This window comes from Chroicocephalus ridibundus, chromosome 3 (assembly GCF_963924245.1).
Source record: "Chroicocephalus ridibundus chromosome 3, bChrRid1.1, whole genome shotgun sequence".
In the NCBI taxonomy this organism is placed as follows: Eukaryota; Metazoa; Chordata; class Aves; order Charadriiformes; family Laridae; genus Chroicocephalus; species Chroicocephalus ridibundus.
This window is the reverse complement of record NC_086286.1, coordinates 41,273,220-41,403,479: the sequence shown is the minus strand read 5'-3', so window position 1 is coordinate 41,403,479 and position 130,260 is coordinate 41,273,220. Positions and strand designations below refer to the sequence as shown.

Genomic DNA, 130,260 nt, shown 5'->3' with positions numbered 1-130,260 from the left:
AGATTTGTAAGCATAAAAGGAAAGTTTACGCAGACTAGTATTTCTTGACTTTAGTTTTGAAGCATGGCGTGTTGCTAATAATATATCGCTTTAGCAAGTTTTGACGAGGCGGGAGGCAAGAAAATAAGCTGATTCTATGGAGACTGCTGTTGAGGGGCTGCTTCCTTCTGCCGTTGTTGGCTAGCACTGCAACTTAGAGGGCTGGGCAAAGGTCTTTACACGTGGATTCAATTATCCCGACCATCCGAGTCCCTGGAAATAAGTAACGGTTACTGCTTTTGTTCTCACCGTAAAACCCCGAGTATCTTCACGTGGATCTAGAAGGAACGAATAGTTGCTCAGCACAGGGAACGGGAAAAGACGAGGTGGAGCTATTTAGAATATACTGTGCTGTCTCAGGCAGTCCAAGCGGTTCCTTGAAGTGCAGGGTTGAGCTGTCGGATGTGAGGGCTGGACAGTTTGACAAAGTGTTGCCGACTGGAACTTTCAGCTTTTCTCTCATCGCTGCCTTTTACCCTGTTAGATGCAGAGTGGGTCGCCGTGTGGGCATTTGTCGTCAGTGCAGGAAGTACTGCAATGGGATGATTTCTGCCAGTTGTGGCTACAGCTCGCATTGTAAAACTGCTCACTTTGTCCAGGAGTGGTGGCAAATCGTAGTCAGGAACAGAAATACCAGAAACGGGGCACGCGATGGCGTACACTGAACACTCTCTTCTCCGTCCCTTAAACACAGAGGCTGTCATCGGTAGCAGAGAGTACACTGTATGTTTCTGACTTTACACCCAGCAGTGATCTGAAAGGAAAAGCGGCATTTCACTGTCCTCAGTTTCATCTGTGTGAGTGTGAAGTCAGTCTGTTTGGTAATGACTATTGCATTAACAGGCTTTTTTTTAACTGTAGGTGGTGGAAGATAGTGCGCTTAAGTCACCAACCTCAGAAGCAGCACCGGCAACGCCAGGATAAAGTGAAGGACATCCATCGGGCGATCGTCCATACAGCTAGGATTCTCCAGAGTCATAGTCAGCATGTTGTTTGACTGTCAATAAACATTGTTGAATGTGATGCAGCTGAAGGAGACGGAGAGCTTTTTACACCTCAGAGTAATTTTCAGAGACAAGCGTTGTAATAAGGAATGCTCCCCAGCCCTCCTCCTCTCGCTTAGCTTTTGTAGCTGAGCAGACGGCAGAGGGTATGGAACATCCCTTTGGTCAGTTTGGGTCAGCTGTCCTGGCTACGTGCCCTCCCAGGATCTTGTCTTTTTTCCTCCTGAGTCCTTTCTCAGACCCAGCCTTCGCACCGCACCCCTAGCAGCTCGCCTCTGCATCTCCGGGATGATCAGTTCGCCCTCCTCTACGAGCAAAGGAACCCAGAATATCTTCCAGGAAGGAGAACTGGAACCCCACGTGGACTGATGGAGTAAGGTGGGCTGTAGTTAGTGATTTTTCCAGTTAAAGGCTTTACAGACCGTGATTACACTTGCAGTTTTATAGAGTTTGCTCAAACTGCTTACGTTGAGAACTGGAACTGCAAATCAGAATGGCAGACTTGCATTTGGTCTTAAACGGCTATGTTAGGCCTTCTGTAACGTCACCTGCCTGCCTGCAGGAACACTCGGAATTAGGAGAATTTGAGATTTGAGGTTTGTGCGGTGACGTCATCCTGGAAGCTTCGTCCAGTTTTGTATGGACTGTATCTATTTCATTCTTTCCCTTTTTATTTTATTATTAGGATTTCATGAAAGCAGTTTAGTTTCTCCTAAGCTCGTAAATCTCTCTCTACCTCTCCTCCTCCTCTCCGTGTACGAGAGGTTGGGGGGGAGCATCTGTCGCCGGCCATTGGCCAATTCGGCCAAAACCACGACAGATTTATTGGCGCCCGACGTGGGGCACGAACGCAGCTCTGATAGATTGCCTGAATAGTTTGAATTCCAGCTTGTTCAGGGAGAACAGAGAGTTCACAGCATGTCGGTCTTACGTGAAATCTGGTATCGTGCCTTTAGAGAGCTTTGTATGAAGTTAATGGATGCAGTGGGGTTTAAGCGGTCAAATATATTGCATGGCCTGTTTCTCGTTTGTGTTTGGACGCGGTGGTCTAAGCGTGCCACGTTGGCGTGGGTTTGCCTTCAGAGGTATAAAATAATTGCTTGGATAACGGTTCTGCCTGCCTATCTTGGGCATGTCGTGATGGAGGCTTTTCCTAATTACACTTTCGGGATGGATTCTTTTCCTCATTACGCTCTTGGTCGTACCTGGGGAAAGTTGACTTTGCCCTTCGGTGATGATGCCAAAGCGACAGTAACAGAATCGGGATGAGAAACCTTCGGGCCGTTTCGAGAGTGAAGGTTACTTTCATTCGTACGTGATCCTGTTGTCGGTTTTCCCGAGTGTGTTGCAGGGCTGGTTTATTGTTAAATATCGGTGCAGGAGTGAGTATGATGTGACATGTGATGTTGCTACTCAGACCCCGGGGCCAAAGCCGAAGACAGCAGAAACTCGGGCAGCCCTGCCACCGAAAGCTGCAGTAGGAATTCAGACAACCCCCCCACGGAAAGCTACAGCAGAAACTCAAACAACTCAGGTGACTGCCCAAGCCGCAACACAGGCACAAACAACGCCACCGGCCCCGACACCAGCCCGAGCGGCATCGGCTGCCCCCCACCGGCCCCGGCATCGGCCAGGCCCACGGCGGCTGCGCCGCCCAGAGGCCCCGGCGAAAGCCACGCCTCCGCCCATACAGGCCAAAGCCACGGCCCGGCCGTAGGGACACCGCCGCCAGCGGCATGGGCTGCCCCCACACGGGCCCCGGCAAACGCCACGGCTCCGGCCCGGAGGCGGTGGAGAAAATGACTAAGACAATAGCTGAGCAAAATGAGAAAAGTGCGAAACTTCTTCATGAAATGCTTGAAAAAGTGTCTGAGAAGGGGAAAGAATCCCACTCTTCCCCTGAACAGAGCCAGCTTGCAGTCATTAAGAAACAACGGTAGCGATTCAGCTTTTGGCCACCTCACTTGCTCTTCCTCCCTTGGCGGTACAGTTCTGCTCTGACTTTGCGAGCCTGTCCAGCTTGCTGGTCTCCTGGGCACCGTTTTCCCCACTTCACGGTTCAGTTTTCTATTGGAACCAGAAGAGGGAGGGGCTAGGAAAGGCCAAGTGGGTGCTACTCTTTGCAATGATGGCGTGCTCTCCTGTCATTCCACCTTACGAAACCACGCTCTTACGGTCTTTAGTTCCCCATAGAAGGCAGGAGTGGGTCAGACGACGAGTAAAGAGAACGTCTTGTTTCTGGCCGTGTTTTCCGGTTCCTTCTGGAAAACCGTCTGGGGAGAGTTGCCTCTTAAAATCAGGGCGTGGGGGCGCTCAAAAAGCTCACGCGAATACTGAGTGAGAATGCTTGGGACAGTCTGGTAAGGAACGAAAGCAAAAGGAAGCTTGTTTCTGTATGTTTTCTGCCTTGACCCTATCTTCAAAGAAGCCCATAAATAATTCTTTGGCATCGATTTTGTAATTCCAACATTGCAAAACGTTTTCCTCTACTGAATACTGTTGGTAATCAAAAAATCAATTTGATACTTCTCTTTCTTTTCAGGACCACAAGAAAAGGAGGCTCTTGGTCACCTCCACCGGTGGAAATAAAATTCGTCTCTCCTTTTGGAAGTGCACTGGATAAAGCCATGCATCGTATTGCAAGAATATGCCCGGTGTGCAAATATGTCTGAGGATAACCGAGCAGTTTAATCCCCCATCAGAACTTCCCCTCGTGGAACACTACTCTCAGGCTTGTTATTTCAATAAAATTGTTTGCTGCAATTTCATCAGTTCCCATGTAACCACTCGTAAATAGCTTTGTTGTTGATTTCTGGTGGGGAAAACAAGCTACGGGCAGAAACCAATCCATAGGGTCTCACGAGTCGTTTACTTCTTCTCCGTAGTCTTCCTGGTACAGAACAGGTTTCTTTTTGGCATTGGTGAACTTAATACTGCGAAGCTTAAAGCTTGATGCCGGTGTCTGCCAAGTAGCGAAGGGTTGTTACAAATCTGCTGAGCCAGGGCTTCGTCCTTGCTGGCGGCAGGAGCCCGGCCTGGTGCACCCCAGACCTGGGGGTGTCTCTGTCCCAGACCCTTGGATGCGGCTGCTGCTTTCCCGTTTGCAGGTCAGGCCAGTAGCAAGGCTGAGGGTGCACCACACACATGCACGACAGCAACGCGGCTGGCTACGCAGGCTGCCAGAGACGGGGCCGTGCCTTTACCACCTGCCATCTTGCACTGGGGCAGCTCACAGAAAGCCGCCTCTCTGGCTTGTTGCAGTTGAAGCTCACGAGTGACACCAGAGGCATGCTGTCACTCTGCAGGTTCCCCCACGCAGCCACATTTGCAGAGCCCCAGAGGATCAGCAGAGCCTTGAGCCCAGCTGTCGTCTGTGCCCCAACTCTGGGCTCCGTCTCTGACCTCTGGCTGAGACACCGCATCTTTCCAGAGATGGCTTTTCCTCCTGCTCACTGGCTAGCCCACCCTGAGGTCTGCTAGCGGTTTCCTCGTGCACATTTGGCTAGGGGAAAATACAACAAAAATACAATAAAATGGTGTATTGAAACGTATGTTACGATGGAGTTTAGAAAGTCTTCTCTGATAAGAGAAAACAGTTTTAGTAGGAAATGTTGAAGATATAAAATCCCTTCGTTTCTCTTAAAATTTAAACACCGTTTTAAATTTTTTAAAACCCTCCTATCTGTAGCAAATGGCTTCTTACTAGAATGATGTGGTGAAATATCCTGTTTCAGAGCAAAAGGATTTCTAAGAGTGGTTTACCAGTACCGGATTTTTGCTGAAATCACGGGTTTTCCAGCGCAGCTCATGGTGCTTGCTTTGGTTCTGTTGAAAGTGCAGGCACACGGAATAAGCAACAGGGAGAAGAGAAAAGTCATGGGGCAGAAACTTAATGTTTAAGCTGCTGAAATACAGAGCCTAGCTTTTGCTGTTTGTTGCCTGTCTGTTTTACCTTCTAATTACTTCTTGTCTTTACAGAACACTTTCAACGTGCTGGAAATCTATAATGACCAGGTAATGAGGTCGCTTTGCTTCCGTATTAACAAATCTTAGTTTTCTGTGTACACTGATTTCTTTTTTGCTCATTGTAATTTGAAAATCATCCTTTATGCTCTCTTAACGTGACCCTTCTGGGCATGTTGGCTGAAGTGTGTGGGTGCTGCCTGGACCTAAGAGCATCGTGTTGCTGCTTGAGCCACCCGGCTGCTCTGCCGTAACACTGGCCAAGCTGTTTCATCTCTTGTAGTACATTCCTTCTTTCTCTTTTCTGGGTTGTCCTCCTTTTTTTGAAGAAAAAAGGGGGTTAAGAAGGAAGATCCGAGGGCTGGAGCACCTCTCCTATGAAGACAGGCTGAGAGAGTTGGGGTTCTTCAGCCCGCAGAAGAGAAGGCTCTGGGGAGATCTTATAGCAGCCTTCCAGTACCTAAAGGGGGCCTACAGGAAGGATGGGGAGGGACTCTTTATCAGGGAGTGTAGCGATAGGATGAGGGGTAACGGTTTACAGCTGAAGGAGGGTAGATTTAGATTAGATATCAGGCAGAAATTCTTTACTGTCAGGGTGGTGAGGCACTGGAACAGGTTGCCCAGGGAAGCTGTGGATGCCCCTTCCCTGGAAGTGTTCAAGGCCAGGCTGGATGGGGCTTTGAGCAGCCTGGCCTAGTGGGAGGTGTCCCTGCCCAGGGCAGGGGGTTGGAACTACATGATCTTTAAGGTCCCTTCCAACCCAAACCATTCTATGATTCTAAAAGATTCGTAGCACTATTAATGCATCACTCAAATGGAGACCATTTCTGTTTTCAGAACAGAAACGTGGCTGACACAAAATCGATCTCTCGCTTTCTACGTTAGAGATTGAAACCCCACTTCTTTTGCAAGAGTTCTCTGCATATTTGGAAAAATTTAACTAAATAGAGATAAATGCAGCTATAAAACTATAAGCACCTGTTTTATATAAACGCCGTGTTGTTTACATAAAGCGAGGCAGTATTATAAAACAAGTAGTTTTGTTTCCTGTAATCCGCGATTACTGTTGGTCCTGTGCACCAGATGTTGCATTCCTAAATAAGATGAAACCCCCACAGGGTCCTCTTTGTCTCGGGTGAATTAACTGTATACTCCAGCACCTTTGAAGAAGTATTTTTTCTTAAAGCAAGTACTATCAAATGAAAGATGGAAGAATACAAATAGAAAACGTGCACGTGTGAAAATGTTGACTGTAAATGCTGACAGTCTTCAAACAGCTTACCTGAGTTTCTTCAAATGCTAACTTTCTTACTGTTTTGAACAAATTTAAGGACAGATTCTTCAACTGTTACTTGTACCAATACCATCGACATGGTTTTGAGGGTTTTTTTTACGTTGGTGCTAGCGTAAGGCAGAGTTACCAGGATTTGAGCACCTTCGGTATTCACTTTGACAAAACCCACCTCTGTCTTCTCATCTGTCTGTCTCTCTTTCTCCTAAATTGCTAACCTGCTAAAAAGAGTTAGTTTATAGCCAGATTGCTAAGACACTAGGATTCTTCTTTTACGTTTAAGGACTTTATGGTCATCTTTTCCATGTTAATCCCTATCTCATTTTTGGTAGGGTTTAAAACTAATTTTAAAAACCTCCTTCAAAATCCAGTGGCAGGTAATACGTTTGATACGCTCACAGACTGCAGCCGAGACTCCAGCAGACCTCTGTTACGAAGGAACTCTGTCAACCTGACGATACGCTGAAAGGCACACTTTCATAGTTTTTCCCGCTCTGGTCTCGGTGCCAATTGCGGTCAGGTGCTGGGCAAAATGAGAAGAGATACCAGCTCAAAGTGACTGACAGCTGAGGAGGAAGGAAAGGGTGAATGTGCCAGTAAGGGAGGGCAGCATATTAAGAGCTTATTCTGTATTCTTATTAACGCACGGCGTATATTTTGACAGCTAAGTTATGTGACGGAGGTAGCTCTTTTTCCTGAGAATTCTGTGTCTCTCTCGTGTGCGTGACTTAATTCAGCTTCTTTCCTTCCCTTTCTCTCCCGGCAATGCAGCACAGAGTTGAAACGTAGAGCGTACAGATGACCCCTGCTGCCAGGCGTTGGTTGTCTCTGCTTCCCGATGCCGGATCCCAGCGACAGTGCCACACAGAGCTATTCCTTCCTGCCCAGGAGCAGTTTGCTTCCCGGCCACTTCCCCAGTCCCTCGTCTCCTTCTGCAAGAGGAGGTTCCCTCTCTCCTCCTGGCCTTTCTGGGGCTCAGAACTGAAAACGGCCCTCTTTGCAGTCCTTCCAGACAGGCTTTCGCTGGGACTCCAGCACTAATTATTCCTTCTTATTCCAGCTCCCCTGAAAAGAGCTCAGGCACTTAGATGTCTGCTGTCCCAACGCGGTTCATGGCTCAGTGACCGCGTGGCTGCAGCTGCCTGGCTACGAGGAGATACCAGGAGCAGAAGATTGAACGTTTCCCGCACCAGTTCAGTCCTGCAAAGAGCTGAATTGCTTTCACGTGCCGATGAACGCAGCCCCCTTGTTGTGTCTGAATTAGGACTCCATCTGACCCGGAGATGAGGCCCATGTGAACCAAGACCCCCAGAAGCCTTGTCTGGGGTGGGCGCTCCCTGACAGCGGCTGCTCTCCCCTTACTGCCTGCTGGCCAGCTGGTGCTCTGCTCTATTAAGGCATCTTAGCAGCACCGCTGCATTTCTGCCTGGCGATACAGGAGTAGTACTTAATATCTGTGACTTGGGATTTTTTTTCAAAGGTGTTCTGTTTGGTTTTTTTCTCCACAGACACATTGCTTTTAAAAACTTGAGAAGAAAAGAAGACAGCTCTGCCTTTGAGAAATGGTCCCTGTCCTCATGTGCAGCACTGGCGTGGGCACATCCAGTTGCTCAGAGTCAGTTCCCTTATCAAGTGCTGATCAAGACAAAAGCCCAAACCCAGTGTAAGTAAGGCTATTGCAGGCAGGAGGGAGAAGAGTTTCTGCTGGCTGGGAATGAGTGGCGGATCCGGAGCACACAGGCCACGTGGGAGTCCCGTCCGGAGGAAGCCTGGAAGGAGTGGGAGCACCAGCACATTGCTGTGGCCCAGGCGAGTTTCCCAGTAACGGGCATTGCGGCCAGATCCATGAACCTCTGGTCTTCTGAGTCTGATGTTTTCCCCTTTTTGTCATCTTTAAGATTTGTTACTCACGCCCCTCTCTGCCCTTCCTTAATAAACCGTGACTCCAGGTCTGGAACTTCTGCCAATAGAAAGGAAGCGTGGCGTCAGTCTTTCAGATCTAATAATTGCTTCCTGATCATGTTTGATAAAATGATGGGGGTTTGATAAAAATTAGGGACTTAATTCTGTCGGGAATGCTGAGCCCTGTGTGGGGTGTATGGCTAACCGGGGTCGTTCAGGTGCTCCCTCTGGATGGTTGTATCGGTCTTGGCTGGCAGCTGGCACAGGCGTTTGGGCACACAGTACCGTACCCTGTTCTGCTGAGGACAGCTTCTTGTTCACCTGCTGCATCAACTGGTTTTCCTGCATTGATCTGCCTGGGGTTTGCTTTGTTAAGACAGTGAAACGAACATAATCAGGCTTCTGTTAATTTTGTGCCTTCTACCTAGGAAGCTGTCGGATACAGTTTTAGAGAACTAATGGTGACAAGGCTTTGCTGGTGTGGTATTGCTTGACTTGTGTGGTGGAGAGAAGCCTTAAATTGGCAGGAGAGAGTCACCAACAAGCCGGGCCTGTTGCACGTGTTGCAAATGCATTTGCAGTTGGGCTTGTCAGGTTGCTCTTTGTCAAAGTATGTTTCAGAATGAGATACGCAAAAGCCGCCTGGACACGGTCGTGGGCAGCCTGCTGTAGGTGACCCTGCCTGAGCAGGGGGGCTGGACCAGAGGACCTCCAGTGATTCTGGAAGGCCTTTCTCTTCATTGTGATGCTGGGATTCTGGAATTCGTGCTGGGATTCTGGAATTCGTGCTGGGAGAGGCGAGCGGTGTGGTGTGCTGGGAGTGCCTTGCTCACCACTGTCTCCCTGTGCTGGGAAGGCTGCGTGTATGTTCTGTCCTGAGACACTCAGCGCCTACGTCTGTCTGTCCAGGTGCACCGAGCAAGGTAAAAAAGAGCGTAAGGTCAGAAGTGCCTTTGGGAACTGCTGCGAGCTTCGCCACGGTAGACGGGGACTGCAACTCTTGAAGGGAAGTATAGTCGTGTTGCGGAATAACCGCAGGAGGTAGCTGGGTAAAGTGGCTCCAGCGTCAAGTTCTGATCTGTGTTGGTTTTGTTTGTTTTTTCATGGAGAGGGATGTCAAATCTATGGTCTGCATCAGACACAGGGTCTTCGCTGTTGGGGGCTGTTGGGGTAGAGAGCTGAAATGCTTTCCTCGTCTCACCTTCTGCTGTAGCTTTGTGCTTGTGGAGCATCTGCACAAACTCGGCAAGACAATCTGTAGGCTGCACTTGAGTGAAATAAGGCCGATTGTAGGATTCTGGTACAGACCGTCTCTGTCACGCTGGTGGCTTTTTAGACTACAGCTTAGGGCTTGGATGAAATGTAGGGTTTTTGCCTAAACCGCCGGGAGCGGGGAGGCTTTCTGCCTAAGCGGGAAAGACCTGACCCGGTGGTACTCCCTAAATCACCTGCTCACTCACTTGCTAAATCCTCTTTCTGCAGGAGTAAAATCCGGCAAAGTGCAAATTCACTGAACCTGACGACTACGAGAGTGCAGAAAGTGACTTTTCCATCTGCTGCTCCTCCAGTGCTTGTGAGTTGCTTCCTGTTTCTCTGGGGAAAATGTCATGGAACCAGTCATGAACAACAATTCAAAAATTGGTATAACTTTTATAAACCCTTTTATAACCCTTCCCTGAAATCACTTTAGCTTCCACCTCTGGCGGAATGAAAGAACGACGCCTGTCAGCTGCAGCCTTTCCCAGAGAGCTAGGGAGTCTCTCCGTGCAAGAGGGAGTTAAAAGTTGCCTTAAAAGATGCCTGACTGTGTCCTGGGTGGTGTCCTTTCTAAAAGTGAAGGGGTTTTTAGCCCTCCCTGCAAACTGAGTGTGCCGTTTCACCCGGGTATGAGCTAGCAGCCCGGGCTGACTGCCACAAAAAGGAGATGGACAAATTCCCTCTCCTTCTTCCCGATGCGTGGTCCTGCCTCCTTCCTTGTGCCACCTCTTATGCTTGCTGGTTGTCTCTGCAAGGCAGTTGAGCTCTCGAAGCTGGTGGAACACCACCTGCTTTTCTGGGTGAGTTTCCTGCCTGCTCAGGGAGTGAACTTGGCTCCTAAAGTGCTCTAAGGCACTGTTAAGGCAGTGCGAGGTGAGCCACAGGAGTACGGTAGTAGAACAAAGGAGCAGATGGAGAGATGGGAGGCGGCGGCAAGTCCTCTCTTTTGGTGGCAGGGAAGTCAGCATGTTTTGTGAAACCATCTCTTCAGCTGCGGCTGGCCATATTTTTAGCTTTTTCGTCAGTAAGCCCATTGCATTGTTGGCCCTTGAAACGGATTTTCAGGTACTACCGTCAGTCAAAACTGACGTCCCTGAACCCTGACTTGGCTGAATGTGATTCTGCTTGAACGTGTAATTTCTCCATGTTTATTCTTCTTGGAGCTTTTTAATGCAAAAATCTATCCTCAGCCTGTGACTCGTGGTACGCTCCTTTCTTTGGAAATAGTTTGGAAGTCATAAGTACCTAAGGTGAAGACCAATGGTAATTTTGGCTGCTAGAAGACAACTGACAATAAGTAACAAAGGGTAAAGTACGAAATCAAGGGAAAGGACAAATGGAAAGTTGTACCTGTTACTGAGAAGCTTTTTAAAATCTGATTTTTCTCAGCTCCCATCTTCCTAACCTGTGTGAGTAGACTTGAACTCAGTGTATTGGGCTTTTTCCTGTTATTTCTCTGTGGATATGTCTGGGTCGCTTTTTGTTGGTGATCTCACAGGCATCAGAAAAGCAAAGGATTCTCCTTTTGCTCTGCCGGGAGAGCAAAAAGTCTCCCGAGTGCCATTATTTGCAAGGAAAAGAGCTAGAGGTGATGTCTAGGGGATTTTTCACTGCATACTGATGAAACTTCTGTCACTCTCAAGAATATTTCTGGCTGACGTGAGTCTAGTTGTGCAATTTTTTCCTGTATTTACAGCGAAGAATGCGAGACCTAACAGCTGAGGTAACGAGCAGTCTGCTGCAGTTTCCAGAGGTGACTCTTCAGGCACTTGGGGAAGATGAGGGAACCCTCGGCTCTGTGCTGTGCGGGAGGTTTTCTGGAGGTGAGCATTTTCCTTTAAATTTGGTCTCGGTACAAAGCTGTTCTTGCCTGGAGGCTACCTGAAGCCTCAGGTCATCGTATCAGCTGTGTCAGGTTGGTGCTGTTAAGAGGCATCCTGTTTAGAGAGAGAGAACAAAAAGGGTGCTTCAGCGATGACAAATGCTAATATTAAAACGTGAGTATAGTTAAACTTTGAAGTGGACTTTCCAGGTGATGTGACAGTAGAGCTGGGTGCCTATCTGGAGGTCTAGGCTTCTGTTAAGACCAGGTGGAATCTATCTACCTGAGTGTAAATGCAGGAATTGAGCTCATACTTCCTTTGGGCTGGCAGTAGTTCAGTGAAACAAAATGCCTTCGATTCTTCCTCTACGCTCTAAGACTTGTATTCCCATATGCGTTTAGATCATTTCTAGCAAAACCAAGGCGAATATGGTATAAAGGCTGTTGATCAGGACCTTGTCATCTTTATCGCAAACAACCCAGATTCTTCGGTGCGGGAATGACAAGTACAAATGCAAAATAACAAGGTGGTTAATTTTAGGAGGGATTGCTTGGGGATTTCAACGGGTGATTTTGAATCATTGACTAGAATGAGGTAGGTCGGTCTTCCTCTGCTAGGTACGTTTATTGAAGGAAAGGGGCAGGCACTGTGATTTTTTTTCAGCTGTTTTCAGTCTTCCGTTGGACATTTGCTTCAGTCCTCTTTCTTTTCTCTCACAGGGAGAAACGGCCTGGCGTGGTTGGCACGTGGTCCTCACCTTGAGGTGGTGAACTGTGTGACAGGAGAGCGGCTCTCTGCGTACCGTTTCAGTGGAGTCAATGAACAGCCTCCCACTGTTCGTGTGGTGAAGGAGTTTTCCTGGGAGAAGAGAACTGGACTGCTGGTTGGGTTGGAAGACGCAGAGGGAAGTGTTCTCTGTCTGTACGACCTTGGACTCTCAAGAGTGGTTAAAGCAGTTGTTCTTCCCGGGAGGGTAGGTACTTTTTAATTGGAGAAACGAAGCTTTGATGTTGTTAGGTGCTGCGTAGGCCTGTTTTAGGACAAGCTTTGGAGCGTCTCTTTGTAGGAGGTATTTTTTCTATCGCGCGTTAACATCCTGTCACTTGAGAGTATCCAGTCAAGACGGTGTTGCTGTAAAATCTTGGGCTTAATGTGCCATTATTGTTGGAGTTTACTGAGAGTAAAACAAGTTTTCTGGTTTTATTGTAGAGCACAGAGTTACCTGATTCTCTCCTTCTGCAAAAAGGCATTGAAAAGCACCTTTGTTTGGCCCTAATTGCTTGATTTCCATCAGAAATACCGTCTTTAAAATGGCTCAGAATTCCATAGTTGTGCTGTAAATGACTTCGACACATTGCCTTGAATCTCAGCCTAGCAAGCAGGCTGAGGAGAACACATTTTTCTGTTGACTTAGGAGAGGAAAAAAGAGCCTCTAGTGAGTTATCTGACAGATTGTTGGGAGGTCACCTTTCAGCCTGCAGTCCTTGAATCTCTGCTCTCTGACTAGTGTGTTTGTGTAGATGGGACACACTGGTGTAATGTTGCTGATGTTTTCTGTCTTCTGTAACCCAGAAACTCAAATGATGTGTGTCCCCTAGCCTCTTATCTTAATGTAAACAAGAATCGGTGGCAGTCAATAGAACATCAAGATTCTTTTTTATCATCTTAGAATCTGCAACAACTAACTAACTAACTTCTTAGCCAGCTTTCCATCAGGTGCTTTGGTTTGACTTGCTAGAACACAGGTGGAGTTTTGTTTGTTTGTAATGCTACAGTGTGATGACTAGTAGTAAGCATTCGTATTGGGGTGACTGAGAGAGAGAAATACGTGCAGCTTTAGCGCAGGAGTCTTTGTGTGCTCGTGTCTCTGCTCTAGCAGTCAGTGTTGTCCTGGGATGTGCTGCAACGTGTGCTGAAAGGTCTGTCTTCGCCTTGTGAGACAGTTGCGTGCAGACTGCTGGGCACGTGAGAGAGCAGTGTGCGCTTCCTCCTTTAGGTGGAGTCACCTTTTTATCTGAGAAGCTGCTGCTTTAGGCTGGCTTTTAACATTTTTCTCAACATTCGTGAAAGCGCTGGTGTGCATTTAAAGCTTCTTTTCCTTTATGTGGTTGTTACTTTTCTTCTAAATGCGGACTAGTGTGAATTTTACTAAGCTGGTCTCTCCCTTCAACGCTTTCTAAATACGTTTCGCTCCCATGGAAATGGTGTGTCTCCCATGCAACTTGGCCGCTGCCTCGTCTGACTCTGGAGCCCTGATTTATCCTAATGCCCGTTTGTCAAAGAAGGCATAGACTGTATCGCGGTGCTGGTGGGCTGTGAGCGGTGGGAGACCTCGATGTAGTTGTGTTTGTCTGTCTTAAGCCCCTTGAATACGATAAAGTTTCTTGCGTATAACTGATTTTCTGTGTTTTCCTCCAGTTAATTACTGCGAAGTAGGAAATGGAAATTGCTAAGCTGTACTAATAGAATGCCCCATGTAAGTTGAAGTTAAGTCACTTACCCGCAGGAAATCTAGTAAATGGAAGGCAGTAACAGGTTTTTGTACGGGGCTTTTTTGTCTTTGTCTCTTTTCTTGATCTAATTGCAAACAATGCTTTGATGCTCCTGTATTTACTTTTTCTATTGAGCTTGTCAAAGAGCTCAAATAGTAACTTGTAGTTTTCCTGTAGGTAACCGCTATAGAACCCATAGCGAATCACGGAGGACCCAGCGTGAGCACTCAGCACCTCCATCAGAGTCTGCGATGGCTCTTTGGGGTGGCAGCAGTGGCTACAGATGCTGGCCATCTGCTTCTGGTTGACCTTAGTTTGGATGATTGCTCCTGCACTCAGAATGATATCGAAGCATTGGGTAAGCCTGCAGTTTTTCCACATGAATTTAAACGCAAGAAAACTTCTGTCTTCTAACGAAACAGTATGCATCCCACTTTGAAGACCCTTGTGTCAGACATTTCTGACGACTGGTTACAGGTGGCAGTTTGACATCGTATAGTCCCGACCTGATTAAACCTGGGAGCGTCTGACTGCTCCTCGCAGTGTTGTAAATGCCCCCTCCCGCCAAGATCCCTGTGCCACTATGATTCTTGCCAGAGAGGTGTAGGAATTTTGCCACGTGAGCCGGTGCGGCCGCCTGGTAGGAAGTTGTGTTGGAGGAGCCCTGTTTCCCGGGAATGCTCTTCTGCTTGTGTTAATTGACTTGGGGCAAATTTTGGGCTTGTTTTTTAAAATAAACCCCACTTACCAACACCCATGCATTTGGATGAATGAAATCTCGAATAGGTGTACTCAGATTGCATACACCGTTTTGGCTATTACAACAGCAGCTTCAGCAATTGGTGCCACTTCAAACACGAGGTGCCACTTCAAATTTCATCACGAGGCCCAAACTCCTGCTTTTCAGAGTCCAGGAAGAATTTGGCTTAGTTATTAAGGTTACGCTTTTACGCAGCTTTCAAACGTGAGTGAGAATACTTGTCTGATCCGAGAGTTCTTATGTTTTTCAAAGACATACATAATGGAAATGGCAAAAAAAAGTGTTGCGTAAATGGCTATTTTGCCTGGCACGGTAGCATTAGATGATAGGGGTTGTCACGTCAGTGCCTAAAATGCAGCCTAAATGGCATAACGTATTCATTTATTGCTTGGTTTTGTGTGTGTAGATCTAGAAGTTGTCACTAAAAATCCTGCTGAAGTTGCACAAAGAAGAGAAACTGTGACCAGCGAAGGGAGACGTCTCTGTTTTCAACTACAAAATGCTTCCGGAACAGCAGTATCAGCCCTGTGCTACATAAGCAGAAGCAACCAGCTCGTTGTGGGTTTCTCAGACGGCTACCTGTCGCTCTGGAATATGAAAACTTTGAAGAGAGAGTAAGTAGGCCTTTACACTTGGCCATGCCTGGAGGTGCGGGGCTCTCGATTTGTTGCTTAAGGAAGTATGTGGATGTAAAGAGAACTTTTTCAGGGACTGACATGAGTATGAGTATAATCTTGGCACGTTCAGAAATCCTCTTCTGACATAACTTTTCAGTCATACCTAGATCAAGTGGTCCGCCTTCTCCCCAGTGGACTAGGATTGTTTTCCTTATTGTGCCTGTGGATTGAGGAATTGTGGGAAGCATGCTTCCTGGGGTTTTCAGAACCGGTTACTGCAACTGGGGCATCCATTGAAAGGCTGAAGTATGTCAGTGATGTGATTTTGGTGCCGATATTCTCTAAAGTGTCCAGGGTGAAACTAGTGAGACATGAAAACTCAATAGCTGACCTGTGCCTGAAAAATGTATTCTTTCCTGCGTGTCAGCTTTGGCCGAAAGAGCAATCTCACCTGAAATATTTGGCTAACTTCTGGTCGGGATTCCCTTCAGCAGATCTGCACTGACTCCCCAGAAGCTGTTGGATGCATAAATAGACAGTGGAGGAATAATTAGGTGGCAAGAGTAGAGTGTGGAGGTACAAGTAAGGTTCAGAAGTCAGGAAGAACAATGCTTGACGTAGTCCAAGAAACGAGAAACTACCTGTGTTTGGGCCACTAGGCTCACCTTTTGTTTTCTTTTTCGTTTTGCTTTTTTTTTCCCCTAAACCTGTAGGCACCACTCTCAGCTTGAAGGAGGGAGGATTCCTGTCTATGCTGTCACTTTTCAAGAGCCTGAGAATGATCCTTGCAATTGTTGCTACTTGTGGGCTGTTCAGTCTACGCAGGAAAGGTGAATAAAAACTTTAACTATCAGCCACTGAATTAATTCTTTTTTTTTTAAGGATATTTGTTCCCATACAGTTGAACATGTGTATTTGTTGTGTGTCTGCGATTCTTTCCGGTACGGAGGGTGTTAAACTTAGAATGCAATTTTTACAGGATTTACCAGACGTGAAGAGGGACCTACTAGTTCCTGCCTTCTGTCAGAAGGCAAAGCAACAGTGGCCATATTCTTCTGCTCGCATTCTCAAATGGTTTGCTTTTGTTCCTCGATGACCGCTTCATCATTTGTTTGATAGTCACACCGTGGTATTAAAATACCACTAGGAGCAGTTGAGGCTGCAGATCTAGAACACCAGACGTGCCCACACAACAGCCTGCCGCCCCTAAAGGCGGCGGTGACAGTATTGCCGATGGCCTTGTGCCAGCGTCAGCAGTCTGTGGAGCCTTGGTGAGCCAGTGCAGCCTGAAGCTGTTAGTGTCAAAACGCCCTCCTTCATGTTTCAGTGGCTAAATGTGGCCGATGATCATGTTTTGGGAAGAGGTGGTGTTCTTTTCAGCAGGAGCATGCTATTAAGAAAACATTTAGGTCTACTAACACGACAGTGAGGACTATAAAGCAGCTTTGTAACCAAATTTCATAATTTATCCCTTTTTCAGTGAAGGTGATGTGGTGAGTTTACACCTGCTGCAGTTAGCGTTTGGTGACAGAAAACGCGTGGCCTCAGGACAAGTCATGTATGAGGTAAGAGGTGCATGCGTGGGAAAAGCAGACAATAGTAATTTTCTCTAAGGGAGTATCAGTTGAGTTACAGGGGTGAGATTTACCATCAACCTTCAGAGCTGGCTGAAAAAATAATCATGTTTTGCTGAGTCTTCTTGGGCACGGCCTTTGTCCATACCTTTTGGAAAGAAGGCGTACCATTTTATACTGCAGTGTCGTGTGTTCCAGCTAGATTCATCTGCAAAGAGCCCGTATAAATGAAATTCCTGAAGAGGACGCGGCTTTTGCAAATAAAATTATTCTGAAATACCAAACGAATGGCATGTAGGAAGAGAAGACTGGGCCTTGAATCGCTTGGTTTAACCAAGCTTCGGACTTGAATAAGCTTCTGTCTCTCTCCCTTTCTTAAAATACAGTCATACTCTAGTCTTTGCTGATCTTCAGTTTTATATTCTTGGTTTCCCTTAGAGCTTTGTCAGCCGGACTTCTCACATGAAATGCACCTACAGTGTCTCTTCAGTGTTGATCCTGACACTTAGTAGCTGTAAAGATAACTCGTTCTTCTTTTTGGCTGGGTGACCTATTCAATCTACTCTTAAAGCCAGGAAAATATGTAATTTGGTCAGAAGAGTGTACCTAAATGTTAGATCTGGCTCCAAGGAGGATGCGTTCAAAATACAGATGTGAGGTATCCTTGTATCTCAGATAGCTAACAGAGACAAGGCGCATCTGTTAGATGTGTAATTCCATTCAGTTGTACGCCTGGAAGTCTTCCAAAATCTTTTTGAGGGGACAGTAATCTTAGTTCAGAGCAAGTCTTTCCTCCTGATTTGGTACTTTCTCTTGCATATTCTCAATAGCTATGGAACGAAACAGGGGTGACTCTTGTATCGTGGTACTCTGGTTTTTGTAGGGACTGTGCCTTTTGATTTTTTTGGATTAATTTAGATTTTGAGTGTTTTGCTTATGTGTAGGAAAGGTGCTTCCTCATTTGCCACTGTTGCTTTTGCATAGATAGAGGTTAGGTGTTTGGAAAAGGTGGTGTTTCTTTAAAATGCATTATCTATCACGGTGACCAAGTAGAAGGATCTTCCAGGGATTCATCGCGTGCTGGATGCTATCTCTTTATCTTTGTTGATGTGCGGGACCTGTGCTCCACAGCGGATACTTTTAGTCTCAGAACACTTCCTTGTAGTCACAGATTGGTTAGTACTACATGACTGTCTGCCTGCATGGCTGTCTGAGTCAAGTTTCTTGTCCATCTTCAGGGGTAGAAAATTTAAGTGTCTCCCCTTTGCTAGGCCAAGTTTGAGTAAAGAAGGAGGAATCTACTGTTGATCCTTGTTCATTGGATAGAGTTCATAGGAGCTCAAAAGACTTTTTCAATACAGCCGTGCTTTTTGTTCCAGGAATTAGGTTTGAGGCTATGAAGCAGTGCCTCTTTGACTGTGTGTCATGGTAAGAGTCACAAATAGGACTTATGGAACATGTGGTACTGTGTTTTTCTATATGCGTGTCAAACTCTCGTCTCCATTGCCTTCAAGGCTGGTTTAAGTCTGCTTAAGTAATTAAACAGAAAGGTATGTTTAAGTAATGCTTCCAAAGACCTTTTTTGTACTGTCGCAGCAGTTGCTAAACCTGGTGCATCAAATCACGATCGTAGAGCGCATCTTTACCCTCGTTCTGCACAATGCTTGCGGATGGGCAGAGTATACACTCTCTACTTTGATATCAGAGTTTGAGCAGTGCATCTCGTTTGAAAACTTGTTTTTGTGTTTTGCTAGTCAATGGAGTCATTACTTAACATCTCCCATACAATGGAGTTCCTTAGAATGACTTTGCCCGGCGTGGAAAGTTTAAAATGCACTGCTTTGCTTCAGAAGCATTTTCTTTTTAGTTATGAAAGACTTTTTTTAATTATTTAATTTTTCTTTTTAGACAACCTTCATATTTATTTGTAACACTTCCTGGAATCATTAAGAGAAAGCTCGCCTCTTCTCAGATTAGGTGAATTAGATGTATCCTATGAGATCATACGGGAATGTGTGGTTTCATGCCAGTTCGTTTCAGAGCTCTGCAAGTTTAGGAAACCTGGGTAGAATGTGGCGTTATCAGTTTATGGGTTGTGTGGGTTGGGTTTCTTTTTCCCTCTTTTTTTTTTAATTATAGAGCTGCTATTTGTCCCCAGTACACCCATTCATGTGTTGTATGGTAGACAGTTTGAATGAATGCTGTATTTGGAAAGACGGTATTTCACTTCATGCTTACTTAAAAAATGGCACTATCAGAGGTTCAACACAATCGTGCCGGGGTTTCTGTGTATCTCAAAATTAGTTTGTTTACTGTGTAGTAATTCGTGATGCTAAAAGCCTTGGCCACGTGCACCCCGTGTCCTTTCTGGTTTTCCCTTTTGCTGTTGGCTGTGCTTGGTGAGGAGCTGAGGGACATTTCACCCGTTAGTCTCTGACAAGATGAGAGGAGGAGCTGTCATAGCTTACGTGGCTTGAAAGAAGATTGCTAATCAGTATGAAGTTCTCACAGTAACTAGAGAGGGGTGCACGGTCACTCTGGTGGTGTGCCCATAGAAAATACCTCTTGACAGCTTTAGCTGCTGGGGCTTCTCTAACTTCATCAGTTCTGCAATCAAGACATGGAGCAAAGAGCTTTGCATGCATGTGTGTTGCATCATTTTAGAGATCTCTTTGTAGCGATATATTTATTTTTATAAAGAACATTCTTGGATGTCGCAAGGAATTCTGCAAAACATGTTTAGATCTGAAGAATGTTAGGGAAATTCTAAATTTTGAAAAAGTGCAAAGCCTTTACAGCCAAACTTACCCGTTACGATTTGACACTGCATTCTCTTGCATGTCAGGCGTAGTTTCTATTTACCATCAGAAATAGGCTCATGCGAAATACACAGTATAATAAGCCTATTCTGTTAGACTGTCTTTCATGTTTAGCCATAATGTATGTTTTTATCTTAGAATGACCTTTGCTCTCTTCTCTGATTTTTCCCCCAGGGTTTGCAATACTGTGGCGAAAAGTTCAGTTTAGATCTCACGGGTGGAGTCTTTCCCTTGAGAGGCCAGATGAGTACTAAATTAATCAGCTGCCAGACTGTCGAAAAATTCCGCAGCGACGTTGACGGAGAGGATAGCGTAAATGAAGGTTTGTTCTGATGTCCGTGTTTGGTGATTTTAAAAGAAGTGCTTTTGGAACCTAAGCAACGAATGCTGTTCTGTCCCCACAGTCTGAAAGTCTTGCCTATCTGCATAGACTAGATTGTTGGGATTATTTACGAAGAAAAAATGGATGCTTAAGTTATGTGGGACTTCTTTAAGGGAAAAAGTGGGTTTTATTTTATGCTTGCTGACATGCTATCGCGATGTATGGTGGGGCCGTTTGTATGATGATGGTCAGTCGTTTTACTCCTCCAGCTGCCATCTTTGAACAAGAAGTTCAAACTCTCCATTGCTTAGGAATGTTACCAGAATTTTTTCCCTTCTTCAAACCGATGTCCGCCTCTGCATCCAGATGGTAGCCCGTCACAAGTGCTGTTCCCCAGGGCACTGCACTGGGGCCACTTCTCTTTAGTATCTTGACCAGTGATCTGGACGAGGGGACAAGAAAAAGGGGCAGTGTGACTGAAACCTATCACAGAGATGTTTGCTATTCCGTAAGTACTGTAATCACTCTTAGGAAGGGTTGTGTTTCACGAGTGACAGAAGAGAATGAAGCCAAAATAGAAAGTGGTGTTTTAAAACTATCGGATCTATCGTATTTTCTACAAGTCAGAAACAACGTCTTGTCTTTTACAGTCACGTCTCCTGACACCAGTGTCTCAGTCTTCAGTTGGCAAGTGAATACGTACGGTCAGGGAAAACCATCTACTTACCTGGGTGTATTTGACATTAATCGCTGGTATTCTGCTCAAATGCCAGATTCGCTAAGGTAGATTTTTCTTCAGTAGTTTTCCATATGCCTGCCAATAATTCATTTGAATGTCGGCATTTAGCTTACGCGCTTGTTTTCTTTAAGGCCGGAAGAATTCCCTCATGAGTGCCCCTATTTTGCACTGTGGTCGCTGGATACCGTAGTGAGCGTGACTTCTCCGAAGCTCCTTTTGGATATTCTGGTCCATGAGCGGAGTCTAAGTCGGGGAGTTCCTCCTTCTTATCCACCACCTGAGCGGTTTTTTCATCCAGGCAACTATAACTTTGGTAGGTATTTCACTGCTTTTGAGAGTGATAAGCTTAAAATGAGGTCAAATGCCATTCATTGGTTCTCTTGTTCAGTCATTGTTTGTCATTCAAAACCCAACCCAAACCAAAAAAACACCCAGTCCCCCCCAAACCCAACTCTGATCACGTTGTACTGACAAGGTATTTACTATTGTGGAACATATCTGACAGCCGGCTGAGTTTTGGTGCTTTTGTAATGTAGCTGGTGAAGTGGTGCTGGTTATAGCCTGAAATGACTGTGAACTGAAGCTCAAAGCACTCAGTTATATGTTTCTAGATACCGGTGTGTAAAAAATGTAAACTGGTCATGCCATAACTGTGAGAGTACGGAAGGTTGTCAAACGTTGCCTGTTTCTGCAGATGGTACGTGCTTGCTGACCTCCGGAGTCGTTCACATGACTTGCACCGGCTTCCAGAAGGAGGTGATCTTTTACTGTATCTTTATTGCGAGTGGCAGGAGATGTAGCTTTTCTAAGTTTTCTGTTGCACTGCTTTCCGTGTTAGGGACCGTTTCATGCTCATCCTGCCCGTCCACACGCATAGTTGCAATTGTATCCTGTCGCCAGTTGTATGCAAATGGTAATGTTTTAGGTCCCCTCTTGGGACTGTACAACTGCCATTCATAGAATCATAGAATCATAGAATTGTTGAGGTTGGAAGGGACCTTTAAGATCATCGAGTCCAACCTTTAGCCTACCCTGACAAGAGCCACTTCTAAACCATGTCCCTCAGTGCCCCATCTACCCTTTTTTTAAACACCTCCAGAGATGGTGAATCCACCACCTCCCTGGGCAGCCTATTCCAATGTTTAATAACCCTTTCAGTGAAAAAATGTCTCCTAATATCTAATCTAAACCTCCCCTGACGTAACTTGAACCCGTTTCCCCTCGTCCTATCACTTGTCACCAGGGAGAAGAGGTCAGCCCCCATCTCTCTACAACCTCCTTTCAGGTAGTTGTAGAGGGTGATAAGGTCTCCCCTCAGCCTCCCCTTTTCCAGGCTAAACAACCCCAGCTCCCTCAGTCGTTCTTCATAAGGTTTGTCCTCCAGGCCCCTCACCAGCTTTGTAGCCTTTCTCTGGACACACTCCAACACCTCAATGGCCCTCTTGTAGCGAGGGGCCCAAAACTGAACGCAGTACTCGAGGTGGGGCCTCACCAGTGCCGAGTACAGGGGGATGATCACTTCCCTAGTCCGGCTCACCACACTATTCCTGATACAGGCTAGGATGCTGTTGTCCTTCTTGGCCACCTGGGCACAGTGCTGGCTCATATTCAGCCGGCTGTCAACCAACACTCCCAAGTCCTTTTCTGTCGAGCTGCTTTCAAGCCATTCTGCCCCAATCCTGTAGCGCTGCATGGGGTTGTTGTGTCCCAAGTGCAGGACACGGCACTTGGCCTTGTTGAACCTCATACCATTGGTCTCAGCCCATCGGTCCAGCCTGTCCAGATCCCTCTGCAGAGCCAACCTACCCTCAAGCAGATCAACACGCCCGCCCAGTTTAGTGTCATCTGCGAACTTACTGAGGGTGCATTCAATCCCTTCATCCAGATCATTGATAAAGATATTAAAGAGAAACGGCCCCAGCACCGAACCCTGGGGGACACCACTTGTGACTGGACACCAACTGGATTTAACTCCATTTACCACCACTCTCTGGGCACGGCCATCCAGCCAGTTTTTTACCCAGCGAAGAGTACACCTGTCCAGGCCATGAGCAGCCAGTTTCTCCAGGAGAATGCTGTGGGAAACAGTATCAAAAGCTTTGCAAAAATCCAAGTAGATAACATCCGCAGCTTTTCCCTCATCCACTAAGTGGGTCACCTTATCATAGAAGGATATTAGGTTTGATAGGCATGACCTGCCCTTCACAAACCCATGCTGACTGGGCCTGATCACCCTGTTCTCCTGCATGTGCCGTGTAATGGCACTGAGGAGGATCTGTTCCATGACCTTCCCAGGCACCGAGGTCAGACTGACTGGCCTGTAGTTCCCCGGATCCTCCTTCCGGCCCTTCTTGTGGATGGGTGTCACATTTGCTAACCTCCAGTCAGCTGGGACCTCCCCGGTTGTACAGGACTGCTCATAAATGATACCAAGTGGCCTGGCGAGCACCTCCGCCAGCTCTTTCAATACCCTTGGGTGGATCCCATCCGGCCCCATAGATTTGTGCACCTCCAGGTGCTGAAGCAGGTCCCTCACCATTTCCCTTTGGATTAGAGGGGCTTCATTCTGCTCCCAATCCCTGTCTTCTAGTTCAGGGGTCTGGGTGCTCAGGGAACAACTGGTCCTACTGCTGAAGACTGAGGCAAAGACTTCAATAAGTACCTCAGCCTTTTCCTCATGCTTGGTCACTATGTTGCCGGCCCCATCTACTAGAGGACAGAGATAATCCTTAGTCCTCTTCCTACTGCTAATATATTTATAGAAGCTTTTTTTGTTGTCCTTGACAACAGAAGCCAGGTTTAGCTCCAGCTGGGCTTTGGCCCTCCTGATTTTTTCCCTACATAGCTTAACTACCTCTTTGTAGTCGTCTTGAGTGGCCTGCCCTTCCTTCCAGAGGCCATAGATCCTCTTTTTTTCCCGAAGTTGCAACACTAGCTCCCTGTTTAGCCAGGCCGGCCTTTTTCCCCAACGGCTTGTCTTCTGGCACATGGGGACAGCCTGCTCCTGCGCATTGTCTCCTCTTGAAGCACGATCGGGGATTGAATGTCTAGAAAGGAATGCAACGTTGCTCCAGGAGCAAGATCAAAACCACTGCAGAAGGCGGGGAAAGGTGTTACTTTTTTATTGCCCCTCAGTCGAACTGCCTGCATAGTCTTGAGTTAGAGTTTTGATCCCCAATTCTCTTGAAAAAGGAGGGAATGGAGAAAATGAAAAATCACATAACTGTTTGAGGAATGAAAATTTTGTTTTCTCCCAAAACTCGGCCAAATTATAACTTCCGAGCCGCAGCACAGATTGTGACAGATAATTTTGAGTGAAGTTTCAGCTCACTAAATGTTTCCAACATGAATCGGCTTCCATACGAATAGGCATAGAAAGGATCTTCCAAAGCGTGAAGTTGCATGTTAGCTTAGCTTATATAGAATGTATTTTGTGTCAGTGTTGAGGGAAAGAGCAAGGCCTGTGTATAGACAGAGAAGGTAGAAAAGACTTAATTACGCAGATTGCTAACCTAAAGCATCTTAGTGGTTCAGGCTGTCTGACGGTGTCAGTGAACATTTAGATTCTTCCTTTTAGAGGTTATCCAGAAGCGTAGTGACGGAATAACAATGCTGTCTTAATCTGTGGTTTTCGATCGATGTTTCAGACCTTGAATTTTTTGAAGAAATCTGGCCCTTCAATATGGGAAGCCATTCAGGAGAGCTACAATAGGTGTCTTGTAGCTGGCTTGCTGTCTCCAAGACCAGTTGATGTCCAGCCATCCAGTTTGAGTCAGGTGAGTGCCTATGAGGGAATCAAGGGGGAAATACATCCATCTGGTCTGACAGGGCTGGAGGGGCTACAAGACACGATACTCCAATTTGAAATACAGGTGTTGACCTGAGCTAGCAGAAGTAACCGTATCCTTAGATCCAAAGTAGTGACTTTGACCGGGAACAGCCCTAAGAGATCTGTCTTTAGAGACCCCTCTCTTAATTCGGTGCCACACACAGATGCGCACAAGGAAGCGTGCAGTCAGTGCTGGTCATGCCCAACATAACGCATGTGTCCCCCAGAGCAACCCCCATCCCTGTCAGTTTCTCAAAGCAGTGGTTCAGTGCAGTAGCCGACGATGGGGGCGTCTCACTGGGATGCGAGCTCTTGCAGACGTCAGCTTGCTGCACTGTCACTGTACGTGATCATTTGCTTCCAAGGAAGTGGGCTGTGGTAAAGGATTACTGCTGTCAGCTCTCCCTGGCAATTTCTTCACGGCTTGCCCTCGTTTTCCCTTCATCGGTAGGCTTTTCTGCATCCTCTCCGGGCGGATCTTCACCTCTGTAGCCTCTGCCTTGTGCTGCAGTAGCCCAATTTGCTGCTCTGAGACTGCCCTCTTGCAGCTGCAACACCTTAATCACCTTTATCTCATGACACTCGCTACCTTCTATGTGCTTTATGCCACCACAGTGACTTCACTCCCCCTGCCATAGGTTTTCCATTTGCAATGCACCAACCTTTCCCTGGAGCAATCAGCAGGAAGGGGAGAGCAGCCTTCCCGCTGCCCTCCTCTTCCTGTCTCCTGCATTCGTCACCACATTTGTGGACGTGTGTTAGGACATGAACGCTTCTGCACAGTGTGGTAGCTCAAAGACATTTCTTGGCAAGCTGGCCAATGGTGTGTTTCCTTGTCTGAAACCAGTTTTCAGAAAAAGATGGCAATATCACATGTGTGTTCTACATGTGTAGAAGTCGCTTTGAATGTCATGATTTTGCCTAGAGGGGAAAGATACTTTTGAATGTGTTTAAAAAAACCCAACCAACCAACCAAATCCCATCCCAAAAACCAAAGTAAAAACTTATGAAGGGTCCTCTCACCTGAGAGAAGTACGAGAACACCAGCTGAGATAAGCTACTACTTAGTATCGCGCGTCTGTGCATACCTGTGATTTATCCTTGTAAGGATTACCACTACACTATAATACAGTATTTGAAGAGCCTAACATTTAAACCATTAGGATGTAAATGTTTCGCTTCTTTTCTGTCACGTTACAAAATTCCAACGTACTGTTTTGGGTGTCAGAACTGCTTCATGTCTTCATGGTCTAGAAAGCTGCTTGGCCGTAGCTTCACTGTTTCCATGCAAACGTTGCACAGTTGTGTTTGTCCTGTCCCCTTCCTGCGTTCCTGATGGCAAACTTATCTGCACAGATGTGTAACGCGTATTAGCAGAGGATGTTTCTGGACGTAGTAAGTCGGAACTCAGTACGTGAAGACTGTAATGCAGAGGCACGCGAAGAAAGATTAGAATTAGGCTGCAGTAAGTTGAAATGTCAGAGGAGAAGTGTGTTAATGTGTTCCTCAGAGCAGTGAGCAGTCCAGCCTGTGGCTGGAATTAAGAGAAAGGACGTGGCATTCCTGGCCTGTGTCCTGATTGACTTTGTGATGTCTGAATGAGTATACAGTTAGAAAGAAACATTTACTGTTGATGGTTCACATGGTGCAAGTAGGTAAGATTCTCATTTGAGTTTGTCTGTTACGTTTAGGAGGAGCAGCTGGAAGCAGTATTGTCAGCTGCTGTCCAGACAGGTTCTGTGGGACTTCTGACTGGATGCATTAAACATTGGATATCTGAAGGTAATACTTGGAACGTTGTTTTTTTACGTGGTACCTCTTTGAGTTGGAGCCTGTTGATTCATTTCTTTTTTGTTCTCTTTGTTTAAAGAGCAGCCAAGGTCTGCTGGTAATTTACGGTTTGTTCTTGAGTGGACATGGAACCAAGTGATCTCTACAAAGGAAGAATTTGACCAAATCTGTGAGTACTAGTGTAGTCGTTCTGCAAACCTAAAGTCGTTCTTTCTGATTGAGCTTCCTCAGTAATACGCCGCTATAGGATATTGCACGCGGTCCTTGAAGTGCGCCTTGAAACTCTGGAATTGCTCTGTCGGCTAACGATTTAATATTTATTCTTGAAAAGGTGTTCCGCTGTTTGATGGCTCTTGCAACTTCATTGACGCCCAGACATTACGGTCTCTCCAGCGCTGCCAGTTGCTTTTGAGCAACCTTAGCACGGTCTTAAACTGTTTTCTCACAGAAGCACAAGAGCTTACTGGAAAAGGTTTGTAGTAGTGCTACAAAATCTTTGGTATGTTTTATTAAGATTTGGAATTGTGGCAACATGGGCTTTTGTTGTTTTTGAGGATTGGAAGACAGTCACATTTAGCTGGGAGAAGGGGCTTAAAGCTGAGCGCTTGGGACCACCACAAAACACGCATGGAGTTCAGGGCAACAGTTTATGGTGGAGCTCATGCAAGGGGGTGGGGGAGGCTACATCCAGAGAGAAGCTTTGTAGGCAACTGGGCTGAAATTACAGCAACCGAATGTGGTATTGCTGAAAATTATTCCTTTGAGTTCTTAGCTAGCAAGTTCTAGTTGCATGCAGACACCGTGTTGCAAATTGCTAAACAATACGAAGGAAGCGTAAACGAGTAACATGCAAAGTAAGTTACTTGAGTTTCTACAGCTTTTTCTCTTAGAAATGGTTCTTGGCCTATTGAGAAAAGAAAAGACTATCCCTTTGCTATCAGAAGAATCTCTGCTACGTGAGAAACAGATGTCTTATTCCTGCGTGCATTTAGTAGTTCAGGCTTTGGGGTTTTGTTTTTTTTTTATTTTAGCCTTTAGTGAGTTTAGTTCTTTATAGGGGTTGCTTTTTGTTTTGGTGGTGATAGTGGGTTTTTTCTTCAAATAAGAAAGCGATACAGCATGAAAAACGCAAAGACAAAGATTTGTAATGTGCTATTTTTATACTTTTGGTTTAGTAGGATGAAGGGAGTTTTGTGAAAATGAACAGAATTGCATAACGCTAATCATCTCCTGCCTTTTTTCAGGTTTTGCAGACGTGACAAATAAGCAAGCGGTAACCGGCCTCATTTCTTTGTATGCACGAGTGGTCATCTGGTTCTGTCGATCCGGTCTCCTTCCAGAGGGTTTAGGTAAGCGTGACCTGTCATACGTTTGTAGGAAGGCGACCATCCAGTGAGTGACTCCCACGAACGCATGCTTAGCCATGTTTTTGTAACGGTTTCGTCAGGAAGAAGTCGTGCTGGTTCAGTGGCAGGGTGTGCTGAAGTTCTGTGGGTGAAGTTGAGATTTTGCCTGGTTGTCAAGTACACGGCGTAGAATGAGGCAGGCAGTTTCTTTCCTGGGTGGATTTTAGGAATAGCAATGGACCCCTGACGTCACGGCGCTGCTTGTGTCCACAGCTTGAACTACTTGAGATTTTAAACAAAGTACTATTAAACAACAAGTACCGGAATGCTTGTTTTTACAGTGAGAGCATTACCTGCATGTTTTGAACTTTCTATCAGTTGCTTGAGGAGAAAGTACACCTTGGAAATCCTTCTTTAGTTGGATGGATTAGAAATTCCATTGTCAGCCTTAATTGTCTCACAGATGCTCACGCGGCACGTTTAGAAACCATTCCCTTTGAGAACTGGGTGGTTTTTTTTATAGTGAACTTCAGCTTACCCTACATGTTGTGAATGCTGCGTGAACTGTAACCTTGAAACGGCACTTGGGGCAAGAAGGAATTGAGTCTTGTCTCTTAGAGTTCTTTTAGCAAAGGCAGAAAGAGGATTGGCTTCTTTCAGAGTTGGAGGCTTCTTGATGCTTAGCTTGTACGATCTTCTGTCTCTTTAGGCAAAAATTTTCGTTTACAAGTGTGATATGACTGCTTTAACTTGCTTCTACTTTGTTGCCTGTAGATGACGATACGCGTTTGTCAAGACCTTTCTACAATTATCCTCTGATTGAGAGCTACTATACTGGTCAGCGACAGAAACTTGAGCGTTTATCAAGGTAAGAGCTAGAGGAAGACTCTAGAACACTTCCACGGCAAATTCAGAAGTGGAAGGGAATGGCTTTTATCTCAACAGTTGCATGGGCTATGCGTAATGCCGCTGCCAGCAATACTCTTGACTTCAGTGACACGTGTGTTCTGTTGAACAGAGAGGTTACTTTCCTGTGTTAAAACGTTGCTATCTACCTCTGCTTAGTACCACTGGTTGGTATCATCATTTTTCGGGAGTCTACTTTATTCATTGGCTAATGTGTATAATTTCTGACTACTGAAAAAGGCCATGTGATTAGGACAGGATCAGTCACCTCCAGTTCAGCAAAGCAGGGTGTTCACAGAACAATTGTTTTGGAAGCAGAAGAAAGCGTGTTTTTTAACAAACAATCATCTCCGTCCTTGACTGGTAATAGAGGGTCATAACTGTATTGGCCTAAGTCCCCTTCTCCCAAGTACGTGGTGTGATTTCGTAAGATGGTTGGAGTTACATGGAGTTGGCACGCCTCGCACTCTCCTGGCTGTCGGATAGAAGTCACTTGCTAACGTCAGCTCTCTTTCCTGGACTAGCTGCCTAGCACATAGGCGGCATGCCTTGGATTAGCCGATAATAGGTTTTTCTTTGGAAATTGTACTGAAAACTGAATAAAGACCTGACCAAGCTTCGGCGATGGCACTGTGACCAAGAGGCTGCAAGGTGAGTTAAGGTGGAAGCTGCAGGGTAGGAGGTATTGACTTCAAAGTTCATCTTCCTTGGCTTACTTCTCAAGTAACTTACATACAGGCTCGTGTGTTCCTTCGAAGCACAGAGCCTCTAGTGTCCTTTTTCTGCTTTGTGCCATCGGGAGATGAAAGGGCAGGGCTGCAGTCAGCAGAAGACTGGAGGAAAGCTGTTACACCGGGAGGCTGGAATTAGTGTTTAACTCTGTCCAAATCCTTGCTACCTTTTGTTCCAGAGGAAAATGGGACTCGGACTGCTTGATGGTTGATGGAATGGTTTCCCAGTTAGGAGACCAAGTGGAGAAGCTGTGGCGGAGAGATGCAGGAGCAACTGGGAAATACCCGCCTGCCAGTTTGCATGTGAGTGTCCTGTTCACTGAGAACAACAACAAACGGCCGCCCTCCCCGCCAAACCCCACCCAAAAGCCAATGATTTAGGGAAGACAGGCGTTTTTCAGAACTTTTAATTTTTCATTTCAGGCACTGCTGGATCTCTATTTGCTAGAAAGCATTGAAGAAAACTGCAAACACGCAATTGTATCCTTTCTAGTTATTTTTATTACACCTCCAGGGGATGCACATAAATGTTCTTCAGTGTTGGTCGCCGACCTGTTTCGTAACATTTGTCCTTAGTTTTTCTCCAAATTTAAACACCGTTTAAAATTTTCTAAAACACCCATGATGGGTTATAAAACAATTTCTGTTTCAGAGCAAAAGGATTTCTAAGAGTGGTTTCCCAGTACCGGATTTTTGCTGAAATCACGGGTTTTCCAGCGCAGCTCACAGTGCTTGCTTTGGTTCCGTTGAAAGTGCAGGCACACGGAATAAGCAACAGGGAGAAGAGAAAAGTCATGGGGCAGAAACTTAATTTTTAAGCTGCTGAAATACACAGCCTTGCTTTTGCTGTTTGTTGCCTAACCCGCGAGGGGAGCCTAGAGAGCAAGGGGCTTAGAAACGCTTATAGCCCAGAGCTGTCTTGTTAGATGATGTCCCTAAAAACGGACGTCAGAAAGAGAAAATGACGCTACCAATGAGTGACCCGCATACTGGTTTAAATCCAGTTTTAATCATTCGGAGCTGAGCTGTACTGTAAGGATGCCACAATTTACACTGTTTTATAGACGCTGGACATGAGGGAAAAACCCAACTGTGGAATTTATTTGCTGTAATAATTGAGCGTTGGATGCTCCAATGTTTTGAATGTATTTTCTGCTTCCTACCACTTTTATATTCTTACTTCATTATGTTTTTCTAAAGGTAATGTGATAAAGTTTTGGTCTTACAAACTGATTAGCCTTAATGAGATACCTGATGTCAGACAATTTACTTGCTGCTGGATATCAAGCGTTCCTTTCCGAGTGAGACAGAGACTTCAGTCGACTCCTTTGCAACTGCCTTTGGCATGCCTTGGGGACTTGTTAAGCTTGTTGAAGGTTTTTGGCTTCTAGATCACAATGATTACGAAGTAAGTATGGTAGAGTTGAGTCAGACATACATGGCAGTACAAAGCTATAATCTAGAAAATGATTTTAAAACCCGATCTCTAACTTGTACAGAATTCACTGGCCCTGCTCTTTCATCCCGCTACAATCAAAACGGCGTCATGGCAGCACAAGAGAATTATTCAGTCCCTCCTGTGCCAAGGGGAGCATGGGCAAGCCCTCAGATACATCCAGCTGATGAGGCCACCCACGGCAAGCAGCGGGGAAGTGCAGCTTCTCCTCACTGTGTTGCTCTCCAATAGGTAAAGAAATACACCCCACCATTTTGTCACGCAAATCTTGTGAAAATGGAGAACAAAGAATAGAAATCATCATCCCCTAAGTTTCCTTTAAACTTTGAGTACAAGACTCTTGGGGCATCTCTTTGGTTATGCTATTAACATGCCTTTACGTCTGAAACATTAATTACAGGTGCATGGTGGAGGCTTGGGGTCTGTTGCACCAACATGCCGCTCAGGCAAACTTAGAAGACCTCTTAAAACACATGTACGAAATGTGCCGGGAGATGGGCCTGATGGAAGACTTGCTGAAGCTGCCTTTCACAGACACCGAACAAGTAAGTGGGAGCAAGGAAAAATGTTCATCGTCTCTTTGAAAAGAGAAAAGGCAGAGCCATAACAGATTTTTGGAATGATTTTTTTTTTCTCATAGGAGTGTTTGGAGAAGTTTTTAAGGACCAGTGCTGGTGTTCAGAATCAAGAATTCCTTTTAGTCTACCATCTGCAGCGTGCCAACTACATTGCAGCACTAGAGCTGAATCAATCCATGAATGTCAATCTTATGGTAAGCGTGAACTTGTGTTCTGGATTTGTGACGCGTTTGCTGTTTTCTGGAATCATAGTTTTCCAGTGACTCAAACTTCTAAGGTGGTTTGGAAGTCGTAGGTCCTGCATTTGAAAACTGTCATGCGGCCAGGTGGTGTGCGTAGGTCGCTTTTTCTTGCTTGTTTTAATCTTCACATCATGTTGTCCAGGGTAATTTCCAGTTGTCCCGTATATTCAGGGCACTGGCGTTTCAGGAAGAACAAGGGAAAGCCTGCTATGTAGTAAGTCGTTTGCAAATTGCAGGTGATATCAGAAAATTGCAGGTGGTAACAGGCGTATCAGAAGAAGGTTCTGCAGAGTGCCAGCATTGTTTTAACTTCAAGTTGTAGGCTCTGTTGCTATTCCAGTCTTCCTTCCACTTTGCTAAAAGTACCAGGTGAAATCGGTGTGTGCGGATGGGTAGAACTTGCCGCTGTTCTGTGCAGTGGAGGTGTTTTCCCACACCCGTAGAGGAAATCTGCTCACTAATGCGAAACAGCACGGAGAGGTCTGTGCAATGAACTTCTTGTAATGAGTTAAGCTTTTGCTTTCCGCTTTTCCTTCATCAGAACGACGGCGATCATCGCTTGACCGACAGAGCAGTTGCCAGAAATTCTCTATTAGCCCAATATGGCAAGATCCTTCCACGAATTGAAAGGCAGCTGGCCGTAGAGAGAGCCAAGCTTTACCATTTGCCTGCACTGGCCTCAAGAGAAGGTAACTTGTAGCGGGGGGAAATAGAGGGGAGAATTCCCTGTCACTTGGATGACACCAGGCTGAAATTTTCCCCCTCTTGCTTTCCAGTCTCAAGACCAAAGCCATTAACTCCAGTAAGAAAACAAGCTAAAGCAGGAAATGTGCGTCGAAGACCAAATTTTCTGGCGAAAATATTGTCCAGAATTAAAGAATCCTGGGCAGGAATGAAGGAGAAAACCGGTTTCTCACAAGGTGGATTTTAAAGATGCTGTCGTTTTTATAGCTGCTAAACGTGCTGTTTCTTCAGCAGGATGTTTCTAAAATTGAGGATGTTTCTAAAATGGGACCTGTTGAGATCCAAACAGGAGAGCAAGCAGTTGGGTTTCAACAGCACCCGCCAGTCCCTCACTAGAGACAGGAACAAGAAGAGACCTTAGATGCATTCACTTATTCAGCTCGTCTCGGCTTTGGGATTTAGGACAACACTGTGGAGAAGACGGGGCTGGACTTGGGAATACGCAAATCCCTCATGGGAGTCAATGGAAAATTTGGGTTGGGAAGAAGGCAGCAGGTCACAAAGCTTCCGCAGTCATTCCCGTAGCAGTGCAGTGAAGGTGTTTCTGCTTTCGTTATAACTGGTGGGTACTGATGTAGATGTAAGCGCCTGGTTTTGGCTTGTGGGCCCTCACTGAATTTAGGACAAACTGCTTACTGCTTTCTTGTTCGTAGATTTGTAAGCATAAAAGGAAAGTTTACGCAGACTAGTATTTCTTGACTTTAGTTTTGAAGCATGGCGTGTTGCTAATAATATATCGCTTTAGCAAGTTTTGACGAGGCGGGAGGCAAGAAAATAAGCTGATTCTATGGAGACTGCTGTTGAGGGGCTGCTTCCTTCTGCCGTTGTTGGCTAGCACTGCAACTTAGAGGGCTGGGCAAAGGTCTTTACACGTGGATTCAATTATCCCGACCATCCGAGTCCCTGGAAATAAGTAACGGTTACTGCTTTTGTTCTCACCGTAAAACCCCGAGTATCTTCACGTGGATCTAGAAGGAACGAATAGTTGCTCAGCACAGGGAACGGGAAAAGACGAGGTGGAGCTATTTAGAATATACTGTGCTGTCTCAGGCAGTCCAAGCGATTCCTTGAAGTGCAGGGTTGAGCTGTCGGATGTGAGGGCTGGCCAGTTTGACAAAGTGTTGCCGACTGGAACTTTCAGCTTTTCTCTCATCGTTGCCTTTTACCCTGTTAGATGCAGAGTGGGTCGCCGTGTGGGCATTTGTCGTCAGTGCAGGAAGTACTGCAATGGGATGATTTCTGCCAGTTGTGGCTACAGCTCGCATTGTAAAACTGCTCACTTTGTCCAGGAGTGGTGGCAAATCGTAGTCAGGAACAGAAATACCAGAAACGGGGCACGCGATGGCGTACACTGAACACTCTCTTCTCCGTCCCTTAAACACAGAGGCTGTCATCGGTAGCAGAGAGTACACTGTATGTTTCTAACGTCACACCCAGCAGTGATCTGAAAGGAAAAGCGGCATTTCACTGTCCTCAGTTTCATCTGTGTGAGTGTGAAGTCAGTCTGTTTGGTAATGACTATTGCATTAACAGGCTTTTTTTTAACTGTAGGTGGTGGAAGATAGTGCGCTTAAGTCACCAACCTCAGAAGCAGCACCGGCAACGCCAGGATAAAGTGAAGGACATCCATCGGGCGATCGTCCATACAGCTAGGATTCTCCAGAGTCATAGTCAGCATGTTGTTTGACTGTCAATAAACATTGTTGAATGTGATGCAGCTGAAGGAGACGGAGAGCTTTTTACACCTCAGAGTAATTTTCAGAGACAAGCGTTGTAATAAGGAATGCCCCCCAGCCCTCCTCCTCTCGCTTAGCTTTTGTAGCTGAGCAGACGGCAGAGGGTATGGAACATCCCTTTGGTCAGTTTGGGTCAGCTGTCCTGGCTACGTGCCCTCCCAGGATCTTGTCTTTTTTCCTCCTGAGTCCTTTCTCAGACCCAGCCTTCGCACCGCACCCCTAGCAGCTCCCTCTGCATCTCCGGGATGATCAGTTCGCCCTCCTCTACGAGCAAAGGAACCCAGAATATCTTCCAGGAAGGAGAACTCGAACCCCACGTGGACTGATGGAGTAAGGTGGGCTGTAGTTAGTGATTTTTCCAGTTAAAGGCTTTACAGACCGTGATTACACTTGCAGTTTTATAGAGTTTGCTCAAACTGCTTACGTTGAGAACTGGAACTGCAAATCAGAATGGCAGACTTGCATTTGGTCTTAAACGGCTATGTTAGGCCTTCTGTAACGTCACCTGCCTGCCTGCAGGAACACTCGGAATTAGGAGAATTTGAGATTTGAGGTTTGTGCGGTGACGTCATCCTGGGAGCTTCGTCCAGTTTTGTATGGACTGTATCTATTTCATTCTTTCCCTTTTTATTTTATTATTAGGATTTCATGAAAGCAGTTTAGTTTCTCCTAAGCTCGTAAATCTCTCTCTACCTCTCCTCCTCCTCTCCGTGTACGAGAGGTTGGGGGGGAGCATCTGTCGCCGGCCATTGGCCAATTCGGCCAAAACCACGACAGATTTATTGGCGCCCGACGTGGGGCACGAACGCAGCTCTGATAGATTGCCTGAATAGTTTGAATTCCAGCTTGTTCAGGGAGAACAGAGAGTTCACAGCATGTCGGTCTTACGTGAAATCTGGTATCGTGCCTTTAGAGAGCTTTGTATGAAGTTAATGGATGCAGTGGGGTTTAAGCGGTCAAATATATTGCATGGCCTGTTTCTCGTTTGTGTTTGGACGCGGTGGTCTAAGCGTGCCACGTTGGCGTGGGTTTGCCTTCAGAGGTATAAAATAATTGCTTGGATAACGGTTCTGCCTGCCTATCTTGGGCATCTCGTGATGGAGGCTTTTCCTAATTACACTTTCGGGATGGATTCTTTTCCTCATTACGCTCTTGGTCGTACCTGGGGAAAGTTGACTTTGCCCTTCGGTGATGATGCCAAAGCGACAGTAACAGAATCGGGATGAGAAACCTTCGGGCCGTTTCGAGAGTGAAGGTTACTTTCATTCGTACGTGATCCTGTTGTCGGTTTTCCCGAGTGTGTTGCAGGGCTGGTTTATTGTTAAATATCGGTGCAGGAGTGAGTATGATGTGACATGTGATGTTGCTACTCAGACCCCGGGGCCAAAGCCGAAGACAGCAGAAACTCGGGCAGCCCTGCCACCGAAAGCTGCAGTAGGAATTCAGACAACCCCCCCACGGAAAGCTACAGCAGAAACTCAAACAACTCAGGTGACTGCCCAAGCCGCAACACAGGCACAAACAACGCCACCGGCCCCGACACCAGCCCGAGCGGCATCGGCTGCCCCCCACCGGCCCCGGCATCGGCCAGGCCCACGGCGGCTGCGCCGCCCAGAGGCCCCGGCGAAAGCCACGCCTCCGCCCATACAGGCCAAAGCCACGGCCCGGCCGTAGGGACACCGCCGCCAGCGGCATGGGCTGCCCCCACACGGGCCCCGGCAAACGCCACGGCTCCGGCCCGGAGGCGGTGGAGAAAATGACTAAGACAATAGCTGAGCAAAATGAGAAAAGTGCTAAACTTCTTCATGAAATGCTTGAAAAAGTGTCTGAGAAGGGGAAAGAATCCCACTCTTCCCCTGAACAGAGCCAGCTTGCAGTCATTAAGAAACAGCGGTAGCGATTCAGCTTTGGGCCACCTCACTTGCTCTTCCTCACTTGGCGGTACAGTTCTGCTCTGACTTTGCGAGCCTGTCCAGCTTGCTGGTCTCCTGGGCACCGTTTTCCCCACTTCACGGTTCAGTTTTCTATTGGAACCAGAAGAGGGAGGGGCTAGGAAAGGCCAAGTGGGTGCTACTCTTTGCAATGATGGCGTGCTCTCCTGTCATTCCACCTTACGAAACCACGCTCTTACGGTCTTTAGTTCCCCATAGAAGGCAGGAGTGGGTCAGACGACGAGTAAAGAGAACGTCTTGTTTCTGGCCGTGTTTTCCGGTTCCTTCTGGAAAACCGTCTGGGGAGAGTTGCCTCTTAAAATCAGGGCGTGGGGGCGCTCAAAAAGCTCACGCGAATACTGAGTGAGAATGCTTGGGACAGTCTGGTAAGGAACGAAAGCAAAAGGAAGCTTGTTTCTCTATGTTTTCTGCCTTGACCCTATCTTCAAAGAAGCCCATAAATAATTCTTTGGCATCGATTTTGTAATTCCAACATTGCAAAACGTTTTCCTCTACTGAATACTGTTGGTAATCAAAAAATCAATTTGATACTTCTCTTTCTTTTCAGGACCACAAGAAAAGGAGGCTCTTGGTCACCTCCACCGGTGGAAATAAAATTCGTCTCTCCTTTTGGAAGTGCACTGGATAAAGCCATGCATCGTATTGCAAGAATATGCCCGGTGTGCAAATATGTCTGAGGATAACCGAGCAGTTTAATCCCCCATCAGAACTTCCCCTCGTGGAACACTACTCTCAGGCTTGTTATTTCAATAAAATTGTTTGCTGCAATTTCATCAGTTCCCATGTAACCACTCGTAAATAGCTTTGTTGTTGATTTCTGGTGGGGAAAACAAGCTACGGGCAGAAACCAATCCATAGGGTCTCACGAGTCGTTTACTTCTTCTCCGTAGTCTTCCTGGTACAGAACAGGTTTCTTTTTGGCATTGGTGAACTTAATACTGCGAAGCTTAAAGCTTGATGCTGGTGTCTGCCAAGTAGCGAAGGGTTGTTACAAATCTGCTGAGCCGGGGCTTCGTCCTTCCTGGCGGCAGGAGCCCGGCCTGGTGCACCCCAGACCTGGGGGTGTCTCTGTCCCAGACCCTTGGATGCGGCTGCTGCTTTCCCGTTTGCAGGTCAGGCCAGTAGCAAGGCTGAGGGTGCACCACACACATGCACGACAGCAACGCGGCTGGCTACGCAGGCTGCCAGAGACGGGGCCGTGCCTTTACCACCTGCCATCTTGCACTGGGGCAGCTCACAGAAAGCCGCCTCTCTGGCTTGTTGCAGTTGAAGCTCACGAGTGACACCAGAGGCATGCTGTCACTCTGCAGGTTCCCCCACGCAGCCACATTTGCAGAGCCCCAGAGGATCAGCAGAGCCTTGAGCCCAGCTGTCGTCTGTGCCCCAATTCTGGGCTCCGTCTCTCACCTCTGGCTGAGACACCGCATCTTTCCAGAGATGGCTTTTCCTCCTGCTCACTGGCTAGCCCACCCTGAGGTCTGCTAGCGGTTTCCTCGTGCACATTTGGCTAGGGGAAAATACAACAAAAATACAATAAAATGGTGTATTGAAACGTATGTTACGATGGAGTTTAGAAAGTCTTCTCTGATAAGAGAAAACAGTTTTAGTAGGAAATGTTGAAGATATAAAATCCCTTAGTTTCTCTTAAAATTTAAACACCGTTTTAAATTTTTTAAAACCCTCCTATCTGTAGCAAATGGGTTCTTACTAGAATGATGTGGTGAAATATCCTGTTTCAGAGCAAAAGGATTTCTAAGAGTGGTTTCCCAGTACCGGATTTTTGCTGAAATCACGGGTTTTCCAGCGCAGCTCACGGTGCTTGCTTTGGTTCTGTGGAAAGTGCAGGCACACGGAATAAGCAACAGGGAGAAGAGAAAAGTCATGGGGCAGAAACTTAATGTTTAAGCTGCTGAAATACAGAGCCTAGCTTTTGCTGTTTGTTGCCTGTCTGTTTTACCTTCTAATTACTTCTTGTCTTTACAGAACACTTTCAACGTGCTGGAAATCTATAATGACCAGGTAATGAGGTCGCTTTGCTTCCGTATTAACAAATCTTAGTTTTCTGTGTACATTGATTTCTTTTTTGCTCATTGTAATTTGAAAATCATCCTTTATGCTCTCTTAACGTGACCCTTCTGGGCATGTTGGCTGAAGTGTGTGGGTGCTGCCTGGACCTAAGAGCATCGTGTTGCTGCTTGAGCCACCCGGCTGCTCTGCCGTAACACTGGCCAAGCTGTTTCATCTCTTGTAGTACATTCCTTCTTTCTCTTTTCTGGGTTGTCCTCCTTTTTTGAAGAAAAAAGGGGGTTAAGAAGGAAGATCCGAGGGCTGGAGCACCTCTCCTATGAAGACAGGCTGAGAGAGTTGGGGTTCTTCAGCCCGCAGAAGAGAAGGCTCTGGGGAGATCTTATAGCAGCCTTCCAGTACCTAAAGGGGGCCTACAGGAAGGATGGGGAGGGACTCTTTATCAGGGAGTGTAGCGATAGGATGAGGGGTAACGGTTTACAGCTGAAGGAGGGTAGATTTAGATTAGATATCAGGCAGAAATTCTTTACTGTCAGGGTGGTGAGGCACTGGAACAGGTTGCCCAGGGAAGCTGTGGATGCCCCTTCCCTGGAAGTGTTCAAGGCCAGGCTGGATGGGGCTTTGAGCGGCCTGGCCTAGTGGGAGGTGTCCCTGCCCAGGGCAGGGGGGTTGGAACTACATGATCTTTAAGGTCCCTTCCAACCCAAACCATTCTATGATTCTAAAAGATTCGTAGCACTATTAATGCATCACTCAAATGGAGACCATTTCTGTTTTCAGAACAGAAACGTGGCTGACACAAAATCGATCTCTCGCTTTCTACGTTAGAGATTGAAACCCCGCTTCTTTTGCAAGAGTTCTCTGCATATTTGGAAAAATTTAACTAAATAGAGATAAATGCAGCTATAAAACTATAAGCACCTGTTTTATATAAACGCCGTGTTCTTTACATAAAGCGAGGCAGTATTATAAAACAAGTAGTTTTGTTTCCTGTAATCCGCGATTACTGTTGGTCCTGTGCACCAGATGTTGCATTCCTAAATAAGATGAAACCCCCACAGGGTCCTCTTTGTCTCGGGTGAATTAACTGTATACTCCAGCACCTTTGAAGAGGTATTTTTTCTTAAAGCAAGTACTATCAAATGAAAGATGGAAGAATACAAATAGAAAACGTGCACATGTGAAAATGTTGACTGTAAATGCTGACAGTCTTCAAACAGCTTACCTGAGTTTCTTCAAATGCTAACTTTCTTACTGTTTTGAACAAATTTAAGGACAGATTCTTCAACTGTTACTTGTACCAATACCATCGACGTGGTTTTGAGGGTTTTTTTTTGCGTTGGCGCTAGCGTAAGGCAGAGTTACCAGGATTTGAGCACCTTCGGTATTCACTTTGACAAAACCCACCTCTGTCTTCTCATCTGTCTGTCTCTCTTTCTCCTAAATTGCTAACCTGCTAAAAAGAGTTAGTTTATAGCCAGATTGCTAAGACACTAGGATTCTTCTTTTATGTTTAAGGACTTTATGGTCATCTTTTCCATGTTAATCCCTATCTCATTTTTGGTAGGGTTTAAAACTAATTTTAAAAACCTCCTTCAAAACCCAATGGCAGGTAATACGTTTGATACGCTCACAGACTGCAGCCGAGACTCCAGCAGACCTCTGTTACGAAGGAACTCTGTCAACCTGACGATACGCTGAAAGGCACACTTTCATAGTTTTTCCCGCTCTGGTCTCGGTGCCAATTGCGGTCAGGTGCTGGGCAAAATGAGAAGAGATACCAGCTCAAAGTGACTGACAGCTGAGGAGGAAGGAAAGGGTGAATGTGCCAGTAAGGGAGGGCAGCATATTAAGAGCTTATTCTGTATTCTTATTAACGCACGGCGTATATTTTGACAGCTAAGTTATGTGACGGAGGTAGCTCTTTTTCCTGAGAATTCTGGGTCTCTCTCGTGTGCGTGACTTAGTTCAGCTTCTTTCCTTCCCTTTCTCTCCCGGCAATGCAGCACAGAGTTGAAACGTAGAGCGTACAGATGACCCCTGCTGCCAGGCGTTGGTTGTCTCTGCTTCCCGATGCCGGATCCCAGCGACAGTGCCACACAGAGCTATTCCTTCCTGCCCAGGAGCAGTTTGCTTCCCGGCCACTTCCCCAGTCCCTCGTCTCCTTCTGCAAGAGGAGGTTCCCTCTCTCCTCCTGGCCTTTCTGGGGCTCAGAACTGAAAACGGCCCTCTTTGCAGTCCTTCCAGACAGGCTTTCGCTGGGACTCCAGCACTAATTATTCCTTCTTATTCCAGCTCCCCTGAAAAGAGCTCAGGCACTTAGATGTCTGCTGTCCCAACGCGGTTCATGGCTCCGTGACCGCGTGGCTGCAGCTGCCTGGCTACGAGGAGATACCAGGAGCAGAAGATTGAACGTTTCCCGCACCAGTTCAGTCCTGCAAAGAGCTGAATTGCTTTCACGTGCCGATGAACGCAGCCCCCTTGTTGTGTCTGAATTAGGACTCCATCTGACCCGGAGATGAGGCCCATGTGAACCAAGACCCCCAGAAGCCTTGTCTGGGGTGGGCGCTCCCTGACAGCGGCTGCTCTCCCCTTACTGCCTGCTGGCCAGCTGGTGCTCTGCTCTATTAAGGCATCTTAGCAGCACCGCTGCATATCTGCCTGGCGATACAGGAGTAGTACTTAATATCTGTGACTTGGGATTTTTTTTCAAAGGTGTTCTGTTTGGTTTTTTTCTCCACAGACACATTGCTTTTAAAAACTTGAGAAGAAAAGAAGACAGCTCTGCCTTTGAGAAATGGTCCCTGTCCTCATGTGCAGCACTGGCGTGGGCACATCCAGTTGCTCAGAGTCAGTTCCCTTATCAAGTGCTGATCAAGACAAAAGCCCAAACCCAGTGTAAGTAAGGCTATTGCAGGCAGGAGGGAGAAGAGTTTCTGCTGGCTGGGAATGAGTGGCGGATCCGGAGCACACAGGCCACGTGGGAGTCCCGTCCGGAGGAAGCCTGGAAGGAGTGGGAGCACCAGCACATTGCTGTGGCTCAGGCGAGTTTCCCAGTAACGGGCATTGCGGCCAGATCCATGAACCTCTGGTCTTCTGAGTCTGATGTTTTCCCCTTTTTGTCATCTTTAAGATTTGTTACTCACGCCCCTCTCTGCCCTTCCTTAATAAACCGTGACTCCAGGTCTGGAACTTCTGCCAATAGAAAGGAAGCGTGGCGTCAGTCTTTCAGATCTAATAATTGCTTCCTGATCATGTTTGATAAAATGATGGGGGTTTGATAAAAATTAGGGACTTAATTCTGTCGGGAATGCTGAGCCCTGTGTGGGGTGTATGGCTAACCGGGGTCGTTCAGGTGCTCCCTCTGGATGGTTGTATCGGTCTTGGCTGGCAGCTGGCACAGGCGTTTGGGCACACAGTACCGTACCCTGTTCTGCTGAGGACAGCTTCTTGTTCACCTGCTGCATCAACTGGTTTTCCTGCATTGATCTGCCTGGGGTTTGCTTTGTTAAGACAGTGAAACGAACATAATCAGGCTTCTGTTAATTTTGTGCCTTCTACCTAGGAAGCTGTCGGATACAGTTTTAGAGAACTAATGGTGACAAGGCTTTGCTGGTGTGGTATTGCTTGACTTGTGTGGTGGAGAGAAGCCTTAAATTGGCAGGAGAGAGTCACCAACAAGCCGGGCCTGTTGCACGTGTTGCAAATGCATTTGCAGTTGGGCTTGTCAGGTTGCTCTTTGTCAAAGTATGTTTCAGAATGAGATAGGCAAAAGCCGCCTGGACACGGTCGTGGGCAGCCTGCTGTAGGTGACCCTGCCTGAGCAGGGGGGCTGGACCAGAGGACCTCCAGTGATTCTGGAAGGCCTTTCTCTTCATTGTGATGCTGGGATTCTGGAATTGGTGCTGGGATTCTGGAATTCGTGCTGGGAGAGGCGAGCGGTGTGGTGTGCTGGGAGTGCCTTGCTCACCACTGTCTCCCTGTGCTGGGAAGGCTGCGTGTATGTTCTGTCCTGAGACACTCAGCGCCTACGTCTGTCTGTCCAGGTGCACCGAGCAAGGTAAAAAAGAGCGTAAGGTCAGAAGTGCCTTTGGGAACTGCTGCGAGCTTCGCCACGGTAGACGGGGACTGCAGCTCTTGAAGGGAAGTATAGTCGTGTTGGGGAATAACCGCAGGAGGTAGCTGGGTAAAGTGGCTCCAGCGTCAAGTTCTGATCTGTGTTGGTTTTGTTTGTTTTTCCATGGAGAGGGATGTCACATCTGTGGTCTGCATCAGACACAGGGTCTTCGCTGTTGGGGGCTGTTGGGGTAGAGAGCTGAAATGCTTTCCTCGTCTCACCTTCTGCTGTAGCTTTGTGCTTGTGGAGCATCTGCACAAACTCGGCAAGACAATCTGTAGGCTGCACTTGAGTGAAAAAAGGCCGATTGTAGGATTCTGGTACAGACCGTCTCTGTCACGCTGGTGGCTTTTTAGACTACAGCTTAGGGCTTGGATGAAATGTAGGGTTTTTGCCTAAACCGCCGGGAGCGGGGAGGCTTTCTGCCTAAGCGGGAAAGACCTGACCCGGTGGTACTCCCTAAATCACCTGCTCACTCACTCGCTAAATCCTCTTTCTGCAGGAGTAAAATCCGGCAAAGTGCAAATTCACTGAACCTGACGACTACGAGAGTGCAGAAAGTGACTTTTCCATCTGCTGCTCCTCCAGTGCTTGTGAGTTGCTTCCTGTTTCTCTGGGGAAAATGTCATGGAACCAGTCATGAACAACAATTCAAAAATTGGTATAACTTTTATAAACCCTTTTATAACCCTTCCCTGAAATCACTTTAGCTTCCACCTCTGGCGGAATGAAAGAACGACGCCTGTCAGCTGCAGCCTTTCCCAGAGAGCTAGGGAGTCTCTCCGTGCAAGAGGGAGTTAAAAGTTGCCTTAAAAGATGCCTGACTGTGTCCTGGGTGGTGTCCTTTCTAAAAGTGAAGGGGTTTTTAGCCCTCCCTGCAAACTGAGTGTGCCGTTTCACCCGGGTATGAGCTAGCAGCCCGGGCTGACTGCCACAAAAAGGAGATGGACAAATTCCCTCTCCTTCTTCCCGATGCGTGGTCCTGCCTCCTTCCTTGTGCCACCTCTTATGCTTGCTGGTTGTCTCTGCAAGGCAGTTGAGCTCTCGAAGCTGGTGGAACACCACCTGCTTTTCTGGGTGAGTTTCCTGCCTGCTCAGGGAGTGAACTTGGCTCCTAAAGTGCTCTAAGGCACTGTTAAGGCAGTGCGAGGTGAGCCACAGGAGTACGGTAGTAGAACAAAGGAGCAGATGGAGAGATGGGAGGCGGCGGCAAGTCCTCTCTTTTGGTGGCAGGGAAGTCAGCATGTTTTGTGAAACCATCTCTTCAGCTGCGGCTGGCCATATTTTTAGCTTTTTCGTCAGTAAGCCCATTGCATTGTTGGCCCTTGAAACGGATTTTCAGGTACTACCGTCAGTCAAAACTGACGTCCCTGAACCCTGACTTGGCTGAATGTGATTCTGCTTGAACATGTAATTTCTCCATGTTTATTCTTCTTGGAGCTTTTTAATGCAAAAATCTATCCTCAGCCTGTGACTCGTGGTACGCTCCTTTCTTTGGAAATAGTTTGGAAGTCATAAGTACCTAAGGTGAAGACCAATGGTAATTTTGGCTGCTAGAAGACAACTGACAATAAGTAACAAAGGGTAAAGTACGAAATCAAGGGAAAGGACAAATGGAAAGTTGTACCTGTTACTGAGAAGCTTTTTAAAATCTGATTTTTCTCAGCTCCCATCTTCCTAACCTGTGTGAGTAGACTTGAACTCAGTGTATTGGGCTTTTTCCTGTTATTTCTCTGTGGATACGTCTGGGTCGCTTTTTGTTGGTGATCTCACAGGCATCAGAAAAGCAAAGGATTCTCCTTTTGCTCTGCCGGGAGAGCAAAAAGTCTCCCGAGTGCCATTATTTGCAAGGAAAAGAGCTAGAGGTGATGTCTAGGGGATTTTTCACTGCATACTGATGAAACTTCTGTCACTCTCAAGAATAGTTCTGGCTGACGTGAGTCTAGTTGTGCAATTTTTTCCTGTATTTACAGCGAAGAATGCAAGACCTAACAGCTGAGGTAACGAGCAGTCTGCTGCAGTTTCCAGAGGTGACTCTTCAGGCACTTGGGGAAGATGAGGGAACCCTCGGCTCTGTGCTGTGCGGGAGGTTTTCTGGAGGTGAGCATTTTCCTTTAAATTTGGTCTCGGTACAAAGCTGTTCTTGCCTGGAGGCTACCTGAAGCCTCAGGTCATCGTATCAGCTGTGTCAGGTTGGTGCTGTTAAGAGGCATCCTGTTTAGAGAGAGAGAACAAAAAGGGTGCTTCAGCGATGACAAATGCTAATATTAAAACGTGAGTATAGTTAAACTTTGAAGTGGACTTTCCAGGTGATGTGACAGTAGAGCTGGGTGCCTATCTGGAGGTCTAGGCTTCTGTTAAGACCAGGTGGAATCTATCTACCTGAGTGTAAATGCAGGAATTGAGCTCATACTTCCTTTGGGCTGGCAGTAGTTCAGTGAAACAAAATGCCTTCGATTCTTCCTCTACGCTCTAAGACTTGTATTCCCATATGCGTTTAGATCATTTCTAGCAAAACCAAGGCGAATATGGTATAAAGGCTGTCGATCAGGACCTTGTCATCTTTATCGCAAACAACCCAGATTCTTCGGTGCGGGAATGACAAGTACAAATGCAAAATAACAAGGTGGTTAATTTTAGGAGGGATTGCTTGGGGATTTCAACGGGTGATTTTGAATCATTGACTAGAATGAGGTAGGTCGGTCTTCCTCTGCTAGGTACGTTTATTGAAGGAAAGGGGCAGGCACTGTGATTTTTTTTCAGCTGTTTTCAGTCTTCCGTTGGACATTTGCTTCAGTCCTCTTTCTTTTCTCTCACAGGGAGAAACGGCCTGGCGTGGTTGGCACGTGGTCCTCACCTTGAGGTGGTGAACTGTGTGACAGGAGAGCGGCTCTCTGCGTACCGTTTCAGTGGAGTCAATGAACAGCCTCCCACTGTTCGTGTGGTGAAGGAGTTTTCCTGGGAGAAGAGAACTGGACTGCTGGTTGGGTTGGAAGACGCAGAGGGAAGTGTTCTCTGTCTGTACGACCTTGGACTCTCAAGAGTGGTTAAAGCAGTTGTTCTTCCCGGGAGGGTAGGTACTTTTTAATTGGAGAAACGAAGCTTTGATGTTGTTAGGTGCTGCGTAGGCCTGTTTTAGGACAAGCTTTGGAGCGTCTCTTTGTAGGAGGTATTTTTTCTATCGCGCGTTAACATCCTGTCACTTGAGAGTATCCAGTCAAGTTTTCTGGTTTTATTGTAGAGCACAGAGTTACCTGATTCTCTCCTTCCGCAAAAAGGCATTGAAAAGCACCTTTTTTTGGCCCTAATTGCTTGATTTCCATCAGAAATACCGTCTTTAATATGGCTCAGAATTCCATAGTTGTGCTGTAAGTGGCTTCGACACATTGCCTTGAATCTCAGCCTAGCAAGCAGGCTGAGGAGAACACATTTTTCTGTTGACTTAGGAGAGGAAAAAAGAGCCTCTAGTGAGTTATCTGACAGATTGTTGGGAGGTCACCTTTCAGCCTGCAGTCCTTGAATCTCTGCTCTCTGACTAGTGTGTTTGTGTAGATGGGACACACTGGTGTAATGTTGCTGATGTTTTCTGTCTTCTGTAACCCAGAAACTCAAATGATGTGTGTCCCCTAGCCTCATTATCTTAATGTAAACAAGAATCGGTGGCAGTCAATAGAACATCAAGATTCATTTTTATCATCTTAGAATCTGCAACAACTAACTAACTAACTTCTTAGCCAGCTTTCCATCAGCTGCTTTGGTTTGACTTGCTAGAATACAGGTGGAGTTTTGTTTGTTTGTAATGCTACAGTGTGATGACTAGTAGTAAGCATTCGTATTGGGGTGACTGAGAGAGAGAAATACGTGCAGCTTTAGCGCAGGAGTCTTTGTGTGCTCGTGTCTCTGCTCTAGCAGTCAGTGTTGTCCTGGGATGTGCTGCAACGTGTGCTGAAAGGTCTGTCTTCGCCTTGTGAGACAGTTGCGTGCAGACTGCTGGGCACGTGAAAGAGCAGTGTGCGCTTCCTCCTTTAGGTGGAGTCACCTTTTTATCTGAGAAGCTGCTGCTTTAGGCTGGTTTTTAACATTTTTCTCAACACTCGTGAAAGCGCTGGTGTGCATTTAAAGCTTCTTTTCCTTTATGTGGTTGTTACTTTTCTTCTAAATGCGGACTAGTGTGAATTTTACTAAGCTGGTCTCTCCCTTCAACGCTTTCTAAATACGTTTCGCTCCCATGGAAATGGTGTGTCTCCCATGCAACTTGGCCGCTGCCTCGTCTGACTCTCGAGCCCTGATTTATCCTAACGCCCGTTTGTCAAAGAAGGCATAGACTGTATCGCGGTGCTGGTGGGCTGTGAGCGGTGGGAGACCTCGATGTAGTTGTGTTTGTCTGTCTTAAGCCCCTTGAATACGATAAAGTTTCTTGCGTATAACTGATTTTCTGTGTTTTCCTCCAGTTAATTACTGCGAAGTAGGAAATGGAAATTGCTAAGCTGTACTAATAGAATGCCCCATTTAAGTTGAAGTTAAGTCACTTACCCGCAGGAAATCTAGTAAATGGAAGGCAGTAACAGGTTTTTGTACGGGGCTTTTTTGTCTTTGTCTCTTTTCTTGATCTAATTGCAAACAATGCTTTGATGCTCCTGTATTTACTTTCTCTATTGAGCTTGTCAAAGAGCTCAAATAGTAACTTGTAGTTTTCCTGTAGGTAACCGCTATAGAACCCATAGCGAATCACGGAGGACCCAGCGTGAGCACTCAGCACCTCCATCAGAGTCTGCGATGGCTCTTTGGGGTGGCAGCAGTGGCTACAGATGCTGGCCATCTGCTTCTGGTTGACCTTAGTTTGGATGATTGCTCCTGCACTCAGAATGATATCGAAGCATTGGGTAAGCCTGCAGTTTTTCCACATGAATTTAAACGCAAGAAAACTTCTGTCTTCTAACGAAACAGTATGCATCCCACTTTGAAGACCCTTGTGTCAGACATTTCTGACGACTGGTTACAGGTGGCAGTTTGACATCGTATAGTCCTGACCTGATTAAACCTGGGAGCGTCTGACTGCTCCTCGCAGTGTTGTAAATGCCCCCTCCCACCAAGATCCCTGTGCCACTATGATTCTTGCCAGAGAGGTGTAGGAATTTTGCCACGTGAGCCGGTGCGGCCGCCTGGTAGGAAGTTGTGTTGGAGGAGCCCTGTTTCCCGGGAATGCTCTTCTGCTTGTGTTAATTGACTTGGGGCAAATTTTGGGCTTGTTTTTTAAAATAAACCCCACTTACCAACACCCATGCATTTGGATGAATGAAATCTCAAATAGGTGTACTCAGATTGCATACACCGTTTTGGCTATTACAACAGCAGCTTCAGCAATTGGTGCCACTTCAAACACGAGGTGCCACTTCAAATTTCATCACGAGGCCCAAACTCCTGCTTTTCAGAGTCCAGGAAGAATTTGGCTTAGTTATTAAGGTTACGCTTTTACGCAGCTTTCAAACGTGAGTGAGAATACTTGTCTGATCCGAGAGTTCTTATGTTTTTCAAAGACATACATAATGGAAATGGCAAAAAAAAGTGTTGCGTAAATGGCTATTTTGCCTGGCACGGTAGCATTAGATGATAGGGGTTGTCACGTCAGTGCCTAAAATGCAGCCTAAATGGCATAACGTATTCATTTATTGCTTGGATTTGTGTGTGTAGATCTAGAAGTTGTCACTAAAAATCCTGCTGAAGTTGCACAAAGAAGAGAAACTGTGACCAGCGAAGGGAGACGTCTCTGTTTTCAACTACAAAATGCTTCCGGAACAGCAGTATCAGCCCTGTGCTACATAAGCAGAAGCAACCAGCTCGTTGTGGGTTTCTCGGATGGCTACCTGTCGCTCTGGAATATGAAAACTTTGAAGAGAGAGTAAGTAGGCCTTTACACTTGGCCATGCCTGGAGGTGTGGGGCTCTCGATTTGTTGCTTAAGGAAGCATGTGGATGTAAAGAGAACTTTTTCAGGGACTGACATGAGTATGAGTATAATCTTGGCACGTTCAGAAATCCTCTTCTGACATAACTTTTCAGTCATAACTGGATGAAGTGGTCCGCCTTCTCCCCAGTGGACTAGGATTGTTTTCCTTATTGTGCCTGTGGATTGAGGAACTGTGGGAAGCATGCTTCCTGGGGTTTTCAGAACCGGTTACTGCAACTGGGGCATCCATTGAAAGGCTGAAGTATGTCAGTGATGTGATTTTGGTGCCGATATTCTCTAAAGTGTCCAGGGTGAAACTAGTGAGACATGAAAACTCAATAGCTGACCTGTGCCTGAAAAATGTATTCTTTCCTGCGTGTCAGCTTTGGCCGAAAGAGCAATCTCACCTGAAATATTTGGCTAACTTCTGGTCGGGATTCCCTTCAGCAGATCTGCACTGACTCCCCAGAAGCTGTTGGATGCATAAATAGACAGTGGAGGAATAATTAGGTGGCAAGAGTAGAGTGTGGAGGTACAAGTAAGGTTCAGAAGTCAGGAAGAACAATGCTTGACGTAGTCCAAGAAACGAGAAACTACCTGTGTTTGGGCCACTAGGCTCACCTTTTGTTTTCTTTTTCGTTTTGCTTTTTTTTTCCCCTAAACCTGTAGGCACCACTCTCAGCTTGAAGGAGGGAGGATTCCTGTCTATGCTGTCACTTTTCAAGAGCCTGAGAATGATCCTCGCAATTGTTGCTACTTGTGGGCTGTTCAGTCTACGCAGGAAAGGTGAATAAAAACTTTAACTATCAGCCACTGAATTATTTCTTTTTTTTTTTAAGGATATTTGTTCCCATACAGTTGAACATGTGTATTTGTTGTGTGTCTGCGATTCTTTCCGGTACGGAAGGTGTTAAACTTAGAATGCAATTTTTACAGGATTTACCAGACGTGAAGAGGGACCTACTAGTTCCTGCCTTCTGTCAGAAGGCACAGCAACAGTGGCCATATTCTTCTGCTCGCATTCTCAAATGGTTTGCTTTTGTTCCTCGATGACCGCTTCATCATTTGTTTGATAGTCACACCGTGGTATTAAAATACCACTAGGAGCAGTTGAGGCTGCAGATCTAGAACACCAGACGTGCCCACACAACAGCCTGCCGCCCCTAAAGGCGGCGGTGACAGTATTGCCGATGGCCTTGTGCCAGCGTCAGCAGTCTGTGGAGCCTTGGTGAGCCAGTGCAGCTCCCCGGGCAGAAAACGATTCAGCAGAAAAGCCAATGGGTTCCTGCTGTTCTGCTGAATCAAATCGGACTTGGAAGGGTGCAGAGTGTGCAAGAGGGGGAGGGGAACTTTGGTGGTAAGGGAAGGGCAGAGAGATCTCTCTCTCTGCATCAGCAAGCGATTCCATCAGCTCAGCTGTTGGTAGAGTGGCAGTCTTTTAAAATTTGACTTCAAAGCAGTTTTGATGGAGAACTCTTCATTGTGAAGAACTATTTCCAACAATTCTTAGTCCATACAACATATTACAGCTTTCCAATTGTACGGTTGGCTTTTGCCCCTGAAGCTGTTAGTGTCAAAACGCCCTCCTTCATGTTTCAGTGGCTAAATGTGGCCGATGATCATGTTTTGGGAAGAGGTGGTGTTCTTTTCAGCAGGAGCATGCTATTAAGAAAACGTCTAGGTCTACTAACACGACGATGAGGACTATCAAGCAGCTTTGTAACCAAATCTCATAATTTATCCCTTTTTCAGTGAAGGTGATGTGGTGAGTTTACACCTGCAGCAGTTAGCGTTTGGTGACAGAAAACGCGTGGCCTCAGGACAAGTCATGTATGAGGTAAGAGGTGCATGCGTGGGAAAAGCAGACAATAGTAATTTTCTCTAAGGGAGTATCAGTTGAGTTACAGGGGTGAGATTTACCATCAAACTTCAGAGCTGGCTGAAAAAATAATCATGTTTTGCTGAGTCTTCTTGGGCACGGCCTTTGTCCATACCTTTTGGAAAGAAGGCGTACCATTTTATACTGCAGTGTCGTGTGTTCCAGCTAGATCCATCTGCAAAGAGCCCGTATAAATGAAATTCCTGAAGAGGACGCGGCTTTTGCAAATAAAATTATTCTGAAATACCAAACGAATGGCATGTAGGAAGAGAAGATTGGGCCTTGAATCGCTTGGTTTAACCAAGCTTCGGACTTGAAGAAGCTTCTGTCTCTCTCCCTTTCTTAAAATACAGTCATACTCTAGTCTTTGCTGATCTTCAGTTTTATATTCTTGGTTTCCCTTAGAGCTTTGTCAGCCGGACTTCTCACATGAAATGCACCTACAGTGTCTCTTCAGTGTTGATCCTGACACTTAGTAGCTGTAAAGATAACTCGTTCTTCTTTTTGGCTGGGTGACCTATTCAATCTACTCTTAAAGCCAGGAAAATATGTAATTTGGTCAGAAGAGTGTACCTAAATGTTAGATCTGGCTCCAAGGAGGATGCGTTTAAAATACAGATGTGAGGTATCCTTGTATCTCAGATAGCTAACAGAGACAAGGCGCATCTGTTAGATGTGTAATTCCATTCAGTTGTACGCCTGGAAGTCTTCCAAAATCTTTTTGAGGGGACAGTAATCTTAGTTCAGAGCAAGTCTTTCCTCCTGATTTGGTACTTTCTCTTGCATATTCTCAATAGCTATGGAACGAAACAGGGGTGACTCTTGTATCGTGGTACTCTGGTTTTTGCTGATTTTTTTGGATTAATTTAGATTTTGAGTGTTTTGCTTATGTGTAGGAAAGGTGCTTCCTCATTTGGCACTGTTGCTTTTGCATAGATAGAGGTTAGGTGTTTGGAAAAGGTGGTGTTTCTTTAAAATGCATTATCTATCACGGTGACCAAGTAGAAGGATCTTCCAGGGATTCATCGCGTGCTGGATGCTATCTCTTTATCTTTGTTGATGTGCAGGACCTGTGCTCCACAGCGGATACTTTTAGTCTCAGAACACTTCCTTGTAGTCACAGATTGGTTAGTACTACATGACTGTCTGCCTGCATGGCTGTCTGAGTCAAGTTTCTTGTCCATCTTCAGGGGTAGAAAATTTAAGTGTCTCCCCTTTGCTAGGCCAAGTTTGAGTAAAGAAGGAGGAATCTACTGTTGATCCTTGTTCATTGGATAGAGTTCACAGGAGCTCAAAAGACTTTTTCAATACAGCCGTGCTTTTTGTTCCAGGAATTAGGTTTGAGGCTATGAAGCAGTGCCTCTTTGACTGTGTGTCATGGTAAGAGTCACAAATAGGACTTATGGAACATGTGGTACTGTGTTTTTCTATATGCGTGTCAAACTCTCGTCTCCATTGCCTTCAAGGCTGGTTTAAGTCTGCTTAAGTAATTAAACAGAAAGGTATGTTTAAGTAATGCTTCCAAAGACCTTTTTTGTACTGTCGCAGCAGTTGCTAAATCTGGTGCATCAAATCACGATCGTAGAGCGCATCTTTACCCTCGTTCTGCACAATGCTTGCGGATGGGCAGAGTATACACTCTCTACTTTGATATCAGAGTTTGACCAGTGTATGTATGTAATGTATGTTTTTATCTTAGAATGACCTTTGCTCTCTTCTCTGATTTTTTCCCCCAGGGTTTGGAATACCGTGGCGAAAAGTTCAGTTTAGATCTCACGGGTGGAGTCTTTCCCTTGAGAGGCCAGTTGAGTACTAAATTAATCAGCTGCCAGACTGTCGAAAAATTCCGCAGCGACGTTGACGGAGAGGATAGCGTAAATGAAGGTTTGTTCTGATGTCCGTGTTTGGTGATTTTAAAAGAAGTGCTTTTGGAACCTAAGCAACGAATGCTGTTCTGTCCCCACAGTCTGAAAGTCTTGCCTATCTGCATAGACTAGATTGTTGGGATTATTTACGAAGAAAAAATGGATGCTTAAGTTATGTGGGACTTCTTTAAGGGAAAAAGTGGGTTTTATTTTATGCTTGCTGACATGCTATCGCGATGTATGGTGGGGCCGTTTGTATGATGATGGTCAGTCGTTTTACTCCTCCAGCTGCCATCTTTGAACAAGAAGTTCAAACTCTCCATTGCTTAGGAATGTTACCAGAATTTTTTCCCTTCTTCAAACCGATGTCCGCCTCTGCATCCAGATGGTAGCCCGTCACAAGTGCTGTTCCCCAGGGCACTGCACTGGGGCCACTTCTCTTTAGTATCTTGACCAGTGATCTGGACGAGGGGACAAGAAAAAGGGGCAGTGTGACTGAAACCTATCACAGAGATGTTTGCTATTCCGTAAGTACTGTAATCACTCTTAGGAAGTGTTGTGTTTCACGAGTGACAGAAGAGAATGAAGCCAAAATAGAAAGTGGTGTTTTAAAACTATCGGATCTATCGTATTTTCTACAAGTCAGAAACAACGTCTTGTCTTTTACAGTCACGTCTCCTGACACCAGTGTCTCAGTCTTCAGTTGGCAAGTGAATACGTACGGTCAGGGAAAACCATCTACTTACCTGGGTGTATTTGACATTAATCGCTGGTATTCTGCTCAAATGCCAGATTCGCTAAGGTAGATTTTTCTTCAGTAGTTTTCCATATGCCTGCCAATAATTCATTTGAATGTCGGCATTTAGCTTACGCGCTTGTTTTCTTTAAGGCCGGAAGAATTCCCTCATGAGTGCCCCTATTTTGCACTGTGGTCGCTGGATACCGTAGTGAGCGTGACTTCTCCGAAGCTCCTTTTGGATATTCTGGTCCATGAGCGGAGTCTAAGTCGGGGAGTTCCTCCTTCTTATCCACCACCTGAGCGGTTTTTTCATCCAGGCAACTATAACTTTGGTAGGTATTTCACCGCTTTTGAGAGTGATAAGCTTAAAATGAGGTCAAATGCCATTCATTGGTTCTCTTGTTCAGTCATTGTTTGTCATTCAAAACCCAACCCAAACCAAAAAAACACCCAGTCCCCCCCAAACCCAACTCTGATCACGTTGTACTGACAAGGTATTTACTATTGTGGAACATATCTGACAGCCGGCTGAGTTTTGGTGCTTTTGTAATGTAGCCGGTGAAGTGGTGCTGGTTATAGCCTGAAATGACTGTGAACTGAAGCTCAAAGCACTCAGTTATATGTTTCTAGATACCGGTGTGTAAAAAATGTAAAGTGGTCATGCCATAACTGTGAGAGTACGGAAGGTTGTCAAACGTTCCCTGTTTCTGCAGATGGTACGTGCTTGCTGACCTCCGGAGTCGTTCACATGACTTGCACCGGCTTCCAGAAGGAGGTGATCTTTTACTGTATCTTTATTGCGAGTGGCAGGAGATGTAGCTTTTCTAAGTTTTCTGTTGCACTGCTTTCCGTGTTAGGGACCGTTTCATGCTCATCCTGCCCGTCCACACGCATAGTTGCAATTGTATCCTGTCGCCAGTTGTATGCAAATGGTAATGTTTTAGGTCCCCTCTTGGGACTGTACAACTGCCGTTGTCTCCTCTTGAGGCACGATCGGGGATTGAATGTCTAGAAAGGAATGCAACGTTGCTCCAGGAGCAAGAACAAAACCACTGTAGAAGGCGGGGAAAGGTGTTACTTCTTTATTGCCCCTCAGTCGAACTGCCTGCATAGTCTTGAGTTAGAGTTTTGATCCCCAATTCTCTTGAAAAAGGAGGGAATGGAGAAAATGAAAAATGACATAACTGTTTGAGGAGTGAAAATTTTGTTTTCTCCCAAACTCGGCCAAATTATAACTTCTGAGCCACGGCACAGATTGTGACAGATAATTTTGAGTGAAGTTTCAGCTCACTAAATGTTTCCAACATGAATCGGCTTCCATACGAATAGGCATAGAAAGGATCTTCCAAAGCGTGAAGTTGCATGTTAGCTTAGCTTATACAGAATGTATTTTGTGTCAGTGTTGAGGGAAAGAGCAAGGCCTGTGTATAGACAGAGAAGGTAGAAAAGACTTAATTACGCAGATTGCTAACCTAAAGCATCTTAGTGGTTCAGGCTGTCTGACGGTGTCAGTGAACATTTAGATTCTTCCTTTTAGAGGTTATCCAGAAGCGTAGTGACGGAATAACAATGCTGTCTTAATCTGTCGTTTTCGATCGATGTTTCAGACCTTGAATTTTTTGAAGAAATCTGGCCCTTCAATATGGGAAGCCATTCAGGAGAGCTACAATAGGTGTCTTGTAGCTGGCTTGCTGTCTCCAAGACCAGTTGATGTCCAGCCATCCAGTTTGAGTCAGGTGAGTGCCTATGAGGGAATCAAGGGGGAAATACATCCATCTGGTCTGACAGGGCTGGAGGGGCTACAAGACACGATACTCCAATTTGAAATACAGGTGTTGACCTGAGCTAGCAGAAGTAACCGTATCCTTAGATCCAAAGTAGCGACTTTGACTGGGAACAGCCCTAAGAGATCTGTCTTTAGAGACCCTTCTCTTAATTCGGTGCCACACACAGATGCGCACAAGGAAGCGTGCAGTCAGTGCTGGTCATGCCCAACATAACGCATGTGTCCCCCAGAGCAACCCCCATCCCTGTCAGTTTCTCAAAGCAGTGGTTCAGTGCAGTAGCCGACGATGGGGGCGTCTCACTGGGATGCGAGCTCTTGCAGACGTCGGCTTGCTGCACTGTCACTGTACGTGATCATTTGCTTCCAAGGAAGTGGGCTGTGGTAAAGGATTACTGCTGTCAGCTCTCCCTGGCAATTTCTTCACGGCTTGCCCTCGTTTTCCCTTCATCGGTAGGCTTTTCTGCATCCTCTCCGGGCGGATCTTCACCTCTGTAGCCTCTGCCTTGTGCTGCAGTAGCCCAATTTGCTGCTCTGAGACTGCCCTCTTGCAGCTGCAACACCTTAATCACCTTTATCTCATGACACTCGCTACCTTCTATGTGCTTTATGCCACCACAGTGACTTCACTCCCCCTGCCATAGGTTTTCCGTTTGCAATGCACCAACCTTTCCCTGGAGCAATCAGCAGGAAGGGGAGAGCAGCCGTCCCGCTGCCCTCCTCTTCCTGTCTCCTGCATTCGTCACCACATTTGTGGACGTGTGTTAGGACATGAACGCTTCTGCACAGTGTGGTAGCTCAAAGAAATTTCTTGGCAAGCTGGCCAATGGTGTGTTTCCTTGTCTGAAACCAGTTTTCAGAAAAAGATGGCAATATCACATGTGTGTTCTACATGTGTAGAAGTCGCTTTGAATGTCATGATTTTGCCTAGAGGGGAAAGATACTTTTGAATGTGTTTCAAAAAACCCAACCAACCAACCAACCAAATCCCATCCCAAAAACCAAAGTAAAAACTTATGAAGGGTCCTCTCACCTGAGAGAAGTACGAGAACACCAGCTGAGATAAGCTACTACTTAGTATCGCGCGTCTGTGCATACCTGTGATTTATCCTTGTAAGGATTACCACTACACTATAATACAGTATTTGAAGAGCCTAACATTTAAACCATTAGGATGTAAATGTTTTGCTTCTTTTCTGTCACGTTACAAAATTCCAACGTACTGTTTTGGGTGTCAGAACTGCTTCATGTCTTCATGGTCTAGAAAGCTGCTTGGCCGTAGCTTCACTGTTTCCATGCAAACGTTGCACAGTTGTGTTTGTCCTGTCCCCTTCCTGCGTTCCTGATGGCAAACCTATATGCACAGATGTGTAACGCGTATTAGCAGAGGATGTTTCTGGACATAGTAAGCTGGAACTCAGTACGTGAAGACTGTAATGCAGAGGCATGCGAAGAAAGATTAGAATTAGGCTGCAGTAAGTTGAAATGTCAGAGGAGAAGTGTGTTAATGTGTTCCTCAGAGCAGTGGGCAGTCCAGCCTGTGGCTGGAATTAAGAGAAAGGACGTGGCATTCCTGGCCTGTGTCCTGATTGACTTTGTGATGTCTGAATGAGTATACAGTTAGAAAGAAACATTTACTGTTGATGGTTCACATGGTGCAAGTAGGTAAGATTCTCATTTGAGTTTGTCTGTTACGTTTAGGAGGAGCAGCTGGAAGCAGTATTGTCAGCTGCTGTCCAGACAGGTTCTGTGGGACTTCTGACTGGATGCATTAAACATTGGATATCTGAAGGTAATACTTGGAACGTTGTTTTTTTACGTGGTACCTCTTTGAGTTGGAGCCTGTTGATTCATTTCTTTTTTGTTCTCTTTGTTTACAGAGCAGCCAAGGTCTGCTGGTAATTTACGGTTTGTTCTTGAGTGGACATGGAACCAAGTGATCTCTACAAAGGAAGAATTTGACCAAATCTGTGAGTACTAGTGTAGTCGTTCTGCAAACCTAAAGTCGTTCTTTCTGATTGAGCTTCCTCAGTAATACGCCGCTATAGGATATTGCACGCGGTCCTTGAAGTGCGCCTTGAAACTCTGGAATTGCTCTGTCGGCTAACGATTTAATATTTATTCTTGAAAAGGTGTTCCGCTGTTTGATGGCTCTTGCAACTTCATTGACCCCCAGACATTACGGTCTCTCCAGCGCTGCCAGTTGCTTTTGAGCAACCTTAGCACGGTCTTAAACTGTTTTCTCACAGAAGCACAAGAGCTTACTGGAAAAGGTTTGTAGTAGTGCTACAAAATCTTTGGTATGTTTTATTAAGATTTGGAATTGTGGCAACATGGGCTTTTGTTGTTTTTGAGGATTGGAAGACAGTCACATTTAGCTGGGAGAAGGGGCTTAAAGCTGAGCGCTTGGGACCACCACAAAACACGCATGGAGTTCAGGGCAACAGTTTATGGTGGAGCTCATGCAAGGGGGTGGGGGAGGCTACATCCAGAGAGAAGCTTAGTAGGCAACTGGGCTGAAATTACAGCAACCGAATGTGGTATTGCTGAAAATTATTCCTTTGAGTTCTTAGCTAGCAAGTTCTAGTTGCATGCAGACACTGTGTTGCAAATTGCTAAACAATACGAAGGAAGCGTAAACGAGTAACATGCAAAGTAAGTTACTTGAGTTTCTACAGCTTTTTCTCTTAGAAATGGTTCTTGGCCTATTGAGAAAAGAAAAGACTATCCCTTTGCTATCAGAAGAATCTCTGCTACGTGAGAAACAGATGTCTTATTCCTGCATGCATTTAGTAGTTCAGGCTTTGGGGTTTTTTTTTTTTTTTTTATTTTAGCCTTTAGTGAGTTTAGTTCTTTATAGGGGTTGCTTTTTGTTTTGGTGGTGATAGTGGTTTTTTTCTTCAAATAAGAAAGCGATACAGCATGAAAAACGCAAAGAGAAAGATTTCTAATGTGCTATTTTTATACTTTTGGTTTAGTAGGATGAAGGGAGTTTTGTGAAAATGAACAGAATTGCATAACGCTAATCATCTCCTGCCTTTTTTCAGGTTTTGCAGACGTGACAAATAAGCAAGCGGTAACCGGCCTCATTTCTTTGTATGCACGAGTGGTCATCTGGTTCTGTCGATCCGGTCTCCTTCCAGAGGGTTTAGGTAAGCGTGACCTGTCATACGTTTGTAGCAAGGCGACCATCCAGTGAGTGACTCCCACGAACGCATGCTTAGCCATGTTTTTGTAACGGTTTCGTCAGGAAGAAGTCGTGCTGGTTCATAGAATCATAGAATTGCTGAGGTTGGAAGGGACCTTTAAGATCATCAAGTCCAACCTTTAACCTACCCTGACAAAAGCCACTTCTAAACCATGTCCCTCAGTGCCCCATCTACCCTTTTTTTAAACACCTCCAGGGATGGTGAATCCACCACCTCCCTGGGCAGCCTATTCCAATGTTTAATAACCCTCTTAGTGAAAAAATGTTTCCTAATATCCAATCTAAACCTCCCCTAACATAACTTGAACCCGTTTCCTCTTGTCCTATCACTTGTCACCAGGGAGAAGAGGTCAGCCCCCGTCTCTCTACAACCGCCTTTCAGGTAGTTGTAGAGCGTGATAAGGTCTCCCCTCAGCCTCCTCTTTTCCAGGCTAAACAACCCCAGCTCCCTCAGTCGTTCTTCATAAGGTTTGTCCTCCAGACCCCTCACCAGCTTTGTAGCCTTTCTCTGGACACACTCCAACACCTCAATGGCCCTCTTGTAGCGAGGGGCCCAAAACTGAACGCAGTACTCGAGGTGGGGCCTCACCAGTGCCGAGTACAGGGGGATGATCACTTCCCTAGTCCGGCTCACCACACTATTCCTGATACAGGCTAGGATGCTGTTGGCCTTCTTGGCCACCTGGGCGCACTGCTGGCTCATATTCAGCCGGCTGTCAACCAACACCCCCAGGTCCTTTTCTGCAGAGCTGCTTTCGAGCCACTCTGCCCCAGTCCTGTAGCGCTGCATGGGGTTGTTGTGACCCAAGTGCAGGACCCGGCAGTCCCAAGTGCAGTGCCTTCAGTGGCAGGGTATGCTGAAGTTCTGTGGGTGAAGTTGAGATTTTGCTGGGTTGTCAAGTACACAGCGTAGAATGAGGCAGGCAGTTTCTTTCCTGGGTGGATTTTAGGAATAGCAATGGACCCCTGATGTCAAGGCACTGCTTGTGTCCACAGCTTGAACTACTTGAGATTTTAAACAAAGTACTATTAAACAACAAGTACCGGAATGCTTGTTTTTACAGTGAGAGCATTACCTGCATGTTTTGAACTTTCTATCAGTTGCTTGAGGAGAAAGTACACCTTGGAAATCCTTCTTTAGTTGGATGGATTAGAAATTCCATTGTCAGCCTTAATTGTCTCACAGATGCTCACGCGGCACGTTTAGAAACCATTCCCTTTGAGAACTGGGTGGTTTTTTTTATAGTGAACTTCAGCTTACCCTACATGTTGTGAATGCTGCGTGAACTGTAACCTTGAAACGGCACTTGGGGCAAGAAGGAATTGAGTCTTGTCTCTTAGAGTTCTTTTAGCAAAGGCAGAAAGAGGATTGGCTTCTTTCAGAGTTGGAGGCTTCTTGATGCTTAGCTTGTACGATCTTCTGTCTCTTTAGGCAAAAATTTTCGTTTACAAGTGTGATATGACTGCTTTAACTTGCTTCTACTTTGTTGCCTGTAGATGACGATACGCGTTTGTCAAGACCTTTCTACAATTATCCTCTGATTGAGAGCTACTATACTGGTCAGCGACAGAAACTTGAGCGTTTATCAAGGTAAGAGCTAGAGGAAGACTCTAGAACACTTCCACGGCAAATTCAGAAGTGGAAGGGAATGGCTTTTATCTCAACAGTTGCATGGGCTATGCGTAATGCCGCTGCCAGCAATACTCTTGACTTCAGTGACACGTGTGTTCTGTTGAACAGAGAGGTTACTTTCCTGTGTTAAAACGTTGCTATCTACCTCTGCTTAGTACCACTGGTTGGTATCATCATTTTTCGGGAGTCTACTTTATTCATTGGCTAATGTGTATAATTTCTGACTACTGAAAAAGGCCATGTGATTAGGACAGGATCAGTCACCTCCAGTTCAGCAAAGCAGGGTGTTCACAGAACAATTGTTTTGGAAGCAGAAGAAAGCGTGTTTTTTAACAAACAATCATCTCCGTCCTTGACTGGTAATAGAGGGTCATAACTGTATTGGCCTAAGTCCCCTTCTCCCAAGTACGTGGTGTGATTTCGTAAGATGGTTGGAGTTACATGGAGTTGGCACGCCTCGCACTCTGCTGGCTGTCGGATAGAAGTCACTTGCTAACGTCAGCTCTCTTTCCTGGACTAGCTGCCTAGCACATAGGCGGCATGCCTTGGATTAGCCGATAATAGGTTTTTCTTTGGAAATTGTACTGAAAACTGAATAAAGAGCTGACCAAGCTTCGGCGATGGCACTGTGACCAAGAGGCTGCAAGGTGAGTTAAGGTGGAAGCTGCAGGGTAGGAGGTATTGACTTCAAAGTTCATCTTCCTTGGCTTACTTCTCAAGTAACTTACATACAGGCTCGTGTGTTCCTTCGAAGCACAGAGCCTCTAGTGTCCTTTTTCTGCTTTGTGCCATCGGGAGATGAAAGGGCAGGGCTGCAGTCAGCAGAAGACTGGAGGAAAGCCGTTACACCGGGAGGCTGGAATTAGTGTTTAACTCTGTCCAAATCCTTGCTACCTTTTGTTCCAGAGGAAAATGGGACTCGGACTGCTTGATGGTTGATGGAATGGTTTCCCAGTTAGGAGACCAAGTGGAGAAGCTGTGGCGGAGAGATGCAGGAGGAACTGGGAAATACCCGCCTGCCAGTTTGCATGTGAGTGTCCTGTTCACTGAGAACAACAACAAACGGCCGCCCTCCCCGCCAAACCCCACCCAAAAGCCAATGATTTAGGGAAGACAGGCGTTTTTTCAGAACTTTTAATTTTTCATTTCAGGCACTGCTGGATCTCTATTTGCTAGAAAGCATTGAAGAAAACTGCAAACACGCAATTGTATCCTTTCTAGTTATTTTTATTACACCTCCAGGGGATGCACATAAATGTTCTTCAGTGTTGGTCGCCGACCTGTTTCATGACATTTTTTCATTTATGCTTCAAAGACGATGCAAGTGAAAACATTTAGTTTAGCGTTAAGTTGTAGACAGAAGCGCTGTTTTATTTCTTTGTACTGTGGATTTTTGATGACTTTTTTCTTAAACGTTTTGTTGCAAAAGTCTTCTCCGATAGGGAGAAAACAGTTTTAGTAATAAGGGTTGAAGATATAAAATGTCCTTAGTTTTTCTCCAAATTTAAACACCGTTTAAAATTTTCTAAAACACCCATGATGGGTTATAAAACAATTTCTGTTTCAGAGCAAAAGGATTTCTAAGAGTGGTTTACCAGTACTGGATTTTTGCTGAAATCACGGGTTTTCCAGCGCAGCTCACAGTGCTTGCTTTGGTTCCGTTGAAAGTGCAGGCACACGGAATAAGCAACAGGGAGAAGAGAAAAGTCATGGGGCAGAAACTTAATTTTTGAGCTGCTGAAATACACAGCCTTGCTTTTGCTGTTTGTTGCCTAACCCGCGAGGGGAGCCTAGAGAGCAAGGGGCTTAGAAACGCTTATAGCCCAGAGCTGTCTCGTTAGATGATGTCCCTAAAAACGGACGTCAGAAAGAGAAAATGACGCTACCAATGAGTGACCCGCATACTGGTTTAAATCCAGTTTTAAGCATTCGGAGCTGAGCTGTACTGTAAGGATGCCACAATTTACACTGTTTTATAGACGCTGGACATGAGGGAAAAACCCAACTGTGGAATTTACTTGCTGTAATAATTGAGCTCAATGTGTTGAATGTATTTTCTGCTACCTGCTTCCTTTATATTCTTATTCTTACTTCATTATGTTTTTCTAAAGGTAATGTGATAAACTTTTGGTCTTACAAACTGATTAGCCTTAATGAGATACCTGATGTCAGACAATTTACTTGCTGCTGGATATCAAGCGTTCCTTTCCGAGTGAGACAGAGACTTCAATCGACTCCTTTGCAACTGCCTTTGGCATGCCTTGGGGACTTGTTAAGCTTGTTGAAGGTTTTTGGCTTCTAGATCACAATGATTACGAAGTAAGTCTGGTAGAGTTGAGTTAGAGATACATGGCAGTACAAAGCTATAATCTAGAAAATGATTTTAAAACCCGATCTCTAACTTGTACAGAATTCACTGGCCCTGCTCTTTCATCCCGCTACAATCAAAACGGCGTCATGGCAGCACAAGAGAATTATTCAGTCCCTCCTGTGCCAAGGGGAGCATGGGCAAGCCCTCAGATACATCCAGCTGATGAGGCCACCCACGGCAAGCAGCGGGGAAGTGCAGCTTCTCCTCACTGTGTTGCTCTCCAATAGGTAAAGAAATACACCCCACCATTTTGTCACGCAAATCTTGTGAAAATGGAGAACAAAGAATAGAAATCATCATCCCCTAAGTTTCCTTTAAACTTTGAGTACAAGACTCTTGGGGCATCTCTTTGGTTATGCTATTAACATGCCTTTACGTCTGAAACATTAATTACAGGTGCATGGTGGAGGCTTGGGGTCTGTTGCACCAACATGCCGCTCAGGCAAACTTAGAAGACCTCTTAAAACACATGTACGAAATGTGCCGGGAGATGGGCCTGATGGAAGACTTGCTGAAGCTGCCTTTCACAGACACCGAACAAGTAAGTGGGAGCAAGGAAAAATGTTCATCGTCTCTTTGAAAAGAGAAAAGGCAGAGCCATAACAGATTTTTGGAATGAATTTTTTTTTCTCATGGGAGTGTTTGGAGAAGTTTTTAAGGACCAGCGCTGGTGTTCAGAATCTTGCTTTGTTTTTTTCATACCATTCTTTGAAACACTCGGAACAAGTTTCTACACCTTTGGTTACAGCTGAAGCTAAATGTTGACCAATATACGTCACTACTCCAAAGCTACTCTATGAAGCTATAAATTAAATGTTACACACCACTGTTGACCCCTCGGAGAACAGTTTGTTTGCATCTGAGGAATAAACATGTATCTTTCCCATCAGCCAGTCTTACCATTCCGTGATTGAGATACGTATGTTATGCGTGGCTTAGATTACTGGAAGTTGTTTGTGTCACTCCTTCCTGTGGGATGACGAGTAGGTTGTATGTCATCGCTTGTGTCTTGCACGCAACTGTATTCTTCTAGCTGAGAGCAGGCTAGATGCCAATCCACAGGTTAAATTTCTGTGGGTTTTCTTTGTTTTTTTAATTTCTGCGAGTTTCAGTGTGCTCTCCAATTCCACAACTTTCATTTCACGGCTTTTATGACAAAAATTCTTGTCTAACCTCTATTTCTCAAAATAGCCAGATTACATTTTGTGTTACATGAACTTGTGTTCTGGATTTGTGACGCGTTTGCTGTTTTCTGGAATCATAGTTTTCCAGTGACTCAAACTTCTAAGGTGGTTTTGGAAGTCATAGGTCCTGCATTTGAAAACTGTCATGCGGCCAGGTGGTGTGCGTAGGTCGCTTTTTCTTGCTTGTTTTAATCTTCACATCATGTTGTCCAGGGTAATTTCCAGTTGTCCCGTATATTCAGGGCACTGGCGTTTCAGGAAGAACAAGGGAAAGCCTGCTATGTAGTAAGTCGTTTGCAAATTGCAGGTGATATCAGAAAATTGCAGGTGATAACAGGCGTATCAGAAGAAGGTTCTGCAGAGTGCCAGCATTGTTTTAACTTCAAGTTGTAGGCTCTGTTGCTATTCCAGTCTTCCTTCCACTTTGCTAAAAGTACCAGGTGAAATCGGTGTGTGCGGATGGGTAGAACTTGCCGCTGTTCTGTGCAGTGGAGGTGTTTTCCCACACCCGTAGAGGAAATCTGCTCACTAATGCGAAACAGCACGGAGAGGTCTGTGCAAGGAACTTCTTGTAATTAGTTAAAGTTTTGCTTTATGCTTTTCCTTCATCAGAATGATCATGATCCTCGCTTGAGAGAGAGGGCAGTTGCCCGAAATTCTGCATTACCCCAATATGGCAAGATCCTTCCACGAATTCAAAGGAAGCTGGCCGTAGAGAGAGCCAAGCCTTACCATTTGCCTGCGTCGGTCGTAAGAGAAGGTAACTTTTAGCGGGGGGAAATATGGTGGAGAACTAACCACCCACCTCTTTGACGGCAGCAGGCTGATATTTTTCCCCTCTTGCTTTCCAGTCTCAAGACCAACGCCATTATCCACAGTAACAAACCCAGCTAATGCAGGACATTTGTGTACTAGAGAAAATTTCCTCAGTGCTGTATTGTGCAAAACTGGAGAAGTCTGGGAAGGAAATGAGCAGGAAACCGGTTTCTCACGTGTTGATAGGTAAGCAGCCCTTTAACAAAGTTTAGTCTTGATCTACGCGTTATAAAGGTCACCTGACTCCGTACCGTTGTCTTGAGGTTATGTGGTCTTTTGTCCTTACTCGCCTGCCTGCAGTGAGGTAGTGGGGCCTCCTTCACTGGAGGTACCCAAAAGGCGCCTGGATGCCGACCTTTGCAGCCTGCTCCAGGAGAAAGTTCTCTCAAGTGTGCAAGCTTCTGTTAGGTGTTACTAACTGGTTTTGCTAGTTCTCAATAAAAATCGTCCTGTATTTTTTGTACTATCCATTGAAACACTAGGAATAAGTTTCTACACCTTTGCTTACAGCTGAAGCTAAATGTTGAACAAAATATGGCACTACTCCAAAGCTACTCTATGAAGCTATTCAATGTTACACACCATTGACGACCCCACTTAAAACAGTTTCTGTGCAACTGAGCAATAAATACACGTCTTCTTACTCAGACAGCCTTACCATTCAGTTGCTCAGATACGTTATGTTGTGTGCCAGAAGGAAGGTGCACCTGACTAAAGCCTTGTTTGGCTTTTTGCACATTCAACATATTACATTTAAGAATCAATACTTCATAAGTACTGTGTGGAGAGACAGTTTTTCTGCTATGGTAATCTCATTTATGCAAATACATATATGTTTACATTCTGGGAAGTGTGTTTACAGGCTTTTAGGTAGCTGAAACTAAGACTATGATTACCATCAAGGTATGGGTGTACAGATACGGATAGACTTGATTGTGGGATCAAATAGTCCTGTTTTACCACCTCCTGCCCAGTGTCTGCTTTGTTTCTGCCCTTTTTGCTTAAAATTTGGCAGAGTTATAAAGAGCAGGAAGGAGGCTCGTAGTTGTCAGATGACTTTCCTACGAGTGGCGTGGTCAAATGAACTTGAGTTCCGGTACGTGTGGACTTCAGGGGAATGACAGTCAGTTACATTTTCCTTTTAATTCTAGACCTTGAGCTACAGGACCACCAGCCATAACACATCCTCTCCCTGGTGCAGAGTGGCGCGATGCATTTGTTGGGACGCCAGTTACGAAATCTTCATGGAAGCGTTCCAGCTATAGTACATCCACAGAATGAATGCTTCCAAAAGGCCAACTTAGGGACACGACTAAGTGGAGAATTGGAAGTGGTCCCAGCGCAGAAATGTAGATACATTTTCTTCTGGCATGGGACTTACATGCCTCGTGCAGCTTGAAATGGGATTACTCTTGCCTCAGAGGCAGTGATTTGGGAAATTAAGTGTGAAATGTAGAGAAGTAATTACAAAAAGGAAATGCCTGTAACTTCTTCCTGGGCCTGATACATCACCTGAACAGCTGAGGGCTTACCCATATTTCTTGTTGATTGAATGTTTTTGTGCTGTGTCATGTCAGATTTCTCGAACGCAGCATGAGCTTGTCCCCATTGATTTATCTGTTTTCCTCTTTTAAATCGTGTCTCTTAACAGGTTGCCTGATTTGATGGTCCATCCCGTTCCTTCATGTTCTGCAGCACAGTCACCGTGCAGAGCTTCCACTTCGTTCATGCCATCCAGCCCACCGAGATCAAATATGCATGGTTCCATCTCACAAAATAATCTTTCAGGAGGCTCAGAGCTGAATTTACTTACCACTCCTCCTGTGGTTAAGGTTTGTATTAAAAAAACCAACGCAACACACCAGTGACAACCAACCAAACCAAAAGCTTGTAGACATAAAAAGCACGGGGCTTTTTTATCGTTAAGGTTTTCGTACCTTTGGAAAAAGAGCAGTGCAGGGGCTAAACATCCTCTCTGCTGGTACAAACTCGGTTTGTAATTTAAACTCTTACTTTTGACAAGGGAAGCCTTCTGTTTTGAACATTTAATGGGTTTTAAATTAAGTGCTTTTATTTCTTTTCCTAGAGAGCTAAAGTTTTGGCCACATCTGCTTCTGGTGTTCCTGGGTTTACTCCTCGGTCTATTCTCAGATCCAACCTTCGCACCACTCCCCTAGCTACTCCCTCCGCGTCTCCGGGACGATCGGTCACTCCTCCTTTACGAGCAAAGAAACCTAGAGTATCATTCAGGGAGGAGAACTCGAACGCAGAATGGACTGTTGGGGTAAGTTGGGCTGCAGTGAGTGATTTTTTTTCCAGTTAAAGTCTTTATAGACTGTGTTTGGATTTGGATTTTTATAGAGTTTGCCTGCCTCCTTAAATTGAGAACTGGAATTGCAAATCAGAATGGCAGACTTGAATTTGGCCCAACACTGTAGAGAAGATGGTTCTAGACTTGGGAAACTTAGGGCAAACTGCTTACTGCTTTCTTGTTCATAGATTTGTAAGTGTAAAAGGAAAGCTTATGCAGACTGGTATTTCTTGGATTTAGTTTTGAAGCATGGCGCGTTGCTATAATATGATGCTTTAGCAACTTTTGACAAAGCAGGAGGCAAGAAAATGAGCAGGTTCTATGGAGACTGGAAGCTGCTGTTGAGGGGCTTCTTCCTTCTGCCGGTGTTGGCTAGCTCTACAACTTAGAGGGCTGGGAAAAGATCTTTACACGTGGATTAAATTATCTTGACCATCTGAGTCCCTGGAAATACGTAACAGATACTGCCTTTGTTCGCACCATAAAAACACGAGGTGGAGCAATTTAGAATATGCTGTGTTGTCTCAGGCAATCCAAGCGGCTCCTTAGAGCGCAGGGTTGAGCTGTCGGATGTGAGAGCTGGCCAGTTTGACAAAGTGTTGCCGACTGGAACTTTCAGCTTTTCTCTCATCGTTGCCTTTTACCCTGTTAGATGGTAAATGGAGCACGCGATGGCGTACACTGAACACTCTCTTCTCTGTCCCTTAAACGCAGAAGCTGTCGTGTGTAGCAGAGAGTACACTGTATGTTTCTAACGTCACACCCAGCAGTGATCTGAAAGGAAAAGCAGCATTTCACTGTCCTTGGTTTCATCTGGGTCAGTTTGAAGCCGGTCTCTTTGGTAATGACTATTGCATGAACAGGCTTTTTTTTAACTTTCGGTGATTGAAGATAGTGTGGTTAATAAGTGTTGCTTTGCCTTCAAGAAAAGGCACAGTGGCTTTCCTTAAACGTACTGGGTGTGTTATCTGTTGATTTCTGAATTTCAGCTTTTAGGTTGGTGTGAGAGTTTGAGATGGAGGGTTTGTTTTTGTGGAGGGAAACTGTAACGCTTTCGGCAATACCTTTATCATGACTTGTTCATGAAAGAAACATTCATCTGTGTTCTGTAGAAGCGTAAGAACTTGTGAATAAGTAATGTTTTTGTTGCCTTAACGTAGGAGCTTCCGACTAAAGAGGAAGAGGATGCCGAATATACAGAGTCTGTGGGAAAGCAAAAATTGAAGAGAGGTAGAACTGCAAAATCAAAAATGAAGAAAGCAAGCAAGTATGAAAAGCTTTTTGAACGCTTACTTGCATTCCTTTATTTTGGTAGCAATTCAGCTTTTGGCCACCTCACTTGCTCTTCCTCACTTGGCGGTACAGTTCTGCTCTGACTTTGCGAGCCTGTCCAGCTTGCTGGTCTCCTGGGCACCGTTTTCCCCACTTCACGGTTCAGTTTTCTATTGGAACCAGAAGAGGGAGGGGCTAGGAAAGGCCAAGTGGGTGCTACTCTTTGCAATGATGGCGTGCTCTCCTGTCATTCCACCTTACGAAACCACGCTCTTACGGTCTTTAGTTCCCCATAGAAGGCAGGAGTGGGTCAGACGACGAGTAAAGAGAACGTCTTGTTTCTGGCCGTGTTTTCCGGTTCCTTCTGGAAAACCGTCTGAGGAGAGTTGCCTCTTAAAATCAGGGCGTGGGGGCGCTCAAAAAGCTCACGCGAATACTGAGTGAGAATGCTTGGGACAGTCTGGTAAGGAACGAAAGCAAAAGGAAGCTTGTTTCTGTATGTTTTCTGCCTTGACCCTATCTTCAAAGAAGCCCATAAATAATTCTTTGGCATCGATTTTGTAATTCCAACATTGCAAAACGTTTTCCTCTACTGAATACTGTTGGTAATCAAAAAATCAATTTGATACTTCTCTTTCTTTTCAGGACCACAAGAAAAGGAGGCTCTTGGTCACCTCCACCGGTGGAAATAAAATTCGTCTCTCCTTTTGGAAGTGCACTGGATAAAGCCATGCATCGTATTGCAAGAATATGCCCGGTGTGCAAATATGTCTGAGGATAACCGAGCAGTTTAATCCCCCATCAGAACTTCCCCTCGTGGAACACTACTCTCAGGCTTGTTATTTCAATAAAATTGTTTGCTGCAATTTCATCAGTTCCCATGTAACCACTCGTAAATAGCTTTGTTGTTGATTTCTGGTGGGGAAAACAAGCTACGGGCAGAAACCAATCCATAGGGTCTCACGAGTCGTTTACTTCTTCTCCGTAGTCTTCCTGGTACAGAACAGGTTTCTTTTTGGCGTTGGTGAACTTAATACTGCGAAGCTTAAAGCTTGATGCCGGTGTCTGCCAAGTAGCGAAGGGTTGTTACAAATCTGCTGAGCCGGGGCTTCGTCCTTCCTGGCGGCAGGAGCCCGGCCTGGTGCACCCCAGACCTGGGGGTGTCTCTGTCCCAGACCCTTGGATGCGGCTGCTGCTTTCCCGTTTGCAGGTCAGGCCAGTAGCAAGGCTGAGGGTGCACCACACACATGCACGACAGCAACGCGGCTGGCTACGCAGGCTGCCAGAGACGGGGCCGTGCCTTTACCACCTGCCATCTTGCACTGGGGCAGCTCACAGAAAGCCGCCTCTCTGGCTTGTTGCAGTTGAAGCTCACGAGTGACACCAGAGGCATGCTGTCACTCTGCAGGTTCCCCCACGCAGCCACATTTGCAGAGCCCCAGAGGATCAGCAGAGCCTTGAGCCCAGCTGTCGTCTGTGCCCCAATTCTGGGCTCCGTCTCTCACCTCTGGCTGAGACACCGCATCTTTCCAGAGATGGCTTTTCCTCCTGCTCACTGGCTAGCCCACCCTGAGGTCTGCTAGCGGTTTCCTCGTGCACATTTGGCTAGGGGAAAATACAACAAAAATACAATAAAATGGTGTATTGAAACGTATGTTACGATGGAGTTTAGAAAGTCTTCTCTGATAAGAGAAAACAGTTTTAGTAGGAAATGTTGAAGATATAAAATCCCTTAGTTTCTCTTAAAATTTAAACACCGTTTTAAATTTTTTAAAACCCTCCTATCTGTAGCAAATGGGTTCTTACTAGAATGATGTGGTGAAATATCCTGTTTCAGAGCAAAAGGATTTCTAAGAGTGGTTTACCAGTACCGGATTTTTGCTGAAATCACGGGTTTTCCAGCGCAGCTCACGGTGCTTGCTTTGGTTCTGTGGAAAGTGCAGGCACACGGAATAAGCAACAGGGAGAAGAGAAAAGTCATGGGGCAGAAACTTAATGTTTAAGCTGCTGAAATACAGAGCCTAGCTTTTGCTGTTTGTTGCCTGTCTGTTTTACCTTCTAATTACTTCTTGTCTTTACAGAACACTTTCAACGTGCTGGAAATCTATAATGACCAGGTAATGAGGTCGCTTTGCTTCCGTATTAACAAATCTTAGTTTTCTGTGTACATTGATTTCTTTTTTGCTCATTGTAATTTGAAAATCATCCTTTATGCTCTCTTAACGTGACCCTTCTGGGCATGTTGGCTGAAGTGTGTGGGTGCTGCCTGGACCTAAGAGCATCGTGTTGCTGCTTGAGCCACCCGGCTGCTCTGCTGTAACACTGGCCAAGCTGTTTCATCTCTTGTAGTACATTCCTTCTTTCTCTTTTCTGGGTTGTCCTCCTTTTTTGAAGAAAAAAGGGGGTTAAGAAGGAAGATCCGAGGGCTGGAGCACCTCTCCTATGAAGACAGGCTGAGAGAGTTGGGGTTCTTCAGCCCGCAGAAGAGAAGGCTCTGGGGAGATCTTATAGCAGCCTTCCAGTACCTAAAGGGGGCCTACAGGAAGGATGGGGAGGGACTCTTTATCAGGGAGTGTAGCGATAGGATGAGGGGTAACGGTTTACAGCTGAAGGAGGGTAGATTTAGATTAGATATCAGGCAGAAATTCTTTACTGTCAGGGTGGTGAGGCACTGGAACAGGTTGCCCAGGGAAGCTGTGGATGCCCCTTCCCTGGAAGTGTTCAAGGCCAGGCTGGATGGGGCTTTGAGCGGCCTGGCCTAGTGGGAGGTGTCCCTGCCCAGGGCAGGGGGGTTGGAACTACATGATCTTTAAGGTCCCTTCCAACCCAAACCATTCTATGATTCTAAAAGATTCGTAGCACTATTAATGCATCACTCAAATGGAGACCATTTCTGTTTTCAGAACAGAAACGTGGCTGACACAAAATCGATCTCTCGCTTTCTACGTTAGAGATTGAAACCCCACTTCTTTTGCAAGAGTTCTCTGCATATTTGGAAAAATTTAACTAAATAGAGATAAATGCAGCTATAAAACTATAAGCACCTGTTTTATATAAACGCCGTGTTCTTTACATAAAGCGAGGCAGTATTATAAAACAAGTAGTTTTGTTTCCTGTAATCCGCGATTACTGTTGGTCCTGTGCACCAGATGTTGCATTCCTAAATAAGATGAAACCCCCACAGGGTCCTCTTTGTCTCGGGTGAATTAACTGTATACTCCAGCACCTTTGAAGAGGTATTTTTTCTTAAAGCAAGTACTATCAAATGAAAGATGGAAGAATACAAATAGAAAACGTGCACGTGTGAAAATGTTGACTGTAAATGCTGACAGTCTTCAAACAGCTTACCTGAGTTTCTTCAAATGCTAACTTTCTTACTGTTTTGAACAAATTTAAGGACAGATTCTTCAACTGTTACTTGTACCAATACCATCGACGTGGTTTTGAGGGTTTTTTTTTGCGTTGGCGCTAGCGTAAGGCAGAGTTACCAGGATTTGAGCACCTTCGGTATTCACTTTGACAAAACCCACCTCTGTCTTCTCATCTGTCTGTCTCTCTTTCTCCTAAATTGCTAACCTGCTAAAAAGAGTTAGTTTATAGCCAGATTGCTAAGACACTAGGATTCTTCTTTTATGTTTAAGGACTTTATGGTCATCTTTTCCATGTTAATCCCTATCTCATTTTTGGTAGGGTTTAAAACTAATTTTAAAAACCTCCTTCAAAACCCAATGGCAGGTAATACGTTTGATACGCTCACAGACTGCAGCCGAGACTCCAGCAGACCTCTGTTACGAAGGAACTCTGTCAACCTGACGATACGCTGAAAGGCACACTTTCATAGTTTTTCCCGCTCTGGTCTCGGTGCCAATTGCGGTCAGGTGCTGGGCAAAATGAGAAGAGATACCAGCTCAAAGTGACTGACAGCTGAGGAGGAAGGAAAGGGTGAATGTGCCAATAAGGGAGGGCAGCATATTAAGAGCTTATTCTGTATTCTTATTAACGCACGGCGTATATTTTGACAGCTAAGTTATGTGACGGAGGTAGCTCTTTTTCCTGAGAATTCTGGGTCTCTCTCGTGTGCGTGACTTAGTTCAGCTTCTTTCCTTCCCTTTCTCTCCCGGCAATGCAGCACAGAGTTGAAACGTAGAGCGTACAGATGACCCCTGCTGCCAGGCGTTGGTTGTCTCTGCTTCCCGATGCCGGATCCCAGCGACAGTGCCACACAGAGCTATTCCTTCCTGCCCAGGAGCAGTTTGCTTCCCGGCCACTTCCCCAGTCCCTCGTCTCCTTCTGCAAGAGGAGGTTCCCTCTCTCCTCCTGGCCTTTCTGGGGCTCAGAACTGAAAACGGCCCTCTTTGCAGTCCTTCCAGACAGGCTTTCGCTGGGACTCCAGCACTAATTATTCCTTCTTATTCCAGCTCCCCTGAAAAGAGCTCAGGCACTTAGATGTCTGCTGTCCCAACGCGGTTCATGGCTCCGTGACCGCGTGGCTGCAGCTGCCTGGCTACGAGGAGATATCAGGAGCAGAAGATTGAACGTTTCCCGCACCAGTTCAGTCCTGCAAAGAGCTGAATTGCTTTCACGTGCCGATGAACGCAGCCCCCTTGTTGTGTCTGAATTAGGACTCCATCTGACCCGGAGATGAGGCCCATGTGAACCAAGACCCCCAGAAGCCTTGTCTGGGGTGGGCGCTCCCTGACAGCGGCTGCTCTCCCCTTACTGCCTGCTGGCCAGCTGGTGCTCTGCTCTATTAAGGCATCTTAGCAGCACCGCTGCATTTCTGCCTGGCGATACAGGAGTAGTACTTAATATCTGTGACTTGGGATTTTTTTTCAAAGGTGTTCTGTTTGGTTTTTTTCTCCACAGACACATTGCTTTTAAAAACTTGAGAAGAAAAGAAGACAGCTCTGCCTTTGAGAAATGGTCCCTGTCCTCATGTGCAGCACTGGCGTGGGCACATCCAGTTGCTCAGAGTCAGTTCCCTTATCAAGTGCTGATCAAGACAAAAGCCCAAACCCAGTGTAAGTAAGGCTATTGCAGGCAGGAGGGAGAAGAGTTTCTGCTGGCTGGGAATGAGTGGCGGATCCGGAGCACACAGGCCACGTGGGAGTCCCGTCCGGAGGAAGCCTGGAAGGAGTGGGAGCACCAGCACATTGCTGTGGCTCAGGCGAGTTTCCCAGTAACGGGCATTGCGGCCAGATCCATGAACCTCTGGTCTTCTGAGTCTGATGTTTTCCCCTTTTTGTCATCTTTAAGATTTGTTACTCACGCCCCTCTCTGCCCTTCCTTAATAAACCGTGACTCCAGGTCTGGAACTTCTGCCAATAGAAAGGAAGCGTGGCGTCAGTCTTTCAGATCTAATAATTGCTTCCTGATCATGTTTGATAAAATGATGGGGGTTTGATAAAAATTAGGGACTTAATTCTGTCGGGAATGCTGAGCCCTGTGTGGGGTGTATGGCTAACCGGGGTCGTTCAGGTGCTCCCTCTGGATGGTTGTATCGGTCTTGGCTGGCAGCTGGCACAGGCGTTTGGGCACACAGTACCGTACCCTGTTCTGCTGAGGACAGCTTCTTGTTCACCTGCTGCATCAACTGGTTTTCCTGCATTGATCTGCCTGGGGTTTGCTTTGTTAAGACAGTGAAACGAACATAATCAGGCTTCTGTTAATTTTGTGCCTTCTACCTAGGAAGCTGTCGGATACAGTTTTAGAGAACTAATGGTGACAAGGCTTTGCTGGTGTGGTATTGCTTGACTTGTGTGGTGGAGAGAAGCCTTAAATTGGCAGGAGAGAGTCACCAACAAGCCGGGCCTGTTGCACGTGTTGCAAATGCATTTGCAGTTGGGCTTGTCAGGTTGCTCTTTGTCAAAGTATGTTTCAGAATGAGATACGCAAAAGCCGCCTGGACACGGTCGTGGGCAGCCTGCTGTAGGTGACCCTGCCTGAGCAGGGGGGCTGGACCAGAGGACCTCCAGTGATTCTGGAAGGCCTTTCTCTTCATTGTGATGCTGGGATTCTGGAATTGGTGCTGGGATTCTGGAATTCGTGCTGGGAGAGGCGAGCGGTGTGGTGTGCTGGGAGTGCCTTGCTCACCACTGTCTCCCTGTGCTGGGAAGGCTGCGTGTATGTTCTGTCCTGAGACACTCAGCGCCTACGTCTGTCTGTCCAGGTGCACCGAGCAAGGTAAAAAAGAGCGTAAGGTCAGAAGTGCCTTTGGGAACTGCTGCGAGCTTCGCCACGGTAGACGGGGACTGCAGCTCTTGAAGGGAAGTATAGTCGTGTTGGGGAATAACCGCAGGAGGTAGCTGGGTAAAGTGGCTCCAGCGTCAAGTTCTGATCTGTGTTGGTTTTGTTTGTTTTTTCATGGAGAGGGATGTCACATCTGTGGTCTGCATCAGACACAGGGTCTTCGCTGTTGGGGGCTGTTGGGGTAGAGAGCTGAAATGCTTTCCTCGTCTCACCTTCTGCTGTAGCTTTGTGCTTGTGGAGCATCTGCACAAACTCGGCAAGACAATCTGTAGGCTGCACTTGAGTGAAATAAGGCCGATTGTAGGATTCTGGTACAGACCGTCTCTGTCACGCTGGTGGCTTTTTAGACTACAGCTTAGGGCTTGGATGAAATGTAGGGTTTTTGCCTAAACCGCCGGGAGCAGGGAGGCTTTCTGCCTAAGCGGGAAAGACCTGACCCGGTGGTACTCCCTAAATCACCTGCTCACTCACTCGCTAAATCCTCTTTCTGCAGGAGTAAAATCCGGCAAAGTGCAAATTCACTGAACCTGACGACTACGAGAGTGCAGAAAGTGACTTTTCCATCTGCTGCTCCTCCAGTGCTTGTGAGTTGCTTCCTGTTTCTCTGGGGAAAATGTCATGGAACCAGTCATGAACAACAATTCAAAAATTGGTATAACTTTTATAAACCCTTTTATAACCCTTCCCTGAAATCACTTTAGCTTCCACCTCTGGCGGAATGAAAGAACGACGCCTGTCAGCTGCAGCCTTTCCCAGAGAGCTAGGGAGTCTCTCCGTGCAAGAGGGAGTTAAAAGTTGCCTTAAAAGATGCCTGACTGTGTCCTGGGTGGTGTCCTTTCTAAAAGTGAAGGGGTTTTTAGCCCTCCCTGCAAACTGAGTGTGCCGTTTCACCCGGGTATGAGCTAGCAGCCCGGGCTGACTGCCACAAAAAGGAGATGGACAAATTCCCTCTCCTTCTTCCCGATGCGTGGTCCTGCCTCCTTCCTTGTGCCACCTCTTATGCTTGCTGGTTGTCTCTGCAAGGCAGTTGAGCTCTCGAAGCTGGTGGAACACCACCTGCTTTTCTGGGTGAGTTTCCTGCCTGCTCAGGGAGTGAACTTGGCTCCTAAAGTGCTCTAAGGCACTGTTAAGGCAGTGCGAGGTGAGCCACAGGAGTACGGTAGTAGAACAAAGGAGCAGATGGAGAGATGGGAGGCGGCGGCAAGTCCTCTCTTTTGGTGGCAGGGAAGTCAGCATGTTTTGTGAAACCATCTCTTCAGCTGCGGCTGGCCATATTTTTAGCTTTTTCGTCAGTAAGCCCATTGCATTGTTGGCCCTTGAAACGGATTTTCAGGTACTACCGTCAGTCAAAACTGACGTCCCTGAACCCTGACTTGGCTGAATGTGATTCTGCTTGAACATGTAATTTCTCCATGTTTATTCTTCTTGGAGCTTTTTAATGCAAAAATCTATCCTCAGCCTGTGACTCGTGGTACGCTCCTTTCTTTGGAAATAGTTTGGAAGTCATAAGTACCTAAGGTGAAGACCAATGGTAATTTTGGCTGCTAGAAGACAACTGACAATAAGTAACAAAGGGTAAAGTACGAAATCAAGGGAAAGGACAAATGGAAAGTTGTACCTGTTACTGAGAAGCTTTTTAAAATCTGATTTTTCTCAGCTCCCATCTTCCTAACCTGTGTGAGTAGACTTGAACTCAGTGTATTGGGCTTTTTCCTGTTATTTCTCTGTGGATACGTCTGGGTCGCTTTTTGTTGGTGATCTCACAGGCATCAGAAAAGCAAAGGATTCTCCTTTTGCTCTGCCGGGAGAGCAAAAAGTCTCCCGAGTGCCATTATTTGCAAGGAAAAGAGCTAGAGGTGATGTCTAGGGGATTTTTCACTGCATACTGATGAAACTTCTGTCACTCTCAAGAATAGTTCTGGCTGACGTGAGTCTAGTTGTGCAATTTTTTCCTGTATTTACAGCGAAGAATGCAAGACCTAACAGCTGAGGTAACGAGCAGTCTGCTGCAGTTTCCAGAGGTGACTCTTCAGGCACTTGGGGAAGATGAGGGAACCCTCGGCTCTGTGCTGTGCGGGAGGTTTTCTGGAGGTGAGCATTTTCCTTTAAATTTGGTCTCGGTACAAAGCTGTTCTTGCCTGGAGGCTACCTGAAGCCTCAGGTCATCGTATCAGCTGTGTCAAGTTGGTGCTGTTAAGAGGCATCCTGTTTAGAGAGAGAGAACAAAAAGGGTGCTTCAGCGATGACAAATGCTAATATTAAAACGTGAGTATAGTTAAACTTTGAAGTGGACTTTCCAGGTGATGTGACAGTAGAGCTGGGTGCCTATCTGGAGGTCTAGGCTTCTGTTAAGACCAGGTGGAATCTATCTACCTGAGTGTAAATGCAGGAATTGAGCTCATACTTCCTTTGGGCTGGCAGTAGTTCAGTGAAACAAAATGCCTTCGATTCTTCCTCTACGCTCTAAGACTTGTATTCCCATATGCGTTTAGATCATTTCTAGCAAAACCAAGGCGAATATGGTATAAAGGCTGTCGATCAGGACCTTGTCATCTTTATCGCAAACAACCCAGATTCTTCGGTGCGGGAATGACAAGTACAAATGCAAAATAACAAGGTGGTTAATTTTAGGAGGGATTGCTTGGGGATTTCAACGGGTGATTTTGAATCATTGACTAGAATGAGGTAGGTCGGTCTTCCTCTGCTAGGTACGTTTATTGAAGGAAAGGGGCAGGCACTGTGATTTTTTTTCAGCTGTTTTCAGTCTTCCGTTGGACATTTGCTTCAGTCCTCTTTCTTTTCTCTCACAGGGAGAAACGGCCTGGCGTGGTTGGCACGTGGTCCTCACCTTGAGGTGGTGAACTGTGTGACAGGAGAGCGGCTCTCTGCGTACCGTTTCAGTGGAGTCAATGAACAGCCTCCCACTGTTCGTGTGGTGAAGGAGTTTTCCTGGGAGAAGAGAACTGGACTGCTGGTTGGGTTGGAAGACGCAGAGGGAAGTGTTCTCTGTCTGTACGACCTTGGACTCTCAAGAGTGGTTAAAGCAGTTGTTCTTCCCGGGAGGGTAGGTACTTTTTAATTGGAGAAACGAAGCTTTGATGTTGTTAGGTGCTGCGTAGGCCTGTTTTAGGACAAGCTTTGGAGCGTCTCTTTGTAGGAGGTATTTTTTCTATCGCGCGTTAACATCCTGTCACTTGAGAGTATCCAGTCAAGTTTTCTGGTTTTATTGTAGAGCACAGAGTTACCTGATTCTCTCCTTCCGCAAAAAGGCATTGAAAAGCACCTTTTTTTGGCCCTAATTGCTTGATTTCCATCAGAAATACCGTCTTTAATATGGCTCAGAATTCCATAGTTGTGCTGTAAGTGGCTTCGACACATTGCCTTGAATCTCAGCCTAGCAAGCAGGCTGAGGAGAACACATTTTTCTGTTGACTTAGGAGAGGAAAAAAGAGCCTCTAGTGAGTTATCTGACAGATTGTTGGGAGGTCACCTTTCAGCCTGCAGTCCTTGAATCTCTGCTCTCTGACTAGTGTGTTTGTGTAGATGGGACACACTGGTGTAATGTTGCTGATGTTTTCTGTCTTCTGTAACCCAGAAACTCAAATGATGTGTGTCCCCTAGCCTCATTATCTTAATGTAAACAAGAATCGGTGGCAGTCAATAGAACATCAAGATTCATTTTTATCATCTTAGAATCTGCAACAACTAACTAACTAACTTCTTAGCCAGCTTTCCATCAGCTGCTTTGGTTTGACTTGCTAGAATACAGGTGGAGTTTTGTTTGTTTGTAATGCTACAGTGTGATGACTAGTAGTAAGCATTCGTATTGGGGTGACTGAGAGAGAGAAATACGTGCAGCTTTAGCGCAGGAGTCTTTGTGTGCTCGTGTCTCTGCTCTAGCAGTCAGTGTTGTCCTGGGATGTGCTGCAACGTGTGCTGAAAGGTCTGTCTTCGCCTTGTGAGACAGTTGCGTGCAGACTGCTGGGCACGTGAAAGAGCAGTGTGCGCTTCCTCCTTTAGGTGGAGTCACCTTTTTATCTGAGAAGCTGCTGCTTTAGGCTGGTTTTTAACATTTTTCTCAACATTCGTGAAAGCGCTGGTGTGCATTTAAAGCTTCTTTTCCTTTATGTGGTTGTTACTTTTCTTCTAAATGCGGACTAGTGTGAATTTTACTAAGCTGGTCTCTCCCTTCAACGCTTTCTAAATACGTTTCGCTCCCATGGAAATGGTGTGTCTCCCATGCAACTTGGCCGCTGCCTCGTCTGACTCTCGAGCCCTGATTTATCCTAACGCCCGTTTGTCAAAGAAGGCATAGACTGTATCGCGGTGCTGGTGGGCTGTGAGCGGTGGGAGACCTCGATGTAGTTGTGTTTGTCTGTCTTAAGCCCCTTGAATACGATAAAGTTTCTTGCGTATAACTGATTTTCTGTGTTTTCCTCCAGTTAATTACTGCGAAGTAGGAAATGGAAATTGCTAAGCTGTACTAATAGAATGCCCCATTTAAGTTGAAGTTAAGTCACTTACCCGCAGGAAATCTAGTAAATGGAAGGCAGTAACAGGTTTTTGTACGGGGCTTTTTTGTCTTTGTCTCTTTTCTTGATCTAATTGCAAACAATGCTTTGATGCTCCTGTATTTACTTTCTCTATTGAGCTTGTCAAAGAGCTCAAATAGTAACTTGTAGTTTTCCTGTAGGTAACCGCTATAGAACCCATAGCGAATCACGGAGGACCCAGCGTGAGCACTCAGCACCTCCATCAGAGTCTGCGATGGCTCTTTGGGGTGGCAGCAGTGGCTACAGATGCTGGCCATCTGCTTCTGGTTGACCTTAGTTTGGATGATTGCTCCTGCACTCAGAATGATATCGAAGCATTGGGTAAGCCTGCAGTTTTTCCACATGAATTTAAACGCAAGAAAACTTCTGTCTTCTAACGAAACAGTATGCATCCCACTTTGAAGACCCTTGTGTCAGACATTTCTGACGACTGGTTACAGGTGGCAGTTTGACATCGTATAGTCCTGACCTGATTAAACCTGGGAGCGTCTGACTGCTCCTCGCAGTGTTGTAAATGCCCCCTCCCACCAAGATCCCTGTGCCACTATGATTCTTGCCAGAGAGGTGTAGGAATTTTGCCACGTGAGCCGGTGCGGCCGCCTGGTAGGAAGTTGTGTTGGAGGAGCCCTGTTTCCCGGGAATGCTCTTCTGCTTGTGTTAATTGACTTGGGGCAAATTTTGGGCTTGTTTTTTAAAATAAACCCCACTTACCAACACCCATGCATTTGGATGAATGAAATCTCAAATAGGTGTACTCAGATTGCATACACCGTTTTGGCTATTACAACAGCAGCTTCAGCAATTGGTGCCACTTCAAACACGAGGTGCCACTTCAAATTTCATCACGAGGCCCAAACTCCTGCTTTTCAGAGTCCAGGAAGAATTTGGCTTAGTTATTAAGGTTACGCTTTTACGCAGCTTTCAAACGTGAGTGAGAATACTTGTCTGATCCGAGAGTTCTTATGTTGTTCAAAGACATACATAATGGAAATGGCAAAAAAAAGTGTTGCGTAAATGGCTATTTTGCCTGGCACGGTAGCATTAGATGATAGGGGTTGTCACGTCAGTGCCTAAAATGCAGCCTAAATGGCATAACGTATTCATTTATTGCTTGGATTTGTGTGTGTAGATCTAGAAGTTGTCACTAAAACTCCTGCTGAAGTTGCACAAAGAAGAGAAACTGTGACCAGCGAAGGGAGACGTCTCTGTTTTCAACTACAAAATGCTTCCGGAACAGCAGTATCAGCCCTGTGCTACATAAGCAGAAGCAACCAGCTCGTTGTGGGTTTCTCAGACGGCTACCTGTCGCTCTGGAATATGAAAACTTTGAAGAGAGAGTAAGTAGGCCTTTACACTTGGCCATGCCTGGAGGTGTGGGGCTCTCGATTTGTTGCTTAAGGAAGTATGTGGATGTAAAGAGAACTTTTTCAGGGAGTGAAATGAGTATGAGTATAATCTTGGCACGTTCAGAAATCCTCTTCTGACATAACTTTTCAGTCATACCTGGATCAAGTGGTCCGCCTTCTCCCCAGTGGACTAGGATTGTTTTCCTTATTGTGCCTGTGGATTGAGGAATTGTGGGAAGCATGCTTCCTGGGGTTTTCAGAACCGGTTACTGCAACTGGGGCATCCATTGAAAGGCTGAAGTATGTCAGTGATGTGATTTTGGTGCCGATATTCTCTAAAGTGTCCAGGGTGAAACTAGTGAGACATGAAAACTCAATAGCTGACCTGTGCCTGAAAAATGTATTCTTTCCTGCGTGTCAGCTTTGGCCGAAAGAGCAATCTCACCTGAAATATTTGGCTAACTTCTGGTCGGGATTCCCTTCAGCAGATCTGCACTGACTCCCCAGAAGCTGTTGGATGCATAAATAGACAGTGGAGGAATAATTAGGTGGCAAGAGTAGAGTGTGGAGGTACAAGTAAGGTTCAGAAGTCAGGAAGAACAATGCTTGACGTAGTCCAAGAAACGAGAAACTACCTGTGTTTGGGCCACTAGGCTCACCTTTTTTTTTCTTTTTCGTTTTGCTTTTTTTTTCCCCTAAACCTGTAGGCACCACTCTCAGCTTGAAGGAGGGAGGATTCCTGTCTATGCTGTCACTTTTCAAGAGCCTGAGAATGATCCTCGCAATTGTTGCTACTTGTGGGCTGTTCAGTCTACGCAGGAAAGGTGAATAAAAACTTTAACTATCAGCCAATGAATTAATTCTTTTTTTTTTAAGGATATTTGTTCCCATACAGTTGAACATGTGTATTTGTTGTGTGTCTGCGATTCTTTCCGGTACGGAAGGTGTTAAACTTAGAATGCAATTTTTACAGGATTTACCAGACGTGAAGAGGGACCTACTAGTTCCTGCCTTCTGTCAGAAGGCACAGCAACAGTGGCCATATTCTTCTGCTCGCATTCTCAAATGGTTTGCTTTTGTTCCTCGATGACCGCTTCATCATTTGTTTGATAGTCACACCGTGGTATTAAAATACCACTAGGAGCAGTTGAGGCTGCAGATCTAGAACACCAGACGTGCCCACACAACAGCCTGCCGCCCCTAAAGGCGGCGGTGACAGTGTTGCCGATGGCCTTGTGCCAGCGTCAGCAGTCTGTGGAGCCTTGGTGAGGCAGTGCAGCTCCCCGGGCAGAAAACGATTCAGCAGAAAAGCCAATGGGTTCCTGCTGTTCTGCTGAATCAAATCGGACTTGGAAGGGTGCAGAGTGTGCAAGAGGGGGAGGGGAACTTTGGTGGTAAGGGAAGGGCAGAGAGATCTCTCTGTCTGCATCAGCAAGCGATTCCATCAGCTCAGCTGTTGGTAGAGTGGCAGTCTTTTAAAATTTGACTTCAAAGCAGTTTTGATGGAGAACTCTTCATTGTGAAGAACTATTTCCAACAATTCTTAGTCCATACAACATATTACAGCTTTCCAATTGTACGGTTGGCTTTTGCCCCTGAAGCTGTTAGTGTCAAAACGCCCTCCTTCATGTTTCAGTGGCTAAATGTGGCCGATGATCATGTTTTGGGAAGAGGTGGTGTTCTTTTCAGCAGGAGCATGCTATTAAGAAAACGTCTAGGTCTACTAACACGACGATGAGGACTATCAAGCAGCTTTGTAACCAAATTTCATAATTTATCCCTTTTTCAGTGAAGGTGATGTGGTGAGTTTACACCTGCAGCAGTTAGCGTTTGGTGACAGAAAACGCGTGGCCTCAGGACAAGTCATGTATGAGGTAAGAGGTGCATGCGTGGGAAAAGCAGACAATAGTAATTTTCTCTAAGGGAGTATCAGTTGAGTTACAGGGGTGAGATTTACCATCAAACTTCAGAGCTGGCTGAAAAAATAATCATGTTTTGCTGAGTCTTCTTGGGCACGGCCTTTGTCCATACCTTTTGGAAAGAAGGCGTAGCATTTTATACTGCAGTGTCGTGTGTCCCAGCTAGATCCATCTGCAAAGACCCCGTATAAATGAAATTCCTGAAGAGGACGCGGCTTTTGCAAATAAAATTATTCTGAAATACCAAACGAATGGCATGTAGGAAGAGAAGATTGGGCCTTGAATCGCTTGGTTTAACCAAGCTTCGGACTTGAATAAGCTTCTGTCTCTCTCCCTTTCTTAAAATACAGTCATACTCTAGTCTTTGCTGATCTTCAGTTTTATATTCTTGGTTTCCCTTAGAGCTTTGTCAGCCGGACTTCTCACATGAAATGCACCTACAGTGTCTCTTCAGTGTTGATCCTGACACTTAGTAGCTGTAAAGATAACTCGTTCTTCTTTTTGGCTGGGTGACCTATTCAATCTACTCTTAAAGCCAGGAAAATATGTAATTTGGTCAGAAGAGTGTACCTAAATGTTAGATCTGGCTCCAAGAGGATGCGTTTAAAATACAGATGTGAGGTATCATTGCATCTCAGATAGCTAACAGAGACAAGGCGCATCTGTTAGATGTGTAATTCCATTCAGTTGTACGCCTGGAAGTCTTCCAAAATCTTTTTTGATGGGACAGTAATCTTAGTTCAGAGCAAGTCTTTCCTCCTGATTTGGTACTTTCTCTTGCATATTCTCAATAGCTATGGAACGAAACAGGGGTGACTCTTGTATCGTGGTACTCTGGTTTTTGTTGATTTTTTTGGATTAATTTAGATTTTGAGTGTTTTGCTTATGTGTAGGAAAGGTGCTTCCTCATTTGGCACTGTTGCTTTTGCATAGATAGAGGTTAGGTGTTTGGAAAAGGTGGTGTTTCTTTAAAATGCATTATCTATCACGGTGACCAAGTAGAAGGATCTTCCAGGGATTCATCGCGTGCTGGATGCCATCTCCTTATCTTTGTTGATGTGCGGGACCTGTGCTCCACAGCGGATACTTTTAGTCTCAGAACACTTCCTTGTAGTCACAGATTGGTTAGTACTACATGACTGTCTGCCTGCATGGCTGTCTGAGTCAAGTTTCTTGTCCATCTTCAGGGGTAGAAAATTTAAGTGTCTCCCGTTTGCTAGGCCAAGTTTGAGTAAAGAAGGAGGAATCTACTGTTGATCCTTGTTCACTGGATAGAGTTCATAGGAGCTCAAAAGACTTTTTCAATACAGCAGTGCTTTTTGTTCCAGGAATTAGGTTTGAGGCTATGAAGCAGTGCCTCTTTGACTGTGTGTCATGGTAAGAGTCACAAATAGGACTTATGGAACATGTGGTACTGTGTTTTTCTATATGCGTGTCAAACTCTCGTCTCCATTGCCTTCAAGGCTGGTTTAAGTCTGCTTAAGTAATTAAACAGAAAGGTATGTTTAAGTAATGCTTCCAAAGACCCTTTTTGTACTGTCGCAGCAGTTGCTAAATCTGGTGCATCAAATCACGATCGTAGAGCGCATCTTTACCCTCGTTCTGCACAATGCTTGCGGATGGGCAGAGTATACACTCTCTACTTTGATATCAGAGTTTGAGCAGTGCATCTCGTTTGAAAACTTGTTTTTGTGTTTTGCTAGTCAATGGAGTCATTACTTAACATCTCCCATACAATGGAGTTCCTTAGAATGACTTTGCCCGGCGTGGAAAGTTTAAAATGCACTGCTTTGCTTCAGAAGCATTTTCTTTTTAGTTATGAAAGACTTTTTTTAATTATTTAATTTTTCTTTTTAGACAACCTTCATATTTATTTGTAACACTTCCTGGAATCATTAAGAGAAAGCTCGCCTCTTCTCAGATTAGGTGAATTAGATGTATCCTATGAGATCATACGGGAATGTGTGGTCTCATGCCAGTTCGTTTCAGAGCTCTGCAAGTTTAGGAAACCTGGGTAGAATGTGGCGTTATCAGTTTATGGGTTGTGTGGGTTGGGTTTCTTTTTCCCTCTTTTTTTTTTTTTTTTTAATTATAGAGCTGCTATTTGTCCCCAGTACACCCATTCATGTGTTGTATGGTAGACAGTTTGAATGAATGCTGTATTTGGAAAGACGGTATTTCACTTCACGCTTACTTAAAAAATGGCACTATCAGAGGTTCAACACAATCGTGCCGGGGTTTCTGTGTATCTCAAAATTAGTTTGTTTACTGTGTAGTAATTCGTGATGCTAAAAGCCTTGGCCACGTGCACCCCGTGTCCTTTCTGGTTTTCCCTTTTGCTGTTGGCTGTGCTTGGTGAAGGAGCTGAGGGGTATTTCACCCGTTAGTCTCTGACAAGATGAGAGGAGGAGCTGTCATAGCTTACGTGGCTTGAAAGAAGATTGCTAATCAGTATGAAGTTCTCACAGTAACTAGAGAGGGGTGCACGGTCACTCTGGTGGTGTGCCCATAGAAAATACCTCTTGACAGCTTTAGCTGCTCGAATGCTGGGGCTTCTCTAACTTCATCAGTTCTGCAATCAAGACATGGAGCAAAGAGCTTTGCATGCATGTGTGTTGCATCATTTTAGATATCTCTTTGTAGCGATATATTTATTTTTATAAAGAACATTCTTGGATGTCGCAAGGAATTCTGCAAAACATGTTTAGATCTGAAGAATCTTAGGGAAATTCTAAATTTTGAAAAAGTGCAAAGCCTTTACAGCCAAACTTACCCGTTACGATTTGACACTGCATTCTCTTGCATGTCAGGCGTAGTTTCTATTTACCATCAGAAATAGGCTCATGCGAAATACACAGTATAATAAGCCTATTCTGTTAGACTGTCTTTCATATTTAGCCATAATGTATGTTTTTATCTTAGAATGACCTTTGCTGTCTTCTCTGATTTTTTTCCCCCAGGGTTTGGAATACTGTGGCGAAAAGTTCAGTTTAGATCTCACGGGTGGAGTCTTTCCCTTGAGAGGCCAGATGAGTACTAAATTAATCAGCTGCCAGACTGTCGAAAAATTCCGCAGCGACGTTGACGGAGAGGATAGCGTAAATGAAGGTTTGTTCTGATGTCCGTGTTTGGTGATTTTAAAAGAAGTGCTTTTGGAACCTAAGCAACGAATGCTGTTCTGTCCCCACAGTCTGAAAGTCTTGCCTATCTGCATAGACTAGATTGTTGGGATTATTTACGAAGAAAAAATGGATGCTTAAGTTATGTGGGACTTCTTTAAGGGAAAAAGTGGGTTTTATTTTATGCTTGCTGACATGCTATCGCGATGTATGGTGGGGCCGTTTGTATGATGATGGTCAGTCGTTTTACTCCTCCAGCTGCCATCTTTGAACAAGAAGTTCAAACTCTCCATTGCTTAGGCATGTTACCAGAATTTTTTCCCTTCTTCAAACCGATGTCCGCATCTGCATCCAGATGGTAGCCCGTCACAAGTGCTGTTCCCCAGGGCACTGCACTGGGGCCACTTCTCTTTAGTATCTTGACCAGTGATCTGGATGAGGGGACAAGAAAAAGGGGCAGTGTGACTGAAACCTATCACAGAGATGTTTGCTATTCCGTAATTACTGTAATCACTCTTAGGAAGGGTTGTGTTTCACGAGTGACAGAAGAGAATGAAGCCAAAATAGAAAGTGGTGTTTTAAAACTATCGGATCTATCGTATTTTCTACAAGTCAGAAACAACGTCTTGTCTTTTACAGTCACGTCTCCTGACACCAGTGTCTCAGTCTTCAGTTGGCAAGTGAATACGTACGGTCAGGGAAAACCATCTACTTACCTGGGTGTATTTGACATTAATCGCTGGTATTCTGCTCAAATGCCAGATTCGCTAAGGTAGATTTTTCTTCAGTAGTTTTCCATATGCCTGCCAATAATTCATTTGAATGTCGGCATTTAGCTTACGCGCTTGTTTTCTTTAAGGCCGGAAGAATTCCCTCATGAGTGCCCCTATTTTGCACTGTGGTCGCTGGATACCGTAGTGAGCGTGACTTCTCCGAAGCTCCTTTTGGATATTCTGGTCCATGAGCGGAGTCTAAGTCGGGGAGTTCCTCCTTCTTATCCACCACCTGAGCGGTTTTTTCATCCAGGCAACTATAACTTTGGTAGGTATTTCACTGCTTTTGAGAGTGATAAGCTTAAAATGAGGTCAAATGCCATTCATTGGTTCTCTTGTTCAGTCATTGTTTGTCATTCAAAACCCAACCCAAACCAAAAAAACACCCAGTCCCCCCCAAACCCAACTCTGATCACGTTGTACTGACAAGGTATTTACTATTGTGGAACATATCTGACAGCCGGCTGAGTTTTGGTGCTTTTGTAATGTAGCCGGTGAAGTGGTGCTGGTTATAGCCTGAAATGACTGTGAACTGAAGCTCAAAGCACTCAGTTATATGTTTCTAGATACCGGTGTGTAAAAAATGTAAAGTGGTCATGCCATAACTGTGAGAGTACGGAAGGTTGTCAAACGTTCCCTGTTTCTGCAGATGGTACGTGCTTGCTGACCTCCGGAGTCGTTCACATGACTTGCACCGGCTTCCAGAAGGAGGTGATCTTTTACTGTATCTTTATTGCGAGTGGCAGGAGATGTAGCTTTTCTAAGTTTTCTGTTGCACTGCTTTCCGTGTTAGGGACCGTTTCATGCTCATACTGCCCGTCCACACGCATAGTTGCAATTGTATCCTGTCGCCAGTTGTATGCAAATGGTAATGTTTTAGGTCCCCTCTTGGGACTGTACAACTGCCGTTGTCTCCTCTTGAAGCACGATCGGGGATTGAATGTCTAGAAAGGAATGCGACGTTGCTCCAGGAGCAAGAACAAAACCACTGTAGAAGGCGGGGAAAGGTGTTACTTCTTTATTGCCCCTCAGTCGAACTGCCTGCATAGTCTTGAGTTAGAGTTTTGATCCCCAATTCTCTTGAAAAAGGAGGGAATGGAGAAAATGAAAAATGACATAACTGTTTGAGGAGTGAAAATTTTGTTTTCTCCCAAACTCGGCCAAATTATAACTTCTGAGCCACGGCACAGATTGTGACAGATAATTTTGAGTGAAGTTTCAGCTCACTAAATGTTTCCAACATGAATCGGCTTCCATACGAATAGGCATAGAAAGGATCTTCCAAAGCGTGAAGTTGCATGTTAGCTGAGCTTACATAGAATGTATTTTGTGTCAGTGTTGAGGGAAAGAGCAAGGCCTGTGTATAGACAGAGAAGGTAGAAAAGACTTAATTACGCAGATTGCTAACCTAAAGCATCTTAGTGGTTCAGGCTGTCTGACGGTGTCAGTGAACATTTAGATTCTTCCTTTTAGAGGTTATCCAGAAGCGTAGTGACGGAATAACAATGCTGTCTTAATCTGTGGTTTTCGATCGATGTTTCAGACCTTGAATTTTTTGAAGAAATCTGGCCCTTCAATATGGGAAGCCATTCAGGAGAGCTACAATAGGTGTCTTGTAGCTGGCTTGCTGTCTCCAAGACCAGTTGACGTCCAGCCATCCAGTTTGAGTCAGGTGAGTGCCTATGAGGGAATCAAGGGGGAAATACATCCATCTGGTCTGACAGGGCTGGAGGGGCTACAAGACACGATACTCCAATTTGAAATACAGGTGTTGACCTGAGCTAGCTGAAGTAACCGTATCCTTAGATCCAAAGTAGCGACTTTGACTGGGAACAGCCCTAAGAGATCTGTCTTTAGAGACCCCTCTCTTAATTCGGTGCCACACACAGATGCGCACAAGGAAGCGTGCAGTCAGTGCTGGTCATGCCCAACATAACGCATGTGTCCCCCAGAGTAACCCCCATCCCTGTCAGTTTCTCAAAGCAGTGGTTCAGTGCAGTAGCCGACGATGGGGGCGTCTCCCTGGGATGCGAGCTCTTGCAGACGTCGGCTTGCTGCACTGTCACTGTACGTGATCATTTGCTTCCAAGGAAGTGGGCTGTGGTAAAGGATTACTGCTGTCAGCTCTCCCTGGCAATTTCTTCACGGCTTGCCCTCGTTTTCCCTTCATCGGTAGGCTTTTCTGCATCCTCTCCGGGCGGATCTTCACCTCTGTAGCCTCTGCCTTGTGCTGCAGTAGCCCAATTTGCTGCTCTGAGACTGCCCTCTTGCAGCTGCAACACCTTAATCACCTTTATCTCATGACACTCGCTACCTTCTATGTGCTTTATGCCACCACAGTGACTTCACTCCCCCTGCCATAGGTTTTCCATTTGCAATGCACCAACCTTTCCCTGGAGCGATCAGCAGGAAGGGGAGAGCAGCCTTCCCGCTGCCCTCCTCTTCCTGTCTCCTGCATTCGTCACCACATTTGTGGACGTGTGTTAGGACATGAACGCTTCTGCACAGTGTGGTAGCTCAAAGACATTTCTTGGCAAGCTGGCCAATGGTGTGTTTCCTTGTCTGAAACCAGTTTTCAGAAAAAGATGGCAATATCACGTGTGTGTTCTACATGTGTAGAAGTCGCTTTGAATGTCATGATTTTGCCTAGAGGGGAAAGATACTTTTGAATGTGTTTAAAAAAACCCACCCAACCAACCAAATCCCATCCCAAAAACCAAAGTAAAAACTTATGAAGGGTCCTCTCACCTGAGAGAAGTACGAGAACACCAGCTGAGATAAGTTACTACTTAATATCGCGCGTCTGTGCATACCTGTGATTTATCCTTGTAAGGATTACCACTACACTATAATACAGTATTTGAAGAGCCTAACATTTAAACCATTAGGATGTAAATGTTTTGCTTCTTTTCTGTCACGTTACAAAATTCCAACGTACTGTTTTGGGTGTCAGAACTGCTTCATGTCTTCATGGTCTAGAAAGCTGCTTGGCCGTAGCTTCACTGTTTCCATGCAAACGTTGCACAGTTGTGTTTGTCCTGTCCCCTTCCTGCGTTCCTGATGGCAAACTTATCTGCACAGATGTGTAACGCGTATTAGCAGAGGATGTTTCTGGACGTAGTAAGTCGGAACTCAGTACGTGAAGACTGTAATGCAGAGGCACGCGAAGAAAGATTAGAATTAGGCTGCAGTAAGTTGAAATGTCAGAGGAGAAGTGTGTTAATGTGTTCCTCAGAGCAGTGAGCAGTCCAGCCTGTGGCTGGAATTAAGAGAAAGGACGTGGCATTCCTGGCCTGTGTCCTGATTGACTTTGTGATGTCTGAATGAGTATACAGTTAGAAAGAAACATTTACTGTTGATGGTTCACATGGTGCAAGTAGGTAAGATTCTCATTTGAGTTTGTCTGTTACGTTTAGGAGGAGCAGCTGGAAGCAGTATTGTCAGCTGCTGTCCAGACAGGTTCTGTGGGACTTCTGACTGGATGCATTAAACATTGGATATCTGAAGGTAATACTTGGAACGTTGTTTTTTTACGTGGTACCTCTTTGAGTTGGAGCCTGTTGATTCATTTCTTTTTTGTTCTCTTTGTTTACAGAGCAGCCAAGGTCTGCTGGTAATTTACGGTTTGTTCTTGAGTGGACATGGAACCAAGTGATCTCTACAAAGGAAGAATTTGACCAAATCTGTGAGTACTAGTGTAGTCGTTCTGCAAACCTAAAGTCGTTCTTTCTGATTGAGCTTCCTCAGTAATACGCCGCTATAGGATATTGCACGCGGTCCTTGAAGTGCGCCTTGAAACTCTGGAATTGCTCTGTCGGCTAACGATTTAATATTTATTCTTGAAAAGGTGTTCCGCTGTTTGATGGCTCTTGCAACTTCATTGACCCCCAGACATTACGGTCTCTCCAGCGCTGCCAGTTGCTTTTGAGCAACCTTAGCACGGTCTTAAACTGTTTTCTCACAGAAGCACAAGAGCTTACTGGAAAAGGTTTGTAGTAGTGCTACAAAATCTTTGGTATGTTTTATTAAGATTTGGAATTGTGGCAACATGGGCTTTTGTTGTTTTTGAGGATTGGAAGACAGTCACATTTAGCTGGGAGAAGGGGCTTAAAGCTGAGCGCTTGGGACCACCAGAAAACACGCATGGAGTTCAGGGCAACAGTTTATGGTGGAGCTCATGCAAGGGGGTGGGGGAGGCTACATCCAGAGAGAAGCTTAGTAGGCAACTGGGCTGAAATTACAGCAACCGAATGTGGTATTGCTGAAAATTATTCCTTTGAGTTCTTAGCTAGCAAGTTCTAGTTGCATGCAGACACCGTGTTGCAAATTGCTAAACAATACGAAGGAAGCGTAAACGAGTAACATGCAAAGTAAGTTACTTGAGTTTCTACAGCTTTTTCTCTTAGAAATGGTTCTTGGCCTATTGAGAAAAGAAAAGAATATCCCTTTGCTATCAGAAGAATCTCTGCTACGTGAGAAACAGATGTCTTATTCCTGCGTGCATTTAGTAGTTCAGGCTTTGGGGTTTTGTTTTTTTTTTTTTTATTTTAGCCTTTAGTGAGTTTAGTTCTTTATAGGGGTTGCTTTTTGTTTTGGTGGTGATAGTGGGTTTTTTCTTCAAATAAGAAAGCGATACAGCATGAAAAACGCAAAGACAAAGATTTGTAATGTGCTATTTTTATACTTTTGGTTTAGTAGGATGAAGGGAGTTTTGTGAAAATGAACAGAATTGCATAACGCTAATCATCTCCTGCCTTTTTTCAGGTTTTGCAGACGTGACAAATAAGCAAGCGGTAACCGGCCTCATTTCTTTGTATGCACGAGTGGTCATCTGGTTCTGTCGATCCGGTCTCCTTCCAGAGGGTTTAGGTAAGCGTGACCTGTCATACGTTTGTAGCAAGGCGACCATCCAGTGAGTGACTCCCACGAACGCATGCTTAGCCATGTTTTTGTAACGGTTTCGTCAGGAAGAAGTCGTGCTGGTTCAGTGGCAGGGTGTGCTGAAGTTCTGTGGGTGAAGTTGAGATTTTGCCTGGTTGTCAAGTACACAGCATAGAATGAGGCAGGCAGTTTCTTTCCTGGGTGGATTTTAGGAATAGCAATGGACCCCTGATGTCACGGCGCTGCTTGTGTCCACAGCTTGAACTACTTGAGATTTTAAACAAAGTACTATTAAACAACAAGTACCGGAATGCTTGTTTTTACAGTGAGAGCATTACCTGCATGTTTTGAACTTTCTATCAGTTGCTTGAGGAGAAAGTACACCTTGGAAATCCTTCTTTAGTTGGATGGATTAGAAATTCCATTGTCAGCCTTAATTGTCTCACAAACAATTGTTTTAAACAATGGTTTTAAAACCATTCCCTTTGAGAACTGGGTGGGTTTTTTTATAGTGAACTTCAGCTTACCCTACACGTTGTGAATGCTGCGTGAACTGTAACCTTGAAACGGCACTTGGGGCAAGAAGGAATTGAGTCTTGTCTCTTAGAGTTCTTTTAGCAAAGGCAGAAAGAGGATTGGCTTCTTTCAGAGTTGGAGGCTTCTTGATGCTTAGCTTGTACGATCTTCTGTCTCTTTAGGCAAAAATTTTCGTTTACAAGTGTGATATGACTGCTTTAACTTGCTTCTACTTTGTTGCCTGTAGATGACGATACGCGTTTGTCAAGACCTTTCTACAATTATCCTCTGATTGAGAGCTACTATACTGGTCAGCGACAGAAACTTGAGCGTTTATCAAGGTAAGAGCTAGAGGAAGACTCTAGAACACTTCCACGGCAAATTCAGAAGTGGAAGGGAATGGCTTTTATCTCAACAGTTGCATGGGCTATGCGTAATGCCGCTGCCAGCAATACTCTTGACTTCAGTGACACGTGTGTTCTGTTGAACAGAGAGGTTACTTTCCTGTGTTAAAACGGTGCTATCTACCTCTGCTTAGTACCACTGGTTGGTATCATCATTTTTCGGGAGTCTACTTTATTCATTGGCTAATGTGTATAATTTCTGACTACTGAAAAAGGCCATGTGATTAGGACAGGATCAGTCACCTCCAGTTCAGCAAAGCAGGGTGTTCACAGAACAATTGTTTTGGAAGCAGAAGAAAGCGTGTTTTTTAACAAACAATCATCTCCGTCCTTGACTGGTAATAGAGGGTCATAACTGTATTGGCCTAAGTCCCCTTCTCCCAAGTACGTGGTGTGATTTCGTAAGATGGTTGGAGTTACATGGAGTTGGCACGCCTCGCACTCTGCTGGCTGTCGGATAGAAGTCACTTGCTAACGTCAGCTCTCTTTCCTGGACTAGCTGCCTAGCACATAGGCGGCATGCCTTGGATTAGCCGATAATAGGTTTTTCTTTGGAAATTGTACTGAAAACTGAATAAAGACCTGACCAAGCTTCGGCGATGGCACTGTGACCAAGAGGCTGCAAGGTGAGTTAAGGTGGAAGCTGCAGGGTAGGAGGTATTGACTTCAAAGTTCATCTTCCTTGGCTTACTTCTCAAGTAACTTACATACAGGCTCGTGTGTTCCTTCGAAGCGCAGAGCCTCTAGTGTCCTTTTTCTGCTTTGTGCCATCGGGAGATGAAAGGGCAGGGCTGCAGTCAGCAGAAGACTGGAGGAAAGCCGTTACACCGGGAGGCTGGAATTAGTGTTTAACTCTGTCCAAATCCTTGCTACCTTTTGTTCCAGAGGAAAATGGGACTCGGACTGCTTGATGGTTGATGGAATGGTTTCCCAGTTAGGAGACCAAGTGGAGAAGCTGTGGCGGAGAGATGCAGGAGGAACTGGGAAATACCCGCCTGCCAGTTTGCATGTGAGTGTCCTGTTCACTGAGAACAACAACAAACGGCCGCCCTCCCCGCCAAACCCCACCCAAAAGCCAATGATTTAGGGAAGACAGGCGTTTTTTCAGAACTTTTAATTTTTCATTTCAGGCACTGCTGGATCTCTATTTGCTAGAAAGCATTGAAGAAAACTGCAAACACGCAATTGTATCCTTTCTAGTTATTTTTATTACACCTCCAGGGGATGCACATAAATGTTCTTCAGTGTTGGTCGCCGACCTGTTTCATGACATTTTTTCATTTATGCTTCAAAGACGATGCAAGGGAAAACATTTAGTTTAGCGTTAAGTTGTAGACAGAAGCGCTGTTTTATTTCTTTGTACTGTGGATTTTTGATGACTTTTTTCTTAAACGTTTTGTTGCAAAAGACTTCTCCGATAGGGAGAAAACAGTTTTAGTAATAAGGGTTGAAGATATAAAATGTCCTTAGTTTTTCTCCAAATTTAAACACCGTTTAAAATTTTCTAAAACACCCATGATGGGTTATAAAACAATTTCTGTTTCAGAGCAAAAGGATTTCTAAGAGTGGTTTCCCAGTACCGGATTTTTGCTGAAATCACGGGTTTTCCAGCGCAGCTCACAGTGCTTGCTTTGGTTCCGTTGAAAGTGCAGGCACACGGAATAAGCAACAGGGAGAAGAGAAAAGTCATGGGGCAGAAACTTAATTTTTAAGCTGCTGAAATACACAGCCTTGCTTTTGCTGTTTGTTGCCTAACCCGCGAGGGGAGCCTAGAGAGCAAGGGGCTTAGAAACGCTTATAGCCCAGAGCTGTCTTGTTAGATGATGTCCCTAAAAACGGACGTCAGAAAGAGAAAATGACGCTACCAATGAGTGACCCGCATACTGGTTTAAATCCAGTTTTAATCATTCGGAGCTGAGCTGTACTGTAAGGATGCCACAATTTACACTGTTTTATAGACGCTGGACATGAGGGAAAAACCCAACTGTGGAATTTATTTGCTGTAATAATTGAGCGTTGGATGCTCCAATGTTTTGAATGTATTTTCTGCTTCCTACCACTTTTATATTCTTACTTCATTATGTTTTTCTAAAGGTAATGTGATAAAGTTTTGGTCTTACAAACTGATTAGCCTTAATGAGATACCTGATGTCAGACAATTTACTTGCTGCTGGATATCAAGCGTTCCTTTCCGAGTGAGACAGAGACTTCAGTCGACTCCTTTGCAACTGCCTTTGGCATGCCTTGGGGACTTGTTAAGCTTGTTGAAGGTTTTTGGCTTCTAGATCACAATGATTACGAAGTAAGTATGGTAGAGTTGAGTTAGAGATACATGGCAGTACAAAGCTATAATCTAGAAAATGATTTTAAAACCCGATCTCTAACTTGTACAGAATTCACTGGCCCTGCTCTTTCATCCCGCTACAATCAAAACGGCGTCATGGCAGCACAAGAGAATTATTCAGTCCCTCCTGTGCCAAGGGGAGCATGGGCAAGCCCTCAGATACATCCAGCTGATGAGGCCACCCACGGCAAGCAGCGGGGAAGTGCAGCTTCTCCTCACTGTGTTGCTCTCCAATAGGTAAAGAAATACACCCCACCATTTTGTCACGCAAATCTTGTGAAAATGGAGAACAAAGAATAGAAATCATCATCCCCTAAGTTTCCTTTAAACTTTGAGTACAAGACTCTTGGGGCATCTCTTTGGTTATGCTATTAACATGCCTTTACGTGTGAAACATTAATTACAGGTGCATGGTGGAGGCTTGGGGTCTGTTGCACCAACATGCCGCTCAGGCAAACTTAGAAGACCTCTTAAAACACATGTACGAAATGTGCCGGGAGATGGGCCTGATGGAAGACTTGCTGAAGCTGCCTTTCACAGACACCGAACAAGTAAGTGGGAGCAAGGAAAAATGTTCATCGTCTCTTTGAAAAGAGAAAAGGCAGAGCCATAACAGATTTTTGGAATGATTTTTTTTTTCTCATAGGAGTGTTTGGAGAAGTTTTTAAGGACCAGTGCTGGTGTTCAGAATCAAGAATTCCTTTTAGTCTACCATCTGCAGCGTGCCAACTACATTGCAGCACTAGAGCTGAATCAATCCATGAATGTCAATCTTATGGTAAGCGTGAACTTGTGTTCTGGATTTGTGACGCGTTTGCTGTTTTCTGGAATCATAGTTTTCCAGTGACTCAAACTTCTAAGGTGGTTTGGAAGTCGTAGGTCCTGCATTTGAAAACTGTCATGCGGCCAGGTGGTGTGCGTAGGTCGCTTTTTCTTGCTTGTTTTAATCTTCACATCATGTTGTCCAGGGTAATTTCCAGTTGTCCCGTATATTCAGGGCACTGGCGTTTCAGGAAGAACAAGGGAAAGCCTGCTATGTAGTAAGTCGTTTGCAAATTGCAGGTGATATCAGAAAATTGCAGGTGATAACAGGCGTATCAGAAGAAGGTTCTGCAGAGTGCCAGCATTGTTTTAACTTCAAGTTGTAGGCTCTGTTGCTATTCCAGTCTTCCTTCCACTTTGCTAAAAGTACCAGGTGAAATCGGTGTGTGCGGATGGGTAGAACTTGCCGCTGTTCTGTGCAGTGGAGGTGTTTTCCCACACCCGTAGAGGAAATCTGCTCACTAATGCGAAACAGCACGGAGAGGTCTGTGCAAGGAACTTCTTGTAATTAGTTAAGCTTTTGCTTTCCGCTTTTCCTTCATCAGAACGACGGCGATCATCGCTTGACCGACAGAGCAGTTGCCAGAAATTCTCTATTAGCCCAATATGGCAAGATCCTTCCACGAATTGAAAGGCAGCTGGCCGTAGAGAGAGCCAAGCTTTACCATTTGCCTGCACTGGCCTCAAGAGAAGGTAACTTGTAGCGGGGGGAAATAGAGGGGAGAATTCCCTGTCACTTGGATGACACCAGGCTGAAATTTTCCCCCTCTTGCTTTCCAGTCTCAAGACCAAAGCCATTAACTCCAGTAAGAAAACAAGCTAAAGCAGGAAATGTGCGTCGAAGACCAAATTTTCTGGCGAAAATATTGTCCAGAATTAAAGAATCCTGGGCAGGAATGAAGGAGAAAACCGGTTTCTCACAAGGTGGATTTTAAAGATGCTGTCGTTTTTATAGCTGCTAAACGTGCTGTTTCTTCAGCAGGATGTTTCTAAAATTGAGGATGTTTCTAAAATGGGACCTGTTGAGATCCAAACAGGAGAGCAAGCAGTTGGGTTTCAACAGCACCCGCCAGTCCCTCACTAGAGACAGGAACAAGAAGAGACCTTAGATGCATTCACTTATTCAGCTCGTCTCGGCTTTGGGATTTAGGACAACACTGTAGAGAAGACGGGGCTGGACTTGGGAATACGCAAATCCCTCATGGGAGTCAATGGAAAATTTGGGTTGGGAAGAAGGCAGCAGGTCACAAAGCTTCCGCAGTCATTCCCGTAGCAGTGCAGTGAAGGTGTTTCTGCTTTCGTTATAACTGGTGGGTACTGATGTAGATGTAAGCGCCTGGTTTTGGCTTGTGGGCCCTCACTGAATTTAGGACAAACTGCTTACTGCTTTCTTGTTCGTAGATTTGTAAGCATAAAAGGAAAGTTTACGCAGACTAGTATTTCTTGACTTTAGTTTTGAAGCATGGCGTGTTGCTAATAATATATCGCTTTAGCAAGTTTTGACGAGGCGGGAGGCAAGAAAATAAGCTGATTCTATGGAGACTGCTGTTGAGGGGCTGCTTCCTTCTGCCGTTGTTGGCTAGCACTGCAACTTAGAGGGCTGGGCAAAGGTCTTTACACGTGGATTCAATTATCCCGACCATCCGAGTCCCTGGAAATAACTAACGGTTACTGCTTTTGTTCTCACCGTAAAACCCCGAGTATCTTCACGTGGATCTAGAAGGAACGAATACTTGCTCAGCACAGGGAACGGGAAAAGACGAGGTGGAGCTATTTAGAATATACTGTGTTGTCTCAGGCAGTCCAAGCGGTTCCTTGAAGTGCAGGGTTGAGCTGTCGGATGTGAGGGCTGGCCAGTTTGACAAAGTGTTGCCGACTGGAACTTTCAGCTTTTCTCTCATCGCTGCCTTTTACCCTGTTAGATGCAGAGTGGGTCGCCGTGTGGGCATTTGTCGTCAGTGCAGGAAGTACTGCAATGGGATGATTTCTGCCAGTTGTGGCTACAGCTCGCATTGTAAAACTGCTCACTTTGTCCAGGAGTGGTGGCAAATCGTAGTCAGGAACAGAAATACCAGAAACGGGGCACGCGATGGCGTACACTGAACACTCTCTTCTCCGTCCCTTAAACACAGAGGCTGTCATCGGTAGCAGAGAGTACACTGTATGTTTCTGACTTTACACCCAGCAGTGATCTGAAAGGAAAAGCGGCATTTCACTGTCCTCAGTTTCATCTGTGTGAGTGTGAAGTCAGTCTGTTTGGTAATGACTATTGCATTAACAGGCTTTTTTTTAACTGTAGGTGGTGGAAGATAGTGCGCTTAAGTCACCAACCTCAGAAGCAGCACCGGCAACGCCAGGATAAAGTGAAGGACATCCATCGGGCGATCGTCCATACAGCTAGGATTCTCCAGAGTCATAGTCAGCATGTTGTTTGACTGTCAATAAACATTGTTGAATGTGATGCAGCTGAAGGAGACGGAGAGCTTTTTACACCTCAGAGTAATTTTCAGAGACAAGCGTTGTAATAAGGAATGCCCCCCAGCCCTCCTCCTCTCGCTTAGCTTTTGTAGCTGAGCAGACGGCAGAGGGTATGGAACATCCCTTTGGTCAGTTTGGGTCAGCTGTCCTGGCTACGTGCCCTCCCAGGATCTTGTCTTTTTTCCTCCTGAGTCCTTTCTCAGACCCAGCCTTCGCACCGCACCCCTAGCAGCTCCCTCTGCATCTCCGGGATGATCAGTTCGCCCTCCTCTACGAGCAAAGGAACCCAGAATATCTTCCAGGAAGGAGAACTGGAACCCCACGTGGACTGATGGAGTAAGGTGGGCTGTAGTTAGTGATTTTTCCAGTTAAAGGCTTTACAGACCGTGATTACACTTGCAGTTTTATAGAGTTTGCTCAAACTGCTTACGTTGAGAACTGGAACTGCAAATCAGAATGGCAGACTTGCATTTGGTCTTAAACGGCTATGTTAGGCCTTCTGTAACGTCACCTGCCTGCCTGCAGGAACACTCGGAATTAGGAGAATTTGAGATTTGAGGTTTGTGCGGTGACGTCATCCTGGGAGCTTCGTCCAGTTTTGTATGGACTGTATCTATTTCATTCTTTCCCTTTTTATTTTATTATTAGGATTTCATGAAAGCAGTTTAGTTTCTCCTAAGCTCGTAAATCTCTCTCTACCTCTCCTCCTCCTCTCCGTGTACGAGAGGTTGGGGGGGAGCATCTGTCGCCGGCCATTGGCCAATTCGGCCAAAACCACGACAGATTTATTGGCGCCCGACGTGGGGCACGAACGCAGCTCTGATAGATTGCCTGAATAGTTTGAATTCCAGCTTGTTCAGGGAGAACAGAGAGTTCACAGCATGTCGGTCTTACGTGAAATCTGGTATCGTGCCTTTAGAGAGCTTTGTATGAAGTTAATGGATGCAGTGGGGTTTAAGCGGTCAAATATATTGCATGGCCTGTTTCTCGTTTGTGTTTGGACGCGGTGGTCTAAGCGTGCCACGTTGGCGTGGGTTTGCCTTCAGAGGTATAAAATAATTGCTTGGATAACGGTTCTGCCTGCCTATCTTGGGCATGTCGTGATGGAGGCTTTTCCTAATTACACTTTCGGGATGGATTCTTTTCCTCATTACGCTCTTGGTCGTACCTGGGGAAAGTTGACTTTGCCCTTCGGTGATGATGCCAAAGCGACAGTAACAGAATCGGGATGAGAAACCTTCGGGCCGTTTCGAGAGTGAAGGTTACTTTCATTCGTACGTGATCCTGTTGTCGGTTTTCCCGAGTGTGTTGCAGGGCTGGTTTATTGTTAAATATCGGTGCAGGAGTGAGTATGATGTGACATGTGATGTTGCTACTCAGACCCCGGGGCCAAAGCCGAAGACAGCAGAAACTCGGGCAGCCCTGCCACCGAAAGCTGCAGTAGGAATTCAGACAACCCCCCCACGGAAAGCTACAGCAGAAACTCAAACAACTCAGGTGACTGCCCAAGCCGCAACACAGGCACAAACAACACCACCGGCCCCGACACCAGCCCGAGCGGCATCGGCTGCCCCCCACCGGCCCCGGCATCGGCCAGGCCCACGGCGGCTGCGCCGCCCAGAGGCCCCGGCGAAAGCCACGCCTCCGCCCATACAGGCCAAAGCCACGGCCCGGCCGTAGGGACACCGCCGCCAGCGGCATGGGCTGCCCCCACACGGGCCCCGGCAAACGCCACGGCTCCGGCCCGGAGGCGGTGGAGAAAATGACTAAGACAATAGCTGAGCAAAATGAGAAAAGTGCGAAACTTCTTCATGAAATGCTTGAAAAAGTGTCTGAGAAGGGGAAAGAATCCCACTCTTCCCCTGAACAGAGCCAGCTTGCAGTCATTAAGAAACAACGGTAGCGATTCAGCTTTTGGCCACCTCACTTGCTCTTCCTCACTTGGCGGTACAGTTCTGCTCTGACTTTGCGAGCCTGTCCAGCTTGCTGGTCTCCTGGGCACCGTTTTCCCCACTTCACGGTTCAGTTTTCTATTGGAACCAGAAGAGGGAGGGGCTAGGAAAGGCCAAGTGGGTGCTACTCTTTGCAATGATGGCGTGCTCTCCTGTCATTCCACCTTACGAAACCACGCTCTTACGGTCTTTAGTTCCCCATAGAAGGCAGGAGTGGGTCAGACGACGAGTAAAGAGAACGTCTTGTTTCTGGCCGTGTTTTCCGGTTCCTTCTGGAAAACCGTCTGGGGAGAGTTGCCTCTTAAAATCAGGGCGTGGGGGCGCTCAAAAAGCTCACGCGAATACTGAGTGAGAATGCTTGGGACAGTCTGGTAAGGAACGAAAGCAAAAGGAAGCTTGTTTCTCTATGTTTTCTGCCTTGACCCTATCTTCAAAGAAGCCCATAAATAATTCTTTGGCATCGATTTTGTAATTCCAACATTGCAAAACGTTTTCCTCTACTGAATACTGTTGGTAATCAAAAAATCAATTTGATACTTCTCTTTCTTTTCAGGACCACAAGAAAAGGAGGCTCTTGGTCACCTCCACCGGTGGAAATAAAATTCGTCTCTCCTTTTGGAAGTGCACTGGATAAAGCCATGCATCGTATTGCAAGAATATGCCCGGTGTGCAAATATGTCTGAGGATAACCGAGCAGTTTAATCCCCCATCAGAACTTCCCCTCGTGGAACACTACTCTCAGGCTTGTTATTTCAATAAAATTGTTTGCTGCAATTTCATCAGTTCCCATGTAACCACTCGTAAATAGCTTTGTTGTTGATTTCTGGTGGGGAAAACAAGCTACGGGCAGAAACCAATCCATAGGGTCTCACGAGTCGTTTACTTCTTCTCCGTAGTCTTCCTGGTACAGAACAGGTTTCTTTTTGGCGTTGGTGAACTTAATACTGCGAAGCTTAAAGCTTGATGCCGGTGTCTGCCAAGTAGCGAAGGGTTGTTACAAATCTGCTGAGCCGGGGCTTCGTCCTTCCTGGCGGCAGGAGCCCGGCCTGGTGCACCCCAGACCTGGGGGTGTCTCTGTCCCAGACCCTTGGATGCGGCTGCTGCTTTCCCGTTTGCAGGTCAGGCCAGTAGCAAGGCTGAGGGTGCACCACACACATGCACGACAGCAACGCGGCTGGCTACGCAGGCTGCCAGAGACGGGGCCGTGCCTTTACCACCTGCCATCTTGCACTGGGGCAGCTCACAGAAAGCCGCCTCTCTGGCTTGTTGCAGTTGAAGCTCACGAGTGACACCAGAGGCATGCTGTCACTCTGCAGGTTCCCCCACGCAGCCACATTTGCAGAGCCCCAGAGGATCAGCAGAGCCTTGAGCCCAGCTGTCGTCTGTGCCCCAATTCTGGGCTCCGTCTCTCACCTCTGGCTGAGACACCGCATCTTTCCAGAGATGGCTTTTCCTCCTGCTCACTGGCTAGCCCACCCTGAGGTCTGCTAGCGGTTTCCTCGTGCACATTTGGCTAGGGGAAAATACAACAAAAATACAATAAAATGGTGTATTGAAACGTATGTTACGATGGAGTTTAGAAAGTCTTCTCTGATAAAACAGTTTTAGTAGGAAATGTTGAAAATATCCCTTAGTTTCTCTCAAAGTTTAAACACTGTTTTAATTTTTTTAAAACCCTCCTATCTGTAGCAAATGGCTTCTTACTAGAATGATGTGGTGAAATATCCTGTTTCAGAGCAAAAGGATTTCTAAGAGTGGTTTACCAGTACCGGATTTTTGCTGAAATCACGGGTTTTCCCGCGCAGCTCCTGGCTATACAGGAGTAGTACTTAATATCTGTGACTTGGGATTTTTTTTCAAAGGTGTTCTGTTTGGTTTTTTTCTCCACAGACACATTGCTTTTAAAAACTTGAGAAGAAAAGAAGACAGCTCTGCCTTTGAGAAATGGTCCCTGTCCTCATGTGCAGCACTGGCGTGGGCACATCCAGTTGCTCAGAGTCAGTTCCCTTATCAAGTGCTGATCAAGACAAAAGCCCAAACCCAGTGTAAGTAAGGCTATTGCAGGCAGGAGGGAGAAGAGTTTCTGCTGGCTGGGAATGAGTGGCGGATCCGGAGCACACAGGCCACGTGGGAGTCCCGTCCGGAGGAAGCCTGGAAGGAGTGGGAGCACCAGTACGTTGCTGTGGCTCAGGCGAGTTTCCCAGTAACGGGCATTGCGGCCAGATCCATGAACCTCTGGTCTTCTGAGTCTGATGTTTTCCCCTTTTTGTCATCTTTAAGATTTGTTACTCACGCCCCTCTCTGCCCTTCCTTAATAAACCGTGACTCCAGGTCTGGAACTTCTGCCAATAGAAAGGAAGCGTGGCGTCAGTCTTTCAGATCTAATAATTGCTTCCTGATCATGTTTGATAAAATGATGGGGGTTTGATAAAAATTAGGGACTTAATTCTGTCGGGAATGCTGAGCCCTGTGTGGGGTGTATGGCTAACCGGGGTCGTTGAGGTGCTCCCTCTGGATGGTTGTATCGGTCTTGGCTGGCAGCTGGCACAGGCGTTTGGGCACACAGTACCGTACCCTGTTCTGCTGAGGACAGCTTCTTGTTCACCTGCTGCATCAACTGGTTTTCCTGCATTGATCTGCCTGGGGTTTGCTTTGTTAAGACAGTGAAACGAACATAATCAGGCTTCTGTTAATTTTGTGCCTTCTACCTAGGAAGCTGTCGGATACAGTTTTAGAGAACTAATGGTGACAAGGCTTTGCTGGTGTGGTATTGCTTGACTTGTGTGGTGGAGAGAAGCCTTAAATTGGCAGGAGAGAGTCACCAACAAGCCGGGCCTGTTGCACGTGTTGCAAATGCATTTGCAGTTGGGCTTGTCAGGTTGCTCTTTGTCAAAGTATGTTTCAGAATGAGATACGCAAAAGCCGCCTGGACACGGTCGTGGGCAGCCTGCTGTAGGTGACCCTGCCTGAGCAGGGGGGCTGGACCAGAGGACCTCCAGTGATTCTGGAAGGCCTTTCTCTTCATTGTGATGCTGGGATTCTGGAATTCGTGCTGGGATTCTGGAATTCGTGCTGGGAGAGGCGAGCGGTGTGGTGTGCTGGGAGTGCCTTGCTCACCACTGTCTCCCTGTGCTGGGAAGGCTGCGTGTATGTTCTGTCCTGAGACACTCAGCGCCTACGTCTGTCTGTCCAGGTGCACCGAGCAAGGTAAAAAAGAGCGTAAGGTCAGAAGTGCCTTTGGGAACTGCTGCGAGCTTCGCCACGGTAGACGTGGACTGCAACTCTTGAACGGAAGTATAGTCGTGTTGGGGAATAACCGCAGGAGGTAGCTGGGTAAAGTGGCTCCAGCGTCAAGTTCTGATCTGTGTTGGTTTTGTTTGTTTTTTCATGGAGAGGGATGTCACATCTGTGGTCTGCATCAGACACAGGGTCTTCGCTGTTGGGGGCTGTTGGGGTAGAGAGCTGAAATTCTTTCCTCGTCTCACCTTCTGCTGTAGCTTTGTGCTTGTGGAGCATCTGCACAAACTCGGCAAGACAATCTGTAGGCTGCACTTGAGTGAAATAAGGCCGATTGTAGGATTCTGGTACAGACCGTCTCTGTCACGCTGGTGGCTTTTTAGACTACAGCTTAGGGCTTGGATGAAATGTAGGGTTTTTGCCTAAACCGCCGGGAGCGGGGAGGCTTTCTGCCTAAGCGGGAAAGACCTGACCCGGTGGTACTCCCTAAATCACCTGCTCACTCACTCGCTAAATCCTCTTTCTGCAGGAGTAAAATCCGGCAAAGTGCAAATTCACTGAACCTGACGACTACGAGAGTGCAGAAAGTGACTTTTCCATCTGCTGCTCCTCCAGTGCTTGTGAGTTGCTTCCTGTTTCTCTGGGGAAAATGTCATGGAACCAGTCATGAACAACAATTCAAAAATTGGTATAACTTTTATAAACCCTTTTATAACCCTTCCCTGAAATCACTTTAGCTTCCACCTCTGGCGGAATGAAAGAACGACGCCTGTCAGCTGCAGCCTTTCCCAGAGAGCTAGGGAGTCTCTCCGTGCAAGAGGGAGTTAAAAGTTGCCTTAAAAGATGCCTGACTGTGTCCTGGGTGGTGTCCTTTCTAAAAGTGAAGGGGTTTTTAGCCCTCCCTGCAAACTGAGTGTGCCGTTTCACCCGGGTATGAGCTAGCAGCCCGGGCTGACTGCCACAAAAAGGAGATGGACAAATTCCCTCTCCTTCTTCCCGATGCGTGGTCCTGCCTCCTTCCTTGTGCCACCTCTTATGCTTGCTGGTTGTCTCTGCAAGGCAGTTGAGCTCTTGAAGCTGGTGGAACACCACCTGCTTTTCTGGGTGAGTTTCCTGCCTGCTCAGGGAGTGAACTTGGCTCCTAAAGTGCTCTAAGGCACTGTTAAGGCAGTGCGAGGTGAGCCACAGGAGTACGGTAGTAGAACAAAGGAGCAGATGGAGAGATGGGAGGCGGCGGCAAGTCCTCTCTTTTGGTGGCAGGGAAGTCAGCATGTTTTGTGAAACCATCTCTTCAGCTGCGGCTGGCCATATTTTTAGCTTTTTCGTCAGTAAGCCCATTGCATTGTTGGCCCTTGAAACGGATTTTCAGGTACTACCGTCAGTCAAAACTGACGTCCCTGAACCCTGACTTGGCTGAATGTGATTCTGCTTGAACATGTAATTTCTCCATGTTTATTCTTCTTGGAGCTTTTTAATGCAAAAATCTATCCTCAGCCTGTGACTCGTGGTACGCTCCTTTCTTTGGAAATAGTTTGGAAGTCATAAGTACCTAAGGTGAAGGCCAATGGTAATTTTGGCTGCTAGAAGACAACTGACAATAAGTAACAAAGGGTAAAGTACGAAATCAAGGGAAAGGACAAATGGAAAGTTGTACCTGTTACTGAGAAGCTTTTTAAAATCTGATTTTTCACAGCTCCCATCTTCCGAACCTGTGTGAGTAGACTTGAACTCAGTGTATTGGGCTTTTTCCTGTTATTTCTCTGTGGATACGTCTGGGTCACTTTTTGTTGGTGATCTCACAGGCATCAGAAAAGCAAAGGATTCTCCTTTTGCTCTGCCGGGAGAGCAAAAAGTCTCCCGAGTGCCATTATTTGCAAGGAAAAGAGCTAGAGGTGATGTCTAGGGGATTTTTCACTGCATACTGATGAAACTTCTGTCACTCTCAAGAATATTTCTGGCTGACGTGAGTCTAGTTGTGCAATTTTTTCCTGTATTTACAGCGAAGAATGCAAGACCTAACAGCTGAGGTAACGAGCAGTCTGCTGCAGTTTCCAGAGGTGACTCTTCAGGCACTTGGGGAAGATGAGGGAACCCTCGGCTCTGTGCTGTGCGGGAGGTTTTCTGGAGGTGAGCATTTTCCTTTAAATTTGGTCTCGGTATAAAGCTGTTCTTGCCTGGAGGCTACCTGAAGCCTCAGGTCATCGTATCAGCTGTGTCAGGTTGGTGCTGTTAAGAGGCATCCTGTTTAGAGAGAGAGAACAAAAAGGGTGCTTCAGCGATGACAAATGCTAATATTAAAACGTGAGTATAGTTAAACTTTGAAGTGGACTTTCCAGGTGATGTGACAGTAGAGCTGGGTGCCTATCTGGAGGTCTAGGCTTCTGTTAAGACCAGGTGGAATCTATCTACCTGAGTGTAAATGCAGGAATTGAGCTCATACTTCCTTTGGGCTGGCAGTAGTTCAGTGAAACAAAATGCCTCCGATTCTTCCTCTACGCTCTAAGACTTGTATTCCCATATGCGTTTAGATCATTTCTAGCAAAACCAAGGCGAATATGGTATAAAGGCTGTCGATCAGGACCTTGTCATCTTTATCCCAAACAACCCAGATTCTTCGGTGCGGGAATGACAAGTACAAATGCAAAATAACAAGCTGGTTAATTTTAGGAGGGATTGCTTGGGGATTTCAACGGGTGATTTTGAATCATTGACTAGAATGAGGTAGGTCGGTCTTCCTCTGCTAGGTACGTTTATTGAAGGAAAGGGGCAGGCACTGTGATTTTTTTTCAGCTGTTTTCAGTCTTCCGTTGGACATTTGCTTCAGTCCTCTTTCTTTTCTCTCACAGGGAGAAACGGCCTGGCGTGGTTGGCACGTGGTCCTCACCTTGAGGTGGTGAACTGTGTGACAGGAGAGCGGCTCTCTGCGTACCGTTTCAGTGGAGTCAATGAACAGCCTCCCACTGTTCGTGTGGTGAAGGAGTTTTCCTGGGAGAAGAGAACTGGACTGCTGGTTGGGTTGGAAGACGCAGAGGGAAGTGTTCTCTGTCTGTACGACCTTGGACTCTCAAGAGTGGTTAAAGCAGTTGTTCTTCCCGGGAGGGTAGGTACTTTTTAATTGGAGAAACGAAGCTTTGATGTTGTTAGGTGCTGCGTAGGCCTGTTTTAGGACAAGCTTTGGAGCGTCTCTTTGTAGGAGGTATTTTTTCTATCGCGCGTTAACATCCTGTCACTTGAGAGTATCCAGTCAAGACGGTGTTGCTGTAAAATCTTGGGCTTAATGTGCCATTATTGTTGGAGTTTACTGAGAGTAAAACAAGTTTTCTGGTTTTATTGTAGAGCACAGAGTTACCTGATTCTCTCCTTCTGCAAAAAGGCATTGAAAAGCACCTTTGTTTGGCCCTAATTGCTTGATTTCCATCAGAAATACCGTCTTTAAAATGGCTCAGAATTCCATAGTTGTGCTGTAAATGACTTCGACACATTGCCTTGAATCTCAGCCTAGCAAGCAGGCTGAGGAGAACACATTTTTCTGTTGACTTAGGAGAGGAAAAAAGAGCCTCTAGTGAGTTATCTGACAGATTGTTGGGAGGTCACCTTTCAGCCTGCAGTCCTTGAATCTCTGCTCTCTGACTAGTGTGTTTGTGTAGATGGGACACACTGGTGTAATGTTGCTGATGTTTTCTGTCTTCTGTAACCCAGAAACTCAAATGATGTGTGTCCCCTAGCCTCTTATCTTAATGTAAACAAGAATCGGTGGCAGTCAATAGAACATCAAGATTCTTTTTTATCATCTTAGAATCTGCAACAACTAACTAACTAACTTCTTAGCCAGCTTTCCATCAGGTGCTTTGGTTTGACTTGCTAGAACACAGGTGGAGTTTTGTTTGTTTGTAATGCTACAGTGTGATGACTAGTAGTAAGCATTCGTATTGGGGTGACTGAGAGAGAGAAATACGTGCAGCTTTAGCGCAGGAGTCTTTGTGTGCTCGTGTCTCTGCTCTAGCAGTCAGTGTTGTCCTGGGATGTGCTGCAACGTGTGCTGAAAGGTCTGTCTTCGCCTTGTGAGACAGTTGCGTGCAGACTGCTGGGCACGTGAGAGAGCAGTGTGCGCTTCCTCCTTTAGGTGGAGTCACCTTTTTATCTGAGAAGCTGCTGCTTTAGGCTGGCTTTTAACATTTTTCTCAACATTCGTGAAAGCGCTGGTGTGCATTTAAAGCTTCTTTTCCTTTATGTGGTTGTTACTTTTCTTCTAAATGCGGACTAGTGTGAATTTTACTAAGCTGGTCTCTCCCTTCAACGCTTTCTAAATACGTTTCGCTCCCATGGAAATGGTGTGTCTCCCATGCAACTTGGCCGCTGCCTCGTCTGACTCTGGAGCCCTGATTTATCCTAATGCCCGTTTGTCAAAGAAGGCATAGACTGTATCGCGGTGCTGGTGGGCTGTGAGCGGTGGGAGACCTCGATGTAGTTGTGTTTGTCTGTCTTAAGCCCCTTGAATACGATAAAGTTTCTTGCGTATAACTGATTTTCTGTGTTTTCCTCCAGTTAATTACTGCGAAGTAGGAAATGGAAATTGCTAAGCTGTACTAATAGAATGCCCCATGTAAGTTGAAGTTAAGTCACTTACCCGCAGGAAATCTAGTAAATGGAAGGCAGTAACAGGTTTTTGTACGGGGCTTTTTTGTCTTTGTCTCTTTTCTTGATCTAATTGCAAACAATGCTTTGATGCTCCTGTATTTACTTTTTCTATTGAGCTTGTCAAAGAGCTCAAATAGTAACTTGTAGTTTTCCTGTAGGTAACCGCTATAGAACCCATAGCGAATCACGGAGGACCCAGCGTGAGCACTCAGCACCTCCATCAGAGTCTGCGATGGCTCTTTGGGGTGGCAGCAGTGGCTACAGATGCTGGCCATCTGCTTCTGGTTGACCTTAGTTTGGATGATTGCTCCTGCACTCAGAATGATATCGAAGCATTGGGTAAGCCTGCAGTTTTTCCACATGAATTTAAACGCAAGAAAACTTCTGTCTTCTAACGAAACAGTATGCATCCCACTTTGAAGACCCTTGTGTCAGACATTTCTGACGACTGGTTACAGGTGGCAGTTTGACATCGTATAGTCCCGACCTGATTAAACCTGGGAGCGTCTGACTGCTCCTCGCAGTGTTGTAAATGCCCCCTCCCACCAAGATCCCTGTGCCACTATGATTCTTGCCAGAGAGGTGTAGGAATTTTGCCACGTGAGCCGGTGCGGCCGCCTGGTAGGAAGTTGTGTTGGAGGAGCCCTGTTTCCCGGGAATGCTCTTCTGCTTGTGTTAATTGACTTGGGGCAAATTTTGGGCTTGTTTTTTAAAATAAACCCCACTTACCAACACCCATGCATTTGGATGAATGAAATCTCGAATAGGTGTACTCAGATTGCATACACCGTTTTGGCTATTACAACAGCAGCTTCAGCAATTGGTGCCACTTCAAACACGAGGTGCCACTTCAAATTTCATCACGAGGCCCAAACTCCTGCTTTTCAGAGTCCAGGAAGAATTTGGCTTAGTTATTAAGGTTACGCTTTTACGCAGCTTTCAAACGTGAGTGAGAATACTTGTCTGATCCGAGAGTTCTTATGTTCTTTGAAGACATACATAATGGAAATGGCAAAAAAAAGTGTTGCGTAAATGGCTATTTTGCCTGGCACGGTAGCATTAGATGATAGGGGTTGTCACGTCAGTGCCTAAAATGCAGCCTAAATGGCATAACGTATTCATTTATTGCTTGGTTTTGTGTGTGTAGATCTAGAAGTTGTCACTAAAAATCCTGCTGAAGTTGCACAAAGAAGAGAAACTGTGACCAGCGAAGGGAGACGTCTCTGTTTTCAACTACAAAATGCTTCCGGAACAGCAGTATCAGCCCTGTGCTACATAAGCAGAAGCAACCAGCTCGTTGTGGGTTTCTCAGATGGCTACCTGTCGCTCTGGAATATGAAAACTTTGAAGAGAGAGTAAGTAGGCCTTTACACTTGGCCATGCCTGGAGGTGTGGGGCTCTCGATTTGTTGCTTAAGGAAGTATGTGGATGTAAAGAGAACTTTTTCAGGGACTGACATGAGTATGAGTATAATCTTGGCACATTCAGAAATCCTCTTCTGACATAACTTATCAGTCATACCTAGATCAAGTGGTCCGCCTTCTCCCCAGTGGACTAGGATTGTTTTCCTTATTGTGCCTGTGGATTGAGGAATTGTGGGAAGCATGCTTCCTGGGGTTTTCAGAACCGGTTACTGCAACTGGGGCATCCATTGAAAGGCTGAAGTATGTCAGTGATGTGATTTTGGTGCCGATATTCTCTAAAGTGTCCAGGGTGAAACTAGTGAGACATGAAAACTCAATAGCTGACCTGTGCCTGAAAAATGTATTCTTTCCTGCGTGTCAGCTTTGGCCGAAAGAGCAATCTCACCTGAAATATTTGGCTAACTTCTGGTCGGGATTCCCTTCAGCAGATCTGCACTGACTCCCCAGAAGCTGTTGGATGCATAAATAGACAGTGGAGGAATAATTAGGTGGCAAGAGTAGAGTGTGGAGGTACAAGTAAGGTTCAGAAGTCAGGAAGAACAATGCTTGACGTAGTCCAAGAAACGAGAAACTACCTGTGTTTGGGCCACTAGGCTCACCTTTTGTTTTCTTTTTCGTTTTGCTTTTTTTTTCCCCTAAACCTGTAGGCACCACTCTCAGCTTGAAGGAGGGAGGATTCCTGTCTATGCTGTCACTTTTCAAGAGCCTGAGAATGATCCTCGCAATTGTTGCTACTTGTGGGCTGTTCAGTCTACGCAGGAAAGGTGAATAAAAACTTTGACTATCAGCCACTGAATTAATTCTTTTTTTTTTAAGGATATTTGTTCCCATACAGTTGAACATGTGTATTTGTTGTGTGTCTGCGATTCTTTCCGGTACGGAGGGTGTTAAACTTAGAATGCAATTTTTACAGGATTTACCAGACGTGAAGAGGGACCTACTAGTTCCTGCCTTCTGTCAGAAGGCAAAGCAACAGTGGCCATACTCTTCTGCTCGCATTCTCAAATGGTTTGCTTTTGTTCCTCGATGACCGCTTCATCATTTGTTTGATAGTCACACCGTGGTATTAAAATACCACTAGGAGCAGTTGAGGCTGCAGATCTAGAACACCAGACGTGCCCACACAACAGCCTGCCGCCCCTAAAGGCGGCGGTGACAGTATTGCCGATGGCCTTGTGCCAGCGTCAGCAGTCTGTGGAGCCTTGGTGAGGCAGTGCAGCTCCCCGGGCAGAAGACGATTCAGCAGAAAAGCCAATGGGTTCCTGCTGTTCTGCTGAATCAAATCGGACTTGGAAGGGTGCAGAGTGTGCAAGAGGGGGAGGGGAACTTTGGTGGTAAGGGAAGGGCAGAGAGATCTCTCTCTCTGCATCAGCAAGCGATTCCATCAGCTCAGCTGTTGGTAGAGTGGCAGTCTTTTAAAATTTGACTTCAAAGCAGTTTTGATGGAGAACTCTTCATTGTGAAGAACTATTTCCAACAATTCTTAGTCCATACAACATATTACAGCTTTCCAATTGTACGGTTGGCTTTTGCCCCTGAAGCTGTTAGTGTCAAAACGCCCTCCTTCATGTTTCAGTGCCTAAATGTGGCCGATGATCATGTTTTGGGAAGAGGTGGTGTTCTTTTCAGCAGGAGCATGCTATTAAGAAAACGTCTAGGTCTACTAACACGACGATGAGGACTATCAAGCAGCTTTGTAACCAAATCTCATAATTTATCCCTTTTTCAGTGAAGGTGATGTGGTGAGTTTACACCTGCAGCAGTTAGCGTTTGGTGACAGAAAACGCGTGGCCTCAGGACAAGTCATGTATGAGGTAAGAGGTGCATGCGTGGGAAAAGCAGACAATAGTAATTTTCTCTAAGGGAGTATCAGTTGAGTTACAGGGGTGAGATTTACCATCAAACTTCAGAGCTGGCTGAAAAAATAATCATGTTTTGCTGAGTCTTCTTGGGCACGGCCTTTGTCCATACCTTTTGGAAAGAAGGCGTACCATTTTATACTGCAGTGTCGTGTGTTCCAGCTAGATCCATCTGCAAAGAGCCCGTATAAATGAAATTCCTGAAGAGGACGCGGCTTTTGCAAATAAAATTATTCTGAAATACCAAACGAATGGCATGTAGGAAGAGAAGACTGGGCCTTGAATCGCTTGGTTTAACCAAGCTTCGGACTTGAATAAGCTTCTGTCTCTCTCCCTTTCTTAAAATACAGTCATACTCTAGTCTTTGCTGATCTTCAGTTTTATATTCTTGGTTTCCCTTAGAGCTTTGTCAGCCGGACTTCTCACATGAAATGCACCTACAGTGTCTCTTCAGTGTTGATCCTGACACTTAGTAGCTGTAAAGATAACTCGTTCTTCTTTTTGGCTGGGTGACCTATTCAATCTACTCTTAAAGCCAGGAAAATATGTAATTTGGTCAGAAGAGTGTACCTAAATGTTAGATCTGGCTCCAAGGAGGATGCGTTTAAAATACAGATGTGAGGTATCCTTGTATCTCAGATAGCTAACAGAGACAAGGCGCATCTGTTAGATGTGTAATTCCATTCAGTTGTACGCCTGGAAGTCTTCCAAAATCTTTTTGAGGGGACAGTAATCTTAGTTCAGAGCAAGTCTTTCCTCCTGATTTGGTACTTTCTCTTGCATATTCTCAATAGCTATGGAACGAAACAGGGGTGACTCTTGTATCGTGGTACTCTGGTTTTTGTAGGGACTGTGCCTTTTGATTTTTTTGGATTAATTTAGATTTTGAGTGTTTTGCTTATGTGTAGGAAAGGTGCTTCCTCATTTGGCACTGTTGCTTTTGCATAGATAGAGGTTAGGTGTTTGGAAAAGGTGGTGTTTCTTTAAAATGCATTATCTGTCACGGTGACCAAGTAGAAGGATCTTCCAGGGATTCATCGCGTGCTGGATGCTATCTCTTTATCTTTGTTGATGTGCGGGACCTGTGCTCCACAGCGGATACTTTTAGTCTCAGAACACTTCCTTGTAGTCACAGATTGGTTAGTACTACATGACTGTCTGCCTGCATGGCTGTCTGAGTCAAGTTTCTTGTCCATCTTCAGGGGTAGAAAATTTAAGTGTCTCCCTTTTGCTAGGCCAAGTTTGAGTAAAGAAGGAGGAATCTACTGTTGATCCTTGTTCATTGGATAGAGTTCACAGGAGCTCAAAAGACTTTTTCAATACAGCAGTGCTTTTTGTTCCAGGAATTAGGTTTGAGGCTATGAAGCAGTGCCTCTTTGACTGTGTGTCATGGTAAGAGTCACAAATAGGACTTATGGAACATGTGGTACTGTGTTTTTCTATATGCGTGTCAAACTCTCGTCTCCATTGCCTTCAAGGCTGGTTTAAGTCTGCTTAAGTAATTAAACAGAAAGGTATGTTTAAGTAATGCTTCCAAAGACCTTTTTTGTACTGTCGCAGCAGTTGCTAAATCTGGTGCATCAAATCACGATCGTAGAGCGCATCTTTACCCTCGTTCTGCACAATGCTTGCGGATGGGCAGAGTATACACTCTCTACTTTGATATCAGAGTTTGAGCAGTGCATCTCGTTTGAAAACTTGTTTTTGTGTTTTGCTAGTCAATGGAGTCATTACTTAACATCTCCCATACAATGGAGTTCCTTAGAATGACTTTGCCCGGCGTGGAAAGTTTAAAATGCACTGCTTTGCTTCAGAAGCATTTTCTTTTTAGTTATGAAAGACTTTTTTTAATTATTTAATTTTTCTTTTTAGACAACCTTCATATTTATTTGTAACACTTCCTGGAATCATTAAGAGAAAGCTCGCCTCTTCTCAGATTAGGTGAATTAGATGTATCCTATGAGATCATACGGGAATGTGTGGTCTCATGCCAGTTCGTTTCAGAGCTCTGCAAGTTTAGGAAACCTGGGTAGAATGTGGCGTTATCAGTTTATGGGTTGTGTGGGTTGGGTTTCTTTTTCCCTCTTTTTTTTTTAATTATAGAGCTGCTATTTGTCCCCAGTACACCCATTCATGTGTTGTATGGTAGACAGTTTGAATGAATGCTGTATTTGGAAAGACGGTATTTCACTTCATGCTTACTTAAAAAATGGCACTATCAGAGGTTCAACACAATCGTGCCGGGGTTTCTGTGTATCTCAAAATTAGTTTGTTTACTGTGTAGTAATTCGTGATGCTAAAAGCCTTGGCCACGTGCACCCCGTGTCCTTTCTGGTTTTCCCTTTTGCTGTTGGCTGTGCTTGGTGAAGGAGCTGAGGGATATTTCACCCGTTAGTCTCTGACAAGATGAGAGGAGGAGCTGTCATAGCTTACGTGGCTTGAAAGAAGATTGCTAATCAGTATGAAGTTCTCACAGTAACTAGAGAGGGGTGCACGGTCACTCTGGTGGTGTGCCCATAGAAAATACCTCTTGACAGCTTTAGCTGCTGGGGCTTCTCTAACTTCATCAGTTCTGCAATCAAGACATGGAGCAAAGAGCTTTGCATGCATGTGTGTTGCATCATTTTAGAGATCTCTTTGTAGCGATATATTTATTTTTATAAAGAACATTCTTGGATGTCGCAAGGAATTCTGCAAAACATGTTTAGATCTGAAGAATGTTAGGGAAATTCTAAATTTTGAAAAAGTGCAAAGCCTTTACAGCCAAACTTACCCGTTACGATTTGACACTGCATTCTCTTGCATGTCAGGCGTAGTTTCTATTTACCATCAGAAATAGGCTCATGCGAAATACACAGTATAATAAGCCTATTCTGTTAGACTGTCTTTCATGTTTAGCCATAATGTATGTTTTTATCTTAGAATGACCTTTGCTCTCTTCTCTGATTTTTTTCCCCCAGGGTTTGCAATACTGTGGCGAAAAGTTCAGTTTAGATCTCACGGGTGGAGTCTTTCCCTTGAGAGGCCAGATGAGTACTAAATTAATCAGCTGCCAGACTGTCGAAAAATTCCGCAGCGACGTTGACGGAGAGGATAGCGTAAATGAAGGTTTGTTCTGATGTCCGTGTTTGGTGATTTTAAAAGAAGTGCTTTTGGAACCTAAGCAACGAATGCTGTTCTGTCCCCACAGTCTGAAAGTCTTGCCTATCTGCATAGACTAGATTGTTGGGATTATTTACGAAGAAAAAATGGATGCTTAAGTTATGTGGGACTTCTTTAAGGGAAAAAGTGGGTTTTATTTTATGCTTGCTGACATGCTATCGCGATGTATGGTGGGGCCGTTTGTATGATGACGGTCAGTCGTTTTACTCCTCCAGCTGCCATCTTTGAACAAGAAGTTCAAACTCTCCATTGCTTAGGAATGTTACCGGAATTTTTTCCCTTCTTCAAACCGATGTCCGCCTCTGCATCCAGATGGTAGCCCGTCACAAGTGCTGTTCCCCAGGGCACTGCACTGGGGCCACTTCTCTTTAGTATCTTGACCAGTGATCTGGACGAGGGGACAAGAAAAAGGGGCAGTGTGACTGAAACCTATCACAGAGATGTTTGCTATTCCGTAATTACTGTAATCACTCTTAGGAAGTGTTGTGTTTCACGAGTGACAGAAGAGAATGAAGCCAAAATAGAAAGTGGTGTTTTAAAACTATCGGATCTATCGTATTTTCTACAAGTCAGAAACAACGTCTTGTCTTTTACAGTCACGTCTCCTGACACCAGTGTCTCAGTCTTCAGTTGGCAAGTGAATACGTACGGTCAGGGAAAACCATCTACTTACCTGGGTGTATTTGACATTAATCGCTGGTATTCTGCTCAAATGCCAGATTCGCTAAGGTAGATTTTTCTTCAGTAGTTTTCCATATGCCTGCCAATAATTCATTTGAATGTCGGCATTTAGCTTACGCGCTTGTTTTCTTTAAGGCCGGAAGAATTCCCTCATGAGTGCCCCTATTTTGCACTGTGGTCGCTGGATACCGTAGTGAGCGTGACTTCTCCGAAGCTCCTTTTGGATATTCTGGTCCATGAGCGGAGTCTAAGTCGGGGAGTTCCTCCTTCTTATCCACCACCTGAGCGGTTTTTTCATCCGGGCAACTATAACTTTGGTAGGTATTCATTGGCCATTCATTGGTTCTCTTGTTCAGTCATTGTTTGTCATTCAAAACCCAACCCAAACCAAAAAAACACCCAGTCCCCCCCAAACCCAACTCTGATCACGTTGTACTGACAAGGTATTTACTATTGTGAAACATATCTGACAGCCGGCTGAGTTTTGGTGCTTTTGTAATGTAGCTGGTGAAGTGGTGCTGGTTATAGCCTGAAATGACTGTGAACTGAAGCTCAAAGCACTCAGTTATATGTTTCTAGATACCGGTGTGTAAAAAATGTAAAGTGGTCATGCCATAACTGTGAGAGTACGGAAGGTTGTCAAACGTTCCCTGTTTCTGCAGATGGTACGTGCTTGCTGACCTCCGGAGTCGTTCACATGACTTGCACCGGCTTCCAGAAGGAGGTGATCTTTTACTGTATCTTTATTGCGAGTGGCAGGAGATGTAGCTTTTCTAAGTTTTCTGTTGCACTGCTTTCCGTGTTAGGGACCGTTTCATGCTCATCCTGCCCGTCCACACGCATAGTTGCAATTGTATCCTGTCGCCAGCTGTATGCAAATGGTAATGTTTTAGGTCCCCTCTTGGGACTGTACAACTGCCATTCATAGAATCATAGAATCATAGAATTGTTGAGGTTGGAAGGGACCTTTAAGATCATCGAGTCCAACCTTTAGCCTACCCTGACAAGAGCCACTTCTAAACCATGTCCCTCAGTGCCCCATCTACCCTTTTTTTAAACACCTCCAGAGATGGTGAATCCACCACCTCCCTGGGCAGCCTATTCCAATGTTTAATAACCCTTTCAGTGAAAAAATGTCTCCTAATATCTAATCTAAACCTCCCCTGACGTAACTTGAACCCGTTTCCCCTCGTCCTATCACTTGTCACCAGGGAGAAGAGGTCAGCCCCCATCTCTCTACAACCTCCTTTCAGGTAGTTGTAGAGGGTGATAAGGTCTCCCCTCAGCCTCCTCTTTTCCAGGCTAAACAACCCCAGCTCCCTCAGTTGTTCTTCATAAGGTTTGTCCTCCAGGGCCCTCACCAGCTTTGTAGCCCTTCTCTGGACACACTCCAACACCTCAATGGCCCTCTTGTAGCGAGGGGCCCAAAACTGAACGCAGTACTCGAGGTGGGGCCTCACCAGTGCCGAGTACAGGGGGATGATCACTTCCCTAGTCCGGCTCACCACACTATTCCTGATACAGGCTAGGATGCTGTTGTCCTTCTTGGCCACCTGGGCACAGTGCTGGCTCATATTCAGCCGGCTGTCAACCAACACTCCCAAGTCCTTTTCTGTCGAGCTGCGTTCAAGCCATTCTGCCCCAATCCTGTAGCGCTGCATGGGGTTGTTGTGACCCAAGTGCAGGACCCGGCACTTGGCCTTGTTGAACCTCATACCATTGGTCTCAGCCCATCGGTCCAGCCTGTCCAGATCCCTCTGCAGAGCCAACCTACCCTCAAGCAGATCAACACGCCCGCCCAGTTTAGTGTCATCTGCGAACTTACTGAGGGTGCATTCAATCCCTTCATCCAGATCATTGATAAAGATATTAAAGAGAAACGGCCCCAGCACCGAACCCTGGGGGACACCACTTGTGACTGGACACCAACTGGATTTAACTCCATTTACCACCACTCTCTGGGCACGGCCATCCAGCCAGTTTTTTACCCAGCGAAGAGTACACCTGTCCAGGCCATGAGCAGCCAGTTTCTCCAGGAGAATGCTGTGGGAAACAGTATCAAAAGCTTTGCAAAAATCCAAGTAGATAACATCCACAGCTTTTCCCTCATCCACTAAGTGGGTCACCTTATCATAGAAGGATATTAGGTTTGATAGGCATGACCTGCCCTTCACAAACCCATGCTGACTGGGCCTGATCACCCTGTTCTCCTGCATGTGCCGTGTAATGGCACTGAGGAGGATCTGTTCCATGACCTTCCCAGGCACCGAGGTCAGACTGACTGGCCTGTAGTTCCCCGGATCCTCCTTCCGGCCCTTCTTGTGGATGGGTGTCACATTTGCTAACCTCCAGTCAGCTGGGACCTCCCCGGTTGTACAGGACTGCTCATAAATGATACCAAGTGGCCTGGCGAGCACCTCCGCCAGCTCTTTCAATACCCTTGGGTGGATCCCATCCGGCCCCATAGATTTGTGCACCTCCGGGTGCTGAAGCAGGTCCCTCACCATTTCCCTTTGGATTAGAGGGGCTTCATTCTGCTCCCAATCCCTGTCTTCTAGTTCAGGGGTCTGGGTGCTCAGGGAACAACTGGTCCTACTGCTGAAGACTGAGGCAAAGACTTCAATAAGTACCTCAGCCTTTTCCTCATGCTTGGTCACTATGTTGCCGGCCCCATCTACTAGAGGACAGAGATAATCCTTAGTCCTCTTCCTACTGCTAATATATTTATAGAAGCTTTTTTTGTTGTCCTTGACAACAGAAGCCAGGTTTAGCTCCAGCTGGGCTTTGGCCCTCCTGATTTTTTCCCTACATAGCTTAACTACCTCTTTGTAGTCGTCTTGAGTGGCCTGCCCTTCCTTCCAGAGGCCATAGATCCTCTTTTTTTCCCGAAGTTGCAACACTAGCTCCCTGTTTAGCCAGGCCGGCCTTTTTCCCCGACGGCTTGTCTTCTGGCACATGGGGACAGCCTGCTCCTGCGCATTGTCTCCTCTTGAAGCACGATCGGGGATTGAATGTCTAGAAAGGAATGCAACGTTGCTCCAGGAGCAAGAACAAAACCACTGCAGAAGGCGGGGAAAGGTGTTACTTCTTTATTGCCCCTCAGTCGAACTGCCTGCATAGTCTTGAGTTAGAGTTTTGATCCCCAATTCTCTTGAAAAAGGAGGGAATGGAGAAAATGAAAAATCACATAACTGTTTGAGGAATGAAAATTTTGTTTTCTCCCAAAACTCGGCCAAATTATAACTTCCGAGCCGCAGCACAGATTGTGACAGATAATTTTGAGTGAAGTTTCAGCTCACTAAATGTTTCCAACATGAATCGGCTTCCATACGAATAGGCATAGAAAGGATCTTCCAAAGCGTGAAGTTGCATGTTAGCTTAGCTTATATAGAATGTATTTTGTGTCAGTGTTGAGGGAAAGAGCAAGGCCTGTGTATAGACAGAGAAGGTAGAAAAGACTTAATTACGCAGATTGCTAACCTAAAGCATCTTAGTGGTTCAGGCTGTCTGACGGTGTCAGTGAACATTTAGATTCTTCCTTTTAGAGGTTATCCAGAAGCGTAGTGACGGAATAACAATGCTGTCTTAATCTGTGGTTTTCGATTGATGTTTCAGACCTTGAATTTTTTGAAGAAATCTGGTCCTTCAATATGGGAAGCCATTCAGGAGAGCTACAATAGGTGTCTTGTAGCTGGCTTGCTGTCTCCAAGACCAGTTGACGTCCAGCCATCCAGTTTGAGTCAGGTGAGTGCCTATGAGGGAATCAAGGGGGAAATACATCCATCTGGTCTGACAGGGCTGGAGGGGCTACAAGACACGATACTCCAATTTGAAATACAGGTGTTGACCTGAGCTAGCAGAAGTAACCGTATCCTTAGATCCAAAGTAGTGACTTTGACTGGGAACAGCCCTAAGAGATCTGTCTTTAGAGACCCCTCTCTTAATTCGGTGCCACACACAGATGCGCACAAGGAAGCGTGCAGTCAGTGCTGGTCATGCCCAACATAACGCATGTGTCCCCCAGAGTAACCCCCATCCCTGTCAGTTTCTCAAAGCAGTGGTTCAGTGCAGTAGCCGACGATGGGGGCGTCTCCCTGGGATGCGAGCTCTTGCAGACGTCGGCTTGCTGCACTGTCACTGTACGTGATCATTTGCTTCCAAGGAAGTGGGCTGTGGTAAAGGATTACTGCTGTCAGCTCTCCCTGGCAATTTCTTCACGGCTTGCCCTCGTTTTCCCTTCATCGGTAGGCTTTTCTGCATCCTCTCCGGGCGGATCTTCACCTCTGTAGCCTCTGCCTTGTGCTGCAGTAGCCCAATTTGCTGCTCTGAGACTGCCCTCTTGCAGCTGCAACACCTTAATCACCTTTATCTCATGACACTCGCTACCTTCTATGTGCTTTATGCCACCACAGTGACTTCACTCCCCCTGCCATAGGTTTTCCATTTGCAATGCACCAACCTTTCCCTGGAGCAATCAGCAGGAAGGGGAGAGCAGCCTTCCCGCTGCCCTCCTCTTCCTGTCTCCTGCATTCGTCACCACATTTGTGGACGTGTGTTAGGACATGAACGCTTCTGCACAGTGTGGTAGCTCAAAGACATTTCTTGGCAAGCTGGCCAATGGTGTGTTTCCTTGTCTGAAACCAGTTTTCAGAAAAAGATGGCAATATCACATGTGTGTTCTACATGTGTAGAAGTCGCTTTGAATGTCATGATTTTGCCTAGAGGGGAAAGATACTTTTGAATGTGTTTAAAAAAACCCAACCAACCAACCAAATCCCATCCCAAAAACCAAAGTAAAAACTTACGAAGGGTCCTCTCACCTGAGAGAAGTACGAGAACACCAGCTGAGATAAGCTACTACTTAATATCGCGCGTCTGTGCATACCCGTGATTTATCCTTGTAAGGATTACCACTACACTATAATACAGTATTTGAAGAGCCTAACATTTAAACCATTAGGATGTAAATGTTTCGCTTCTTTTCTGTCACGTTACAAAATTCCAACGTACTGTTTTGGGTGTCAGAACTGCTTCATGTCTTCATGGTCTAGAAAGCTGCTTGGCCGTAGCTTCACTGTTTCCATGCAAACGTTGCACAGTTGTGTTTGTCCTGTCCCCTTCCTGAGTTCCTGATGGCAAACTTATCTGCACAGATGTGTAACGCGTATTAGCAGAGGATGTTTCTGGACGTAGTAAGTCGGAACTCAGTACGTGAAGACTGTAATGCAGAGGCACGCGAAGAAAGATTAGAATTAGGCTGCAGTAAGTTGAAATGTCAGAGGAGAAGTGTGTTAATGTGTTCCTCAGAGCAGTGAGCAGTCCAGCCTGTGGCTGGAATTAAGAGAAAGGACGTGGCATTCCTGGCCTGTGTCCTGATTGACTTTGTGATGTCTGAATGAGTATACAGTTAGAAAGAAACATTTACTGTTGATGGTTCACATGGTGCAAGTAGGTAAGATTCTCATTTGAGTTTGTCTGTTACGTTTAGGAGGAGCAGCTGGAAGCAGTATTGTCAGCTGCTGTCCAGACAGGTTCTGTGGGACTTCTGACTGGATGCATTAAACATTGGATATCTGAAGGTAATACTTGGAACGTTGTTTTTTTACGTGGTACCTCTTTGAGTTGGAGCCTGTTGATTCATTTCTTTTTTGTTCTCTTTGTTTAAAGAGCAGCCAAGGTCTGCTGGTAATTTACGGTTTGTTCTTGAGTGGACATGGAACCAAGTGATCTCTACAAAGGAAGAATTTGACCAAATCTGTGAGTACTAGTGTAGTCATTCTGCAAACCTAAAGTCGTTCTTTCTGATTGAGCTTCCTCAGTAATACGCCGCTATAGGATATTGCACGCGGTCCTTGAAGTGCGCCTTGAAACTCTGGAATTGCTCTGTCGGCTAACGATTTAATATTTATTCTTGAAAAGGTGTTCCGCTGTTTGATGGCTCTTGCAACTTCATTGACCCCCAGACATTACGGTCTCTCCAGCGCTGCCAGTTGCTTTTGAGCAACCTTAGCACGGTCTTAAACTGTTTTCTCACAGAAGCACAAGAGCTTACTGGAAAAGGTTTGTAGTAGTGCTACAAAATCTTTGGTATGTTTTATTAAGATTTGGAATTGTGGCAACATGGGCTTTTGTTGTTTTTGAGGATTGGAAGACAGTCACATTTAGCTGGGAGAAGGGGCTTAAAGCTGAGCGCTTGGGACCACCACAAAACACGCATGGAGTTCAGGGCAACAGTTTATGGTGGAGCTCATGCAAGGGGGTGGGGGAGGCTACATCCAGAGAGAAGCTTAGTAGGCAACTGGGCTGAAATTACAGCAACCGAATGTGGTATTGCTGAAAATTATTCCTTTGAGTTCTTAGCTAGCAAGTTCTAGTTGCATGCAGACACCGTGTTGCAAATTGCTAAACAATACGAAGGAAGCGTAAACGAGTAACATGCAAAGTAAGTTACTTGAGTTTCTACAGCTTTTTCTCTTAGAAATGGTTCTTGGCCTATTGAGAAAAGAAAAGAATATCCCTTTGCTATCAGAAGAATCTCTGCTACGTGAGAAACAGATGTCTTATTCCTGCGTGCATTTAGTAGTTCAGGCTTTGGGGTTTTGTTTTTTTTTTTATTTTAGCCTTTAGTGAGTTTAGTTCTTTATAGGGGTTGCTTTTTGTTTTGGTGGTGATAGTGGGTTTTTTCTTCAAATAAGAAAGCGATACAGCATGAAAAACGCAAAGACAAAGATTTGTAATGTGCTATTTTTATACTTTTGGTTTAGTAGGATGAAGGGAGTTTTGTGAAAATGAACAGAATTGCATAACGCTAATCATCTCCTGCCTTTTTTCAGGTTTTGCAGACGTGACAAATAAGCAAGCGGTAACCGGCCTCATTTCTTTGTATGCACGAGTGGTCATCTGGTTCTGTCGATCCGGTCTCCTTCCAGAGGGTTTAGGTAAGCGTGACCTGTCATACGTTTGTAGCAAGGCGACCATCCAGTGAGTGACTCCCACGAACGCATGCTTAGCCATGTTTTTGTAACGGTTTCGTCAGGAAGAAGTCGTGCTGGTTCAGTGGCAGGGTGTGCTGAAGTTCTGTGGGTGAAGTTGAGATTTTGCCTGGTTGTCAAGTACACGGCGTAGAATGAGGCAGGCAGTTTCTTTCCTGGGTGGATTTTAGGAATAGCAATGGACCCCTGACGTCACGGCGCTGCTTGTGTCCACAGCTTGAACTACGTGAGATTTTAAACAAAGTACTATTAAACAACAAGTACCGGAATGCTTGTTTTTACAGTGAGAGCATTACCTGCATGTTTTGAACTTTCTATCAGTTGCTTGAGGAGAAAGTACACCTTGGAAATCCTTCTTTAGTTGGATGGATTAGAAATTCCATTGTCAGCCTTAATTGTCTCACAAACAATTGTTTTAAACAATGGTTTTAAAACCATTCCCTTTGAGAACTGGGTGGTTTTTTTTATAGTGGACTTCAGCTTACCCTACATGTTGTGAATGCTGCGTGAACTGTAACCTTGAAACGGCACTTGGGGCAAGAAGGAATTGAGTCTTGTCTCTCAGAGTTCTTTTAGCAAAGGCAGAAAGAGGATTGGCTTCTTTCAGAGTTGGAGGCTTCTTGATGCTTAGCTTGTACGATCTTCTGTCTCTTTAGGCAAAAATTTTCGTTTACAAGTGTGATATGACTGCTTTAACTTGCTTCTACTTTGTTGCCTGTAGATGACGATACGCGTTTGTCAAGACCTTTCTACAATTATCCTCTGATTGAGAGCTACTATACTGGTCAGCGACAGAAACTTGAGCATTTATCAAGGTAAGAGCTAGAGGAAGACTCTAGAACACTTCCACGGCAAATTCAGAAGTGGAAGGGAATGGCTTTTATCTCAACAGTTGCATGGGCTATGCGTAATGCCGCTGCCAGCAATACTCTTGACTTCAGTGACACGTGTGTTCTGTTGAACAGAGAGGTTACTTTCCTGTGTTAAAACGGTGCTATCTACCTCTGCTTAGTACCACTGGTTGGTATCATCATTTTTCGGGAGTCTACTTTATTCATTGGCTAATGTGTATAATTTCTGACTACTGAAAAAGGCCATGTGATTAGGACAGGATCAGTCACCTCCAGTTCAGCAAAGCAGGGTGTTGACAGAACAATTGTTTTGGAAGCAGAAGAAAGCGTGTTTTTTAACAAACAATCATCTCCGTCCTTGACTGGTAATAGAGGGTCATAACTGTATTGGCCTAAGTCCCCTTCTCCCAAGTACGTGGTGTGATTTCGTAAGATGGTTGGAGTTACATGGAGTTGGCACGCCTCGCACTCTGCTGGCTGTCGGATAGAAGTCACTTGCTAACGTCAGCTCTCTTTCCTGGACTAGCTGCCTAGCACATAGGCGGCATGCCTTGGATTAGCCGATAATAGGTTTTTCTTTGGAAATTGTACTGAAAACTGAATAAAGAGCTGACCAAGCTTCGGCGATGGCACTGTGACCAAGAGGCTGCAAGGTGAGTTAAGGTGGAAGCTGCAGGGTAGGAGGTATTGACTTCAAAGTTCATCTTCCTTGGCTTACTTCTCAAGTAACTTACATACAGGCTCGTGTGTTCCTTCGAAGCACAGAGCCTCTAGTGTCCTTTTTCTGCTTTGTGCCATCGGGAGATGAAAGGGCAGGGCTGCAGTCAGCAGAAGACTGGAGGAAAGCCGTTACACCGGGAGGCTGGAATTAGTGTTTAACTCTGTCCAAATCCTTGCTACCTTTTGTTCCAGAGGAAAATGGGACTCGGACTGCTTGATGGTTGATGGAATGGTTTCCCAGTTAGGAGACCAAGTGGAGAAGCTGTGGCGGAGAGATGCAGGAGGAACTGGGAAATACCCGCCTGCCAGTTTGCATGTGAGTGTCCTGTTCACTGAGAACAACAACAAACGGCCGCCCTCCCCGCCAAACCCCACCCAAAAGCCAATGATTTAGGGAAGACAGGCGTTTTTTCAGAACTGTTAATTTTTCATTTCAGGCACTGCTGGATCTCTATTTGCTAGAAAGCATTGAAGAAAACTGCAAACACGCAATTGTATCCTTTCTAGTTATTTTTATTACACCTTCAGGGGATGCACATAAATGTTCTTCAGTGTTGGTCGCCGACCTGTTTCGTAACATTTTTTCATTTATGCTTCAAAGACGATGCAAGTGAAAACATTTAGTTTAGCGTTAAGTTGTAGACAGAAGCGCTGTTTTATTTCTTTGTACTGTGGATTTTTGATGATTTTTTCTTAAATGTTTTGTTGCAAAAGACTTCTCTGGTAGGAGAAAACAGGTTTAGTAAGAAATGCTGGAGATAAAAACAAAAGCCCTTAGTTTTTCTCCAAATTTAAACACCGTTCTAAATTTTTTAAAACCCTCCTATCTGTAGCAAATTGCTTCTTACTAGAATGATGTGGTAAAATATCCTGTTTCAGAGCAAAAGGATTTCTAAGAGTGGTTTACCAGTACCGGATTTTTGCTGAAATCACGGGTTTTGCAGCGCAGCTCACGGTGCTTGCTTTGGTTCCGTTGAAAGTGCAGGCACACGGAATAAGCAACAGGGAGAAGAGAAAAGTCATGGGGCAGAAACTTAATTTTTAAGCTGCTGAAATACACAGCCTTGCTTTTGCTGTTTGTTGCCTAACCCGCGAGGGGAGCCTAGAGAGCAAGGGGCTTAGAAACGCTTATAGCCCAGAGCTGTCTCGTTAGATGATGTCCCTAAAAACGGACGTCAGAAAGAGAAAATGACGCTACCAATGAGTGACCCGCATACTGGTTTAAATCCAGTTTTAATCATTCGGAGCTGAGCTGTACTGTAAGGATGCCACAATTTACACTGTTTTATAGACGCTGGACATGAGGGAAAAACCCAGCTGTGGAATTTATTTGCTGTAATAATTGAGCGTTGGATGCTCCAATGTTTTGAATGTATTTTCTGCTTCCTACCACTTTTATATTCTTACTTCATTATGTTTTTCTAAAGGTAATGTGATAAAGTTTTGGTCTTACAAACTGATTAGCCTTAATGAGATACCTGATGTCAGACAATTTACTTGCTGCTGGATATCAAGCGTTCCTTTCCGAGTGAGACAGAGACTTCAGTCGACTCCTTTGCAACTGCCTTTGGCATGCCTTGGGGACTTGTTAAGCTTGTTGAAGGTTTTTGGCTTCTAGATCACAATGATTACGAAGTAAGTATGGTAGAGTTGAGTTAGAGATACATGGCAGTACAAAGCTATAATCTAGAAAATGATTTTAAAACCCGATCTCTAACTTGTACAGAATTCACTGGCCCTGCTCTTTCATCCCGCTACAATCAAAACGGCGTCATGGCAGCACAAGAGAATTATTCAGTCCCTCCTGTGCCAAGGGGAGCATGGGCAAGCCCTCAGATACATCCAGCTGATGAGGCCACCCACGGCAAGCAGCGGGGAAGTGCAGCTTCTCCTCACTGTGTTGCTCTCCAATAGGTAAAGAAATACACCCCACCATTTTGTCACGCAAATCTTGTGAAAATGGAGAACAAAGAATAGAAATCATCATCCCCTAAGTTTCCTTTAAACTTTGAGTACAAGACTCTTGGGGCATCTCTTTGGTTATGCTATTAACATCCCTTTACGTGTGAAACATTAATTACAGGTGCATGGTGGAGGCTTGGGGTCTGTTGCACCAACATGCCGCTCAGGCAAACTTAGAAGACCTCTTAAAACACATGTACGAAATGTGCCGGGAGATGGGCCTGATGGAAGACTTGCTGAAGCTGCCTTTCACAGACACCGAACAAGTAAGTGGGAGCAAGGAAAAATGTTCATCGTCTCTTTGAAAAGAGAAAAGGCAGAGCCATAACAGATTTTTGGAATGATTTTTTTTTTCTCATAGGAGTGTTTGGAGAAGTTTTTAAGGACCAGTGCTGGTGTTCAGAATCAAGAATTCCTTTTAGTCTACCATCTGCAGCGTGCCAGCTACATTGCAGCACTAGAGCTGAATCAATCCATGAATGTCAATCTTATGGTAAGCGTGAACTTGTGTTCTGGATTTGTGACGCGTTTGCTGTTTTCTGGAATCATAGTTTTCCAGTGACTCAAACTTCTAAGGTGGTTTGGAAGTCGTAGGTCCTGCATTTGAAAAATGTCATGCGGCCAGGTGGTGTGCGTAGGTCGCTTTTTCTTGCTTGTTTTAATCTTCACATCATGTTGTCCAGGGTAATTTCCAGTTGTCCCGTATATTCAGGGCACTGGCGTTTCAGGAAGAACAAGGGAAAGCCTGCTATGTAGTAAGTCGTTTGCAAATTGCAGGTGATATCAGAAAATTGCAGGTGATAACAGGCGTATCAGAAGAAGGTTCTGCAGAGTGCCAGCATTGTTTTAACTTCAAGTTGTAGGCTCTGTTGCTATTCCAGTCTTCCTTCCACTTTGCTAAAAGTACCAGGTGAAATCGGTGTGTGCGGATGGGTAGAACTTGCCGCTGTTCTGTGCAGTGGAGGTGTTTTACCACACCCGTAGAGGAAATCGGCTCACTAATGCGAAACAGCACGGAGAGGTCTGTGCAATGAACTTCTTGTAATGAGTTAAGCTTTTGCTTTCCGCTTTTCCTTCATCAGAACGACGGCGATCATCGCTTGACCGACAGAGCAGTTGCCAGAAATTCTCTATTAGCCCAATATGGCAAGATCCTTCCACGAATTGAAAGGCAGCTGGCCGTAGAGAGAGCCAAGCTTTACCATTTGCCTGCACTGGCCTCAAGAGAAGGTAACTTGTAGCGGGGGGAAATAGAGGGGAGAATTCCCTGTCACTTGGATGACACCAGGCTGAAATTTTCCCCCTCTTGCTTTCCAGTCTCAAGACCAAAGCCATTAACTCCAGTAAGAAAACAAGCTAAAGCAGGAAATGTGCGTCGAAGACCAAATTTTCTGGCGAAAATATTGTCCAGAATTAAAGAATCCTGGGCAGGAATGAAGGAGAAAACCGGTTTCTCACAAGGTGGATTTTAAAGATGCTGTCGTTTTTATAGCTGCTAAACGTGCTGTTTCTTCAGCAGGATGTTTCTAAAATTGAGGATGTTTCTAAAATGGGACCTGTTGAGATCCAAACAGGAGAGCAAGCAGTTGGGTTTCAACAGCACCCGCCAGTCCCTCACTAGAGACAGGAACAAGAAGAGACCTTAGATGCATTCACTTATTCAGCTCGTCTCGGCTTTGGGATTTAGGACAACACTGTGGAGAAGACGGGGCTGGACTTGGGAATACGCAAATCCCTCCTGGGAGTCAATGGAAAATTTGGGTTGGGAAGAAGGCAGCAGGTCACAAAGCTTCCGCAGTCATTCCCGTAGCAGTGCAGTGAAGGTGTTTCTGCTTTCGTTATAACTGGTGGGTACTGATGTAGATGTAAGCGCCTGGTTTTGGCTTGTGGGCCCTCACTGAATTTAGGACAAACTGCTTACTGCTTTCTTGTTCGTAGATTTGTAAGCATAAAAGGAAAGTTTACGCAGACTAGTATTTCTTGACTTTAGTTTTGAAGCATGGCGTGTTGCTAATAATATATCGCTTTAGCAAGTTTTGACGAGGCGGGAGGCAAGAAAATAAGCTGATTCTATGGAGACTGCTGTTGAGGGGCTGCTTCCTTCTGCCGTTGTTGGCTAGCACTGCAACTTAGAGGGCTGGGCAAAGGTCTTTACACGTGGATTCAATTATCCCGACCATCCGAGTCCCTGGAAATAACTAACGGTTACTGCTTTTGTTCTCACCGTAAAACCCTGAGTATCTTCACGTGGATCTAGAAGGAACGAATACTTGCTCAGCACAGGGAACGGGAAAAGACGAGGTGGAGCTATTTAGAATATACTGTGTTGTCTCAGGCAGTCCAAGCGGTTCCTTGAAGTGCAGGGTTGAGCTGTCAGATGTGAGGGCTGGCCAGTTTGACAAAGTGTTGCCGACTGGAACTTTCAGCTTTTCTCTCATCGTTGCCTTTTACCCTGTTAGATGCAGAGTGGGTCGCCGTGTGGGCATTTGTCGTCAGTGCAGGAAGTACTGCAATGGGATGATTTCTGCCAGTTGTGGCTACAGCTCGCATTGTAAAACTGCTCACTTTGTCCAGGAGTGGTGGCAAATCGTAGTCAGGAACAGAAATACCAGAAACGGGGCACGCGATGGCGTACACTGAACACTCTCTTCTCCGTCCCTTAAACACAGAGGCTGTCATCGGTAGCAGAGAGTACACTGTATGTTTCTGACTTTACACCCAGCAGTGATCTGAAAGGAAAAGCGGCATTTCACTGTCCTCAGTTTCATCTGTGTGAGTGTGAAGTCAGTCTGTTTGGTAATGACTATTGCATTAACAGGCTTTTTTTTAACTGTAGGTGGTGGAAGATAGTGCGCTTAAGTCACCAACCTCAGAAGCAGCACCGGCAACGCCAGGATAAAGTGAAGGACATCCATCGGGCGATCGTCCATACAGCTAGGATTCTCCAGAGTCATAGTCAGCATGTTGTTTGACTGTCAATAAACATTGTTGAATGTGATGCAGCTGAAGGAGACGGAGAGCTTTTTACACCTCAGAGTAATTTTCAGAGACAAGCGTTGTAATAAGGAATGCCCCCCAGCCCTCCTCCTCTCGCTTAGCTTTTGTAGCTGAGCAGACGGCAGAGGGTATGGAACATCCCTTTGGTCAGTTTGGGTCAGCTGTCCTGGCTACGTGCCCTCCCAGGATCTTGTCTTTTTTCCTCCTGAGTCCTTTCTCAGACCCAGCCTTCGCACCGCACCCCTAGCAGCTCCCTCTGCATCTCCGGGATGATCAGTTCGCCCTCCTCTACGAGCAAAGGAACCCAGAATATCTTCCAGGAAGGAGAACTGGAACCCCACGTGGACTGATGGAGTAAGGTGGGCTGTAGTTAGTGATTTTTCCAGTTAAAGGCTTTACAGACCGTGATTACACTTGCAGTTTTATAGAGTTTGCTCAAACTGCTTACGTTGAGAACTGGAACTGCAAATCAGAATGGCAGACTTGCATTTGGTCTTAAACGGCTATGTTAGGCCTTCTGTAACGTCACCTGCCTGCCTGCAGGAACACTCGGAATTAGGAGAATTTGAGATTTGAGGTTTGTGCGGTGACGTCATCCTGGGAGCTTCGTCCAGTTTTGTAGGGACTGTATCTATTTCATTCTTTCCCTTTTTATTTTATTATTAGGATTTCATGAAAGCAGTTTAGTTTCTCCTAAGCTCGTAAATCTCTCTCTACCTCTCCTCCTCGTCTCCGTGTACGAGAGGTTGGGGGGGAGCATCTGTCGCCGGCCATTGGCCAATTCGGCCAAAACCACGACAGATTTATTGGCGCCCGACGTGGGGCACGAACGCAGCTCTGATAGATTGCCTGAATAGTTTGAATTCCAGCTTGTTCAGGGAGAACAGAGAGTTCACAGCATGTCGGTCTTACGTGAAATCTGGTATCGTGCCTTTAGAGAGCTTTGTATGAAGTTAATGGATGCAGTGGGGTTTAAGCGGTCAAATATATTGCATGGCCTGTTTCTCGTTTGTGTTTGGACGCGGTGGTCTAAGCGTGCCACGTTGGCGTGGGTTTGCCTTCAGAGGTATAAAATAATTGCTTGGATAACGGTTCTGCCTGCCTATCTTGGGCATGTCGTGATGGAGGCTTTTCCTAATTACACTTTCGGGATGGATTCTTTTCCTCATTACGCTCTTGGTCGTACCTGGGGAAAGTTGACTTTGCCCTTCGGTGATGATGCCAAAGCGACAGTAACAGAATCGGGATGAGAAACCTTCGGGCCGTTTCGAGAGTGAAGGTTACTTTCATTCGTACGTGATCCTGTTGTCGGTTTTCCCGAGTGTGTTGCAGGGCTGGTTTATTGTTAAATATCGGTGCAGGAGTGAGTATGATGTGACATGTGATGTTGCTACTCAGACCCCGGGGCCAAAGCCGAAGACAGCAGAAACTCGGGCAGCCCTGCCACCGAAAGCTGCAGTAGGAATTCAGACAACCCCCCCACGGAAAGCTACAGCAGAAACTCAAACAACTCAGGTGACTGCCCAAGCCGCAACACAGGCACAAACAACGCCACCGGCCCCGACACCAGCCCGAGCGGCATCGGCTGCCCCCCACCGGCCCCGGCATCGGCCAGGCCCACGGCGGCTGCGCCGCCCAGAGGCCCCGGCGAAAGCCACGCCTCCGCCCATACAGGCCAAAGCCACGGCCCGGCCGTAGGGACACCGCCGCCAGCGGCATGGGCTGCCCCCACACGGGCCCCGGCAAACGCCACGGCTCCGGCCCGGAGGCGGTGGAGAAAATGACTAAGACAATAGCTGAGCAAAATGAGAAAAGTGCGAAACTTCTTCATGAAATGCTTGAAAAAGTGTCTGAGAAGGGGAAAGAATCCCACTCTTCCCCTGAACAGAGCCAGCTTGCAGTCATTAAGAAACAACGGTAGCGATTCAGCTTTTGGCCACCTCACTTGCTCTTCCTCCCTTGGCGGTACAGTTCTGCTCTGACTTTGCGAGCCTGTCCAGCTTGCTGGTCTCCTGGGCACCGTTTTCCCCACTTCACGGTTCAGTTTTCTATTGGAACCAGAAGAGGGAGGGGCTAGGAAAGGCCAAGTGGGTGCTACTCTTTGCAATGATGGCGTGCTCTCCTGTCATTCCACCTTACGAAACCACGCTCTTACGGTCTTTAGTTCCCCATAGAAGGCAGGAGTGGGTCAGACGACGAGTAAAGAGAACGTCTTGTTTCTGGCCGTGTTTTCCGGTTCCTTCTGGAAAACCGTCTGGGGAGAGTTGCCTCTTAAAATCAGGGCGTGGGGGCGCTCAAAAAGCTCACGCGAATACTGAGTGAGAATGCTTGGGACAGTCTGGTAAGGAACGAAAGCAAAAGGAAGCTTGTTTCTCTATGTTTTCTGCCTTGACCCTATCTTCAAAGAAGCCCATAAATAATTCTTTGGCATCGATTTTGTAATTCCAACATTGCAAAACGTTTTCCTCTACTGAATACTGTTGGTAATCAAAAAATCAATTTGATACTTCTCTTTCTTTTCAGGACCACAAGAAAAGGAGGCTCTTGGTCACCTCCACCGGTGGAAATAAAATTCGTCTCTCCTTTTGGAAGTGCACTGGATAAAGCCTGGATCGTATTGCAAGAATATGCCCGGTGTGCAAATATGTCTGAGGATAACCGAGCAGTTTAATCCCCCATCAGAACTTCCCCTCGTGGAACACTACTCTCGGGCTTGTTATTTCAATAAAATTGTTTGCTGCAATTTCATCAGTTCCCATGTAACCACTCGTAAATAGCTTTGTTGTTGATTTCTGGTGGGGAAAACAAGCTACGGGCAGAAACCAATCCATAGGGTCTCACGAGTCGTTTACTTCTTCTCCGTAGTCTTCCTGGTACAGAACAGGTTTCTTTTTGGCGTTGGTGAACTTAATACTGCGAAGCTTAAAGCTTGATGCCGGTGTCTGCCAAGTAGCGAAGGGTTGTTACAAATCTGCTGAGCCGGGGCTTCGTCCTTCCTGGCGGCAGGAGCCCGGCCTGGTGCACCCCAGACCTGGGGGTGTCTCTGTCCCAGACCCTTGGATGCGGCTGCTGCTTTCCCGTTTGCAGGTCAGGCCAGTAGCAAGGCTGAGGGTGCACCACACACATGCACGACAGCAACGCGGCTGGCTACGCAGGCTGCCAGAGACGGGGCCGTGCCTTTACCACCTGCCATCTTGCACTGGGGCAGCTCACAGAAAGCCGCCTCTCTGGCTTGTTGCAGTTGAAGCTCACGAGTGACACCAGAGGCATGCTGTCACTCTGCAGGTTCCCCCACGCAGCCACATTTGCAGAGCCCCAG

The 130,260-nt window shown here is 45.7% G+C and overlaps 3 protein-coding genes and 1 pseudogene across 3 annotated transcripts; all 4 read left to right on the top strand.

The window, feature by feature from the left end:
- Window positions 1-11,158: 11,158 nt before the first annotated feature.
- On the top strand, window positions 11,159-32,142 carry LOC134513841 (protein ELYS-like; the record flags this gene model as incomplete). Its single annotated transcript, XM_063331025.1, has 23 exons — window positions 11,159-11,279; window positions 11,999-12,252; window positions 13,949-14,129; window positions 14,938-15,145; window positions 15,862-15,978; window positions 16,629-16,713; window positions 19,716-19,863; window positions 20,514-20,646; window positions 20,734-20,915; window positions 21,297-21,358; window positions 24,250-24,378; window positions 26,123-26,213; window positions 26,302-26,391; window positions 26,554-26,694; window positions 27,467-27,571; window positions 28,343-28,436; window positions 29,385-29,508; window positions 29,629-29,685; window positions 30,467-30,613; window positions 30,705-30,892; window positions 31,062-31,206; window positions 31,302-31,433; window positions 32,023-32,142. Coding segments are annotated over exons 1-23 (3,054 nt in total), but the record flags the coding sequence as incomplete, so codon positions are not given.
- An 11,892-nt stretch (window positions 32,143-44,034) lies between these two features.
- On the top strand, window positions 44,035-66,964 carry LOC134512959 (protein ELYS-like; annotated as a pseudogene).
- An 8,317-nt stretch (window positions 66,965-75,281) lies between these two features.
- LOC134513823 (protein ELYS-like) lies at window positions 75,282-94,905 on the top strand (the record flags this gene model as incomplete). The annotated part of the gene is made up of 24 exons (XM_063330996.1): window positions 75,282-75,402; window positions 76,122-76,375; window positions 78,005-78,185; window positions 78,994-79,201; window positions 79,918-80,034; window positions 81,000-81,084; window positions 84,090-84,237; window positions 84,888-85,020; window positions 85,108-85,289; window positions 85,671-85,732; window positions 86,565-86,693; window positions 88,438-88,528; window positions 88,617-88,706; window positions 88,869-89,009; window positions 89,786-89,890; window positions 90,666-90,759; window positions 91,708-91,831; window positions 91,953-92,009; window positions 92,978-93,124; window positions 93,216-93,403; window positions 93,573-93,717; window positions 93,813-93,944; window positions 94,534-94,681; window positions 94,769-94,905. Coding segments are annotated over exons 1-24 (3,219 nt in total), but the record flags the coding sequence as incomplete, so codon positions are not given.
- An 8,756-nt stretch (window positions 94,906-103,661) lies between these two features.
- LOC134513822 (protein ELYS-like) lies at window positions 103,662-125,368 on the top strand (the record flags this gene model as incomplete). Its single annotated transcript, XM_063330995.1, has 24 exons — window positions 103,662-103,782; window positions 104,502-104,755; window positions 106,452-106,632; window positions 107,441-107,648; window positions 108,365-108,481; window positions 109,447-109,531; window positions 112,537-112,684; window positions 113,335-113,467; window positions 113,555-113,736; window positions 114,082-114,143; window positions 117,035-117,163; window positions 118,908-118,998; window positions 119,087-119,176; window positions 119,339-119,479; window positions 120,253-120,357; window positions 121,133-121,226; window positions 122,175-122,298; window positions 122,420-122,476; window positions 123,471-123,617; window positions 123,709-123,896; window positions 124,066-124,210; window positions 124,306-124,437; window positions 125,027-125,174; window positions 125,262-125,368. Coding segments are annotated over exons 1-24 (3,189 nt in total), but the record flags the coding sequence as incomplete, so codon positions are not given.
- Between the last annotated feature and the right edge of the window lie 4,892 nt (window positions 125,369-130,260).